The sequence below is a fragment of the Oryza sativa genome, chromosome 12, assembly GCF_034140825.1.
Source record: "Oryza sativa Japonica Group chromosome 12, ASM3414082v1".
Lineage (NCBI taxonomy): Eukaryota > Viridiplantae > Streptophyta > Magnoliopsida > Poales > Poaceae > Oryza > Oryza sativa.
Genome location: NC_089046.1, coordinates 5,476,427 through 5,620,605, shown reverse-complemented (window position 1 = coordinate 5,620,605; position 144,179 = coordinate 5,476,427). Strand labels below are relative to the sequence as shown.

Below are 144,179 nucleotides of genomic sequence, written 5' to 3'. Positions count from 1 at the left end.
AATTTTATTTCGTAATCTGAGTAGATGATAACTGAAAAAAGTAAGCAAGTCTTGTTACATGCACAGATGAAATTAAAGTCCATGCATACATGGTTAATTCTTTCCAGCAAAATCAATTTAGCAAGCAGGATATATAAATGGACTTTAGTAAAGCCTTCTGACCATAAGACTAAGAAAATTAGAACAGAATAGTCCTTTTTCAAGTAACTAAACAGGACAACATTTTCAGCATTAATCTTACAGCTAGCTGATGAGCAAACATATACATCTTGATGAGTTTTTATGATAAACTCTAACATTTTTCCTAAATCATTTCACACCTTGAGTTAAGTAATTCACATATCATCTAAGAATGTGTATAATATTAAACTCATTCTAAAATATTTACCAAGAGTCAGTTTTAACCACAACTAAACTTTTACTCAATAACAAACTATTAGCCACAAATAAAGCAACACAACAAGCACGCTGAGCATGAAATGACACGAAGGGAAACAAAGCAATCAGCAAGTTAGTTTCAAGAACTGAGTACAAAATTAAGCCAATATATTTACAGCAAGTACATACTTGTTGTTGTTGGAGTACTCGTAGAGGCGGCCACGGCTGGAGAAGACGATGAGAGCCACCTCGGCATCGCAGAGGACGGAGAGCTCATACGCCTTCTTGAGAAGTCCGTTGCGGCGCTTGCAGAAGGTCACCTGGCGGCTTGTCGTGTTCTCGATCCTCTTGATCTCAATCCTGCCCCTCCCCATGTCTTCTTGCTCTCAACTGATCAACAAAAAAGGAGACCAGAGATCAGATCAAAGAACAGCAAAAACATTGCATGAGAAGTTTGATAGATGCAGAAGAGAGAGTACTGATGAAAGATCTGGTAATGATTAAAGAACAGCACAAACTCTCAGCTGATTAAAAAAGAGAGAGAGACCGGATTAAAGAAACAACTAAAACTTGCATGAGAAATTGATAGATGCAGAAAAGAGACTGATGAAAGATCTAGTAGTGATTTACAGTACTACATCACACGCTGATCGATCTAAGAAATTAATGAATTCAACTATACTGAGAGATCTGAGATCGTGATTCACATAGTATGTGTATAAAGTGATCGATCTAACAAATTCAAGCATGTTTTATACATGTAAATCCAAAAGGAATAAGAAACCAGCTATAGCTAAAGAGGGGTAAAACAAGAGAAAAAAGCTGAACTTTGAAAGAAAAAGATGATTTTTGCTCATAAAAAAGAAAGAAAAAGATGATGAAAGACTTGGCGGATATGGATCAAATTTGGAGACTGGGACAATATCTATCCCATCATTTGACATAAGCAAAGCTCAATCATCGCCTATTTAGAAAGGAGCCTAGATGCAAGTATAGAGTGATCGAGTAAACAAGATCTAGCAAAAGTAGTCTCAAGAAACAAAACTTTCAGATGTGCAGAGATTGCTCGAAATAATGAAGGGAAGAAGCGAAAAAGAAAGCTCAAAGAACCAGATGGGTAGATGAATCAAGAAGGATAAGATGCAAGAACAGCACGTCTCCACAAAAAGGAAAAAAAAGAACCAACCAAATCTGAAGAATCATGTTTAAGAAAGCATGGAAAAGCTAGCAATTTCGATTTGCTTAACTAACTATCTTAACATATCTAGCTAAGAATTGACCAAAGAAAACTCATCACAAAGTGAGAAGCAAGAGGTCGGCCGCAGGAAACTAGCTTCTTCCTTTTCTCCTGTCTCCTCACAAGATCAAAGATCTGCCTAAGGCAAGAAGAGAAATTTCAAGAAAGAACGAAAAAACTGAAACCTTCCAAAAGAAACCAGGATCACTGGGCCGGAAAGAATCCTTGCTACATAAATAGAGAAAGAAGCTAGGAAGAATTTCCAATCTGAACAAAGAAGCATCAAACTGGAAGCCAAGCATCACAGTTTCTCTTTGCAAGAACTCGAAGCACAGGAAAAGGGTTTCTTTTCCTCAAAGAGAGAACATACAAACTTGAATCTAAACTGCAGCTGAATCAGTGCCTTAACAAAGAACTCTACACACACCCAGATAACTAAAACACATTAGCACGCAAAGAGATATATAACCTAGCTAAAATTGGTCCTGAAGCTGATCTGATCTTTCTTTCTCTACCTTCGTTTCTTGGAGTAGGAAAGGAGAGCTCCAGTTGGTGGGTTTTCTGCTGCTGTGTGAGGTGCAGAGGATTAATAGGAGAAGGCAAAGGGAAAGCAGGAAAGAGAGGAAGAAGGGCTAGCTAGCTAGCTTAGCTGCAAAGGCCACTGGCCTTCTTTGCTATCTTGCTTACCCATTTATAGCTATTTAGACATCTTTACATGTATATTCTTTAAGCAAGAATTTATAACCTCTCCTTTTTTCTATCTTGTGTAATTTGTGCCTAGAAACACTGATCTGCAGAGAGGTATTTAGTTGTTTGTACTTTGTAGGCACTGCTAAAGTATGTTTAGAGATTGGTCGATGTCCAGAAGGCTGGAGTTATAAGCAACCTAGCAAGTTATGAAAAAAATAAGCAACTGATCATCCCTTGTTATGTGTTTAGTACATCTGCAGAATAACTGAAGTCAACTTGCCGGTTAATTATCATATATGCATGCCTAGCTAGTTCTTGCAAATGTTGTGTGCTTAATTTTGGAAGAATTAGTTATATAGGTGCTAATTCTAGAACTTGATTAGCATGGACACATTAAGCAGCCTTTTTATATATATATATATATATATATATATATATACATACTTGCTGCCCTAATTAGATAGTAAGATGACTTGCTAATCCTGACATAAATCGACAGCTGGTTCAAATTGGCATAGTACAACCTTCCAAGTATTTTTTGTCTATCCTTGGTTTCAATTTCCTTGACATGGAGAGGAAAGATACATATGTTGCCTATATATGCATGCACAGAAAACCATACATACACTGCATCACACTGTTGCATTCTTTCTAACACACAGTGTATATGCAGCTTCTGAGTAACTTGTATTCAACTCATATATATCCATTTATTATCTTATTAAAAAGTACTTTTTTGTTGCATGAATACATGCATTGTCTAGTAATGTGGCAGTTCATTTCCTAGCCATGCATCTGCAATGCAAACCAAGTGGTAGCTACTAGATGCTAGTTGGCTAGCTAGTTCCAATTGCTTGGCAATTCACATGCATATATATATGAAGAACACACCAACCTCTCCTAGCTTGCAAAAGCTCACTGTAATATATAGCTAGTACAGCACAGATAATATGAGGCTGCAGTGACATGGCAATATATGCAATCCCAAACCCTATCTCCATTGCTACTTGCTATAGCCTCTCTTGCTCTCTCTCTTACTCCCTTGTGATGCAAATGCAATAGCCAGCAGCATTGACTGCTAGCTGTGTGTACTGCTGCATGCTTGCCATTCTTGTTGCTGTTGGTGGCCAGGGAGGAGAACATTTCTCTCCATGCTTGTTTCAGCTTTCAGATTGAATGCATGGTGCCAAATAAATTAAATACTTGAAAGCCTAACCTGGAAGGTTGCAAACTTGCAATCACGTTGTATATATTTTGATGTTAGCATATATTTAGCACTCCAATTAACTCCATTAGTTTCTTTGTTAATTTTTTTATTTTCTTTTTTTAGAGAAGGGTATTTTTGTTGTTAATTAGTTTCTAGTTAATGTCCCAAATTATTCTGTACTCTGACCAGTAGTTGCATACTTGCATATGACTGGTCACACTTATTCAGATCACTTCTTGTCAGGGAACAAAGCTAGGAGAGAAACACATATCATCTCACTTTTCAGAAAAATAAAGATGCCTGAATTTTTTTTGACTGATCATATAATTCAATTCCCCATTGTCTTGCTCAATGAATTAAAGTTGTGTGTGTGAGAGAGAGAGAAGGTGCAGGGAAGGTAGAGAGGGTGAGAAAGGGTGTGCAATGGGTGGTCAGTGTCGATTTGCCAGGTTTGGGTCGGCAGCACCTGATCCGGCGCCATAAGCCTTCCCACAGGCAGCACTCCTCTTTGGTGCTAAGCTCTCTCCTTTCTTTTCTTTGCATCCAACCACTAAGCTAGCTAACCTACTTGATGCACTGCACTACAGTACTGCAGCTTCCCATCAGAATCCATGTGATATATATCTCTCTCTCTCTGCTGCTCTATCGTCGATCGGATGGAGATGGATGAGATATATATCTTGTGTTCTTGTGCTATGGTGTGGTGCAAAGCATCATATTATATATACTGCATGATGACAGCTATAGTACAGATTAAAGCAAAAGCATGAGTACTTGTGTGATGTGACATGAGGTGATATAGTAATTAGCTTATTAAAAGTTTTCTCCATGACTCTTCTGTAGATGTTGCAATCTACTAAGACATAAGTGCTAAGCCTAACATGATCACCCTAATGCGGAATTTAGGATTACTGACTGTTGTTTGAAGCCATTGCAATTGTTCTCGCTTGGTCCGGGGTGGATGTAGAGGATGCAGAACCTCGAATCACCTCGCGAATTGTCGGTGTAGGAGAAGTGGTCGTAGCAGTGAGTACACCGGCTTGATCCCAAAGAGGTCGCCGGCGATCACCTGCGGGGTGGCGGCGGCCTTCCGGTCGCCACCTACACTATCCCGGAACAGCACTACGAATCCCTTCCAGCGCAACTGAGAATCGGGAGATTAGGGTTTTGGGATGTCGGGGAGATTGGAACCGTGAGTGAGATCGTCATCTTTCTCACAGGCCGGCCTCCCCTTTTATTTTGCGCTGAGGGAATCGGGGGCTGCTCCAAAAGGAAACGTTGGAAGCGCTACCGATTATTGCGCGTGCAATTAAGGAAATTTAATCGTGATTTGATTTAGCTAATCACGCTGGTTAACGGGTGGAAAACGGTAACGCATGATTTTCTCCCGATTTCCTTAGCCGAGAGATTAATTTTCCTAACATCTTCTAATTAGGCTTGTTGGTCATAAGTGGTGAGCTCATAACACTACAGGATGGAAGGGAATTGAAGGCGCTTCCACGCAGGCATTCTAATGAAAACACCTACAATAGTTGATTTACAAGGCGTTTGTTAGATAACGCCTGCGAAACTGATTACTTAGAAGGCGTTTTGGTAAAAATGCCTCAAAAGAAGGAACAATAGAAGGCATTTTGCAAAACGCTAGAATATCTCATGTTTTTTAGGGCGTTTCAAAAAAACGCCACTAACTTTAGACGGCGTTCCGGAGAGAAATGCCTTCAATATTATGTATTATTTTTAAATAAGACCCTAACAGATTTGTTATTTAGTACATAACCCTTCCACCTGATCGATCTCTCTCTTACAGTTAGATCAAGCCCTTCAGTTAAAAAGGGGATCGAGCATTTGCGCGGCGGCCCTCCATCCCCGCCGCCACCCATCCTCGCCGCCGCCGCTGCCGCCGCGGCACTCACCATCCTCACCGCTCCACGCCCCCAACTTCGCCGACCGCTCAACGCCCCGCTCCATGCCCTAACGTCATCTCCGTTCCACCATTGAAGCCTACAGATCGATCGTCGGCGAGAGCTCGCACGATTCGTCGCCACCGCTGCCACTAAACCGTGCGATTCACGCCGCCGGCTGCTCTACCGCACAAGAGGAGCTCTGCGCCAAGCGCCATCGCCAGGAGCACTGCTTTCTCTCAGTCGAGGGTGCCATAGTCATCATGCTGCCCTAAAGGTGTTTGTGTTATGAGTAAATTTCACAAAACTACATGTATTTTGCACAATTTATCACAAAACTACAGATTTAAGAGCTTGTTTCACAAAACTACAGATTTAGTTTCTTCGTTTATCACAAAACTACAAGTACTTTGTACAATCTATCACAAAACTATAGATTTAAGAACTTGTTTCACAAAAATATAGATTTAGTGTATTCGTTTATCACAGTGCTACACATTTAGTGTCTTTATTTATCACAAAAGTACAGATTTAGTGTCTCCATTCTCACAAAACTACATGTTTTAGCATTGTTAAAATGTGTAGTTTTGTGAGAATGGAGACACTAAATCTGTAGTTTTGTGATAAATGAAGATATTAAACATGTAGTTTTGTGAAATAAGTTCTTAAATATGTAGTTTTGTGATATATTGTTCAAAGTACATGTAGTTTTGTGATAAACAAAGACATTAAATCTGTAGTTTTGTGAAACTAGTTCTAAAATCTATAGTTTTGTGATAGATTGTGCAAAGTATATGTAGTTTTATGAAGTTTACTCTTGTGTTATTGTCCACATGAGTTTTTCTACCTGTTCACCTGATTATAGATGCAGTAGTGCGATAACTTTAATTTTGCCATGTTGTTTGTGTTTGCATTGTTTATAACTTAGTTGATCAATTTTCTCAGGTTTGGCTGTACTAGACGTGGGAGAATTTTTATATTATGTTTGCAGTAACAACACTAGTTCTCTCCATTTGGATTAAATATGATAATTTTTGAGAATGTTGGGGAATCAGGGTTCATGGTTATAATTGACTGAGATCAATCAAATGCTTCGATTATCTACAATTCAGGGTTCATGGTTGCTCTTGAAAGGTATCACAATACTCTGAAATATGATTTACATATGTTTCTCTTAGTTAGACATATAGCATTGAACAAATAAATTGCACAAAAGATACTGTACTCAGTGGATTCAGATTGCACCTTCTTTCAAAGTACGTATGTTGCATGTTGTGTGAACTAAAAAACTTTCATACTCCAAGTCTGTAGTGCAATGTAGGTTTATATTTCTCCTTAACCAAGATAGTTTATATTGGTTAATACACTGTCTTCAGTAGATCCAGACCAAGCTACCAATCGTTCTTGCTGTGATCCTTCGAGCATTTGCTCTGTACCTGTTTCCAGTGGATTTTAATTATAGGCTACAGAAGATTATTCTTGCTGAAGAAGTGAAGATGTTTCAGACCAAGTTCGTTTTCACCTTTCTTCTAGGCAGGTGAGTACATGAACCTAGTAGCACATGACTTGGCAACTAACTGTTCAATTAAGAAATAGTTACAAAACTGCCATTTCCACAGATCATTGATACATAAGACAAGAAACAAAAAGTATTTCATTAAGAAGTGGTACTTGCAATCAGCATTTTAAATTGTGATTAGGGTGTGTACTTTTATATTTAAAATTTATTTAGTGATTAGAGTTTTCCCTTGCTGATTTCCTGTGTTTAGTGATTTTTGTGCTTTCTAAATGTATCCACTCTAGTCTCCAAAACCTGGAGATTCTTGGACTGTCAGCATTGCTAGTATTGTTACCAGACAATCTTAAGTTGAATCAAGCCAGCATCAAATCATTAAACTTTTAACAGAGCTTTGGTCATTATTATGATGATGCAAAATACTTCATACTACTATATTCTTTGACCTCTTTGTGTGGTGTAATGATGTGAATGAAGAGTTCAGCTTGCTATTTGCCACAAGTGAAGAATGCCATCAGAAACAATTGGAAGCTGTTCTGCTAAGATTTCAACTATGTTATCTTTGGTTAGCTGTAAACTATGTTGTCAAATAACATTTCAAATTATTGGTGTTGGATGAGTTTGTTTGTAATATGATATGTTGTGATGCTATTGATTGGCTACAATTACGGATGTAACAGTAGTAATCTGTAATCCTACTGATGCAATGATGTAAAAGGCTTTTTAAAACATCCTCCTAGGCTTATGGAGGCGTTCTACATAAAAGCTAACAAAAACATAAGATATCAGAGGCATCTTGAAAATGGCCTCTAATAAGTTCTGAGGCATTATTAGAAAAGCCTCAAAAAGTACTTTGCAAGGCATTTTTCAGCAACGCCACTAAATACTTTTCCCTACGCGAGTATATTGGGCGTTTCTAAAAGTGCCTCTGAAGCTCGTCCAAGGCGTTTTACGGAGTAATGGAGGCATTTTGAATCGCCTCATAAACTCATCCGTGCTGTAGTGTAAATGGTTCCAACATTATTTTCTAGGAAGGTGGCTGGACACATTCTGTTGAAATTTAGTTGGAGCTTTGAAATTGAGCAAGTTAGATTAATACCCCCTAGATTTAGCACAAAAAAAGAGTGGCACATTATAATTAAACAAGTAGTAGTCAAATTAGCTATATAGATCTTGAGATATATTTACGGAATTTGCTAACTCACATAGTTACAGGTGCCTTCCAAGTTGTCGGGTTTGCTTTGAGATGTATACCTCCCTTCCTCCTCCAGCAATTGCAAGGAGGTGGCCCACCTCAGTTAGGGCTGCCTCCAAGGTACGGAGGGGATTGGAGAAGACAACAAGCCAAGAAAAAAGGTGGAGGTGGTGGATTGTGAGACGCCAGTGAGGCGGTGACTACGTCAAAGGTGCCAAGTGGGAGGACGACGATGGGCGATGAAGGAGAGTGGTTTGGCTATGGGAACTAGAGAGGTTTCGAGGTGGTTGGTGGAGGCGCGCGACGACGCGGCGGCTATGGAAGATGAGTGGGGAATAGGGTTTGTGTATTTATATGTGGGCAAAAGTAACTTGGACCGTTGATGGAGATCTAACGGTCCACAAAATCAACTATCTTTTCTTTTAAAAAATAAAACATTAGTGCGCCATAACATATCTATATATTTATTTTATTAATGTCTATATACAACTAGGTGTAGGCATCAGTCTAATAAAAAATTAGTTTAGTCACTGACATACATATCCGACCACCAGAGGGGTACTATTGGTGGAGCCTGGTTGTCAGCGACCAAAAAATGGGTTGCTAGCTTGTTATGTTTGTGGCATTTGGGTGGCAGGGACGACAGGAGCGCGACAGAGGCTAGGGATCAAGCGACTGCGAAGACAATGGAGGGTGGTGGCGGTGGCAAATGGGAAGAGGAGTTGACATTGAGGGGAAGTCGTGGTGCGGGGAGGACCAAAGATATGGAGAAGGGGGGAAGCAAGCAAGGATATGGGGAAGGGAGCTCTAGTGGGCTGGTGGGCCACGTTGTGGAGGAATAGTGATATGTGGAGGACTTTCTAGGATTTTTAACCAAAAAATATGAAAAATAATTTTGGGCCTACGACAACATTGAAAACGTCTCAACAAGCGTCTTTATTACAGGAGTGGTTCTTGAGACTGAGACGACTAGATAAACGCCTTAAATAGGACGTCTCTATATATGACCTTTTTGTTGTAGTGTGGATCCACCACTAGGCCAAGTAAAGATCACTTCCAACTTGTAAGTATCAACTCAACCCAGGTGATCCCTTGCCTCTTGCCATCTGGTGCAACTCCACTATTGATGTGTCAGATATATGAGTAGTACCTAATGATCAATCCAAAGAACAAAAGGTTGGCATCTTGCACTGGAAGATCAAAACCCTTGTTGTTGTAGCTTTGCTAGGATAGAATTGATGGGTCTCAGCTGAGTTTTGCATCCATGGCGATTGGAGCCCCACCCAAATAGGCTGGCCATACACAGGCATCATCACCATCACCCACCTCTTCCTTTCTACACCAAGAACTGCACAAAAAAAAGTTCAACATTATGTTTTGGGAAGGTGACTACACACATTCTGTTGAACTTTGGAGATTCAAATTTCAGCAAGTTAGATCAGATTATAACCCCCCCCCCCCACCGTGCCAATCTAGCCCAAAAAAGAGTGGCAGCTTATAAACAGGTAATAGTCAATTTAGCTATATCAATTTTGAGATGCATATACGGGTAATAGTCAAATTAGCCATATCATCTTTGAGATGTGACTCCGTGAGCTGCTAACTCATAGGGCCACATATGCCACCTCCACGTGTCAGATTCACTTTGAGATGTATGCCACCTTCCTCCTTTGGCCAGCAATTGCAAGGAGGTGGATGACATTGGCCCACCCTAGTTAGGGCCAGTTCTAGGGTTGAAGGGAATTGGAGAAGACAACAAGCTAGTCAAGAGAAAGGTGGAGGTGGTGGAATGTGAGATGCCAGTAACTACGTAAAAGGTGCCATGTGAGAGGGCATCGATGGGCAATGAAGGAATGGTGGTTTGGCTATGAGAACTACAAAGGTTAGGAGGTGTTTGGTGGACGCATGGCAACGCCGTGGCTGTGCAAGATGAGAGTGGAGAATAAGGTTTGTGTATTTATATAAGGGCAAAGGTACCGTTGATGGAGATCTAACGGTACAAAAATTAACTTTTTTTTTCTTTAAGAAGTGCCACGGCCATAACTGGTCCATATTTACCTCATTAATATCTAGAACATATATTTAAATGTTGTGACATGTATTGTGTATTATACACTTTTGCATATATGAAATACAAATGTATTAGACATTTTTGCCACAAATAAGAACCTTCCAAATGTATGGCAATGCTTTTACACACAGATGTCTAATACGCATACCAAAAGCTAACCCAATTCATCTTTTACCCACCGACAACTAGGCCCCACCTATAAGGGCCTTCACAATGTGCAGACGTGTCATTCAGCCCGGTCGCAGCAAAACGGATATATATTTGGCGCCACGTCGACGAAACACTGAGCCAGGGGAAGTCCTTGGAGCCAAAATAGGGCACGCGTTCTCCGCGCCCATCGAGGGCGTGTGGCACTGCATCGTGGAGTTCGCAACGTTAGCCTTGATTGTTCCTCAAAAAATTTATAGACCCGCCTCAGGCCACATGTAGTGTGAAGATTGTATCCATAGAGTACTTGAGATTACATGGCACTCCAAGCCTGCCTAGCCCATGGCTTGCACTGCTATCACTCTAATACCACTCTGATTGTGGGACCAATCATTGGACTGACCAATATGTCCCAGCTCAAGATCACTTCCAAGTATCTAGCCAGGTGATCCTCTTGCCTCTTGCCATTTGGCAACTCCACTATTGATATCAAATGAGTACCCCAAATATCAATCTAATTAAAGAACAAAAAGTTTTGGCTTCCTCTTCATCCTGCAATCGAAAGAAGCTAGCCCTTGTTGATGTAGCTTTTTGCTAGGGTCAAAGAACTGAGAGGTTTGCGTCCATGGCGTCCTACCCAAAACGGGAGGCCACACACCGGCATCATCACCATCAACATCTCTCTTGCTTTTCTGCACCAAAAACGGCAGGAATATAATTGCAGGCTACTGCTAGCTCAACAAGCAGCTGAAGCTCTGATGCTGAGCTAAGAGAGAGAGACAGATGGAGAGAAAGAAAGAGAGATCAGAAGAACATGATGGTGTTGCATGGTACTGCAGGTCAGGTCAGAACAAGGAGAAGATGACAAAGCAAGCAGAGAACAAACGTCTGATCTGACGCGATAGGATGGAGATTGTGGAGAAAGCTGATCATGACCATGGCTGTATGTGTGGTAGGAGTAGCTTCTTCACTGGTATTGCCCAATGCCAAAGCTCCATGAGCTGCTTGACTGGTAGTAATAGTATAGAGGTACAGTGCACAGCGACCATGTGTAGAACATTGACCCGACCCTGTTTTAGGATCTGAAAATTTGAAACATTTTGCTGGAGATCATCTCAAAGAGATTATAGTTCCTACTTTACATGTACCAATCAATTGGCTATGAGCTCTGATTATAAGCCAAAACGGTTTATTGGTGAACAAAAATGATTTATGAGTAGAACTTTTGTATATATCATTAAGATTTAAAAACAAATACCAAACAAGAAGCTATGCTGAAAATGTCCTAACATCAACTCTAGAATTAAGTTCTAAAATTCAAATTTTAGTAATGACTGATTTCATATAGGGCAAAGGATGAGGCCAACATTTCCAAGCTGTGAAATAATGTCTTTCCTTAATTCTAGCTTCGCTATTACAAGTTTTGCAAAAAGAGAGACCATCCAAAAGAGAGAAATAAATGGATGAAATTCCAGATTCTCTGTAGCATAGGACCTAGAGAGAAAAAAAATATCAGGGCACAAAAACTGAACAGGTGTACAACAGACATTCTTCGTCCATAGGTCAACAAAGCACGTAGTCAATACGCAATATTCTCCAATGTGTAGTGGAAGACAAATCTTAAGACACGTCGCATGAGATTACGATTCCATGCATTCATTTCAGTTAAATATTTTGACTTGACATTAACACCTCAGGCTAACAAAATGTAATGCCCATTTTCTTTATAAAAGCAAACAAATGGATGGCATTGCATCATAGCTAATTAACTTTGAGCAATGCGAAAGGTAATGCATCAGTAAAGATGCATCCATAGCTTATCATTAGATCGCACTAAGACAAAGATTGGCCATTGCTTCTAGTTGTATGATAGCTGGATGAACTAATCCAGGTTACTTTCGAGCTTTCGGTTTATGCTTCCATTCAGAAACATCAGACCCATGCAACATGCACCATAAAGCAAGAGTGATTAGTGTCAGTAAAAAATGTGTTCGACGATGATCTCTTATATTTGACATGAACAGGCAACAAGAAAGTAAATTGGTTTAGCCACCAAATCTAATGAAGATGAAACAAAACAACTTCACTATAACCATTACAACAGGTGGGTATAAGTGGAAGCATTCTCATTCCCATTTCCCTATCCACCAAATAGTCATAACTTGTACAGAATCATCTGGTAGCTGAATGCACGAGATAATTCCAGTAGCCTTCACAGGTAGATCAATGTCTTTGAAAAAGGAGAACAAAATACTGTTAGCAGATATAAAATATCTAAAGCACTGCATACCAGCCTATCTTCAATGGACAACAAGAGTACCTTTGTAACAGTACAGTACAAAAATCCAATACCTTTTACATTTTTTAAGGAATAACTGAATATGATTCATTCAGACTTTATTCCAAATAATGAGCTGGATGAAATTATCCCAAATAAAAGAAGTTGGGATATGTTATCTTTTCACTTTAAGGAATACAATTCTTGACCTCCAAAATGTTCGATTATATAAGTATTTCAGAAAGCTGAAGTTGAATGTTGGCTCAAATTACACCCCTCCAAACTTGAAAAGAATTATTCATTTACATGATGCTAGACGAGTGGCCAACATCTAGGCATTTACTTACATGCTTACTGGCAACAAGTTTCAGCCATGAGTACTTTAGAGTAAAAAAACAGTGCCGATGCTGGTTTGGCTGAATCTGGATGAAAACTGAAAACCAAATGAACAAATATATTATTTAAGGCATACTGATGCAAGGGTGGCATACAAACATGTTTTCAATTTTGCCTTTCGATCATACAAGAATGCTTACTAACATTAATCCATGTCAATGCTGCAGTGGAATATACATTATCACAAATAAATATACATGATTTTACTGAATTTTCAGCAATATTCATTAATAAACGTACATATCAATCAATTTTACAGTAATACGATATTTTTTCTAGATCCAATGTAACAAACATTCACCGCATCTTCTGCCATATGTGATCTGATACTTGAAACCTAAACTTTTACTGATACTAACAAACTTGCTAGATAGATTCTCCATAGAGACGTACAGGAACTTGATTCCATAAACAAGGTAAAAGAGTAAGTCATACAACAGAACTGGAGAATAAATGTATGGCCAGCTCTATATGCTCAAGATAAGCCAACTTTAAGGGAAAGAACAATGGAGAAGTCATTAGATGTGACATAAGATCTTAGAGGAACAGCTAAATTAATCATAACAAACGAACAGCAATTATACAAGTATATCATATAGAGATATGACAATATTTATAAGAATCTACATGAGCAGGAAGAAAGATGTACAGTGACCTGCAAGATGCTTTTCAGTGGCTTACAACAAAGCAATCAGTGCTATCCAAAGGTCATACTCATATTCCCTTGAAGGTGGACTGGTATATAAAAGCAGGCCATCCACCTGCATGTGTACTTCGATTTGAGAGGAACACAAGGTCAATATCTCCTTGTTACTAGTGCCACAGCTGTAGCTTCAAGTCTAGTCCAGGCCAAAGGTTATCTGCAGGAAGAGTGAAACAACATGGTCAGAGGAAAGGTGCAAATGCGACGAATAGAGAACCCTGTCCACAGACAGGTAACCTTCTGTAAGCGCCGTGGGGGGCTCCTCAAGAAGGCCAGGGAACTATCAGTGCTTTGTGATGCTGATGTAGGTGTTATCATATTCTCCTCTCAGGGAAAACTCCATGAATTAGCTACTAATGGGTGTGTTTCCAAATTCATGTTTTATATAGAATTTGTAATTTGTGAATACAATTCTGAAATGCTTTCCTTTTGTTCACAAAATGCAAGAAATATGCATAACTTGGTTGAAAGGTACCAGAGCAATGTAGCAGGTGGTCAAATGGAACCAGGAGCTCTACAAAGACAGGTCTGCCTATTTACCTTGAAAGATTCAAAAAAATAATCTTACCATTTATGTTAGGTGAAACTGAAAGCGTATGAAAAGTTGAGAACACATAATTAAGAAAAAATTAAAATGTTCTGTTCATTAAAAATACACAGCATTGCCTGTTCCAATTCATAAGATAAATGAATATACTTAAATTGACAAATGATACCAAAGATTTACTAACACACTCTTTTGCATCATATAGCAGGTAGCAGAACAAGGGATTTTCTTGTTAAGGGAAGAAATAGATCTACTACAGAGGGGTCTTAGGTAACTTTCATGCTCGACAGGATACTAATTACATATTCTGCACTGATAAACAGTAAGAGTGGCCTAATGAGACATTAGGACCTGTTGAGTCACGTGGCCTGTGTAATTCGACCATAAAATGGATTGCTAACATTTTCAGCACATGATTATCTTGTAAACTACCCTAAATTAGTGAGGAACAGACTAAGTTTAACATATGAGAAATGCCATTTTCACTGTACAAGTTTAAAGTTCGACTAATAATCATCGTCAAATTTTCGTGATAATCAAGAGCTCAGAAGAAGAAAATACTGAAAACCGATCTATTTATAAAACGGAAAAATGACCAGTTACCACTCTAAAGAAGTGGCACATGATCAATTCCCCTCTACAGAAGGATTAGAAGATTGTGGGATTTCCATGCAAACAACTGGTTTCCAACAGAATCAGGCAGAGTATGATCACTCAACGAAGATTAAAAAAAATTTAACAGACACTATTTCAATACATAAGTAACAAGAGGAAGCCAATAGTAGAAAAAGATTAACATCTGAACTGCCTAATAGCTTTAATTCCATTCCCAATCAAGAAAACTGGGATTGAAGTGATTTGAGTGATATAGACAGTATCAATTCAGTCTAATCATGATAAGCCTTATGGTCAGCACAAAAAACCAGCATGAAACATAACTTTTATTCAATATGGACAACTACCTCAGAAAAACTTTGGACTCATAAATGAAAAAAAAAGCAGGTCTACATATGGAGGGGGAGCAGGGGAAATGACACTAGATAAATTGCATGCACTAGAGAAAGGTCTTGAACTATGGATTTACCAAATACGCACAACAAAGGTAAGACAGCTATTCTCCATTTATTTCCTCTAATTCTTTCAGATCTTTAAAGAGTATTCAGAACACCAATATGAAATATCTTCTAACAGATGCAGATGATGCAACAAGAGATTCAATTTCTTAGAAACAAGGTTAGTCTCAATGTCTGATGTCTTATTGCTTGTTCTGTAAAGTTTCTGTTCATCTAAGCATACACATTCTCTGTTTACAAGATGAATCATCAAAAAAGGTACTTCCTCCGTTTCACAATGTAAGACTTTCTAGCATTGCTCACATTCATTTAGATGTTAATGAATCTAGACATATGTATGTGTTTAGATACATTAACATCTATATGTATGTGAGCAATGCTAGAAAGTCTTACATTGTGAAACGGAGGGAGTATAAGTTATGCCAAAACATAAGAACAGAAGGTAGTTACATTTGGTTTTCAGGCTATTTAAAAAACAAGAGAAAACTGCAAGTTAGAGGTTTGAAATAAACCATTAAAAGGTAATTAGTCCTTTTTTCCCATCATACTATTCTAGTTGCTCAATTCTGTCCACCAACTTTAAAATTGGCGAAATCAGTCCCAAAAACTTCACATCTTGGATATTTTTTGTTTGGGCACAGTGCACCCATTTGACATCACAGATCAAGGTGTTCAGGCGTCAAAGGCCATACCAAACGTAATAATATGCTGAAGTTTTTCATATTGGAAAGAAAATTATAGTGTTAGGGTGTAGGGAGGCGATGAGCCAAAGGCCCAAAGCATTAATAAGTTAGTCAGTTTCATAGTGGACAGACAAATGTTAAGTGGTTCATAGTTGAGGAATCACAAGTTCAATTAACTCATTATTAAAATCCTGAATGTGTAATGCTAGAGAATTTTTTTTTTATGTGCAGGAAGGCATACTAAAAGAAGCAAATGAAATGCTTCAAGAGAAGGTAACACTAGACAGAAACTTTATAACATTTGCTTGAAATATGTCAATTTCTTGGTGCCCATAATTTGATCACTATATTTAGGCTTCAGCCCAATAGAAATTATCCTCAGCTTATCAAGAAAGCAACTAGCCAAACAAACTCTCCATTTGGGGATAGCATCCAAATTACACTCTATTTGATGTGCGACAGAACCTAACATATAGCATAGACAATTTACACTTCATAATTTGGAAAGATGAAAACACATGCAACTACGCTTCATAATTTGAAAATAGACATGATAATGTTTCCTCAATTTAAAAAATGTAGCCCTATAACTAGAATTAGGAGATAACCAAATCTGAAATTAGACCTGAAGATTAATTATCAACAGGGCATTTCTGTAAATTTACGGGCACTCACAATTTAACAGAAGTACTCCCTCCGTTTCACAATGTAAGTCATTCTAGCATTTCCTATATTCATATTAATGTTAATGAATCTAGATGGATATATATGTCTAGATTCATTAACATCAATATGAATGTGGAAAATGCTAGAATGACTTACATTGTGAAACGGAGGAAGTAGCTCTTTACTAGAATTAGCTGCAGTTGTTTTGCAATGAAAAGCAAAAAAGCTTGATATTATCTTTTTTTCACGTATATAACTGCTGCACAGTTCTTCATGAATTATGAATAACTTTGTATCAACAACAATATAATTGTTGATGGAGTTCTATATAAGACTGCAATACAATGTTCATCAGCAGAAATTTGCGAAGTGTCAGTGCAAATACAAGATTTAGTGCAATAACATAGATTTAGTACAAGATTCAGTGCAATATAAGTTTGCTAATAATTTGTTCATGCTCAATGGTCGTTGATCAGGTGAAAGAACAGCAAAAGCTATACATGTCTTTGTTGGATCTCCATAGTCAACAACCAACACAACCAATGACCTACGGAAATCGCTTCTTCTCAATCTAGCCGTCAAAGGACCTTGGTCAATTCAACTCCGGGTATATCTACAAGGCATGCTTATCATTCAAAGAGTACATGTTATACTAAGCCCATACGAACCGAACTGTATTTTGTTGTTGTGGACCTTCCGTCTTAATTAAAGTGTGTTCAACAGATCTATATTTGTAATGTAAGCGTATCGAGAAGCTCCATTTGTTCCATAATATTGTGAAACAGCATAGTGACAATAGACTATTGTGGATTTCAGTTGCAATGCAAAATTCAGACATGTTTCACAGATTATCACAATCCTATGTTCCGCATCGGGGAGGGGAAGGGGGGGGGGGTTTACTTGGCCACTCACATCACAGTCACAGGAGAGCGATGAGGACGAAGAGGAGGAGCGCGGCGACGAAGGAGTACTTGACGGCGGCGGTGAATATGGCGAACGAGATGAGCGCCAGCTGCAGCAGCAGCGACGCGCCGGCCCAGGCGAGCGCGGCCGACAGCGCCACCGCCGCCGCGTTCGCTGGCTCCGGGGTCAGCAGCTCCCCCCACCGGATCTCCGACAGCGCCGGGAGCGACGGGCCCTTCCGCCGCTTCTCCTCCCCCTCCTCCGCCGGGGGCCCACCATCGCCATCGCCGCCGCCTCCGCCGTTCGCCGCCAGGGCGACGGCGAGGCGGCGGCGGTGGCGGGGGCGGAGGGTGGAGGGGGACGTCGGCATCAGGGAGATGGGGTGGGGGAGTGGAGGACGACGGCGTAGGGGGAGGAGGAAGAGTGGAGCTAGGGTTCCGGCCACCGCCGCCATTGGAGCGGTGGAGGTGGAGCTCGAGTTGAGTGGAGGAGGGAAATGAGTGGGGGAATCGGGTTGGCAATTGACGCCGTGCGGTGCGAGCACGTGGCGTTCATCCGATTGGCAATGGACGGTTCAGATTAACTCATCGGTGCGGTGCAACCGACGTCACAAGGGTTTCAAACACGTCATCATAGGATTCATAACCATGGACATGTTCGGTTGTACTCCCTCCGTCTCATAGAAAGGTAAACCCTAGAATCATAGAAAGGTAAACTCTAGAATCTCAAAGTCAAAGTAAAAGTACTAGTAAAATTAACTATAATGCCCTTACCAAAGTACCCAAGTACAGCCATCAATTGAAAAAATAAATGGAGAAAATTCAATGCCAATGCTCTGCTTCCCATCGCCAAGACTGCTCTGCATCCTATCGTATTAATGTTTCTCGGTGATTGCAGTAGAGTTTGATTTTTTGTGGGACAACAGCTCCGCCTCAGGAATCGGCTTTTTTTGGGACGGAGGTAGTAGTGGACATTTTTTTAAAAAAAAAAACTCGTTGCAGTGGACATGTTTCATTGTACGGCTATATGGTAGATGAATAAAAAGCCATAGCACCTTCGCACGTTAGGATCATACGTGAGTAGAGTTAACCGTATCTACTGCTTAGTCAATGGGTGCTCGACAATAGCCCCCACCTTTTACAACGGACATTGTGACTCATCTCCCTACTTTCCCCTATATTTTTTTGGTGTGTGGGATAACTAACAGTCCCTCCTTATCCACTCTCCATTTCTCTCTCTATGTTGCTCTGCTAACAACCTAGAGATATCCTCCCGGTAACTGCCTTTATGTGTGTGACCTTGTAGATTTGTTCGCCGGTTCTCGATTCTCTCATGCGTCTTGCAAGTTTGTCGTCTCTGGATACGCTGTTGCCTCTGCCTAGGAATCGAGCCTAATGCAACAAATTCTACCGATTTTTCGGTCACCGCTGCCATTGGAGGGGTGGAGGTGGAGCACAAGTTGAGCAGAGGGAATGATTGAGCATTCAAACCGTATAGTGCAAGCACGTGGTGTCCATCCGATTGAGAAATTGATGGTTAAGATTAATTTGCACCAGCAGTTGGGCCAAAGTAAAGAGCTACTGATTTCTGCCACAGTGCCCATTCTGTTGAAAGCTTGGAAAAAAATTGATATGCATTTTCTCACAGTGTAGCCTCCATCACACTATAAAATAAATATTCAGTGGCGGATCTAGGATTTAGGATATGGGTGGTCCGACTGAAATTTCTTTTCTAAACACAGTAAATCTAACTATGCTAGTATATACAATGCAAGTATAACTTATGAATAGATCAAAAATATAACATATCTTAATTAAAACATATAAAATTAATAATTAAGTAAAATTTTAACTTAAAAAGCTTATATGTATATAAAAGTTTAAAGAAGATTACCTAACTCCCTAAGACAACGATTGACGAGGGGAGTTGCCGGTCATGATCGCCGCCGAGGCGCGTCTGGCCGGGCGCCGAGCCGAAGTCTGCAACGGCAAGTCGTGCGCGCCCCGTCGGGGCGTCGGCCGTCGCGGACTTGCGGTCCAAGGAGGTCTCAGTTTTCATGCCTCACGGTCACGGACTCACGGACGGAAATGTAGGAACGGAGAGTAGACTCGGAAATGGAGAGACGCTTAGTATCCGAGGTGGGCGGCTGCTGGTGGCGCCGCAACGGGGAAGCAGAAAACGGCGGTCGGCGCATGCGGAGTCAAGGTGGCAGTCACGCACGTGCAGGGCTCCTCGTGTCGCATTGCATCGCGGCGGCAGGGCGAAAAACGGAAAACGAGGAGAGGCCCCGCGCGCGACTTGGAAAAGTTAGTTTCCAAGTCCAAGTGCGTGCGTGCGCCGTGCAAATCGCGATTTTTCTTTTTATTTTCTAAAATATGATATATACTAGGTTTGATCGCAATTTTTTTGGGACCACCCGGACCACCTACAGATACGCCTCTATAAAATATTAACAGCAGTATGCAGTTTGTGTGTGAAATAGAAAAACAAATTGTGTCCATAGAGTATTCTGAAATCTGAACTCCCTCAGTCCTTAAAAAGAAAAACGACTAACGACTACGAATCCATTTGAGAAAGTCTTTTTTTTTAAAAAAAATGGAGGATGTGCGTAAGGTTTTGACGTTTTGTTGTTGTACTAGGATTCAACGGCAAGTAGAATGCCAACCATGTCCTTGTCTTGAGAAACTTGATTCATATCCCCGACTCCCTGCCTTCCCTCTCGGAACAACATTTATCTCAATGCGAAATAATATTGAAAGCAGTTTGTTACACCCTCCATTATGGTTTTGATTTTTTTTTCACTAATTAAACTTCTTTAATTTTGATTAAATTTATAAAAAAATTTAGCAACATCCACAACACCAAACTAGTTTTATTAATTGTAACATTGAATATATTTTAATAATATATTTGTTTAATGTTGAAAACGATGCTATATTTTTTATAAACTGATAAAACTTAAATAAATTTAATTAAGAAAAAAATCCAAGCGACTTACAGTACGAATGAAATGAGGGTGTATGTGAAATGTACATTCATTCGTAGATACCAAAGATAAAAAGGCATGAACTAAGAAAAAAGTTCCATAGTAAAAACTGGAAACAGAGATTTCTCATCAAGAATAGAGAAAAACAGAGGAATTCCACAAGAGATAAATCAAATCCCGCTAGAAAATGAAAACTACAAATTCCAGATAGGCACCCCAAAATACAAGTGCACAAATTTAGCACACAGTTCGTACAGTCATTCCATTATCTGAAACAAGCGATACAGAATCCAAGTTCCAAACACACGACACAGTGATACATAATCCAAACTCCAAACGCACAATACAATGATACAGAATCCAAACTCCAAACACACGATACAACGATACAGAGAAGCAGACAGTTTCCTCCAGTAGTACTGATTTACAGATAACACATTTTGGTAGTTCTGTGGACAACATAGAGACATATAATATGGTTTGAGCTTTACTTCTTTGAATGAATCTCAGTATAACCCATCTGCCACTGCCAGTGAGATCTAATGCGTTTTAAAGCATTGAAATCTTGACATGACGAAGGTGCTTCAGACCAGAAAGTCTGACAGGGAAATGACACCTCTTGAACAGAGAACATTCCAACAGCCGCAGGGATTTTGAGTTCTGCACAACCTCAGCCATTGCATACACCACGTCCTCCTCGACATCGCCATTATCTTCCATGATGATTGTGAGTGTTAGAATAATTGGGCTAGGCCCAACTTATAATATTAAATCTCAAAGGCCCATAATAAATGTTGAGGATAATAATACCACCTCTGGATTTAAGCGAGAAATATCTCAACCTAAATAGGGAGTTATTAGAGGCTCCCTGTTGACCAGTTGAGGTGGGGGTCGGAATGCCACACGCGCGCGCGCGCGCTGGGCCGGGGCGTGGGCGTGGCTTGGCTGGCGGCGTGCGTCACGTCACGTCGCTATCCTTTTGCAGCCACTAACCCACGTTCCCACGATTCCCTCCGCAACAGCGCGTCCACGTTCTTTCTCCTGATAGATAAGGAGGCCGCGAGTCCGATCCGAGTTCCTCGCTTCTTTCCCGGTGTTAGTTTCTCCTTCTCCGCGCCTGAGTTGCACGTTCCCACGATTCCCTCCGCAACAGCGCGTCCACGTTCTTTCTCCTGATAGATAAGGAGGCCGCGAGTCCGATCCGAGTTCCTCGCTTCTTTCCCGGTGTTAGTTTCTCCTTCTCCGCGCCTGAGTTACTCTCGCTTCCCGCTTCTGATCTCTTGCGCGCACGAGAGATTGGAAGAAGCAGTGCCTCCGAAACCACACCTTCGCCTGAGATCTGCACCGGGTAGGCGGGTGATCAGGTTTTTGAGGAGTGCCTCCTGCACGACTGCTCATCGCCATGTCTGGAGTTGCTGCCGCCGCTATTGGCGGAGGTGGTGCGCCGCCGCCGACGCCGACAGGAGCTGGATCCGGAGCTGGTGCGCCAGGAGGTGCCGTGAACGACTACAACAACGGAGGCAATTCTGCCTCACCATCCAGCGGAGGGCCATTCTCGGGGTATAATCTTCTCCTTCTACTGCTGTTAGCGCTACTCCTGTTCCCATTGTTAGCGCTATACTGTGTGCGCTATGTTCTTATTCCTGTTCTACATGATGCCTCTAGCATGTTATCGCATTACTGGTATGTTCCTGTTTCTGACATTCATGATGCGCATAGTATGCTACCGGTTATATTAAGATCACCCTACACTGCTTATGCCATGATCATAGTTTCAATTTCTTGGATTAAAATATGCCGAATAATGACAATTTTTCCAACAATCTAAAAACCTGATAGGTCATTTTCGGTAGTTGGCTTTGCTGCTGCACTGAAACCACATGCTTTTGATGGTTCAAACTATAAGAGATGGAAAGCACGTGCACTATTGTGGTTGACAGCGATGCAGTGCTTCTATGTTTCACGGGGTAAACGAAGTGAACCACCTCTTTCTCCTAAGGAAGAGACTAAGTTCGAGGCTTCGGATTGCCTGTTCCGTGGAGCATTGATCAGTGTACTCGCTGACAACATAGTGGACGTGTACATGCACATGCCTTCTGGGAAGGACATGTGGGATGCACTTGAGGCCAAGTTCGGAGTTTCTGACGCCGGCAGTGAGCTGTATGTCATGGAGCAGTTCTATGACTACAAGATGGTCGATGACCGTTCTGTAGTAGAACAAGCTCATGAGATTCAGATGCTGGCTAAGGAACTTGAGAACAACAACTGTGAGTAGCCGGACAAGTTTGTGGCGGGTGGCATTATTGCCAAACTACCACCTTCTTGGTCGGACTTTGCCACTTCTCTAAAGCACAAGAGACAAGAGTTCAGTGTTCCTGATCTCATTGGCTCTTTGGGTGTTGAGGAGAAGGCGAGGGCAAACGACGTCCGGGGCAAAAAGGTTGAGGGAGGTTCTAGTGCCAATATGGTACAGAAGAAGAACCCTCATGCATCCCACAACAACAAGAAAGTCAAGCCTGATGTCAAACCCAAGGCTGCAACCAATTTTAAGAAGAAAGGCAAGGGAAAGGCAAAGGGAGACTGCTTTGTGTGTGGCAAGTCTGGGCATTGGGCCAAGGACTGTCCTGAGCGCAAAGACAGGAAGTCTGCCAACATGATCATTAGCGAGGGCGGAGGAACATCGGGGTATGGTAAAATATTACCTACAGTTCTCTCTGTTTTTCATTCACCTGATTGGTGGGTGGATACTGGTGCTAATATTCATGTATGTGCTGACATTTCTCTGTTTTCTTCTTATCAGGTTGGGAGAGGTTCCTCCTTGTTGATGGGAAACGGGTCGCTTGCGGCTGTTCATGGTGTTGGTACGGTCGATCTGAAGTTTACTTCGGGAAAGACCGTGCAGCTGAAGAACGTGCAGCATGTCCCTTCAATAAAGAAGAATCTAGTTAGCGGCTCTCTATTGTGTAGAGAAGGTTTTAGACTTGTGTTTGAGTCCAATAAATGTGTCGTATCTAAATATGGGACTTTTGTTGGAAAAGGTTATGACAGCGGAGGCTTGTTCCGCTTTTCTTTGAATGACATGTGTAATAATCATAACGCTGTGAACCATATTAGCGAGAATGATGAGTCTAATGTGTGGCATTCGCGACTCTGTCATGTGAATTTCGGTTGTATGATGCGCTTAGCTAACATGAGTTTAATTCCAAAATTCACTTTGGTCAAAGGTTCCAAGTGCCATACTTGTGTTCAATCGAAACAACCTCGCAAGCCTCACAAGGCATCTGAGGCGAGGAATTTGGCACCTCTAGAACTTGTTCATTCCGATTTGTGCGAAATGAACGGCGTGTTGACTAAAGGGGGAAAGAAATATTTCATGACACTGATAGATGATTGCACTAGATTTTGCTATGTGTATCTATTGAAAACAAAGGATGAGGCATTGCATTACTTTAAAATCTATAAAGCTGAGGTAGAAAACCAACTTGAAAGGAAAATCAAACGGTTGAGGTCTGATAGAGGTGGGGAGTATTTTTCCAATGAGTTTGCATCCTTTTGCGAAGAGTTTGGAATTATTCATGAGATGACGCCTCCCTATTCACCCCAATCAAATGGGGTGGCCGAAAGAAAGAACCGTACTCTAACTGAGATGGTGAATGCCATGTTAGACACTGCGGGGCTTTCCAAGGAATGGTGGGGTGAGGCAGTTTTGACTGCGTGTCATGTCCTGAATAAAATTCCAATGAAGCACAAGGAAGTAACACCATTCGAGGAATGGGAAAGGAAGAAATTAAATCTCTCATACCTACGAACATGGGGCTGTTTGGCCAAGGTAAATGTACCTATAGACAAAAAGCGGAAACTTGGACCAAAAACTGTTGATTGTGTGTTTCTTGGTTATGCTATCTACAGTGTGGGTTATAGATTCTTAATAGTAAACTCTGGAGTACCCGACATGCATGCTGGTACAATTTTTGAGTCCAGAGATGCTACTTTCTTTGAGAATGAATTTCCTATGAAATATACACCTAGCACTTCTAGTAAAGAAACTGTCATGCCCCATGAGCACTTTGCACCGATAGAACACAATGATCAAACGCCTGAGAAAAATCCTGAGGAGGACAACATTGTAGATACTCGCAAGAGTAAGAGACAAAGGGTTGCAAAATCCTTTGGAGATGACTACATTGTATACCTCGTGGATGACACCCCAAGAACCATAGAAGAGGCATATTCATCTCCTGACGCTGACTACTGGAAGGAAGCAGTACGCAGTGAAATGGACTCGATTATGTCTAATGGTACTTGGGAAGTCGTTGAGCGTCCATATGGATGTAAGCCCGTAGGATGCAAATGGGTTTTCAAGAAAAAGCTTAGGCCTGATGGTACAATCGAAAAGTATAAGGCAAGGCTTGTGGCCAAGGGTTATACCCAAAAGGAAGGCGAGGATTTCTTCGACACATATTCACCAGTTGCTCGCTTGACTACGATTCGAGTACTACTTGCTCTGGCAGCCTCTCATGGTCTTCTCGTCCATCAGATGGACGTTAAGACAGCTTTCCTAAACGGAGAGCTGGAGGAGGAGATCTATATGGATCAACCAGACGGGTATGTACTAGAAGGTCAGGAGGGAATGGTGTGTAAACTATTGAAATCCTTGTATGGCCTCAAGCAAGCACCTAAGCAATGGCATGAGAAGTTTGACACCACGCTTACATCTGCAGGCTTTGTTGTGAACGAAGCTGATAAATGTGTATACTATCGCTATGGTGGGGGAGAAGGGGTGATCTTATGCTTGTATGTCGATGACATACTGATCTTTGGGACCAGCCTTAATGTGATTGAGGAGGTCAAAGACTATCTGTCCAAGAGTTTTGAAATGAAGGATTTGGGAGAGGCTGATGTTATTCTTAACATCAAACTGCAAAGAGGAGATGAGGGTGGGATTACACTTGTGCAATCCCACTATGTGGACAAGGTTTTGAGTCGCTTTGGATATAGTGACTGTAAGCCAGCTCCTACTCCTTATGATCCCAGCGTGCTATTAAGGAAAAACCGAAGAATAGCAAGGGATCAACTGAGATACTCTCAAATCATTGGTTCATTGATGTACTTGGCTAGCGCAACGAGGCCTGACATCTCATTTGCTGTAAGCAAGCTGAGCCGGTTTGTCTCAAATCCGGGAGATGATCATTGGCAGGCTCTGGAAAGAGTAATGCGCTATCTAAAGGGCACTATGAGCTATGGAATTCACTATACCGGGTATCCAAAAGTACTAGAAGGGTATAGTGACTCAAACTGGATATCTGATGCTGATGAGATAAAAGCCACAAGTGGATATGTGTTCACACTTGGAGGTGGCGCTGTTTCCTGGAAGTCTTGCAAGCAGACCATCTTAACGAGGTCAACAATGGAAGCAGAACTTACAGCACTAGATACTGCGACAGTTGAGGCTGAGTGGCTTCGTGAACTCCTGATGGATTTGCCGGTGGTTGAAAAACCAGTGCCAGCTATCCTAATGAACTGCGATAATCAAACAGTGATTATTAAAGTGAACAGTTCAAAGGACAACATGAAGTCATCTAGACACATCAAGAGAAGACTGAAATCTGTCAGAAAGCAGAAAAACTCTGGAGTGATAGCATTGGACTATGTCCAAACGGCTAGAAATCTGGCAGATCAGTTTACCAAGGGGCTACCACGTAATGTGATAGACAGTGCATCGAGGGAAATGGGCTTGATACCCACCTAAGGTTGCATAATAGTGGAAACCTGTCCATTGTGATCGGAGATCCCGTGAATTTGGATGGTGAAACAAACTATTGTGTGACTGAGAGAAGAGACCCTTGAAAGGGGCTCATTTTCATGATGTGCTTCTCTTCTTTCCTGCATGGTAGGATGGCTTATGTCTTAATGTGATCCGAGTGGCTTTTCCAAGCAGAGATGTTGACCTGCAGAACATCTCAGAAGGAACACACCTATATGAGTTCGACTGCTAGTCACAGTCTATGAGGTTTGGGCAATCTCTAGATACTCATGAAAGGCCTGGAGTTTGACTTATATGCTCCAAACAGAGGGGATGCGAACGGCAGCCCAGTACCAGTCAAGGTTCTGAGTGAAACCTGATCACACAAAACTTACAATTCAAGGCATAGTCCATTGTTCAGTTGTGGTCTGATGTAGCTCATTTCCTAGGTGGAAGTTCAACTTAACAGTCTCCACCAAAACCCTGGTATATCAAACAGGCACAGCCTTGAGAACATTTCTTATGAGCCTTGAAATTTGGTGGGGATTGTTAGAATAATTGGGCTAGGCCCAACTTATAATATTAAATCTCAAAGGCCCATAATAAATGTTGAGGATAATAATACCACCTCTGGATTTAAGCGAGAAATATCTCAACCTAAATAGGGAGTTATTAGAGGCTCCCAGTTGACCAGTTGAGGTGGGGGTCGGAATGCCACACGCGCGCGCGCGCCGGGCCGGGCCGGGCCGTGGCCGAGGCGAGGCGTGGCTGGCTGGCGGCGTGCGTGCGTCACGTCACGTCACGTCGCTATCCTTTTGCAGCCACTAACCCACGTTCCCACGATTCCCTCCGCAACAGCGCGTCCACGTTCTTTCTCCTGATAGATAAGGAGGCCGCGAGTCCGATCCGAGTTCCTCGCTTCTTTCCCGGTGTTAGTTTCTCCTTCTCCGCGCCTGAGTTGCTCTCGCTTCCCCGCTTCTGATCTCTTGCGCGCACGAGAGATTGGAAGAAGCAGTGCCTCCGAAACCACACCTTCGCCTGAGATCTGCACCGGGTAGGCGGGTGATCAGGTTTTTGGGGAGTGCCTCCTGCACGACTGCTCATCGCCATGTCTGGAGTTGCTGCCGCCGCTATTGGCGGAGGTGGTGCGTCGCCGCCGACAGGAGCTGCGCCGCTGCCGACGCCGACAGGAGCTGCGCCGCTGCCGATGCCGACAGGAGCTGGATCCGGAGCTGGTGCGCCAGGAGGAGGTGCCGTGAACGACTACAACAACGGAGGCAATTCTGCCTCACCATCCAGCGGAGGGCCATTCTCGGGGTATAATCTTCTCCTTCTACTGCTGTTAGCGCTACTCCTGTTCCCATTGTTAGCGCTATACTGTGTGCGCTATGTTCTTGTTCCTGTTCTACATGATGCCTCTAGCATGTTATCGCATTACTGGTATGTTCCTGTTTTCTGACATTCATGATGCGCATAGTATGCTACTGGTTATATTAAGATCACCCTACACTGCTTATGCCATGATCATAGTTTCAATTTCTTGGATTAAAATATGCCGAATAATGACTATTTTTCCAACAGTGAGCAGCTTCGTCAAAAGGAGTAATTCCTTCACATCCCCAACACTGAAATTTTTAATACCTGCAATACTAATGTGTCGAACTGAACTCTTCACATCTCGCGAGTCCTCGGGATTAGTTAGCCTCTTACATTCACCCTGTGAGACATGTTTTGCCAAATCATGCGTTGTATCGTTCATAACATAATACGCAGGTTCTCCATTTTCTCCACCAAAACGATTAAATAACAAATATGCAGTCAATCTAGCCAAGTATAACTCTCCCAAGTCCTCTTCTTTTTCTCCATGAAGTTGAGAAGAGATCAACCCCGACCAAATCCACGTCTGCACCAACTCCTTTTTGAATGGATAGTGTTTTGGAAATAAGCTGCAAAACCTAAAGCAAATTTGGTGCTCTATCGAAAGGCTGTCTTAGCTTATTTTCAAAAAATTCAAAGTACCTGCTGCTGTTGCTCCAAAATTACACAAATCTTGAAGAAATCTATGCCAGTAGTCTAGATTAAAATTTAATTGTAAATTCTGACTAGCAATCCTCGTTACCATGGGAGTCCCTCCAAGTTTCTTTGCAATTTCGGCCCCAATTTTTCGTAATTCCAGATAATCTTCTGCTCCCACTTCCTGACCAGCAAACGCATAACGCCAGAAAAGGTCTAGATTTTCATCGTCGTCAAGTTCATGCAACCTAAGTTTCAGCTCTTTACATCCTGTGATAAGTTGGACTGATTGCGTTCTGGTTGTCAATAAAATTTTGCTTCTGGTCTTGGAGGCCTTGAGGACACGAAATAGTTTCTCCAATTGATCTCGCGCTTTATCTTCCCAGACGTCATCTAAAACGAGTAAAGCAGCTTTAGTGGAAGATAATTTCTCTCGGAGAATCTGTTCCATTCCATCCAAATCAGCACACTGACATGGACAACCTGTAAAATCCTCTATTATTTTGCATGTAACTTCTGCTACATCAAGATTTGCAGATACTGACACCCACGCAACCAAATCGAAATGATCTCTGACTCTCCAATCATTATATACTAATCTTGCCAACGTAGTCTTCCCTACACCAGTATGTCACGATCCATCAACTAATTCACAGATCAATATCAAACACAGGAAGCAACCAACAATTCACAGCAGAAATCACTCAAGTATTTGGGATAGTATTGCAAGGAAATATGAGTGGATACTAGAAGGAGAAACAAGGGACCAGGATTAGAGAAGTAGAGTTGAAGATTGGAGGAACAGCAGAAGTGGAGAAGAAATCTGGAGGAGGAGGAGGAAGAAGGCAGCAGCCACAAGTTTTGTTCATCGATGCCTCTTCCGGGTAGCACTTGTGTTCCTTTATACTGTACCAAGGTGTCAACCAGCTTCTCTATGGTTGGGCTGGCCCACTTGACAGCCCATGTCTTGAGGTCCATAAAGTCTTGTTAGACACCTTGTTGGGCTGCACCACAACTGGTCTGCTGCGCAAATCTCGGCCCAAGCAAACCCGGGAAGAGCAATACATAAAGCAATAGTTGCTGCTCATTCAAAGACGAACAGAAAAGGCAGGACGGCGACCAGCCTAGGCGGCTTGGCGATCGGCGGCGGCGGCGGCTTGGGTCCGGGCTGGATCCTCGTCGAGTATCTATTCTCTCCTCCACCTCCCATTCCCTAGCTTCCAGAACCTTCTAGCCCCCTATATTTCCCCATCTTCCACCTCCAGAAACAACATTGTTGACTGAATAGTTGTTCGTGGTGAAATTCTTGTTGTTTGGTGATTTGGTTGCTAACAATTTGGTATCAGAGCCAGCCTGGTTTCCCCCATCTAGCTCTTGGTCTAGTTGAGAAAGTTCTCATCAAGTAGGGTGCCATGGCAATAGAAGACAAATTGGACTTGCTGTTAAGGCGGATAGAGGAGTACGAGCTGAGGCGAGAGGAGGCTGATCGGAGAACTAGAGCTGATATACGGTCTCTCATAGATGTGGTTGAAGCATGCACACCGGAAGTTGGGAAGAAGGCAAAAGACTTGCCAGCGTCAATTAAGAAAGAGCAGTCAAAGGTGACGCCCACCACATGTTCGACGAAATGCTCTAGTCCCGACATCGAGCCCAATCTCACCGTGGTTGCGGTGGACAAATGTGCCACCACTGCCATGGCCTCCATGAAGTTGGTAGCTGATGATGGTGCAACCAGCACCACCAAAATTCCCACCACTGACTATTCCAAGGAGACGCACGCCAAGTGTTCGATGTTGGGCTTCGATGTCAAGTGGGACGCCAACAAAGCCGACATCACGTTCCTGACCAAGACGGTTGTACTTGAAACCGTTCCAGCATCCATTGCATCATTGAGCGCCTTCTCACCAAGGATGATCGCCGACATCAAGCAGTACACATTGATGCCCACCAGGTATTCGGCGAAATGTTCTGGGTCTAACAACTCTCAAGTTGTGTCTTATTTGTCCTTCTTAAGCACCCCAATGTTAGTGGAATCAGTTGGAGGACATTTGTTAGTTCCATGGCAACTCCTGTTGCAACACTTTGAGGTTGATCCATGGCCACCCATAACATCAAAGGGATCAAGAGTTGATCATATGGGAGTCACAGTTAATGTCATGGCTGGCATTCAACTGCAGCTGTTGTAAAGTACATATACTGCCACCTTGGCCCCCTCCAACCGAAGCGAAATAGTTTCAACTCTTTGTGGGCAAGCAATTTTCATTGTTAAACTCGCTGAACATTATACATGCCATGTTTGGGCCACTAGTGTGGGATCCAGGTGATGGAAAGGTCCACCTTCACAAAATATTAATATGGATGGATGATTGGTTCCCACAACATTATTTTCATTGGAGGTATATTTTGTGGAGCAATAAGCTGAAATTCAATGTTGGAGTGAAAAGTGAGTTGTCCTTTTTGATCAACCTTATAGCAGCCACTAGCAAGGAAGGTATCTATATTGCTGGTGAACCTGAATATTTACTTTTGGGGCTATCTTTTGTTGAAATGGAAAGAAAGGACAACTGCTACTTAAGTTGGAGACACTTACTTCTTGCAAGAGTGATGGTTGTGGAGCTGAGCAGTACTGGGCAATTTGGTTCTGAGAACATTTCCATCAAAGGAAAACATGTTGACAAGCTGTGACTATTTGGCATGCCACCTTGGCTGCCATTAGTTTGTTTGCTGGAAGCTAGAGAAGGGAAATGTTGCACTACTGATTTTGCTGCAAGTATAATTCCTTGGAATGAGCAAAAGAAAATGATGATTACTGAAACTTGCACTTGCTTTGAGAAAAAAATGCAGAAGTTTTGGGATCTGACTTTCCAGGTCAGTTTGACAACACTTGCTAGTAAGGAAAGCAATCTAGTTATTTGTGATCCCAAATCATTATCTGTTTGGTTATCATCTGTTGATCTCCGGGGGATGTTGCTCAACTACTACCAAATTAGAGTGGAGAAATGGAATATGAGAATAATTTGCATGGTGATGTCAGAATCTGAGTCATGTTTGGAATCAAATTACATTGGTTTGAATGCTGAAAGAGATTTGCTATATGTGATTGCTGATGAAAAAGGCTGCAAAAGGGTGAAAGAAATGGAAGAAGATGCTAATTCAATTCATGATGAGAAATATACTTTTGAGTTAGTTTCTGCATAGGTGGTAAATACATTAGGATCTACTGGGCAATGCATATGCTTGACTGATGAAATTGGCATGCCAATAAATGGACATAATCATGAACATGGGTGGACTCTGCAGTTGATCAAACGAGGTTGTCACTGTTTGCAGCATATCAAATTGTTGGGAATCATTGTTGGCAAGCAATTCATAACAGTGCCATTGTCACGCATCACACAGGAGGACTTCGCATGGAGTAAGAAGTTATCGAGGCTAAAGCTACTTGCTCTATTCTTCTTCAATGATGTTCCATTGTCTAACACCAAATATTTGGAGCAACCATGGGACCCGGGAGGTTTTAATTCATCGGCTTGGGGACAAGCCGAATTCAAGGAGAGGGGATTGTTAGACACCTTGTTGGGCTGCACCACAGCTGGTCCGCTGCGCAAATCTCGGCCCAAGCAAACCCGGGAAGAGCAATACATAAAGCAATAGCTGCTGCTCATTCAAAGACGAACAGAAAAGGCAGGACGGCAACCAGCCTAGGCAGCTTGGCGATCGGCGGCGGCGGCGGCTTGGGTCTGGGCTAGATCCTCATCGAGTATCTATTCTCTCCTCCACCTCCCATTCCCTAGCTTCCAGAACCTTCTAGCCCCCTGTATTTCCCCATCTTCCACCTCCAGAAATAGCATTGTTGACTGAATAGTTGTTCGTGGTGAAATTCTTGTTGTTTGGTGATTTGGTTGCTAACAAGTCTGTCCATGACATTCCTCCCTCCATAAATTTCGGCTTGTCCCCAAGCCGATGCATCGGAGACACCAGGATCCCAAGATACTCGCATCGGTGATTCTGTAGCTAATGGTGGTTGTACTTGCTCTTGAAGAATCTTATCTGAATGTACAAACTCCAGCAATATTTGAACAAATACCACTATAGCTTGTAGGTGCAAATGGTACTGTGTAATTGTCACCTTGCCTCTTTGAAATTGGACCAATTCAGCTCTTACAGAATATTCAGGCCAACCAGGAATGAATTGTTAGGTTAAACAAGTGCTACTCCTCTCATAGTTTGTGCTGCCAACATATACTTCCCACTCAATAAATCTATCCTCCAAAGATTGCGCAAGCAACAATGCCATAGCCATGATACTTCCAACTGAATGATTTGGTAATTTGTCCAAACCGAACTTGATAACACCAAGCTTGGTTGCCAATTGCATAGTCCAAGCTTCCAGGAAATGCATCAGGGCAAAAGTAGATAATAGCCCTATCCTCCCAATTGCTACACCATGGATCCATTTGCTTGGCACAATAGGAGTCCATGTCACATCATACACTACATCTTTAGAGACACTGCAAAATACAGTGCTGATTTGATGATAGTATAGCAGCCTCTTGTCAACACCATCAATTTGTTGCTTTAACATTTCTTGAAAATGAAACCCTTTGTTAGTAGGAGAATCCACTATATCTTTTCTCCATTGAGAAGGACTCATGACATAATTAGCTGAGAATTTGAACTGACAGTAGCTCATAGCTTCTTGAATCACCGAATTTTCATTCTGAGATTGAGCTAGACCATAGCTTAGAATTACTTGTCTCAGTGACTGCATAGGTAGAGCAATATCCATTATATCTCCAACTAAAAGATTTGAAAAACTGTACCAATTGGACTTGACAACCTCACATTTCAGTTGCTCTTCCTGTAACATTCGTTCACCCAACAATTGTAGCCCTTTTATGGTAGCCTTGGAAACCGAACACACTGTTACGATAATCTGAACCTCCGGTTTTTGACCATATAAATTCAGTACTTTCTTTTTAGCTTTAACTTCTGCTTGAGTAGGTGGTGGCCAGGGTTGTAAGAGCTTCACCACCACGCCTTCGCTGCCTTGATTAATTATATCCAGCTATGGCAAGAATCGAAAATCCAGTGGACCTGCCGGTCTCCAGGAAGGTACTACTAGCAGTCTAGCTGTGAAATCTGCCCTTAAGACAAAATCATCGTAGCAGACCTCACATTCAGAAGAGACAGCCGGAAGGTTGGCGACAGCAATGTAATTGCTTCGGCACAAAATCAAACTCACATCTCTAAATGGTCTGAACACAGAAATGAGCTTGGTATCAACATTTGTAAACGCGACACAATCATCCGTGACCATACCACCGGCATCACCATCAACCTTTTCTTTTTTCCTTTTTTTCAAATCCTTGGTTGATTTCACTTTCACCAAACAAAGCTTGTTAGTGTTGACAAGTTGAGTTGAATTAGCCTCATTACTGACCTCTAATAAGATGGGTACTGGATCAATGTTGATGCACTGTGCTGCGGCATCTCCATTGGAATCCACACTCATGGTATAATCCTCCTTGGTGTCACGGCATGTCTCCAACAATTTGTCGATCATGGCCATCATCTTAGTGTACAAGTCCTGAGTGGTTTCCTCTGATTTCAACACCGCCTTGTCCATGCCAGCCCCAACATCCTTGGTCTCGGTGGAAGGTGCCGGAGCCGTCATGGTTGTTGATGAAGTTGAGGGTGCCAATGAAGCTTTAGTGGCTAGGAACACGCGTTCTGTTGCAGCTGGTATGCTCTTGGCCCCTGACGTGGTGGTGGCATAACTTGGTCCCAACGTCGAACACTTGGTGGGAATCACGTTAGCACCATTTCCAGGGAAAGACTGCGTGTGCTGGACATCAAGCAGGCAACACCCATCGTAAATGTTGTGTTCATTGGTGTCAGATCGAGCCCTTTCCGTGTCACAGCTTGAACGGAACCAGACTAGCGCCTCAACGCCCCAACAACTCGTGGCGAGCACTTGCACCGCCACTGCTCCATAGCCGTTGTAGACTTGATGTAGTACCTCGCTAGTCACCGGATAAAGGACTTGGCTCACTTGGACATGAAGAGCAGCGCCAGCACCAGCTCCCAGCCAGCTCGGCATTTCTCCGAACACCTGGCAGGAGCCTCCAGTGCAACCACCTCCAATGCTTGGATCTAGCCTCTGGACGTCGCTGCTGCCACTGTGTGTCATCCACCTTGCCTCCTGGCCTGGAATCCCACGGATTGTTGGCTCTGATACCATATTGTCACGATCCATCAACTAATTCACAGATCAATATCAAACACAGGAAGCAACCAACAATTCACAGCAGAAATCACTCAAGTATTTGGGATAGTATTGCAAGGAAATATGAGTGGATACTAGAAGGAGAAACAAGGGACCAGGATTAGAGAAGTAGAGTTGGAGATTGGAGGAACAACAGAAGTGGAGAAGAAATCCGGAGGAGGAGGAGGAAGAAGGCAGCAGCCACAAGTTCTGTTCATCGATGCCTCTTCCGGATAGCACTTGTGTTCCTTTATACTGCACCAAGGTGTCAACCAGCTTCTCCATGGTTGGGCTAGCCCACTTGATAGCCCATGTCTTGAGGTCCATAAAGTCTGTCTGTGACACAGTATGACCAACTATGGACATAACAGAGACATGCTTGGTACTAATAACCTGAGTTTCCGAATCATCGTCTAAGGAATTGATCAACCATCGGACTATCAGATCCCTCTCCTTATGTTGGCACAACATGGAATCCACCGTTACATACGTCTCGCGATGATCTTGGTGTAGAAGATGTGCACGCATAAACTGCTGAGTTAGTACCGGTAAGCCTGAAGCTTCTGCGATAACCCTTTCTAAAGCTTTGATCCCTTCCCCTATCCTTTTGAGAGTGCTAACTTGGTCTGCAGAATGCGTCAAGGACTTCATAAATCGCCACTTCATTTTGGAGAAAGAGCCCACCTTAGAGCAAGTTTAATAGTATAGCCAACTGTTGGCTTCAAGTCATCTATAGCTAATCTAATAGCCCATTCATATAATAGTTAGCTATAAAAGTATACTATACTATTAACTAGGAAGGTAGCCCGCGCATACGCGCGGGCATGCACCGTACGTAGGATAAATTTGAGAAACTTATAAAGGCGGTATACCAGCGAATTAATATCTGCAATGTTTTAACATTATGTTTTTTCCCATGAATTTTCTTCGTTAGAATTGCATGACGAATTTAATTGTTGTTTATAAAATTATCTATTGGAGATTAGGATTGGTATCTTACAGTATAAAAAATGGTACCTAAGACATATGACTCTTGAGGTTCCACAGGGAAAGAGAGAAAACTTAAGTTATAAAAGACATTACATATACAACCATATATAATTAATGGCTCTACCCATTTTTTAGAAAATAATGATAATTAATTTATTATTTGACGGCAAACATCGATTGGTCATAGCTATGGATAATTCCTCATAGGAAATTGTGATTCCATAGTGAAAGAGAAAAAACTAAGTTATAAAAGACATTACATACACAAACCATACATAATTAATGGCTCTACTGATTTATATAGAAAAATTGATAATTAATTTATTAAACAGAATATATGACCCTCGAGTTTAGACCATTATTTCTAACCATTGGATACGTAGAAGATCTAACATATTGTGCAGTGTCCAACTAAGCAAATTATTCGTCTTCCCTCACCATGGATGGTAGACATGTTAATTCGTGTCTCCGGCAGCATGCTCACATCATCATACTTAGAAGAAAAAAAAGTGCCCTTCATGTATATACATGTAACTACCTCATGCCCCTCTTTTCATTAAAGAAAAAAAGTTCTATACCCATGCATGCACACCGGGATGCACCGGTTAGCCCTCCAATTTGTTCACTCCATGGACGGTATGTTACTTTGTTCTAGTGATTAGATAATTTAATAAGTACAAATAAGTATTTGAAATCAATTTTTATTAGTAAAATATCCATAAGGACTGCTCTGTAGACACCCTCTGTCCTTCTTCTTTTCTTGGTGTATTAGTTGGATTTGAGCAACGTGATATAGGTATTTTGGGATATAAGTTAATGTCCAACTTCCAAAGGATTAAGGTTTCCCAACCCTCAGCGCCGAACACAGCATAAGATCGTACATTTATCCTTAAAAGAAGATCATATATTTTTATCAGGGCATTGGAATTAAGTAAATAGCATCCGCATATATGTCGAGAGATATAATTAAGTTGGTTGTGAGTCAATAGGTCCATTGATGCTATAATTAAGGTTAAGGTTAGCGGTTTATAAGTTATTTTGATTTTATTAAAAAAATAAGGTGGATATTTTGATTTTTAATGAGAACTTTTAGGATTTTTTGCGTATGGATGTGGGTCCAAAATATAATAATTTTATTAGCAATTAAATATGGTTGGTATAGATATTAAACTATTGATTTAATTAAAAAAATACAATGGTTCAAACAGATCATAAATTGAATATATAATTTAAAATTTACATCTATTGAAGATTCTTTATTTATTTATAAAACATACCAAGATCAATATGTATGAGATATATTATCTATGCCTATATTTGCAAGTGTATGCAGTCTTTGAAAGTATGATAAAATTAACTTACTAATATAGAAGATATTATATACCCTTAAGCCTTAACTTAATTACCATAGAAAAAAAGGGAGGCGAGCAAGGAAAAAATCACACAGACTCTTATCATGCGTATGGATGGAAGCATGTATACGTGTTGGGTGGACTCGTACCGCCAGATTGATCTTAAGTTTTTTACTAAAGATAAATCTAATGGTATCTGATGGTAAAAAAATATTAGGTCCATCAGATTGAATAAAACCAATGGTTAGATGTTCTCCTTTTTCCATAGATTTTCTAGGAATTAATTAGAGCGTCCGGTGTCATCTTTGCACTGTTTCTTGGAATCTCACGTGGCAGTTTAGGAGCTTTTTAGGATATTTAATGGACTTTTATATAATAGATAGATATATCTACGTGGGTTTGTGAAATTTACTCCATAATATATATTTCCATTTTTAATATTTTGTTTTTATTTGGTTGTAATGCAAAGAAAAATAGTATATATTCAAAGTTAGGAAAGTGTTTTTCTTATATATAGATTTGATAGGTTCACCGGTTTAAACCATCTATATACCTAAATCTAATGGTTTTAATGTTTGTTTATATTTAGTTTTCATGCAAAGCACAATGGTATAGGGTAAAATTTAGGGAAGTGTTTCTTTTATATATAGATAAATGGGTTCACCGGTTTAAATAATCGTTAAAATATTTTTTTAGGGACAATGGTTAAAATAGTTGGTTCACCGATCGATTTAAGTGAAAAGCAAATGTTAGATGTTTTATTATAATATTTTTCCATGTTAAAATTTTCATCTAGAAATAGGAAGAGAAGGATTGGAAGAGGGGAGAAAGCATGGCATTGTATTACGTACATACATACGTACTAAGGAGAGAAGGGGTGGGTTGTGGGATATTATTTTTATAAAGATAAATATAATAGTTGAAAATAGTGAGTCTAGCGATTTATTAAACAAATAGTGGATCAACCGATTTATTAGAACGCCACGTAGCGGTTTAGAAACGTTTTGTAGGATGTCATATGGTAATTTAGGAGCGTTCGTAGGAAGTAGCGTTCATAGGAAGTTTAATGAACTTTTAGTATATAATAGAAGATTTTTCTTTCTAACTAATAAAGCATAAAAAATATGAGAAGGAAGAGTTAATCTAGGAAGAGGGTGGTGTAATAATAATAATAATAATAATAATAATAATAATAATAATAATAATAATAATAATAATAATAATAATAATAATAATACATGAGGTATATTATTATTATTTTCATATATAGTAGGTAGTTGTATATGAGATATAAGTACATACGCACGCTGGGTGGGGTTAGGTTTGGGTGGTTAACTTTTTCTATAAGATAAATCTAATGGTAGTAAATAATGGGTCCATCAAATATAATGAAATCAACGGCTACATGTTGGAGTGGCATGTGGCGGCTTAAGAGCGTTTTTAGGATGCCACGTGGCGACTTAGGAGTGTTCATAGAAAGTTTCATGAACTTTTAGTTAATACAGATCTAATAACGACGTAAAATAATGTGTCCATCGATTTTAGTGGAAACCAATGGTTGGATGTTTCTCTAATTTAAGAGTGCCACACAACGGTTAGAAACATTTATATGATATTTAATGGATTTTAACGCATTTGATGTCTATTTGTGGGGGTATTCTTTTCTATAAAAAGATATGTTCAATTTTAATTAGGATTGGAAAAAGAAAAGAAAGGAACAAATGAAAAAAAAAGTACGAAACAGATGGAGCCACGGAGGTGGTGGGGCCGGTGGGAGGTTTTTGGTTTTTAAAATAGATCTAACAATGTAAAATAATGGGTCCACCGATTTAAATGAAAATCGATGGTCAGATTCCTCTATTATATTAGAGTGCCACGTGGCAATATGAGAGCGTTTTAAGGGAGCCATGTGGCAGTTTGAGAGCGTTTATAGAGAGTTTAATGGAATTTTAGTATATAATAGATACTCGGTCCTACCTCTCATACACACGTAACGTCTTAGAGTTCGTGTTGCAGCCAACTACAAATCTGTAGCCTTCTTTCTTCTCTCTTCTTTTTTTTCTCGATATGTGGTTATAGCTGGCTTATAGCTTGCTATTATACCTGCTCTTACTAACCTCTCGCGCTCCTTGGCCTTCTCCCTGACCTTGTAGTAGACATGCTCGTCGATTGCATCCTTGAGTTCCTCAAATGCGTCCCTCAGGGCAAGTGCTATAAGTCTCTATATATTGCTCCTAAATTTGCCACATAGGATTAGGTGATGAGGTGGAGGAGAGAAGTTAGGAGAGAGAGAATGAGCCACCCCTTATGCAAGGGGCAACCTCCACACAATATCCAAGAAAAGTACAAGATGATGTGAGAGTAAACTAATATGGGGGTTTGTGCATTAGATGTGATATGTTGTACTTGTTACCTCTTAATTAATGAGAAAATGATATGGTTTAAATTAGGTGTGGCACTCACCTCCACTATAAAACTTGCCCTCAGAGGTCACAGCCACACATCCAAATCCTGAGGTTGATTTGGTAAGATGACATCCAACACCATCTGCAAATCCTGATATAACTTGTCCCTCGAGGGCTGCAACCTGTCAGACATGCAGTCCGTGTCCAGGTAGGCTGAGGCCTTTTTGATCAGGTCGACGATTACCACAGCTGTAGCTGACTTCCCTGCAAACACGAAATCCATGGTGGCCCAGTGATATTTGTGTGTGGGTGAAAGAAGAGGGTAGTAAGGCGGAGACAGAAATTAGCTGGCTTTGTATAGACGGTAGGCCCTGGCCCTCGAAGTTTTCTACTCCCTCTATTTCATATTATAAATCGTTTGACTTTTTTCTTAGTTAAATTTTTACGTTTGATCAAGTTGGTAGAAAAATATACTAACATTTTTAATAGAAAACAAATATATTATTAAAATATATTTAATGTTAAATTTAATGAAACTAATTTGATGTTGTAGATGCTGCTATTTTTTTCTCTAAACTTGATCAAACCTAAAAAAATTTGACTAAGAAAAAAGTCAAACGACTTATAATATGAAACGGATGGAGTACCTGTTGAGTGCATGCACCCAGCTAGTTGACCCAAAAGATTTCTGTTGGTGGGAAATTCACGTATATATTACCTAACACCTCATCAGGTAGGCTAACTTGAGATCTTTTTACCATACTAGCCATCAACTCATGCATCTGCATGGGCTACTGAATTAATTTAATGTACAATAGATTCACACTTTTTATATTTAAATATATCTATGACTTATCTTCACCTTTTGCATTTGAGTATCACTACTCCAAAATTAAGTTTAATTTTAATCACGGTTTTGGATGTGGAAATCATTTATTGTAGATTATATAGTTCTCTAAATTTCCATTCATTTTTATCAGAATTTCTAGCTTAATATATTTCCATCAATACAGGAATTTCTACGATTGACTGATTAAAATTATCAAGTACTCCCTCCGTCCCATAATATAAGGGATTTTGTATAAATTTTGAAATGTATGTGCACAAAGGGAGTGTTGATTAGGACACATTTTCCGGTCAAAGTTTGAATAAGCACAGCATGCAGCTTTCACAAAAAAAAGGGAAAAAAACAAGAAAGAATGCTTTTGTGATAAGCATACCTGGACCCAAATAAAAAACAAGCTAACTCCATCGCTCGCAGCACATCTGTTCATTAATTTATTCAACTCCAACTGTGTGCATGTTGTATTAACATCATAATAGATTAGGTCATTTTTAAAGCCAATCCATACATCAGATTGGTTACACAAAATTGACGGAGAGATCTTTTTTAGCGGTCAACGCAAGAATTTCTAGATTTTTAATATTTTCCCAAATTAATGCAAAATTTTCTTGCTTTTATGCCTCATAGAATTAGTGTGGGGGCTTTGAAGATCGCCTCTAACTGAGCTGCTGAAAAAGGAAGCTCAATTAACTTATACCCCCACACTACTAATAAATCCTACAGCCACTTAAAGAAATGTCTTGCAAATGAAGATGGACCTCATGTCTAGATGCAACTATGATATAGTGGACCAACGATAAGATCTTGCCAAAAATTCTATGTCATTTCTTCCATTAGGAAAAGCATAAGTGCAATCATCTGCATGTTTGTGTACACTTGTGTGGAGTACCCTGAGCAGTTTATATTACTTCAGTCAAAGAGACAACTGTACTGGTCTCTGGTGGTAAAAGAGACAAAGATTAATTAGGACCAACTTTACATCTCCCACCAATCCTTAAGTAACTTGTACATGAAGGGATGCAGTCCGTTGGACATGCAGTACTTCTCTCGGTAGGCCAATGCCTTGTTGATCAGGATTTACGATGAACATATAGTTGTCAATGACTTCCATGCAAACCATAGGATATTCTCGTGTAGCCAAGAGAGAAGCACAGGCAGATGGAGATGGGAGTGGTTAGCTTTGTAGGGACTATTAGAAGAATAATGGGAAATTCACTTGCATAATACACATCTTCAAGTGGAGATTTTCTTATGCCTAAAACTTGGTCTAGGAATTTTTTTAAAAAAATATTACTTCAATCACAGAGGCCACTGTTCTGTGCTTAAAGAACCCAAGTTTTACGAACAGAAGTACATCTCCCAGCATTTCATCGATCTTCATCTCTCTTTTACGACAAAAATATTGAAGGACTAACATGGCATCTGCTGTACTAGTGTTTGCAGGGAGGTCAGTCGCAACCCCAGCGATCTCCTTCTTTGTCAACAAGGCATTCAGCTACCTGAACAAGTACCACAAGTCTGAAGGATTGGGAGACATGAAGAAAAGGCTGAAGATGAACATACCCAAGATCCAATCAGTGATCGATGTAGCTGATCCTGATTACATCAAGGAGAGGAGTGAAGACCTTGATACATGGCTGTGGCAGCTCAGGGATGCAGTTGAGAAGGCTGAGGATGCTATCGATGAGCTTGAGTACTACGAGCTCAAAGAGAAGCAAAAGGATCTAAAGGATAGTCACCTGGGATCTTCTTTTGCTAAGATGAACCACAAATTTTTCCAGTCTGTTAAGCATGTTAAAATGTTGGGTAAGACATCTGATTCCCCTCTCAAGAGGTTAAAGAAAGCCATGGAAGATTTAGATGAGGCGGCTAAAGGCGTTGAGAATTTTCTCACAGTTGTAGATCAAATCACAAGACCCAATTTAAACATTCCACAACGGCATCATTCGATCAGTAGGTACCGTGAAACAGGAAGGATGTTAACTGCTGATAGGGTGTTTGGCAGAGAAAATGAGAAGGAACGGATTGTTGGATGGTTGACTAGTACATCAAGTGAAGAGAACGAAGTTGTCATGAATAATAATCCTGTCCCCATTATGTCAATAGTTGGCCATGGTGGCATAGGGAAAACCACTTTGGCTCAGCTTATCGCCAAAGAAAACAGGATCAAGGAACATTTTAAAACCGTGATTTGGGTTTCTGTCTCTACAAATTTTAATGCAGAAACATTGATAAGTAAAATAATACAATCTGTTACATTATCAAAACCTAGTTTCGATACCTACGATGCACTACAAGAACATTTGGCAAGGACACTTGAGACCATTAAATATCTTCTCATTCTAGATGATGTCTGGGAAGATAAGGAAATCTCTGAGTGGGAAAAACTATTTGCCTCTTTGAGAACAGGAGTGTATGGGAGGAAGATTTTGTTGACAACCCGAATGCAATCAGTGGCAGATTTAGCATCAGCTGTAATGAGATGTGAAAGGGAGCGCTTTCCATTATGTGGACTTGAAGAAACTGAAAATTTAGAACTTTTTAACCATCATGTCTTCACCTATCCAGATCCCCAAAAATTTGAAGAATTACAAGAAGCTGGAGAAAAAATTGCAAGAAACTAAGAGGGTGTCCCTTGGTAACAAAGGTTATTGCTGGGCATCTACGGGAGGACATGACAGTTCAATTCTGGAATAAATTCTTGGATGAGCAGCTGGGTTATTTTGATGGAGGTATGGAAGATATCATGAAAGTTCTGAAAGTAAGTTACTACCACTTGCCACCTGGCCTACAGGTTTGCTTCCGATATTGTAGCATTTTCCCACAAGATCATGAATTCAAAAAAGAAGAATTGGTACAGATGTGGATAGCTTCAGGATTGATCTCCCAGACAACAGGTGAAGCTGAAAATGCACGGGATGTTGCAGAAGAGTGCTTAGCTCAACTAACTAGAAAGTCATTCTTTAATCTCAAATTAAGAAACTTTCATTTTGAAAGGAATGAATGCCATGAATACTATGTGATGCATGACTTAATGCATGATTTGGCAACATGGGTTTCTTCAGGTGAATGTGCAAGAATCTTTGACGCTAATGGCTCCAAGAAAGTAAAAAGAACAGTACGTCACCTATCTGTTGTTGGTATTAATAGTTTTCCAGCTGACATCATTAAAAGTTTCTCCCGGTTCAAAAATCTCCGCACCATTGTCTTTGAAGATTGCCATGATATCCAGGACAATACTGTATGTTCAGTGGAAGAAGTTGTACGTAGAGACCTTAAAAGCCCTGCGTGTCGTGAAAGCTCACTTATTCAGTAGATGTCACTTCCCTGGCAAATTTGCTAATCTAAAGCACCTTCGTTATGTGAGTGTCTCGTTCAATTAGTAAGTGTGTTACTTTTTAGATGCTTTGTGCTCAGCCTTGAAATACCTTGTTATTTGCATCAGATATGACAATATTGGAAGAGCATGCTTTCAATGTAATAAATTAAGGGCTTCTTTTTTTTTTATTATTATTTCAAGACCAAGTAAGCAGAATCGGCCCCAATCCTTTTCTAATCCACTTGTTACTAGGATGAAAACGGATCGGACGGAAACTAGCTTTATCATATTCGTTTTCATTTTTTTTCGGAATCGGAATCAGAATCGAAAACTCGGATAGGGAAATGAAATCGAATATTATCGAATACAAATATGGAGCGAATACGAGACGGAACGAATATGGCAGCAAATATTTACCGGTATATAAAAAACCCCTCAAATTGAGTTTCTTGATCGAGGAAGAGATATCGTTTATTATTTTAGTTCAACATCTCCATCATTTATACCGTCAATTTTGTAGACGGTCCTACAACCGTATGTGAAAATCGATTTTCATGGTTGTTCCTATAAGAGATCCATATACAAATATGATTATCATTTTCTATTCCCAAGACCTTTTACTAGATGTATAACTTACTTACCATTGTATAAATTGGAGATGCTATTTATTTTACTTCACATCTTCGAAACTTGTAATGTTTATTTTATAGTTTAAACGCTTTCAAATACAAATGCTATAAACTACAAAGTGGTAGATCCCGTTGAGCTCTACAACTTTGATATGGAAAACATCTCCATCAGATATCGTTTGAATTGTATATCTGAGATTTTGTAAAAATTAATATGGTATATTATAATGAATATTTAGACCCTTAAATGACCTCAAATAATAAAATAGTCGATAAGAAAGTTGTAGATCTCATCGAGCTCTACAATGTTGATATAAAGTTTGTCTTCATCTGATTCCGTATGAAAAAGTTATGTATATATACATGTTTTTTCTAAAATTTGCTCAATGTCTGCGGATATAAAAAAAATTTCAGATAGTTTCCGACCGTTTTCTGATTCTGACGGATAGTACCCTTACTATATTCATTTTCGTTTCAAAAAAAATCCGAATTTGTTTCCGAATCCGAGAATTTTCAAATAGTTCCGACCAAAACTATCCGAATCTGAAAAATGGTCTGTACGGACGAAAACTATCCAAACCAATTTTAACCTTACTTGTTACAATGCTTGTAGACATGCATTCACTAGCATGTTTAGAACGATTTTTAGCTTTGGCTACATGAAACTATACTCTACTATAGTCGTTTTATTCATTCATCAACTATTTCTTGGGCTGTTTGGTTTGATCCACGAAATTAGCTTGGAGTTGACGTCGCCCCCCGGATGAATAGGAGCGCAGGGCGACGACCGAGACTAGGGTGGGGTCCATCGATGGAATTTGGTCCGGTTTCTACGATTAATACCGATGATTAATTGAGTCCCAGGAAAACGAAATACAAAACCGACCAAATTCGGAGCTCGGTGAGGGGAGTTACCTCGAGTCGCGCCCCGTCGGCTTGCCGCCGCCCTCCGCCAGCGTCGCGTCGCGTGGCTCCATAGTCGGCCGCCGCCTGCCCTGCTCGCCCGATTCGGTGGAGCGGAGAAGACGACAAGGGTCGTAGGGCCTATGGGCTTTACACGGGCCAGTTCTCTTTTTCGGCCCATTTCATTTTCATCACCGCCTATCAAGGAATAAGTCCACCTTTAATCCCCCAAATACAGATGCAATCAGTAATTCGTATCCCTCAACCGGGATACCAGATATCTCGACCCCAACTATTAAAACCGGTGTAATTTGATTCCCTTGATGATTTTGATGGTGGTTTCACTTACGGACTTAGGCCCTGTTTAGTTCCCAAAACAAAAATTTTTACGCTGTCACATCGAATGTTTAGACACATGTATGGAGTATTAAATATAGGCAAAAAAAACCAATTACACAGATTATGTGTAAATTACGAGACGAATCTTCTAAGCCTAATTGCGTCAGTATTTGACAATGTGGTGCTACAGTAAACATTTGCTAATGATAGATTAATTAGGCTTAATAAATTCATCTCGCAATTTCCTGGCGGAATCTATAATTTGTTTTGTTATTAAACTACGTTTAATACTTCAATGTGTGTCCGTATATCCGATATGACAACCAAACCTAAAAATTTTTCCCAACTAAACAAGGCCTTAGTCCAACAAGTTGAATCAGCATGTGGGGCTAGGGGTGGGAAAAAAAAAGCTTGCGCTCGTGAGCTCAGCTCGAGCCAAGCTCGAGCTTGCTTAGCTCGGTTTGGCTCGAATGCCAAACGAGCCAAGCCCAAGCTTTCTTTTCAGCTCGTTCCTAAAATGAGCCGAGCCCGAGCTGGCTCACGAGCCGCAGTTTGCCTTGTGAGCCTCTACCATCATATACTTATATGGATGATTTATTTGCTAGTGGAGTTATTATTTGTCAATATACAATTCATCATCTAGATTATGATGAATTGAATATATAAAGTTATTTTTGCAATGAAAAGCAAAAAAGCTTGATATTATGAAAAACTGCTGCACAGTTCTTCATGAATTACGAATAACATCGTATCAGCAACAATATAATTGTTGATGGAGTTCTATATAAGACTGCAATTTCCTTTTGCAAGGATAAAGATTGCAATACAATGTTCATAAGCAGAAATTTGCAAAGTATCAGTTCAAATACAAGATTTATTGCAATAACATAGATTTAGTACAAGATTGAGTGCAATATAAGTTTGCTAATAATTTGTTCATGCTCAATGGTCGTTGATAAGGTGAAAGAACAGCAAAAGCTATACACGTCTTTGTTGGATCTCCATAGTCAACAACCAACACAACCAATGACCTACGGAAATCGCTTCTTCTCAATCTAGCCGTCAAGGACCTTGGTCAATTCAACTCCGGGTGTATCTACAAGGCATGCTTATCATTCAAAGAGATACTAAGCCCATACGAACCGAACTGTATTTTGTTGTTGTGGACCTTCCGTCTTAAAGTGTGTTCAACAGGCCTATATTTTAATGTAAGCGTATCAAGAAGCTCCATTTGTTCCATAATATTATGAAACAGCATATAGTTACAAATAGACAATCGTGGATTTCAGTTGCAATGCAAAATCCCCTCCGCACAGCCATGAGTTGAATGTAAAGTAGTTCATAACGCAGACATGTTTCACATATTATCACAATCCTATGTTCCGCGTCAGGGAGAAGAAATTTGCATATGTGCCCTCCTTAAAAAATAGCTTCACTGAAATGCCATCACTAAAATAGGATTCGCTCGAATGCCACTTTTAAACTGTGGGTATTCGCTATAATGCCATTTTCGCTGCTTGTTGCATTATTTGCAAAATATTAATTTTTCATCCAAATAATTATTTTTATAACCATTTTGCCCCTTGCGTACGTGTTGCGGCAGCCGCAGCGTGAACCGATTGTGGTCGCCGGACTCGGCGGCGGCGGCCGCCGACGCAACCAGCGATTGCCCCGTCGAGTGCGACCTCGGCAGCCTCACGGCGCGCCGCTCGCTGCGCAGCATCTCGAGCTCCACGGCCTCCTCCTTCCTGTCGTCATCGTCGCTGTCGTCTTCCTCGTCGCGGCGGCGAAGGCTGGCACCGCGACGACTGCTCCGGGGAAGGGGATTTGGCAAGGTATAGAATGATTGCAAAAGGCAGCAGCAAAACTGGTTGCGTGGAGCCATGGAGTTCACCGCCGCATCCGCATCTCCCGCCGCCGCGGACACCAGCGCCACCAGCTTCGCGAGAAGCTTCTCCTCTTCTCCTCTGCCGTGTTTCTGCTGGGGATTTGAAAGAAAGAAAAAAAAAACCCAGAAGCTAGTGAGATCCCATTCCCATCCACCACGCCTCTTACATGGCCCAGCTCATGACGTGTTGAGAAGGAAGCAAATTGAGTTATTGACTCTGAGCAGAGGAGAATAAGCAGAGCACACGCGTGGCCGTTTCTCCTCCGCTGCCGTTGCAGCTGTGATTTGCTGCTCGGCTGGTGCTGAGTATGATGAAGGGTGCCCCCTCGCAAAAGGGGGTCGCAGTCACCAGACCCAGACGACTGTTTACAAAAAACACAGCCCAAGCTGCTGCTGCAGGCGGCAGCGGCGGACAGGTGGGGGAGGCAGCGAAGTTCAGAGAGGAGGGGGATGGAAGCGGCGCGGACGGCGGGGGGAGGTGGCGCACTAGGTGGAGACGGCGCCGACGAGGTTGGTAACGAGGAGGCGGCGCGGTGGGAGGAGCTGCGCCTGCGACGTGGGGAAGGCCACTGCGCGTATGGGGGAGAAGGAGCGGCCGCTCTCGGGGAGAGGTCGCGACCTTGCTTGTGGAGGCGGCGGCGCGTCTTCCGGTCGTCGGCGCCGGCGTCGTCGCCATCTCTTCTCTCGCCGGCATCTGGTTCACGCGTGGTCCAGAGAGATTAGCTGGTGACGGTATGTGATTTGGTCAGGGGCAAAACGGTCCGAGAAATAATTATTGAGGGCTGCTACAAAACGGGATCCTGTTGCAACGGGATAGACATATTAACTATTCTCTCGCATGAGTATCACAGGTATTAGGTCCTAGGTATCGCAGGTACCGGGTAACAGGTATAACATGTATCGAGTACCATGCAGCTGGTACCACAACAGGTATCAGATATCAGTACTGTCTCATAGAAGGATATCCCATTCCAACGAGATACCGTTGTCTAGGTTTTCTGATAATTATTTTGATGGAAAATGGTTTGAAATTGCAACAAATCATGAAAATAGCATTGTAGCGAACGCCCACAACTTGAGGATGGCATTTGAGCGAATCCTATTATAACGATGGCATTCTAGCGAAGCCGTTTTTTAACAGTGGCACATATGTAAATTTCTCGTCGGGGAGGGAAGGGGGGTTCAGTGGCCACTCACGGTCACAGTCACAGGAGAGCTGTCACGCCCGGAAATTCACTAGTAATTTCCGAACTTATTTGTGCATAAAATCCTCGTCCAGGAATCAGCCGAGGTACACAAACTGACAATTTAATATATAAATCCATCATAATAATAATGTTACACACTTACAAAAGAAAAGAAAACAGCAGCGGAATTAACGGTCTAGCGATGGCTTCAGCTCCACTCCCACAGGCAGCTCAACTGGGGTATAAGCCAAACGTCTTCTCCTTCTGGATCCTTTATCTTCAACTGAGGTTTGATTGATTATTGCAAGAATGAGCATATGACATACTCAACAAGCCACACAGCAACTATGCAAGTGCACAAGGATACCAAAGGATGGCATAATATAGGCTCATTTGCGAAAGCAGCATTTAGAGTTAAGAGTAGTAAAACAGTAGAGTAATTAATTAAAAATTTTAATCAACACTGAACAGCACACCCATGCTGTACAGGCCCAACCATCCTGAACAACCATACCCGGCTGTACAGATCTAACTCCAAACCAGGAGCTAAGCAAATTATTACCAGATATAACATCCATAATTATTGTGAGAGGTGTGAGACTAATCACGAAAAACATTGCTCAACCCGCCCATAACCGCGGGCACGGCTATTCGAATAGTTTTACTCTGGCCAGAGGTGTACCACTGTACCCACAAGACACAACCCCACATCATGTCACCATGTGCCTCAATACCACCACGGTACCTCGGAAAGGAGTTGTGACAATACCCCTTGCACAACATAACCCATTACAGCGCACCTTTCCTGGATCATAATCACCCCCTCAAAAACCAGAGGCATGGACTCCCCAGCTACCCCCGTGGACTTCTCGCCACTTCTCAGTCTGGCGCACTATAATGAATCACGCTACACAAAAGATAAAGCCGTTGCCAACGCTGGCTTGTGGTTGGCACGATAAATGTTTCACAACAGTAGCTCGCGAACCGGTCCTTAATTGTCATGAGCACGACTCTCAAAACCATGTGCTCACAACCCACCATTATCAAGTTTTAGTTGGCAAGTAATTAATTAACCAATCACGATTAACCATCGTGAACTATCATTAAGCCATCCTTAAATAATAGTGAGTCATAAGTTATCCCAATAGTGTGCTAATGTTTCTAAGCATGGCTAAGCAATCATAACTAATATCTAGCTGAACCAATATATAAAGCCCAACTAGTCAAGTTATAATAACCCAAGGTATCAAGGAATAAAGTAATCAATGCAAATTGGCCATAACAAAGGAATAAGTTCACACCACCCGGTGACATTCGAAAATAAATGCACAGTTGAAATAAATAGAGAATTTAAATATAGGATCAATATGCTCAAAGGATTGTGTTTAGGATCTGTGCGACTTGCCTTGCAATAATCGGTCTTCAAGTAATCTTCTTGATCACTTCCGACGCACTCACGAACCTTCGCAACGACGGAAACGACAAGCTAACACGCAAAACAAAGAAAAAGACTAATAAAACCAAATAAACAGTACATATAAAGTAAACAAACATGTAGATCATGATTTTAGATGAATTTAGCAACTTGAACCACTCAAAACCGAGTTACGATGATTTAGTTATGAATTTCTGAAGATTTAATCTATTAGAAAAAACTGGAAAAGGAGAAGATGATGGTGTCATGCTGACATCATCCATGGCGACCGGCTCGGATGGCGACCTCGCCGGAGCTAGGGTGGTCGGCCGGGAAAAAGGAGGGCATGTACACGTAGAGGACGACGAGACGAACCCAACGGTACTCACCACAACGACAAACGACGTCGGACGACGACCGGCGACGAGAGGGGCGACGGCGGCGGCTCGGTTGACCGGCGGCGGAGGGGCTCCGGTGGCCGGCGACGACGGGGAAGGGGCGGCCGGGCTAGCCCCACGGCTTGGCGCACCTAAAGGCGATGGCGGCAAGCGGCAGCGACGGCGGAGGCGGCGGCTCGGCGCGGCTGCAACCCGGCCGGCGGCGGCGGCGGACTTTGCGGCGTCGACGGCGAGCTACGGTGCACGGGAGAGGACGGGAAAGGGGGCAAACGAAAGAGGAGGACTAGGGGGTCCTATTTATAGCCTTGGATTGAAGAGATCGGACTCCTCCCGCAAGAAATCGATCCGGGAAATCAAAAACTCGGTTTTGGAGATAAACTCAAAAACGAGTTCGATTCGGATAAAATACTCAACGGTTTGCTCCGATTCTTGGGGGTAAAGATAGAGGAGGATAAGAGGAATATTTCCCCTCAACTAATTTTGCAAACGGAGCTCCGGATGAGGCGGATTTAACGGAGGAAGCGGCGGCTGCACAGGGCACAGCACGGGCGGCTCGGCTCTGTCCATGCTTGAAGATGAACAGTGCCAGGGAGGAAAACTAGACTTTTGGCTGGGCTTCTACTTCTTGGCCCGATTGAAAGAGGGACACAAAGCAGACTTCGGGAAAGAGATGAAAAGGGCTGCAGGCTGAGAGGAGACTGGGCCGAGAGTGAGAGGACTTTTCCTAATTCGGCCCGAAAAGGAGAAGGTGAATTTTAATTACTTTTCCAATTAAATTAATCAATGAAATGATCTTTGAATTGTTAAAAATACTTCCTATGCTCAAATAATTCCAAGAAAAATCTTGAAAATACTTGGACACTCAAAGTACTTAACAATATTAAAACCAGACCATTTAATGATTAATTTAATATGTGGATTATTACTGAAATGTTCTTTGTAAGATTAAAAATTAGGAATTGAGCTCCGAAAAATCCGAGAATATTCCAGAGAGTATAATTAACCATGGAGAATTTAATAAAAAATTAAATCCATCCATGCTTTATATTTAGGAAATTTTATTTCCCACATTTAACTTCACTTGTAAATTAATGAACATTTAATATAAATTCTAATAATAATAATTTATTAAATAATCTATAAATCCTGAAACAAAAATCAGGATGTGACAAGAGCGATGAGGACGAAGAGGAGGAGCACGGCGACGAAGGAGTACTTGACGGCAGGTGGCGAATATCGCGAACGAGATGAGCGCCAGCTGCAGCAGCAGCGACGCGCCGGCCCAGGCGAGTGCGGCCGACAGCGCCACCGCCGCCGCGTTGGCTGGCTCCGGGGTCAGCAGCTCCCCCCACCGATCTCCGACAGCGCGGGAGCAAAGGTCCCTTCCTCCGCTTCTCCTCCCCCTCCTCCGCCGGGGGCCCACCATCTCCGTCGTTCGCTACCAGGGCGGTGGCGGTGGCAGGGGTGGGGGCGGAGGGTGGAGGGGGGCGTCGGCATCAAGGAGATGGGGTAGGGGAGTGGAGGACGATGGCGTAGAGGGAGGGGCCGGGAAGGGTGGAGCTAGGGTTCCGGCCACCGCCGCCATTGGAGAGGTGGAGGTGGAGCTCGAGTTGAGTGGAGGAGAGAAATGAGTAGGGAATCGGGTTGGCAATTGACGCCGTGCGGTGCGAGCACGTGACGTCCATCCAATTGGGAATCGATGGTTCAGATTAACTCATCGGTGCAGTGCAACCACCGTCAAAAGGGTTTCAAAGACTCACGTGGACATGTTCCATCATAGAGTTATATGATAGATAAATAAAAAGACATACTCCCTCCGTCAAAAAAAAAGCCAACCTTGACATGGTGTTGACAGGAAACACGTGGCCTGGGAGATCTGCTTAACTCCAGTGCAGGTCCAAAGCTCGCATTCGGATGTATTAGCGTACCAGTTGATTTGATCCTGTAATCAACAAGAAATAGAAACAAGGAAACCGTGGTTAAATCTATAAATGATAGCCGATCGGCCAGACGCCGATGACATATCATTTATCTTTGGGCCGATGTCATCTGTATATCGATCGGCAATCATGAATAAGCAAAGAAGAACTAAATCTACTCGATCGGCTGTAGATATTAACGATATATACTCCTTATATCGATATATACTTAAATCAAGTGATTGGAATAGATCGGTCATCATGCCGAGACAGTATAAATCACTTAGATCGAAATATATGTCAATAACGGGACTATATATGTTTATAGCGTAGCCGATCAGATAGATCTAGCGTGTATCGGCTAATACTCCGATACTACTTTATATAAGGATATCAAAGCAAGTATAAAATATCAAACGAGGACTTAGCATATTTAGATGCAGCAATATCTTGATATAAAAGGGCAGATTTAGCATATCAATGAGACATATAGAATAAATATGGCTAAATCAGATATGATCGGCTGAAACTCCGATGCTATTCTAATCGGCAACTAGAAGGCAGGCTAGAGATCGATATTCTAAGCACGACTTAATAGATCAAACTCAACTAATGCAGTATTAAGTATGAAAAGAAGAGCGATATCTAGACAATCAAACCGCTAGAAGTTTCATAGAATGGTAGATATCTTATATAATCTATATTAATGTCAAGATCTAACCTAATCAGCTGCCTTTTGCATACAGATATTGGCCGATAGTAGTTTAGATGGCGATATTGCTAAAGATTATGTAAGATATATGATAACTCGACGAATTACATAAACAAGATTAGAGTGTCATGAGGATGGAAGCACTAATCCTAAGAACGCAATTCGTCATAACGAATTTTACCTCTTGATGAAGATCGAAACCGATGCAGCTCAACCCGAAAGCAAGAACTCGTCGAAACAAAACTAAAGCAAAAAGGATGGCGATGCGCCGAGATTGTATTGAACGTGTGTTAAAAATTACATAGGGCTCGGGGTCTATTTATACCCGAAGATTACAAGATACGCCCATACCGGACACAACCATTATCTCTAACAAACTCTAAGATACCACAAGTCTTTGCGGCAGACTTTTGCCCACACTTATCTATAAGGAATTTACATAAAATATCCTAATTAATAGATACAATTGCCTTCCCAGGACTCTATCCATGCGTGGCAATCATCTTGAAGCACATCAACTTGAACCCGATGTCGCATACAAGTCGTATTGTCGGAATCGGCTACATCGACTTATTTAGCTCGACTCAGACTCAGCCGATCCTAACCGTAGCCGATCCGGACTGCAGCCGATTCCTGCTCTGTTTCCAAACTCGATCTCCGCCTCCAATTCCGCTTTGATAAAATCCTCTTTCCTGATACAAATGCTACCAAATTTGGTTGTTAACACATGCCCCCCAAGTCCGGGATATTTGATAATGTTCCGGATTTGCCGCAAGCCGACTCCGAGCAAGTTTCGCACTCCGCCACTTTTGACCGTTATTCCAGCGCTTTAAATACTAACCGTTACCCCCGAGAAATCTCACGCCATGACCTCCGTTTTCACCGCTCAAGCGAAACTTTTTCTCTCTCTTCCCCGGCGATTCCTCTGGCATAAAGGCGATTCCTAGGCGTAAAGGCGATTCCTTGGCGACTTCTTCCCCGGTGAGATCTCCGCCCGCACCAATGTCGTCTTCCGTCAGCCCACCCGGTGCACCATCGGCCGAATATGCTGAGGCAAGTTTTCATCGGCTAAATCCCCTTCTTTAGCAGCAAATCAATCTTCTCCAATCTGATATCGCTCTCTCCCTCTGAATTGCTTTGGATTTGTAGCACCTTTTCAACCTTGTTGCGATTCCTAGCCTGTCGCATGAAAATCACTATTTTCTTGGCCCAGTCGGCAATCCAGACCCCACCGAGTTCATCATTGGTGAAACCAATAGGATCCCCTTCAGATTAACCAACCCAGATCTAGGTCACTGGAAGAACACCTTTAAATCCTGGCCATCCCTAGAGAAAGTTCCACCAGAAAAGAGCTGGACCACATGGTTCAAACGCGTATCAGCCAGCAAGAGAGTTCATTGGGATGAAATTGGAATCGGCCAAGCACTTGACCTCACTATAGCAAATTCAGCCAAAGATGAACCCCTAATGGCAGCTGCCTCTTACTTCTGGTCAAACACTACCAATGCCTTTCTGTTCAACCAGGGGCCTATGACCCCAACTTTCAAAGATATCAGTATGATCACAGGTCTGGATGTTACCTCATCGGCCAACCCTAGGAGTTTGAACACAAAGAACCAATATGACTTCAAAACCAAAAGTATAGGGGGTTGGTCAGGCTATGTGGTAGCATACATGGGCCAAGGTTCGGTCACCCCTCGAGAACATGTGGATTTCCTATTAATGTGGCTAGCAAAATTTCTCTTTTGTGGATCAAGTTGCGGCCCCACAACCAACTGGCAATTTTTGGCTGAAGCTCTGGAAACAAAGAGACAATTCCCCTTGGGCAAAATTCTCCTCGGCTATCTATACCAGATGTTGAGCAATGCATCGGCTAAGATAGCAGTCGGCTCAGTAGTCGGAGCAGGTGGACCCTAGTGGCTACTACAAACCTGGCTAAACCTGATAGTCATGAAGGTTGTCAATCGGCCATCCGTGTCAGAAGCTGAATTTCCAAGACTAGAGCCGATTATAGATGATGATGGGGAAGAGCGTACTCATCGGAGATGCACATCAGATGGAGAATACGCTTCTACACCAACTGATGTTGTTGCAAAACTATCGGCTGAACTGCTCAAGGATTGGTTTTGTAGCTTCTATGAAGGCTTTCAGAAAGATGCTAGAATCTGGTTCCTTTATGAAGACTCTGCACAACTTGAGCACCCAGTGGACTTCAGATTCGAAGACATCAACCATGAAGTATACCAATCATCCAGATAAATCTTCTCAGCTGCAATCAGCCGATGTACCCTTCCTGTTGGCATTCATCAAGGAAGAAACATCCAAGCTTCTTATGAATTTTATCATCCAATGAGCTCAGCCAGACAACTCGGAATGGGCCAACTCCCAATAGGCTTGTTCTTTGCTGACAAAATCCAATGCCGAGGAGGGATTTCATCAACCCTGATGATGGATCGGCTGCTTAGCCTTCAAGGACCCCCTCTGGGCAGCATTGACAACATAGAACTGGCAACATTCAGAAGCAAAAGCTTTGATAAGTGGTGGGGTGAATGGAAACTGCATTTATTTCACCAACCAGCATCAATGTATATGACAGACCTCTTTCCAGATGTTGTCCCTCAAGTAAATCTCCAACTTTGCTCAATTTTATTTAAATAACTGTCTAGCCGATTAATCTTAACCAATCGTCCTTTTGGTTTGCAGACAACAGAATCTTCCCCTCCTCATCAAAGTAACAGTGGCAAAGATATCCAATATGCCCCAGGTTTGATTCCTAACGGAGGTGGACTATCCCCTCCGGTTATCGGCTATGATGCCCCCAAGACCTCAGCTCTTCTTCAAGGGCTCGTTAGAGAACCAGCTAATGCCGGCAAAAAAGAGGAAGACCAGATCGTCGGCCGTAAGCATCGTAGCCCCAATTAAGAAGAAGAAGACAAAGAAAACCAAGCCAGCTGATGATCTGCCTACCCTGGATCCATCCATCGAACAAGCTCTGGATGAAGAGGTCATTGAAGACGAGGTTGATCAGGCCACTGCCGAGGTAAGTGATACTGACAGAACACCATCGGCTTCGCCTAAGCAAACATCTCCAACTCCTTCTGCTCCAGCTCACTTCTTAAGGGTAAGTATTTCTTGTTAATCCCTTTCGTGATTTTATCTTATAGCCGATCATTCCCAAGTCTTATAATTGCAGAAAAAGAGGACTGCAGTGAAAAAGAAATCGGCTGCAACAACATCAAAGCCAGCTCCACCAGTAAGACAGTTTAACATTTATTAGTTAGCTTTTAGCCGATTCTATCTTACACTTGTTTCCTTTCAATCTTCACCTCCTCCTTCTACTCCTGTTCAACAATCATCAAGTGATCAGACCCCTTCAGCCGCGGGAAGTCATCACATCGAGGAAGAAGAACAACCAGCTGCTCCTGCTATCCCAGTAAGTTTCTTCTAACAAGCATTCAGATCGGCTACAATTGTTTTACCTCTAACTGCTTCTAAATTGTCACTGCAGGTCCTAGCCGATCTTTTCTCTTTCGACATCAGAGACTATCTTGATGAAAGAGAAGAAGATACCACAAGCAAAGCATTGGCTCCTTTATCCGATGATGTAAGGAAAACTCTAGGAAGTATTTTGGATCGGCTAGAAGCATCATCGCTAGATAGCTTGGTAGTTGACTGTGGCTCAATCAGGGCTCGGCTGCATGAGATTCAAGCCCTAATCCTAGATGAGTTAGCCGATATCCTTACTCCAGCTGTTTACCTTGAGCAACACCAATTCAAACTGGAGAAAGCCAAGTTAAGACTAGCCGAACGATGAGAACGCAAGGACATTGAGGCCACTATCCAAGCCAACCGAAAACTTGTGCATGAAGAAAAGTTCAAGCTTGATCAATTATCTGAAGGCCCAATCAAGTCTAACATTGATCGGCTTGAGGCTCGCAAAATTGACCTCTTAGCACAACTTGAAGAATGTAACGCCGAGCTGGACATGGAACGTAAGAAGCTAGCCGATCTCTCCAAGTCTATTGAAGAACAGAAAGCAAGACTCAAATCAGCTATTAAGACTCAAATCAGCTATTAAGCATGTTGCTGAAGATACCCAAGCCATAGAGGAAGTAGAGCAAATTAGGCAGAAGGCTATATCGGCTATCCAGCAACACTTATCGCAGTAATCTTAATGTAATAGGACTTAGAATTTTTGTAATCGGCTAAAACATCCTGATACTTTACTGTTGGAACGATCCTTTGCGCCGAATAATATGACCGTGAAATTTGTTCAAAAATTTTGCACTGTATTTACTGCATTTTGATAGATATATGCCCCCCTAGTTTTACAATGGCAAGGGCATTGATAAAATTATAAAACAACTAAGGGCAATATAACCATATCGGCCATTGTACATCGGCGAACCACAACTGATTACACTATAAAAACAACTAAGGGCGATATAACAATATCGCCCATCTCAAGGCGATGTAAACACATTGGCTGTCATGTATCGACAATAGTAGCCGATCATGCGTGAACCCACACACTTGGGTAATATTTCTTCAAGTATTTGCCATTGAGCGCTTGTCCATAAACCTCCCCGTCAAGCCCTTGCAACATATATGCTCCTTTAGAAACAACCTTATGAATTTGGAACGGTCCTTCCTAATTCGGCGACCACTTGCTGAATTTACTATCACGAGAACCAATTGGCAAAATCAGCTTCCATACAAGCTCTCCTTCCGAAAAATCTTTAGGCACAACTTTCTTATTATAATGCCGAGCAACACGTTCCTTATCCTTAGTAACCTTCGCAAGGGCTCGCAATCGTGACTGAACCAAATCCTCCCTCTCATCAGCCATAAGATTGTAATACTCATCGGTTGTTAAATCGTTTTGCAACTCCGTTCGTCGAGAGCCAATTCTAACTTCCCATGGCAAAACAGCCTCATGTCTATAGACAAGTTTGTAAGGAGGAACTTGGATCGATCCATGACAAGCTATCCTATAAGACCATAATGCTTCTGCCAATCGAGTATGCCATTGCCGAGAATAATCAGAAATCTTCCGCTTGATCAACTTAATCAAACTCTTATTAGATGTCTCGGCTTGCCAGTTAGCTTGTGCATAATAAGGTGAAGAATTCAACAACTTGATTCCCACGCTATTGGCAAACTGAACAAACTCATCGAACACGAAGATTGAACCTTGATCCGTAGTGATAGTTTGAGGAAGACCAAATCGATAGATTATATGTTCTTGAACAAATTGAATAGCATCCCCCGAATCAACTTTCTTCAAAGGAATTGCCTCTACCCACTTGGTGAAATAATCAGTCGCCACCAATATAAATTTATGTCATTTACTTGATGGTGGGTTTATCATGCCGATCATATCAATTCCCCAACCTCTGAACGGCCACGGTTTAATAATAGGACTCATAGCCGACGCCGGTGCTCGCTGAATTGATCCAAACTTCTGACAATCTTGACACCCCTTATAATATCTGAAACAATCTTCCAGTATCGTCGGCCAAAAGTACCCTGTACGCCGAAGCAACCACTTCATCTTGTGAGCCGATTGATGAGTACCACAGATCCCTTCATGAACTTCGCCGATTGCAACCTTAGCCTGATCGGCACTCGAGCACTTAAGCAATACCCCATCAATCGTTCGATAATAAAGCTCATCATCCAACAGTGTATACTTTAATGCCTTATATCTTAATTTCCTAGAAGCCGATTGAGATGGATTACTCAAATACTGATGTACATCATACCTCCAATCATCGGCTGATATTGTTGCAATCTCAACTTTAACATCCTTGACCATCGGCTTATACCCCGATGCCCCTTGGGCCAAATCATTAGCTTCAAGATTTTGTTCTCGAGATACATGCTTCAAGGTGACCAGCCGAAACCCTTTCCTTAGTTCCAGGCACTTCTCATTATAAGCCATCAACGTATCGTTCTTGCATTCATATTCCCCTGCCAATTGGCTGATTACTAACAAGGAATCTCCCATGATTTCAATGGTATCGGCTTCAACTTCCTTGAGTAATTGCAACCCCTTTAGCACTGCTTCATATTCAGCCTGATTATTAGTTGCATACGGTTTAATATGGTCATTGATGAGGTGGATGAGTCTTTCCATGGGAACAAGGAGGTCTTGGGTTCAATCCCTCATTGCAGCCATGAGTGCATACCGATCCATCAAAGAATAAAGTCCATGGCACTATTTCAACCGAGCCGATTGAATCATCGCGATGTTCCACAATAAAATCGGCTATAGCTTGTCCCTTAATCGCCTTCGGTGATTCATACCGAAGATCAAACTCAGTCAAAGAAAATATCCACTTTCCAACTCGTCCCTTTAATATTGGAGCCGACAGCATGTACCTGACCACATCGGCTTTGCATATAACAGTGCACTCGTTAGATAATAGATAATGCCTCAACCTCGTACACGAAAAATACAGGCACAAGCATAACTTCTCCACAGGAGAATACCGAGTCTCAGCATCCAAGAGCCGTCGACTGAGATAAAACACAACTCGCTCCTTCCCTTCCAATTCTTGAATCAGAACCGAGCCGATTGACTTCTTGCTAGCCGATAAATATAACCTAAACGGTATTCCTTTCTGTGGAGGAATCAAAACAGGAGGAGAGCTGAGATACTCCTTGATATTGTCCAAAGCCTTTTGCTGCTCTGCCCCCCAAGTGAATTGTTGATCGGCTTTTAACCTCAATAAGGGTGTAAAAGGTTCCAACCTTCCAGACAAATTAGAAATAAACCTTCTAACAAAATTTATCTTGCCGATCATCTCTTGTAGCTCCGTCTTATTTTCTGGGGGCTGAATTTTCTTGATCGCATTAACGCTCCTTTGGGTTACCTCAATCCCCCTTTCATGAACAAGAAATCCCAAAAACTTGCCAGCCGACACACCAAAAGCACATTTTGTCGGATTCATCTTCAAGCCATACTTCCTGGTTCTCTCGAAAACTTTCCTTAAATCGGCTATGTGGTCGTCCACTTCTTTAGACTTAACAACCACATCGTCAATATAAACTTCAACCAACCAGCCAATTAAATCATGATATATATAGTTCATGGCCCTTTGATATGTTGCTCCAACACTCTTTAAGCCGAAAGTCATGACAACCCATTCAAATAAGCCGATTGCACCAGGACATCTAAAAGCCGTCTTATGGATATCTTCCTCAGCCATAAAGATCTGATTATATCCTGCGTTCCCATCCATAAAACTCAAAATCTTGTTCCCTGACGCGGCATCAACCAGCTGATCGGCTACTGGCATTGGATATTCGTCCTTTGGTGTAGCTTTATTCAAATCTCGAAAATCAATGCACACCCTGACCTTGCCATTCTTTTTAATAACTGGAACTATGCTAGAGACCCATTCAGCATATCGGCAGGGACGAATAAAACCAGCATCATACAATCGTTTAATCTCAGCCTTAACAGGTTCGAGCATATCGGGTTTACATCTCCTCGGAGGTTGCTGACGTGGTCTAACCCCTGGCTTGATAGGTAGCCGATGTTCGACGATCGATCGGCTGAGTCCGGGCATCTCATAATACTCCCAAGCGAAGCAATCTCTAAACTCTTTTAGGAGCTCTATCAACTTGGTTCTAAACTCTGGAGACATTTTTGCTAATGAATGTCGGCCTTGGCTGATCACCTGGACCTATGTCTATTTCTTCCAAATTATCGGCCGACATAAAACCTTGACCTTGCTTGTCATCGAGATCATCTACCGTATCCTTAGCGTAGACATTCGAACCCTCCACAACGCCCTCAAAGTAATAGCTTGGGTTCTCCATCTTCGATTGGCTGTATATCAGAATCGGACACTTTTAGAAAATCTCCATCCCAGACTTTTCCAGATAAACAATCAAGGCCATCCATCTCCCAAAGGGCTAAATCGGCATTGGCAATATTAACTGACCTATCGGCTGGCACGATCTCTATCTTATCGCCTTGCCATTGAATCAAGCATTGATGCATAGTCGAAGGGATGCAACAATTGGCATGAATCCAATCCCTTCCAAGCAACAAGCTATACGAACCCTTCCCATCGATGACAAAAAAACGTGGTAGGAATAGTCTTGCTGCCGACTGTCAGCTCCACATTTAGAACACCTTTGGTCTCCGATGGATTACCACCAAAGTCTTTGAGCACCATATTTGTCTTGATGAGATCCTCGACGTTCCTACCCAGCTTCCTGAACGTAGCATAGGGCATCAAATTCACCGCGGCCCCACCATCAACCATCATTTTAGACATCGGCTTCCCATTGACGTAACCGTTTATATATAATGGTTTAAGATGCCGATTCTCTGTCCCCTCGGGTTTCTCGAATACTGCTTGTTCTGGTGACAGGACCAACTTAGCCGACTCCTCCACTTCATAGACATCGGTCTGGTCGATCCCGAACTCAGCTGGCAATGTAAAGACCATGTTGATTGGTGCCGTAATAACACTCTTTCCTTTTGCCAACCTCTTCACCTCATCGGCTACAGCATCATCGGCTGTGGGAACCTGACTCTTGACACGCCACTCCTGTCTTGGTTTTGGTTTCCTCAGCCGATGATTGATTTCCTCTTCAACCTCCTGAAAACGTTCCCTGCTCCTCAATCTCTGGACCCTCCTTTTCTGATTCTTTGAGAAAATACTAGAAGGACACCATTGATTCTTCCTAATCACCTTGTCCTCTTGGCCACGATCTTGATTCATCAGACCCAATCTTTGATGAACAGGGAGTCTTGTCCGTCTCAGCCGATCATCCCTATTATGTGGTCGGCTTGAGCTCTTGATGACATCACCACACCCAGGACAGTTTTCAATGGATGGCAACCTCATCCCTTCATTCCAGCAGAATCTGAAGAACTCGCAACCCCAATGAGGATCAAAACCATCGTCGTACTCTTCAAAACGCCTCTCCTGCTGCTTATCATACTTCCTCGTATACTTATTGATAATCTTAGCCGAATTTACTTGGAAACCCTTTGCACGGGCCCTATCGGCTGCTTGACAAGCTGTATGCACCATGTTAACAGGTAAAGGGTTCCCATCGACCTTCATCGGCTTCTTGGAATCATCAAACTTAATCTTTCCCCCTTCAATGGCCATTTGAATTTGCTATCTAAAGACCTTGCAATCATTGGTAGAATGAGACCCAGAATTATGCCATTTGCAATATCTCCTCTTGCTTAATTCCTCAGCCGATGGGATCGTATGACCAGCAGGAAGTTGAATCTGCTTTTCTCAGAGTAGAAAATCGAAAATCTTGTCAGCTTTGGTGATATCAAAATCATACTTCTCCTCTTTTCCAGGACTTTTCACCCATTGGCATGGTATAACCTTTTTGCTCCTCACCCATTCGGCTGCAGCTATCTCAGAATCATCCTCTTCGTCATCCGACCCATACATATATGGACAAACGTGATTAACTTTCTTAGAGCTTTTCCTGACTTCTGTCGACCTATGCTCATGCAAGGTTACCTTTTGTATTAGATGCGATAAGCTATCGAAGTCTTCGGATGAGAATTTCTCTCTGATTGGAGGAATCATACCCTGGAAGGCCAAATCTGCTAACTGAGCATCAGTCAAACTCAAGCTAAAGCACTTGTTCCTCATCTTTTTGAACCTCTGGATATACTCGTGCACGGGTTCATCATGCCGCTGCTTGATCGCTGTCAAGTCGGACAACTTCATCTCATGGACCCCGCTGTAGAAATAGCTGTGGAATTGCTTCTCCAAATCGGCCCAACTATTGACCGACCCATATGGCAAAGAGGAAAACCAAGTAAAAGCTGATCTGGACAGAGATAACCGGAACAACCTGACTCTCAAGGCGTCTACAGCCGATGCTTCACCACACTGAGCAAGGAATCGGCTGATGTGCTCATAAGTTGACACGCCCTCTTGTCCTGAAAACTTGGAGAAATCTAGAACTTTAAACCGATTGGGAAGAGGAACTCTTTCAAACCACTCAGGGTAAGGCTGCCGATACAAACTTCCAGTTTCTTTTGGTTTAAGTCCGAATTGTTCCCTCATTACATCGGCAATCACATCGGCCTATGGTCGTTGCTGAGCTGCTCCTTGCGGTTGTTGCTGCACGGGCTCGAATTGACCGAACTGAGGTGCAAACTGTTGCTGAGCCGATCCCCCTGGCTGATATTGGGCTTGCGGGGAAGGAGGCTGATACTGATAGCTCAAGTTACCCCCTTGGTAGTTATGAAGATTCGACTGAATGTTGCGTACCAAGTGCTCAGGAACCATCTGAGGTACCACAGTGCCATCCGGTTGTGCATGGTGAACCAAATGCTCTGGGACGATTTGGTTTACAAATTGCTGCGCAGGTTGCCCCCCAGGTGCTGCGAACCCGGCCGATGCATTGGCCGACCCCGGGTGCGGAATCGGCTGAACGATCTGCTGTCGCACCGGAGTCTGTTGGATCGGCTGTACAACCGGCTGGATTGGTGGGGTCTGCTGAATCGGCTGTTGCTGCACTGGATCAACAATAGGTGGAGGTGGCAAAAACATGGCAGCAACCTGATCTTGGGTCGGCTGATTCGCGGTCTGCCCAGTAGGCTGTGGATGCTCCCTCATTAACAACCGAGGGTTCATCGGCTGACCTGGCACCATGGCTGACGTAGCAGGTAAGGGAGTTGATGCTGGCGCCGTTGGTTGAGTTGTGGGTGCAATAGAGGGAGCCGCTGCATAGCTGGCTGAACATCGGTGACCAAAGATCGATAATTCGGGAAGACGCCTCCTTGCAAGTAAACCGGGCCTATAGCCTGATGCTCAGCTATCGAACCATCGGCTATTGTCTTCATCATGTTTGACAATGTATTGACTAAGACCCCGGACTGATTGATCAGAGCATGATGCACCGCGTAATCAACCCGATCTTGAAAGTTGTTGAAAAAGTCTTGTGCTAGCTCATTATTTTGATTAAGATTTCCTCCTTGCAGCCCTTGAGCAACATCACCTGGAGCTCCGTGCACTCCTTGAGGGTTGTCGCCTTGATTTCCTATAGAACCATCAGTAGCACCTTTGTTGGTCGGCTGAGCCGAGCCGTCTGGAGCTTGCTTCACCTCTCCATCTTTAGAAGAACCGGTTCCAGGACTATCAGCAACCACTTTTATCTTATACTTCTGAACCAGCGTTCCCTTGCGGGTTTGCATGAATGAGCTCAAATACTGATCCCGCACTTGCTGCATCGTTGCTTCAAACTCCTGCCTCTGCTCAGGCGTGAATTTCTCTGGATCGATTGGCATGACATTGTCATCAATGATGTCAGTCAATCCTGGCTTCGATACTTTGCCTTTAACGGAACCTGGGCTTGATGGTGGTGGTGCTTGTTTCTCGGCCATGAGGAAGAACTGACGGCTGACTTCTAATCAGGTCCCTCCAGGCGTGCCAAAAGCGTGTTGACAGGAAACACGTGGCCTGGGAGATCTGCTTAACTCCAGTGCAGATCCAAAGCTCGCCTTCGGATGTATTAGCGTGCCAGTTGATTTGATCCTGTAATCAACAAGAAATAGAAACAAGGAAACCGTGGTTAAATCTATAAATGATAGCCGATCGGCCAGACGCCGATGACATATCATTTATCTTTGGGCCGATGTCATCTGTATATCGATCGGCAATCATGAATAAGAAGAACTAAATCTACTCGATCGGCTGTAGATATTAACGATATATACTCCTTATATCGATATATACTTAAATCAAGTGATTGGGATAGATCGGTCATCATGCCGAGACAGTATAAATCACTTAGATCGAAATATATGTCAATAACGGGACTATATATGTTTAAAGCGTAGCCGATCAGATAGATCTAGCGTGTATCGGCTAATACTCCGATACTACTTTATATAAGGATATCAAAGCAAGTATAAAATATCAAACGAGGACTTAGCATATTTAGATGCAGCAATATCTTGATATAAAGGGCAGATTTAGCATATCAATGAGACATATAGAATAAATATGGCTAAATCAGATATGATCGGCTGAAACTCCGATGCTATTCTAATCGGCAACTAAAAGGCAGGCTAGAGATCGATATTCTAAGCATGACTTAATAGATCAAACTCAACTGATGCAGCATTAAGTATAAAAAGAAGAGCGATATCTAGACAATCAAACCGCTAGAAGTTTCATAGAATGGTAGATATCTTATATAATTTATATCAATGTCAAGATCTAACCTAATCAGCTACCTTTTGCATACAGATATTGGCTGATAGTAGTTTAGATGGCGATATTGCTAAAGATTATGTAAGATATATGATAACTCGACGAATTACATAAACAAGATTAGAGTGTCATGAGGATGGAAGCACTAATCCTAAGAACGCAATCCGTCATAATGAATTTTACCTCTTGATGAAGATCGAAACCGATGCAGCTCAACCCGAAAGCAAGAACTCGTCGAAACAAAACTAAAGCAAAAAGGATGGCGATGCGCCGAGATTGTATTTAACGTGTGTTAAAAATTACATATGGCTCGGGGTCTATTTATACCCGAAGATTACAAGATACGCCCATACCGGACACAACCATTATCTCTAACAAACTCTAAGATACCACAAGTCTTTGCGACAGACTTTTGCCCACACTTATCTATAAGGAATTTACATAAAATATCTTAATTAATAGATACAATTGCCTTCCCAGGATTCTATCCATGCGTGGCAATCATCTTGAAGCACATCAACTTGAACCCGATGTCGCGTACAAGTCATATTGTCGGAATCAGCTACACCGGCTTATTTAGCTCGACTCAGACTCAGCCGATCCTAACCGTAGCCGATCCGGACTCCAGCCGATTCCTGCTCTGTTTCCAAACTCGATCTCCACCTCCAACTTCGCTTTGATCAAATCCTCTTTCCTGATATAAATGCTACCAAATTTGGTTGTTAACACATGGATGGGACATCTCCTAGGACAAGTAATCTGGACATGGATCATGCATGAGTAGAGTTAGCTGTGCTCGACAGCAGGGTTCACGATTCCAACGAAAAAAACGCGAATATTAGGAAAGGACCTAAAATCAAATAATTAGAAGGGGTGAGGCTTCGAACCCAGGTCGTCTAGCCCACCACCTCGTGGACCTAGCCGGAAGACCCCTGGGCCTTTCTCACAATTCCGATGAAAACCGGTCAAATTACGTGAAATTTCAAGGTTTCGATGAGGCTCGAAAGTAGAAGCCGTCTGAAATTTCGATGAGTTTCATCCAAATTTAAATTTGAATTGATAAAAAAAGGAAAAAATCAAATAGAATCTTATAAATAGTACGATATTTATAAAACCTATTGGGATATAAATTTTTGAAAAAAATGATGTATTCCGTGTATTTACTGAAATTTACCGTACGAAAGAAAAGAATAACGAATTAAAAAAGGAAAACAATTTCAATTTACTTAGTTTTCTAGTTACCGGTTGAAATTTCGATGATTTCGCTCGGGATTTCGACAAAGCCGACTAGTTTTTGCGAGCTTATCGGTAAACTCAGGGAATTTGTATTCAAATTTTGGTTTATGGAATTTGTTCGGAATCTACCGGCTTTTCACCAGATTTCGCGAAAACCATCATGACCAGTTTTGCGAGCGAATTTGTATTCAAATTTTGGTTTATGAAATTTGTTCGGAATCTACCAGCCTTTCATCGAATTTTGTGAAAACCGTCATTTTGCCAGAGCCCGAAACGGAAAAGCATCTCGGAATTGTAAACCCTGCTCGACAGAAACCCTCACTTTTCACAGCGGACATTGTGACACATCTTCATGTTTTCCCTTTTGTTTAGTTTCCTTTGGTATGTGGGATAACCAACGCTCCCTCCCTATTTACTCTCTATTTCTCTCTTTATGTTGCTCTGCTGACGACCATGAGATACCCTAGTAATTTGCCTCTATACGTGCAATCTTGCATATTTGTTTGTCAGTTCTTACTTGTCCCATGTCATGCAAGTTTGTCATCTCTGGATGCGCGGTTGCATCTGCCTAGGAATCAAGCCTGACGCAGTAAGTTCTACCGATTTTCTAGTCACTGTCACTATAGAAGGGGTGGAGGCAGGCCACGAGTTGAGTGGAGAATGGGAATGAGTGGGGATTAATGGTTGGAAATTGATGTCGTACGGTGCAAGCACGTGGTGTCCATCTGATTAGGAATTGATGATTGAGATTAATTCATTGCATGATCAGTCAGGCCAAAGTGACAAGCTGCTTGCTTTTTGCCACGGTACCAATTCTATTGAAAGCTCAGAAAAAAAAATTCTTTCAATATAGCATTCATCACACTATAAATAAATATTAACAGCGGTTTGTGTGCGAAATAAAAAACAAATTATTCATAGTGTTCTGGGTGGTTATAAAAAACAAATAATTTCTAGAGTGTTATGAAATCTGAACTCACTACATATCATCTCGATCTACTCCCTCGGTCCTTAAAAGGAAAAACGACTTCCTACTACGAATCCATTTGAGAAAGTTTTATTTTTTTTAAAAAAAATGGAGGATGTGCATGCGTAAGGTTTTGTTGCTATACTAGGATTCAACGGCAGGTAAGTAGGATTTTCACTATTTGCCATTTTTAGATTTGGCAAATAACTATTTACCACCCCTATCTCAATGACATGTGGGTCCAGTGGCAAAAAGTTAATTGCCACATCTAAATGTGGCAAATGGTTAAATATCTCCGAGTAGTAAATATCTCCAAGTAGGATGCCAACCATGTCCTTGTCTTGAGAAACTTGATTCATATCCTCGACTCTTGTATTCCCTCTCGGAACAACATTATCTCAATGCGAAATCATATTGAATGCAATTTGTTACACCCTCCGTTTATCCTAGTTAAACTTCTTCAATTTTGATCAAATCTATCTATCTATCTATCTATTATCTATCTTCTATTATATACTAAAAGTCCATTAAACTTTCTATAAACGCTCCGCCATGTGTCATTCTACAATCTCACCGTTGATTTTCACTTAAATTAGCGGACCCATTATTTTATTTTAGACCGTCAGATTATATCCATTGGTTTATACTTCCTATCTATACTGAGAATCGGATTAGTACGCACCTGTCGGTACTGTTCGTTTGAAAAAAAAAACAAACGTACGTATACGATGAAAAAAATCTATCAAGACAAAAAAAAAACATTGAGATATACCGTTCACTTGAAAAAAAAACAAAGGAACATGCGCAGGTATGTTGTAAGCACGATAAAAATATAGTCACGACGCTTCTACAAGCCCTATTACTATTTGATTGGTATTCTTAGGCAATTATTCCTAATCAATTATCATATACATTTTTTCTTTGCCAAATAGGTTTAATAACAAATTACTACAGCATTAAAAATAACATTAATATAACATATGCATTAAATTATTCATAATATATTTTATAATTTATATTTTTCTATACTTGAGGAATTCTAATATGTCAAGCATCTATCTATCTATTATCTATTATATACTAAAAGTCCATTATACTTCCTAAAACCGCTCTCAAGCCACCACGTGGCACTCTATAAACACTCCTATGCCGCCACGTGGCACTATCTAATTTCATCGTCGATTTTCATTTAATTGGTGGACCTGTCATTTTAGACCATTAAATTATATATCTATAGATATCTATAGTTGATTTTCATTTAAATTGGTAGACCCATTACGAATCATTAGGTGTATATATAATACCTTCCCTATATAAAAGGGAAAATACGTACTGTCGGCAAAACAAAATAAAATCATAAGTACATAAGTACAGTATGATGATTCGGAAAAAAAAATAAAGCTTAAGTTCCGTTGGCTGGAACAAAAAATGTCTGTGTAAGAAAGTAAAAAAAATACATAGTATAATCGGGAGAAAAATATAAAATATAGTTTTGTACGTAGTACTATCTATCTATCTTATACATAAAAGTCCATTAACATCCTACAAACACTCCCAAACTGTGACATGGTACCCTACTCTCAAGTCGTCACGTGGCATCCTAATAAAATAGATAAATCTAACCGTCGATTTTTATTTAAATCGGTGGATCCATTATCGTTAGACGATATCTTAGAAAGCCAAGACCACCCACGTCCCCCGTACAGTCCACCACGCCAGAGGGATCAATTTGTAGGCTCCCTCTTCCTTTCTGTTTTTTATGCCTATCACAGTTAAAATTAAAATTAACTTTATAGAAAATAATCTCAAAAATAGGTGTTAAAGTCCATTAAACATCTTATAAATATTTCTAAATAGTTGTATGACATTTTTAAATTAGAGAAACATCCATCCATTGTTTTACACTTAAATCGATTCACACATTATTTTACATCGTTATTGTATCTAGTTTTTTTAATAAAAAACATCCCAAACCATCTTCCCTTCCTCTCCTTCCCTATGGGTATTTTGCTAAGCTACTATTTGTCTCACTTAATTTAGAAAAAAAACCTAATAAATCTAAGAAAAAAATAACATCCAACCATCGGTTTTTTACTTAAACATCAACACATTATTTTAGATCGTAAAATCAATCAATTGTTTTTCTAAAAAAAACAAACATCTCAACCCTACCTCCATCCCCGTTCCCATGCGGTGTGCGACATTACTTTTCTCAGCTTTTTATATCTCTATGATAATTAAAATTAAAATTATTTTATGGGCAAAGGAAAGACCACAAACGAATCTCCACCTATTAGGTGTAGCCAGCTATTATTTTTCTAAGTGAAAACAATAACTTAATGCCCATATTGACTATATTTAGCTACTAACAACAAATTACATTATGAACCCACATCCATATTGAACCCTCTTCTCAATAAAGCTAAAATTTGCAGCAGGACATCAAAAAAAAAGTATAATTAGGTAAGAGACACTGCAAGAACGTATATATGCTATGGGACACCACAAAAAACTGGTAATTAGCTGCTAGATACCCGTGGCATTATTTTGTTATATCCAAAGGAAAAGGGGAGAGAAACAATCGCGAAAGTATAATTTTGCCCCTTCCTGCCATGTGCGGCTCGCATATCGCTCTGACGCCATGGTAGTAACGACATGGGCGATGGAGGGTATGGCAGCGTGGCGTGGCACGACTCCAAGATCGACAACAATAGCCTGCGCTTTGCGGCGCCCAGCTCGACATGAATCAAGAGATGGTCCACGTTGTGCTCACCTCAAGCGTGGTGTGTGGTGGAGCATCGACGTCGGCATAGCCCTCACACTGTATCAGCGACAAGTGCGGAAATGACATGCAGCCACAAGCCCAGGTGCACGGGCCCTCCTTGACCCCCTCCCCCCTCTCTAGGGAGCCACCTCACCGGCGGCGGGTGCGGTTGCTGCGTTGAAGGTGTTTTGCTAGCCAGACTTGGTAGGCAGGGGAAAAGTCATACTTTTATTATTGTTTCTCTTTGCATTTCCTTTGGATATTATAAAATAATATCGCGGGCCTCCAGTAGCTAATTACCAGTTTTTTTTTGCCACAACAGATACGCATTCTTGCGGTGTCCCCGGCCAATTACATGTTTTTAATGTCCCGCAGCAAATTTTACCCTAAGTAAAAAAATACTAAAATTGCTCACTAAAAATCAAAACATCCCAGCTCAATTTTTTATAAAACTGGTAGACCCATTACTTATATCCTGTTAGACATCTAACGACTTTCAATCAACTTTTTCTCAGCTTGTATATAGGAGCTATTTACCCATACATTTTGATATTGATGCTTTTATCAATAAATGATCACTTTCAGAGATAAATAATAATCATATAATGATCATAGCTTCTAAATTATATATATGATCTATGAAGTCACGTGGCCAGTTGAACAACATACTGATTGTATTGGGCACGTTGGTTGCACCAAGGAATCTTAAGAGTGAAACAACCATGATGTGGCCTCAGCAATATATAAGCCAATTACAGATAGATAGGAATTAAAAGACCATATCTTTTTTTGGGTTAAAACTTGCTACAGTACATCGTGAATTTGTGACATATAGCATAAAACAATCTAGAAACCTGCAATTATTACATGACACTCCAGTTTAGTGGTAATTTGCTAAGAAAACACTACGACATCTATTTTAATTTTTCTTACTTAATTGCAGCGAGATAATTTAGAATTGATGCCTTTACCCCATGGAAGGTTGTAGGATCAACCCACATATATTTTCATTCCGACTTACAGAGATCAAAGTATTTATCCAAAAAAAATGGAGATAAAAATAAATGAAAATTGAATAAAATTTATCTAATTTAAAATTTGTTTTTGTTGGGTTTACCATTCTAAATAGAAATATTCAAACATTTTAGCAAGACTAATAAAATAAATATATTTCAAATTTCAAACAGAATCTAACAAAAAAAATTAGACATTCATAGGGAACACATCTATTATTTCGACATAAAATTTTCTCATGAATTACAAGCAACACGGTTTAAAGTAATTTTAGTTCAATTTATATGTTGCAAGTAACCAGCGTTCAAAGCACATCGAATAAGTTTAATTTTAATTTATGATAAAGTGAAAGAATATTTTTGATAGAAAACCATCCACACATGGACATTTGTAAAAAAAATTTTACGCACATGCGCGGGCTACCTTCCTTGTTTATAGAAATCCACAACACCAAATTAGTTTTATTAATTATAAACTTTAATATATTTTAATAATATAGTATTTGTTTTACATTGAAAATGTTGCTACATTTTTTTATAAACTTGTTAAGTTTGACTAAGAAAAAAAATTCAAACTTTAGTAGGATTTTTTTTCCTGTTTGAACAAGTGCACGTACGTACTCCGCTTATTAGTTTACTCTTAACCATAGCGATTGTCAACTATGGTTTTATTATCAAGAGGAGAGCAATATAATAAAGTCTTGGACACGCAAGAATACAGAAATAGGGAAGCAAACAATATAATACTCTGTACTGTGTGAGTAGTACGTATGAGTATGATGACGACGATACCATCAAGCTTCATTAATTGCACTCTGAGCGCTAGACGGTAGAGTCAGACGACCACCAGCAAAACCAGAGAAAAGAGGATCATGGTGTCCGCTTGGACCATCGTCCCCGGCATCATCGTTTCGCTGATCGTGCTTGTGGTCACCAAGCTGTGGGATCCAATCGCCCAGGTCTACGGGTACCCGTTCGATGCGGAAAGGCGCGTGCAGAAACTCGTCGATGAGTTCTCCAAGCTGCAAGATCAGTTGGGCGAGCTGGGGATTTTGGATCCCAAACCCTCGTCCGCAGTGCTCTCGGGTTGGCTGCAGCGGGCGGCTGGATGCAAGGACAAGGTGGAGGAGATAAAGCGCCGACATGAATCTGTGAAGAGCGTGGGGGTCCAGGGCCTCCTACCCCGGATCAACGTGGTCCGGCACCTCTGCGCCATCGGCAGGGATGCAGATCTGGAGCTAGAAGAAGTCAAGGATCTCATCGCCAAAGGAGAGGGCCACTTGAAGGAGGCGGGTGCTGCTCCCCATCCGATTCCGATTCCGATTCCTCTACTACCTCCACCGGCGGCAGAATTCGACAACGGCCAGCTTGCCCAGTCAATCCTCGACACGGCAGCGGCCGGCACATGGGGAGTTGGGATCCAGGCAATGAAACCTCACCTGACCAGCGTCCTAGATTTTGTCCGGGAAGACGGCGGCGGAGCTCCTGGCGTGCTAGGAGTATGGGGCATGGGCGGCGCCGGCAAAACCACGCTTCTCAAGCTCGCGCGCGATCCACGAGTACAAACCTTGGACCATATTGTTCTCGCTGAGGCTGGCAAGTGCTGCGATATCGCCAAGCTTCAGGACAGCATTGCACAGGGCACGAGCCTGGTGTTGCCTCCTTCGCTCAGTGTCACCAACCGTGCTACCGTCCTGTGCAACCATCTTCGCAACAAGAAATTCTTGCTGCTGCTGGATGACCTGTGGAACTACATTGATTTGGAGGCTGTCGGCATCCCGTTGCCCCTTGGACGGGGGAATCAACGTAAGGTTGTATTGACATCACGAAGCGAGGCCGTATGTGTCAGCATGGCACGCCAAGGAGTTACCATCAGAATGGGGTGCCTAGATCAACAAGATGCGTTCAAGCTCTTCGAGGATAAAGTTGGGAGTGCTACCATCAATGCTGATACTAGGATTCCAGAGCTTGCCAGGCAGGTAATGAAATATTCCTTATTCTACTTGTTTTTAGTCTAGTTTGTGCCCCGTTACAATTTGCTTAATATGGAAAATTAATATTCACCTATTAGGTTCCATTGATTTCATGAAGCTTTTTCTGTACTTTTATAATTTACAAGTCATGACTTCAACAATCCACAAATATTATATACACACAGGTGCGTTTTTAATAGGATTTTAGTGAGGTAAGGAATTCGAAGCATGTGCGTGCGTAGTTCTAAAGATGACAAAAGCTAAGCAAGGCGACCACCATTTTCAGACGCCCATTTAACCTATGGAATGTCACCAACTTTATACTTGTTGCTGCCAACTCTTGACTCTTGAGACCATGTGCCACATTCCCTAAGGAGAACCAAAGCAGGGAGGGATTGCTTCCCCTAATCCCACTCTTGAAACCCTTTGTGGTTTGCAGCCCCTAATCCCACTCTTCAAACTATGTGTTCGTTTTGGCTGGGATTCAGCGTATTGGCTTCTGAAAGAGTACAGTCCTATAATCTGTCTGAAAAATGTGTAGTCCTATAATTTCATTCACTGGTTCTAAATTCACAGCTTAGGTTGAAGTTGAACTCAACGAACAAGAACAAATTCCCAAGAGAGTATTACAAATATGAAGGTCCCAAATTCACAGATTGGTGACAAGTAAAATCTGTAAAACAATACAATCTCATTCCACTGAAATGTATTGGTATCAAGGTTAAAGGAGAAACCCAATTTCAAACAGATGGTAGATACATAGCCTGAGCACTAGATCCAACACCTACAAATACAAATGCTCATAATTGAAATCTGAAACCTACTTATGCCACGCAAGACATTAGACGATCAGATAATGAGACAATGGCACAACTCTTCAGGCCATCACCTAGTACCAAAGATAGAAGCCAATGAATCCAAACCCTAAAATACATTTAGACAAAACAACTTGGTAGTGTTAGGTATACATAAAGGCACTGAACAAACATTCTGAAATAGATATGGGCATGGATCCATCATGTTTAACTGCACAAAATGTTCAGGTTGTAGTCAGTAGTTGAGCACAATTTTGCACTGATATGAAGCCCACAATCTCTGATTGTTCCATGAAGCACCCATGTCATGTCTGAAACTCATTGGCATGCATTATCTCATATTCTCATTTCATCAGATAGAAACATTTTTCAGCACGGTGCACAGAACAAAAGCAGTAGTCTGGGAGGCGTGTGCACTGCAGCGTGGCCGCCACGCCGCATATTGGTGCACCGACGCCCGCCACTGCTGTTGCGGTGGTAAATTCTTAATTGTCACATTTTAAAAGTGGCAAATAATTAAATGCCCCTTGCACTCCTGTTGGTAAGATGATATTTTTCCAGGTGAGGGTAGCCTGCTTAGGGCGTTCACAGTGTGTCCCTCATATTTGTTGTTCCTCACATGCCCACCTAGACGAACGAGGAACGTGTTAAGCCACATGTTCCACAGTGCAAGTTTCTTGTAGTGGGTCCCACCAATACCATCTCTTTTTACTTTTCATCTTCCCCTCTCTCTCTTTCTTTCTTCTTTACCTTTTCATCTTCCCCTCCCATCTGTCTCCTCTCTTTTTCTTCCCCCACCGGCAAATCCGAGGCTGGAGAAAGCGAGCGCCGGGGCGGAGCGGCGGCCGGTGGGGTGGTCCATGCGGCAACAGCGCCGGCTCCGAATTGGCGTTGGCTCGACCTTGTGCTGAGCTCCTCTGCCTCTCCGTCGGCTCCCTCTCCCCTTCTCTTCTCCTCCGCCGCGCCTCCCCCCCTCCTCCGGCCGCCATGCCTCTGCTCCTCCTCCGGACGCGGCGGCTCAGAATGGGGTGGACGGGGCGAGGTGGCACTTAAGGCGGCTCAGCGGTAGATTGATGACGGATCCGTCCTCGTCTTCCTCGCCTCTCCACTGCCCTGCCCTCTCCGCGATGAGGTCAGGGTGGCGCGGTCCAGCGTTGAGCAGAGTAGGGGCTCCCCGGCGCCGGCGCGGTCTAGTGTCGAGCGGAGTAAGGGCTCCCAGTGGCAGCGTGGACTAGCGAGCTTCCCCATCGAGCCGGCGAGCGCCCGACAACTCTCCTCCCCTGGCCGACAAGCTCAGCGGCATGGAGCATGGTGATGGTCAACGACAGTGTGGAGCGCGGGGATGATCGACGACGGCAACGAGGTCTCTCTCCTCCATCTCCCTTCCCTAACGACGCGTTGCTCGAGTGTGGGCCCCACCTACAAAACTGACGAGGAACCAGTGGCTCAAATTGGTCTGCGGTCTTGAGCAGGCTGCGCGGTTTGCGTCCTTGGCTAAGAATATTCGGTTTTTGTTGTTGAGGCTGAATGCCACATTGGTGCACTGTAATCCCGACTAGATAACCGAACGCAAACTTTTGCATGCATGGGCCAGGACCAGGATTCTTTCCGGCTGGGGTTGATCCCTGCCTTCCCTGGCCTAAGCAAACAAGGCCTTACAAAGCAGAGCAGAGAAGTGAAGCAGGATGGGAGAGGAGGGAATAGGTACTGTTTGCAAACCAGAGAAGATCAGCAGAGGTCCCTTCACCAAACTCCAAAGCACCAGCAGAGTGCAAAGAAGCATATATATATATATATATATATATATATATATATATATATATATATATATATATATATATATATATATATATATATATATATATATATATATATATATATATATATATAGCACACTAGAAGAAGACAGAGACAGAGGAAGAGATACCTGTCCTGGGCTGAGCATGAAGGACGTGCACATAGGAGAAAAAGGGGTGGCAGGGAGGTAGGCAGGCAGCCGTTGCTGTCCGCGTGCTGCTCTGCATTTTTTCTTTTCCTCTCTCTCTCTCTCTCTCCCTCTCCCTCTCCCTCTGTCTTCTCTCCAATTCTTGCGCAGGGCCAATGGGCCATGCGCTCGCGTTTCCCCCATGTAGTACGTGCACGGCGCACCCATTCCTCTGCTCGATTTCACGTTATTTCAACAATATCGAAGTGCGTGGTAGTCGTGACAACCGTGATCTCCGCATATGCGTCTTCCATATAACACCCCCCCCAAAAAAAAAGACATAACTAGATTCATGCAGTTTCCTATAAATTTTAAAATTGAAGACTGGTTATAGCTGGTTTTAGAATTTAAATTTTCTCCTAGGTCTGGTAATTTAATCCTCATCTCACACACATACTACATATGTATTCCACTGGTTTTTGTGCTAACTTACTTACATGGATACTACTATTACTACTACATTAATCAGGTAGCCGAAATGTGCGGTGGTCTGCCATTAGTGCTGTGCGTCATCGGTCGATCCATGTGCACGAAGAAGAATTATAAGCTGTGGGTGGATGCAGTCAACAGGTTGGAGAAGTCAAAGGTCCATAATAACCTAGTTGGAGACGATGATATATTCAACATCCTAAGGTACAGCTTCGATGGACTACATGACGACGAAGCACGGGGTTGTTTTCTGGCGTGCACCCTGTTCCCTCCATTTTACATTGAGAAGAAGCGACTCATCCGGTGGTGTATGGGGCTTGGTTTCTTGGATCCCGCCAACGGTTTTGAAGGAGGAGAGTCTGTCATCGATTCCCTGCAGGGAGCATCGCTCCTGGAGAGCGCTGGAAGCTATTCTGTTGATATGCACGACATCATCCGCGACATGGCGCTGTGGATTGTAAGGGGCCCTGGAGGTGAGAAGTGGAGCGTGCTGAATCGAGCATGGGTGCAGGATGCAACCATACGCAAAATGAACAACGGGTATTGGACTCGGGAAGAATGGCCTCCCAAGGATACATGGCCTGAGCTTGAGATGCTTGCGATGGAAAGCAATCGCTCCTACCTTGATCCGTGGAAGGTTTCGTCCATCGGCCAGATGACAAACATCAGCTTTCTGGAACTGGTGTCTTTAGATACATTTCCAATGGAGATCTGTGAGCTGCATAAGCTCGAATACCTCTGCATCAAAGCAGGGAGTATGTCTAGGCTGCCAATTGAACTCGGGAAACTGTCGAAACTCAAGCAATTGCATCTGCGGCAGTCTTGCAGTCTTGGCGAGATACCGACAGGATTGATCTCGCAGCTCGTAAACCTGCAGGTGCTGGACCTTTTCTGCAGCAGCATCGATTATCCCTACCGTCCAAAATCTGCTGCTGGTGGCCTTTACAATTTTCTGGGTGAACTGGCCGAAGCTAGAGCATCGGAGAAGTTGAAGATTCTTGGGATTTGCCTGGATGCGACGCGTGATAATAGGGCATTTCTGAAGCAGTTGATGCAGAAGCAAGTGCGAATAAGGTCGCTCTGCTTAAGCTTCATCAATCCAATCTCGCCTGGACATGATCAACCCCAGCCGGCCACCAGCAGATACATGATCGCCGAACTGCAACCGTTCTCCAATGATCTGGGAGAACTAGCCATTTCTAGTTCCGACATCTTGCAGGAGCTTGTGGCCACGTCTGATGGAAAGGAGCTGATCCAAAACCTGGAACATCTCTGCTTGGAAAATCTCAATGTACTGGAGAGAGTAATATGGCTGAACGCGGCGAGAAACCTTCGAAGGGTTGACATCAAGAAATGTGCAAAATTGACGCACGCCACATGGGTATTGCAGCTTGGGTACCTCGAGGAACTCGGCATTCATGATTGCCCACAGTTTAAACGGTTGATCGACCATAAGGAGCTTGCGGAGAATCCACCAGATCATGTGATCTTCCCTCGGCTTACATATCTCGATCTCAGTGATCTGCCAGAATTGTCTGATATATGTGTGCTGCCTTGTGAATTTAAGTCGTCGCTGGCGCTTCTTGTTGAGAACTGCGACAAGCTGATGAACATATCGTTCCACTACCCACCCGGTCATGACCAGAAAAATATTAGGGTTTTCTGCGACAATGAATGGTTCAATAGACTCGAGTGCAAGCCAAATATCATGAAGTCCTACCTATCGCAAAACATGAGATTTTCTGCTATTTGAAGATTGTTTTATCTGTACAGCTGAAAATTTGTTATTTCTCTCGTGGTGTGATCTGGCAGCAAGATGCCCACGAGCATTCTATACTATACGTACGATACCAGGGTAACAAACTATTAGGACTCGAGAGCATTCTTTTGTTTGTTGCATGCGGTCTGAATTGTTAAGAAAAATTCTAAAGTTATATTTTAGGATGGAGGAGGGAGTACTACATATTTTATCACCTCAACTTTTAATTTTTTTCCACATTTAAGGTGGAAAATATATAGTGAAAGCTAAGTAAAACTTTTACTTATGATGATGTGGACGAATCTCAGATGTACATTTTTCGATCCATGTTTTCCACAATATCTATGTGATTTTGCACTGCATATTTTCTCCATTTAAGGACCCCTCCATTTTTTTCTTTTTGAAAAGGCAAGGGCATGGGCCTAGGATTTGGATTGATATAACGGGTCTGTTTGGTACAGCTCCAGCTTCAGCTCCACCCCTCTTGGAGCTGGAGTCCAGCCAAACAGTTTCAGATCTATCAAAACTGAGAGTGGAGTTGAGTGGAGCTCTCTCACAAAATAAACTAGAGTTGTAGAGCTGGATTTAGGCAGCTTTACAACTCCACTCCAGACCCTAACTCCTGTTGCTAAATTTAGGAGTTGGAACTATGCCAAACAGGCCCAAACAAGTCTTACAAGTTACAACTTGAGAGTTACATAGGAGTCCTCATAAATAAGCAGTATTACAAGCTGATCCTTTAAAATAGCTAAGAGGATCTAATATTACATGAAAGCGATTAGGTCCCTACAGTTTTTTCTTCATCACACCTGCAACGACGTCGCCGGCAACGACGACGCCGACTCGGCGAGCCTCCATGGAGCTTGGTACGTGCAGCCGTTGTACACACTAGCAGGAAGCAAAGGGCCTCCAAATGATGGAGGTTAGCTCTTGACTTTGCCGGAGATACGGAAATGGCCGGATTAATCTTGGAGATTTTTTTTGCTGGAGATTTGGAGAATGGCTGGCTTAACCTCGTAGAAATTGGATCAGAGTGTTGCAAATTGGTCGATGCAGCGTGGCGGCCCCTCCCCCAGATCCAACGGGAGGGGAGGCAGTTACCCGGCAGCGGCCCAGAGGGGTGGCCTGATGGCGGCAGCGGTGGGAGGTGGCGGGATGGGGAGGCCGCGGCAGCCTCCAGTGAAGGCGGTGACGGCGGCAGCCACACCCTCCCGTCTGCTAGATCCTGCGGCGATGGCTCCCTCCACCCCCTTTCTTCTTCCTCCGGCAGGGACAAAGGGTTGAATGTTGATGTTATGTGATTTTGATGTTATTCTACTACAAATTTATTGCAATAGGATATGTCACATTCTGTACTAGCTAGGGATCCGTTTGGTAGGACTTGAACTCTTAAATTTAACTTTAGAAATTGGGTTTGGAGTGGAATTGTAGAACTGTCTAAACCCAGTTTTACATCTATAATTTATTTTGTGAGAGCACTTTAGCTAGCTCCACACCCTTTTTAGATGGAGCTAAACCCTTTTTAGATGGAGCTAAAATCGTTTGGTTGAGCTGGAGAGACGAAGTTGGAGGAGTTGTGTCAAACAGGCTCTAGTCTAGGGTCAACTTTCTGAGACATAGATAAAAGGCCTGTTTGGGGAGCTTCTAGATGCTGCAGCTTCTCTCAGAATCAGAAGCTTCCCCAAACGGTCTAGCTTTTAGTCTAGATTCTAAGAAGTTGTAGTTGTAGAATCCAGAAAATGAATTAGAAGTCAGAAGCTAAAAAATCCAGTTTATCCAGATTCTCAGAAGCTGACCATCAACCAGTTGTTTCTCATAATTTTAGTCTACCCCAAATAGGCCAAAGGCCAGGAAGACCCTTCGTCCGAGCCGTACTGCTCCGTCTCTGTTGAGTGTTGAATGGCTGTGACTTGGCGGGGTTTGAATGGGAAACGAGAAACCGAATAGACCGAGTGAACCAAAAAGGCCGAATACAGGAAAAGCACATCCCGACCTCCGTCTCGATTCTTCGTCTCCACCACCAGATCGCCCACACAACAGCGGCCGATGGCGCCGACGGCGGACTGGAGGCGCGAGCAGGCAGGCGGCGCGAGCGGCGGGCGCAGGCCGACTGCTCGCCACTCGACTCTCGAGGCTCTCTGAATCGGTAGAAACTGAAACCCCAGCTTCTCCGTTTTTTTTTATTATTTTTTTTCTGGCAATAACCGATAATCTTGAAGACCAAATAGTATTATCAGATTGCCTAGCTCCTTCAATATTGTTAAGATCCTCTGCTGTGTTTACCACATCGCTGAGTGACATGACGCGCCATTCGATCGGTCAGTCCCTCTCTTGCCTGACAACTCTGAATTTGTACTATTGTCTGATACTATATATATTGTAGAATCCTGATGAGTTATGGAGTAATTAACCATCGATGGCAATTTCTCATCTTAATTCAAAAAAAAAACCCAAAAATTATAGAAACCTGATGTGTTCTAATAGGTGAAAATTAATAATATTAAAAAGGATAGAGAGTTAGCCAGTTAGGGACTAAAAATCTCCATTCCTCCTACTTGGTCTTGAAATACCCAAATATTGCGCTGAATCTATTACTTTGAAAGCGTGTGCCTCTCACAATATTATCATATCTGAAACAAACAACAAGGTATTTCATGATTGAGCACAAAGAAGTTAAAAATTGAAACATGATGGCGTGCTTTTGGTCTTACATATTTATTATACGAATTCAGTGAAATGAAACTACCACATAACGAAGGTGCTTTAGGTTAGCAACTGGCATCTACTGAACTTTGCATTGCACAACACGCAGGGCTTTTAAGCTTTCTAGAACTTCCTCCACTGCACGTACAGCATCGTCCTGGATGTCATGGGAATCTTCAAAGATAATGGTGCGCAGATATTTGAACTGGCAGAAACTTTTAATGGCCTCAACTGGGAAGCTATTAATGCCAACAACAGAGAGGTGACATAGTGTTCTTTTTACTCTTTCGGAGCCATTAACATAAGCAATTCTTGCACATTCACTGGAAGAAACCCATGTTGCCAAATCATATATTAAGTCGTGCATCACATAATATTCGTGGCCTTCGTTCCTTCCAAAATGAAAGTTTCTCAACTTGAGGTCAACGAACGACTTTCTACTCAGCTGAATCAAGTACTCTTCTCCTACATCTTGTGTCCTTTTGGCTTCGCCTGTGGTCTGCGGTATCAATCCTGAAGCTATCCACATCTGCACCAATTCTCCTTTTTTGAATTCATGATTTTGTGGGAATATGCTACAATATTGGAAGCAAACTTGTGCGCCAGGTGGCAAGTGGAAGTAACTTAGTTTAAGAACTTTCATAATGTTTTCCATACTTCCATCAAAATACCCCAGATGTTCATGCAAAAATCTATCCCAGAATTGAACTGTCATATGCTCCCGTAGATGACCAGCAATAACCTTTGTTACCAAGGGACACCCTCTTAATTTCTTTGTTATTTTTTCTCCAGCTTCTCGTATGTCTTCAAATTCTTTGGGATCCAGACAACTGAAGGCATGATATTAAAAAGTCCCAAATTTTCATTTTCTTCAAGACCACACAATTAAAAGCTCTCTCTTTGACATCCCATTGCAGCTGATGCTAAATCTGCCACTGATTGCATTCGGGTTGTCAAAAAAATCTTCCTTCCACGCACTCCTGTTCTCAGTGATGCAAATAACTTTTCCCACACAGATATTTCCTTATCTTCCCAGACATCATATAAAATGAGAAGATATTTAATGGTCTGAAGTGTCCCCGCCAAATGCTCTTGCAGTGCATCGTAGGTCTCAACATTAGGTTTTGATAATGTAACAGATTGGATTATTTTATTTATCAATGTTGCTGCGCAAAAGTTTGTAGATGCAGAAACCCAAATCACGGTTTGAAAATGTTTCTTGATTCTGGATTGTTGGGGGATAAGCTGAGCCAAAATAGTTTTCCCAATGCCGCCATGACCAATTATTGACATAATGGGTACATTATTATTGCTCATGACAACTTTATTATCTCTATTTGATGTATTAGTCAACCATCCAACTAGATGTTCCTTCTCGTTTTCTCTCCCAAAGACCCTATCAACAGTTAACGTCCTTCCTTGCTCTCGGTATATGTTGACCTCATCAACTCGTGAATTGTCTAAAGTGGTTCTTGTACATCTCAAGGTGGGAAAGACAAAGCCAAAGCAAAAAAATCAATCCACATGCTGGTAGCATGGGAAATATGGTGCGAGCAGAACAGACGAGTATTTCGAAATCAAGAAAAAACCCTGCTGCAGCTACTATACAAGATTCATGATGAAGTCAAGCTATGGAGAATATGTGGAGCAACAAACATTGTGAGATTATCGGCCTAAGACTTTTTGATTGATTAGCGGTTTTCTCCCTCTTCTTTTTCCTCTTCTTTTTCTTTTTCTTTTCTTTTTCTTTTTCTTTTCTTTCTCTCCTTCACCGTTGGTGATCTTGTAAATAGTTTCTCCCCTACTTAATATAACACCTGCTGTGCTGGCTTGGTTTTCAAAAAAAGAATGTGGTTCTTGTGATTTGATCTACAAGTGCGAGAAAATTGTCAACGCCTTTAGCAGCCTCACCTAAACCTTCCACAGGCATCCTTTAACCTCTTAAGAGGGCAATCAAATGTCTTACTGAAAACACTGATATGCTTAACAGACTGGAAACATTTGCTCTTCATCTTAGTGAAAGAAGAGCCCTGGTGACTAACCTTTTGATCTTTCTCCTTCTCTTTGAGCTCGTAATACTCGAGCTCATCGATGGCATCCTCAGCCTCCTCGACGGCGTCCCTGAGCTGTCACATCCATGTATCAAGGTCTTCGCTACTCTCCTTGATGTAATCAGGATCAACAATATGAATGACTGATTTGTTCATTGGGATGTTCCTCTATAGTCTGATCTTCCTGTCCCCAATCCCTTGAGCCATGCGGTACTGATTCTGCAGGTAGCTGAAGGGGAAAGTATTTTGTACACCTAGGTGTACGCATGCGGTTTAAATAGTTATATAAAATATTTATAAAATTTTAAAAGAAAGATTATGATAATATAAGACACTATAAAAACATGCAAATCTAAATTCTATCTACACATGAAGAAACAAAAATAACAACTTTTATCTGCACTATACAGGTATTCACTGTCTGATTCTATTATTATTTTTCTTTCTCTAGTTGTGGATCAAATTTAGTACTGCATGTTTGTCTATAGGCTCATACCATCCTAATTTATGGTACTATTTTTTTTTAATTTTTTCTATAACTATTTGAGTTGCATGAAAAAAAATGGGTGTCATAGCACCTAGGTGTGAAAACTTTGTCCATAGCTATGGACCTTGTTGACAAGGAGGGAGATAGCGGGGGTTGCTACTGTCTTTCCAGCAAACACTAGTACAGAAAATGCCATGTTAGTCCTACGATATGTTTGTGGCACAAGAGAGATGGAAATGATGAAATGCTGGGTGATGTATAACTGGTCCGAAAACTTTACGATCTTCAGTAGGGGTGAACAAAAACTATTTGCCCAGAACTGTTAAACCCAATCAGCAGATAAGTGGTCCATGAACAAATTTAAGCAGTTGACCTTCCCACTGTAAAATGGACTGAAGTTGACTTGGGTGAAACCAGCTAAATACCTTTTAAATGTCCTAGGTAGGTGTATTATTTTTTTAAAAAATACAATCTGTTCAGGGTACTCTACAAGTGTACATAAACATATTATAGCTAGAGATAGATCATAATCAATTGTGATTCAATATGATGCATGTGATATCTTTAAAGATTTGGCTTGATCTACCCGTCACCATGTTCTCTATATACACCAATAGGAATCAATACAATTGTTCCCCATCCACTGTCTCATCCGTTGCAATAATCTTTTTCCCTTTCTTATTCTTCTACAGCATGATCCACCCTGCCATAGTCGTCCTAAAGACATGATACAATGACAATCATCTCTGTTTTTGTAAGACATTGTTTTGTAATTGGTTGTAGGAATGGTAATATATAGTGTTAACAACATTGAGGTATAAGTAATTAATTCTCGTGTTTTTACCAGCTGAAGCTTTTTGATGCTATTAAATTAAGATCCTGAATTTGACGCAATTTAAATTTTTAGAAATAAATTATACTCCTTGCCCACATTTGAGGCCAAAGCAAACTTTCAGAAGGTATTGAATTATAAGTGAATTTCGTAGCGTCGTAGGGAGTACTCCGCCGCGGCGAATTGACATGGCGCACCAGGTGGTGGTTGCTCTGGACAGGAGCGGTAAATGCCGACTTCAATCGGGGGCGGGAGGGAGACATCATCTAAAATGAGAAGATATTTAATGGTCTGAAGTATCCTTTCCAAATGCTCTTGCAGTGCATCGTAGGTTACTAGGTTTTGATAATGTAACAGATTGGATTATTTTACTTATCAATGTTGCTGCATAGAAGTTTGTAGATGCAGAAACCCAGATCAAGGTTTGAAAATGTTCCTTGATTCGGTAGTCTTGGGTGATAAGCTGAGCCAAAATTATTTTCCCAATGCCACCATGACCAATTATTGACATAATGGGTACATGATTATTGCTCATGACAACTGCTTTATCTCTATTTGATGTATTAGTCAACCATCCAACTAGATGTTCCTTCTCGTTTTCTCTCTCGACACCCTGTCAACAGTTAACTTCCTTCCTGTCTCTCAGTACCTGTTCATCTCATCAACTCGTTGTGAATTGTCTAAAGTCGTTCTTTTGATTTGGTCTACAAGTGCGAGAAAATTGTCAACGCCTTTAACAGCCTCATCTAAACCTTCCATGGCATTCTTTAATCTCTTGAGAGGACAATCAGATGTCTTACCGAAAACACTGATATGCTTAATAGACTGTAAACATTTGCGCTTCATCTTAGTAAAAGAAGAGCCCTGATGACTAACCTTTTGATCTTTTTCCTTCTCTTTGAGATCGTAGTACTCAAGCTCATCGATGGCATCCTCAGCCTCCTCGACTGCATCCCTGAGCTGCCACAGCCGTGTATCAAGGTCTTCGCTACTCTCCTTGATGTAATCAGTATCAACGATATCAATGACTGATTGGATCTTGGGGATGTTCCTCTGTAGTCTGATCTTCATGTCCTCAATCCCTTGAGCCTTACGGTACTGATTCTGCAGGTAGTTGAAGGCCTTGTTGGCAAAGAAGGAGATAGTGGGGGATGCAACTGACTTTCCAGCAAACACTAGTACAGAAGATGCCATGTTAGTCCTACAATATGTTTGTGGCACAAGAGAGAGATGGAGATGATGAAATGCTGGGTGATGTATACAACTGGTCCGAAAACTTTACCTTCTTCAGCAAAGTTGAAATGTACGTAGGGGGCTGAACAAAAACCATTTCCCAGAACCGTTAAACCCAGTCAGCAGATATGTAATTTAAGCAGTTGACCCTCCCACTGTAAAATGAACTGAAGTTGACTTGAAATCCATTTTTAAAGCCCTAGGTAGGTCTATCATTGGAAAAAATACAATATGTTCAGGGTACTCTAGAAGTGTACATAAACATGCACATGATTGCATGTGTTAGAGTATTTGGAATATTATTGCTAGAGATAGATCATAATCAATTGTGAATATCATGCATGTGATCTTTATTTATCTTAAAAAAATTTGGCTTGATCTACCCGTCACCATGTTTTCTATATACACCAATAAGAATCAATACAATTAGTCTCATCCGTTGCAATATTTTTCCCTTTCTTATTCTTCTACAGCATGATTCACCCTTCCATAGTCGTCCTAAAGACATGATACGATGACAATCATCTCTGGTTTTGTAAGACATTGTTTTGTAATTGGTTGTAGGAACTGTAATATATAGTGTTGAGGTATAAGTAATTAATGCTCGTCTTTTACTTTTTGATGCTACTAAATTTAGATCCTGAGTTTGATGCAATTTAAATTTTTAGAAATAAATTCTTCTCCTTACCCACATTTGACGCCAAAGCAAACTTTTCAGAAGGTGTTGAATTATAAGTGAATTTCATGTACTTAATTAGATAGAAAACTTTTTAGAGAGACAGAAATAGATCAATAATGAATAATCTAGATAAGAAACTTTGAGAACCAGGTTACTGCCTATAAATACAAAGCTAACCCTTCTGTTTCTCCCACACACAAATATCCTATGGATGCCATGGAATGCACATTGGCAGGGAGGTCGGTGTCAGCAATGTTCATCGTCAACCTGATCAACAAGGCCTCAGCCTACCTGGACAAGGACCGCAAGTCTGACAAATTGAAGCCCTTGATGAACAAGTTACATGAGGATTGGTTGATGATCCAACCAATGTTCGATGCCCTCACAGCGAATCAAGTGGAAAGCTTTGGGTATTTGGATATGTGGCGCCTGAGGGATGCAATCGAGAAACTCGAGGATGCAATCGACGAGCATGAGTACTACAAGCTCAGGGAGAAGGCCAATGATCAGCAAGAGGTTAGTGAGCTGGGCTCTTGTTTTTCCAAGATGAAGCAAGTAGTTACCAGCTTCTTGACGCACTCTGGCAGCAGTCTAGAAAAGCTGAGGAAAGCTATCAAGGATTTAGGAAGATCTACTGCACGCCTATTGGAACAAACCAATTATACACATGTTTTGCGCCAAGATTGCGAGACAAGCTTCTCTCCAGTAATGCTCAATAAAATGTTTGGTCGACACGAGGAGATGGATATGATAGTCCAATGGTTGATCAAGCCCTTGGATGGCAATGCTGAAACTCAGGTTAGTAGTACCAGTCCTATGCATGTCCCCGTTATATCCATAGTCGGTCCTGGTGGTATGGGGAAGACTACATTGGCACACCACGTATGTACTGATGCTAGGGTCAGAAATCATTTCGATAAGATTGCATGGGTGCGTGTATCTACAATTTTTGATGTAGAAAGAGTTATAGGTGAAATAGTAGAGCAGGTTACATTTTCACCATGTAATTATGCTCATTTGGAGGGAATGGAACATATTCTCCGTGATAAGTTAATGTCCACAAAAGCTTTGCTCGTTTTAGACAATGTCTGGGAAGATCAAGATATATCGCAATGGGAGAAACTATTTTCTGTTTTCAGTGCCTCCAAAACCGGAAGTAAAATTTTATTGACAACTAGATTGAATTCAGTGGCAACTCTACCTGGGCTTATCACAGGATGTGAAGAGCACCTTATGTCGTTGTTTGTAATTGAAAAAAATGAAATTTTACTACTTTTTAACCATTTTGCATTTGGTGGTCTGGAAGTGGGAGCACCAGATTATGCAGAACTACAATCAATTGGGGCTCGAATCGCAAAGGATCTTAGTTGGTCTCCCTTGGGAACAAAGGTTGCTGCTTTGCATTTGAGGTACAATTTGACTCCAGAGTACTGGTGTAAATTTCTTCAAGATATAGATAATTTTCGAGCAACAACAACTCGTGATATAGCGGTTTTGAAAATAAGCTACTACAGCCTCCTGCCAGAGCTGCAAGTTTGCTTTCGGTATTGCAGCATATTTCGGAAAAACCATCCGTTCAGAAAAGAGGAGTTGGTGCAGACATGGATTTCGTCAGGATTGATCTCTGCTCAATTTCGTGGGGAAAAGAAAGAGAACTTGGGAGAGTTATACTTGGCTCGGTTGACTGCAAAATCGTTCTTTGATCGCTTTGGCGGAGAAGACGATGAACCTGCATACTATGTTATGAATGACATGATGTATGATCTGGCAAAATGTGTCTCACGTGGTGAATGTGCGAGGCTAGTTGATTCTGCAGACTTTAGACACGTGAATAGTTCAGTTCGGCACATTAATATTGCAGGTATTAACAATTTCACCGTTGGTGATGTGAAGGAGTTGCTCCGTTTGAAGAAGCTGCGCACGATCATCGTTGAAGATTGTGGCCATGTCCAGAAGGAAGTGGTATCTGCAATGGCGAAGGTTGTGAAGAACTCAAAATCCCTGCGTTTGTTGGAATGTTCTCTGTTCAAGAGGTGGCATTTCCCTGACGGACTGTCTGGTCTGAAGCACCTTCGTTATGTCAAGATCTCAGAGCTTTAGAAGTGAGAACCATATGAAGAAGCTAAACTCAAATCGTAACCTGTATGATGAATCATATTAATTATCTCTATGTGTGTTATTCTCAGAACCTGCAAAATGTGTTGTTTTCTGGAAGCATTACTAGTGGTGTCCATTATATTTGCTTGCGCTACTATTATCCTTCAGGCTGGAAGAAATTGTTTTGCTTCTCTGTATCATTGTATCGTGTGTTTGAAGTTTGGTTTATGTATATGTACTTTCAAAAAATGAATTGACTGCAAACTTTGCGTTAATTTCTGTACAATACGACTATTTGTATGTTGTTTGTCCCGAAGTATAGTCGTAAAATTGTATTTGTTTACAATATGGATTTTTTCTTTAACCAGGATTTGGATTATTTCTCTTGAAATTCATCTGTTTCAAAAGGGCTCTTGACCCATCAATGTCCATGAAAAATCTCTACTCCAGATGAGAAATCTGTACTTTTCAAGTTTTTTACTTTGGACCTTTCTCTTAGTCCATGGTATTCCTTGCGGATTTTCATGGTGATCGCCACTGTCAATATTCTGACTAAACATAGTGTTGTACTATACCGCTGACTTTACAATTAGAGAAAAGTTTTTCTCCAGAAATACCATCACAACCATACTGCTGTTAACTCCTCCCCGTTAAGTTGTATGAAAAGACAATCTTACCCCTGGGCGACCTTTTTGCTCAAACAACATCATTTTATATTGTTTGCTCACACAACATTATTTTGAATTGATTCATATTTAAATTCACAGGCGTGTATTATTTTGCTATCAATCAAATTATTTCAAAATTAAATTCACAAATTTTGGCATCATTTCAGAAATTTTGCTATCAATTATTTCCTCGCCACCCGTCGCCTGAGAGCCTGTTGCCGACGCGCCGCTGCCTAGGGCCGACGAGTTGCCGCCTGGGGCCGACGCGCTGCCACCTGGAGCCGCCGCATCGCCGTCCAGGGCCGCCGCACCGCCACCTGGGAGCCCCGCGCCGTCGCCGGGGGTCACTGCATCGCCGCCTGAGGGCCGCGCGCCGCCGCCAGGGGGCCCCGCGCCACCGCCCGGGAGCACTGCCTCGCCGCCGCCTGGGAGTGCCGCCATGCCACTGCCTGGGGGCGCCGCATCGCCGCTGTCGTCGCCCATCGGTTAGGTTTAGGTTTCTCTGTTTTTTTTCCCAATTTCTTTTCTTTTACCGCCTCTGGATAGTAAAATATGGAGCGAGGGTAATCTGGTCATTTTGGTAAAAATTTCTTTTCTAACGGTGTGGACTAAACGGTAAGTTGACTGTGATGGCATTTCGGGGAGAAAAATGCTTGTACGATGACATTTTGGGGAAGTTACGCTTGTCGATGGTATTTCTGGGATTATGGTGCTTGTCAATGGCATTTTATGGATTTTCTCTTAGAAGTATCTTCATTTTATTTTGTCAGTGGGACTTGCTGAACTCACTCATCAATTACTAAATATGTACCGGTTTAAGCTTTTGCAATGGAAGTACAATGTGAGCTTTTCATGCAGTATATGAATATGGTACCTCTATACCTAGACATGGCTGTTATGCTTGGCGAACTAATTGTGGATGAAGCCTACTACATACACGATTTTTCTAAACGAGAGCCCCTGTATATTAATTGCAGACGGACAGTAACTAGTGGCTGCAAAAATCAATCTCTATTTTCGCATGCAGTTCTTAAGAGGCCCGTATGCAAAAATCTATTTTCACAGGTGGATCTCTTAAGGGATCGCATGCAAAAATAAGCCTATTTTCGCGTGCGGTCATCTTAACTGACCGGACCTCTTAATAGTCTACATACAAAAATACCCCCACCTTCACAATTTTTTTTCTCTTTTCCCTCTCAGGCACTTCAACTTTTTCACTCCTCTCCTCAATTTATTACTTTCACCCCTCTCTCTTCCTCTCTCTCCCTCTCCTCTCTTCCTCTAGCCGGACGGCCGGTCGGCAGCCGGCGAGCGGCAGCGACAGGCTTCGCCGGCTCGACGACCTCCTCCTCCACCGCCTCCCTCCCATGCGGATCTGGCCGCCGCTCGGCGCCATGAGCGTGGATCCGGGGTGGCGCGGTGGATCTAGCATGATCGACGGTGGGAGGCACGGTGGCGGGCGGCGGCCGTCTCAGGTGGCGGGGAGAGGGCGGGTGGGAGGCGCGGCAGCTCCACCTCCTCCATCGTCGGGCGAGTCCACTGTCCGGGCGAGTGGCGGGCTTTGCCGGCTCAGCGACCTCAGGCAGCGCCAACGTCGACAAGGAGGCAGGCGGAGCAGGCGAGCGAGAGGCGTGGCGGTTGGCGCGATGCGCAGTGGCTAGTGCGTGGCGTGGTGGCTCCACCGCGCCCTTCCTGCGCGGATCTTGTTGCCGCTCCACCCCAGGTGCGAGGATCCGGCGGCGGCACGGTGGATCGGGCGTGGGCGACAGTGGAGGTGCGGTAGCGAGCGGCGGCCGTCTCGGCATCGTCGTCGACAAGGAGGTGGCCGGGTGTGGCGCCGGCCGTCTCGGCACCGCCGTCGACGAGGAGGTGGCTGGGAGCGGGCGGCTGCACATCCTCCACCGTCGGGCAACTCCACCACCTGCCTCCCGTGCGGATCCAGTAACGACGATGATGAGAGGTGCGGTGGTGGCGGATCTGGTTGCGGGCGCGGCGGCAGCGGATCTGGTTGCGGACGCGACGACAGCTGGTGCCAGCGGGGCTAGGGTTTGGGATTTTTTTTTTGGAAATTTTACTTATTTTGGTGATCTTTTATTTTTGCATGCAGTCGATATATGCACCGGCATGCATGAGGGTGCACCACCAGCATGGAAAAAAAATGCTATCTTCACAGGCCTTTTGGTGCAAACGGCTGGCTCAACCACATACGGAGAAATAGGTTTTGGCCGTATGGAAAAATGGTCTTTGTAGCAGTGGAAGCAATAATCTAAAAGAAAGAATCCACACAATGAGGTCACAATCGACGAGTGTATTTTTACGGCTAGCATGCACCTTGCAGTTACCATGTAATTAACATAAGCTTCCATTGAAAGCTGGAATAATAACGTCTCATTATGTTTCATTATCAAAAACCATGAATAAGGTTTGCACAAAACTTAAAGAGTAAGTTTTGCCGACAAAAGATTTAGACCTTGGATTGCTTTGATTGCAGTAAGCTTAAAGTATAAAGTTAGTGCAATGTTTTCTACTAGATGTTGCACAAGTTAATTTGGACATTGTTTTAAATGATGATTCACATCTTACTTCCAAATGCTGAATTAATCATATGAAATATGTATGTATATTTTTATGATTTTAAGTAATATTTCACCTGTCGACGGGGATACCCGTAGACCGGATATAGAGGGTATTGGGGTACGCTGGTACGAAGATCTACGTAGTACGACATCAAGCAAACAGAAAACATGGATTATACTGGTTCATGCCCCTTGGTAGGTAATAGCCCTAATCCAGTTGATATGGGATTATATGATGGAAATCACAGATTACAAAGGGAATAGTGGAATTCGATGATACCGACGAGATCGTAGTCGAGTTGGTTCAACTAGATCACCCGGCGACTTGGCTCCTATAGGCTCCGGCTTCGTAGGCTGTGGTGGTTGTCTTGGCTATGAGATTCGATGCCTTAGGTCCTCCCGGAGGGTCCCTTTTATACCGTAGGTCAGTTGGTTTCCAAGTAGAACTCGGAGACACATCGGACCCTACACGATACAGTGACGACTCAGTTCTATCAGAGTAGGAATCTTCCCATCTGTGGACTCCGTGATGGATTTCCTTAGCGTGTGCAGAGAACGTCCATATACGCGCAGACATACCATATCGATGTATGACATATATCCAAGGGTAGAGGGTATACCTTATCCGTAACCCTGACATCACCCATCTATTGTGTAATACTAAAATGTTTGGTGTGTAATGAAACACTTCATCGATAAAACAATCTGCATGGGATGTATATATATTATCCATGGTCGTCGGCGTCGTCGCATCACACCCATGTCGCTCCTTGGGCGTCACAGGAGGCGATTCCACCAGGCCGTCGAGCCCAACCACCGCGTCCACTCCCCATTGCCAGCAGGGGCGGATCCAGGAAGAAAAAGTTGGGACTCAACATATCGAGTATACCGGCATAAACACATCATCTCAACATACCAATACGTGGTTTCTTCAACTTCCAGCTATTCAACCACGGCAAAAAAATTTGAAGGGAAACTTAGAGGGGTATCCATGGGTCCGACAGGTGTAGGGCGGACTTGAATCCCTCTTGCACCCATGTTGAATCCGCCCCTTCTTGCCAGCACCCCAGTTGAGCGGTGGCTAGGAGGTGGGGCGGCTCGTGGCTCCTCGAGCTCGGCTTTGGTGGGTGTGGCGCGATGTTAGGCAGCGGGAGCAAGGCTGGGTGGAGGAGTGGCCGAAGCGGAGGAGGCTTGAGCGGAGCGAGGCAGGATCGGAGGAGGCCGGCCAGGAAGAGGAGGAGCGCCGGGGCTGCTTACTCCTCAATGGCCACATAGAACCAACGGATGGGATGGAGGTGGTGGGTTGTCGGTGCACGTGATGACCTTGGGAGGCGGCATGCGTGGCGGGCGTGCGCGGGGAGGGAGGGGGAAGAATGCCAGGAGGATAGTGAGGAGGAAACCATATGTGTTAATAATCAGAATTATTAGAACTATTTAGATTGGCTGTATAAAACCATCTGTGTGATTCAGATCAAAACATGGATGGCGTCTTTCGCCGTATTTAGTCCCAAGATAATTCTTTAAACTTTCAACTCTTCCATCACATCAAGGCTGTGTTTAGTTTACACCAAAATTAGAAGTTTGGTTGAAATTGGAACGATGTGACGGAAAAGTTAGAAGTTTGTGTGTGCAGGAAAATTTTGATGTGATGGAAAAGTTGGAAGTTTGAAGAAAAACTTTGGAACTAAACACGGCGCAAAACTTTCCTACACACAAACTTCCAACTTTTTCATCACATCGTTCCAATTACAACCAAACTTATAATTTTGGTGTGAACTAAACACAGCCTTTGGGGATTTTGTCCAGCGTCTGAACTTTGAAGGGAGTTGTATTAGTGCATTGTTACTTTTGTTACGCCCGTTTATCCTTTTTTTGGGAATGCTATAAACTCTGTCAGAAATCCAGAATACTGTTTAACCTAGTTTAGTTCAGGTTAGCAGATTGCTGAAATGTTATATCAGTTGATCTGTTAATCAATAGTTTTTTTTCGATTATATTGGTTGGGTTTATCCGGTTTCTGTGATTATCAGTGATTATTCCCAGGAAAACAAAAACCGAACAAATTTGGATTCAGAAGATTACCTCGAGAGGCCGCCGGTGACCCTCATCTCGACGGCGTCGTGCCGTCGCCGGCCGCCTGTTTGCGTCCGTGTGGCGCCGGAGAATCGAGGAAGGGAATGAGATGGTGTAGGATCGCACAACGATAACTAAATTCTATGCAGTGTACGCACTTGGTTTAAATAGTTATATGAAATATTTATAAATTTAATAAGATAAATCTATTATATTATTAAAACAGTCTTGAAAGGAGGCACACGTTCGCTGTGTGGGCTAGAAATTCCCACATTAATTGGAGAAAAAAAAGGAGAGTACAAGCAGAAATATAATTTAAAAATAACTAAAATTCGGAATAAAAAACAAGCAATATTGAATGAAGTTTCCATATAAGAACCCAATACGAGATTAATCAAAATTCAAAATAAAAATAAAATAAAATCCAAAATTAAAAAAGAAAAAGAGAGTTCAAATAGGAATAAAATTTAAAAATAGCTAAAATTCGGAATTAAAAATAAGGAATATTGAAAGAAGTTTACATATAAGAACCCAATACAAGATTAATCAAAATTTTAATAAAATAAAATAAAATCCAAATTATAAAATAAAAGGATAGTCCAAGTAGGAATATAATTTAAAAATAGCTGAAATTAGGAATAAAAAATAAGAAATATTAAAAGAAGAGTCCATATAAGAACCGAATACGAGATTAATTAAAATTCGGAATAAAAATAAAAATAAAATTTGAAATTTGCAAAAAAAATAAATAAAAGAAGAGTTCAAGTAGGAATACAATTTAAATTTAGCTGAAATTAGGAATTAAAAATAAGCAATATTAAAAGAAGAATCCATATAAGAACCCAATACGAGATTAATTAAAATTCAGAAAAAAAAATAAAATAATATACAAAATTAGAAAAATTAAAAGAGAGTTCAAGTAGAAATACAATTTCGAAACAACTGAAACTGAAAATAAAAATAAAAATATTAAAAGAACACAATACGGTATTAATTAAAATTTGAAAAAAATAAATTATGAAATTAGAAAAAGAAAAATAAGATTTCAATTAGGAATACAATTTATAAATAACTAAAATTTGTGATAAAAATAAAGACTATTGAAAGAAAAGACCATCTAAAACACATGACGAGATAACTTAAGTAACAGGCCTACAAAGGAGTAGAGTGGTGGCTGTTAATACGACATATAAAAATTATTAATAAAACACCAAACAGAATCCTAATGACGATTAAAAGGAGGGACGATAGATAGGCCGTGAAGCAAATGAGCAAGGCGATTGCCTGGACTTCTAGAAAGTAAAAAAAAACCCATTGATAATCATATTCGGTTTTTAAAATCTCAATAATAATAAAAAAGAGAAGCAGCGGGCGGGTGTATAGGACTATAGTTGCAGAGCCACCGACGGTTGATAGGACTTATAGAAAATAAAAAATGAATTCCAACGATAGTTATGTTCAATTTTTAGAATCACAGTGACAATAAAGAGTAGGCAGCGAACGGACCGTAGAGGAGCATAGTGGCCGGCATCGTTTGACGAGACTTCTAAAAATTATAAAAAATGAAACCTAACAAGACAATAAACTCTAAAAACTGAAAGGTTCAAATTTTAAAGGTTCGGAACTTCGAAAAAGTAAAAAAAATGATAATCATGTTTAATTTTAAAATCTCAATGACAATAAAGAAAGGAGGCAGCGGGCGAGCCATAGAGAAGTACAATGGCAAAGCCGCTGGCGGTTTGACGGGACTTCTAGAAAGTAAAAATGAATCCAAACGATAATTATGTTCAATTTTAAAATCTCAATGACAATAAAGAGATGACACAGTGGACGGGCCATAGAGGAGTATAATGGCAACGTTTGACGGGACGTCTAGAAATTATAAAAACGAAACCCAACGTAACAATAAACTTTAAAAACTATAAGATCCAATTTTTAAAGGTTCCAAGGAGAATGAATAGAAATAGTGGTAGATTGAGCAAGCAAATAAATAAGGAGATGACATAAGGGGTAGCACCTGGTATGATTTTTAAAAACTATATAATTAGAAATACGGGGATGATAAGGTTTGGTCTTTTAAAGTCTTAAAACAACAAGATAGCTATTTAATACTCCCTCCATTCCAAATTGATCTACATATAATTTTTTTGAGGTTTTTCCTAAATGATCTACATATTTGTGTTCATTTATTAAATCTATTCGTGATTTGTGCATTGAAGTACATGGACATTGATGCATGCATCCATGCACACAAGAATTTATAACCCACATGTAATATCTTGATTTGCTATTGGCTAGGAAATAGTGGGGATGGTGCATGCATCGAGTTTGTTGCTAGAGTAAATATAGTATGAGAGAGTTATTAGTTTTTCTTGGTCTTGGTGTATTTATGAAATATGTAGATCAATTTTGAATGGAGGGAGTAAATTTTAAGTAAAATCATACTGAAAAATATATGATTTTGATTGGATACTTGCCGCGCAGTTGCGCGGGCCACTTAGCTAGTTATGATAATATAAGACATTATAGAAACATGCAAGCCTAAATTCGATCTACACATGAAGAAATAATAGTAAATTTTATCTACAGCATGATTTTATTTTATTTTCTTTAGTTGTAGATCAAATTTAGTATTGCATGTTTGTCTATAGGCTCATATCATCCTAATTTGTGTTATTATTTTTTTTATCTTTTCTATAATATTTGTGTCGAATTCAAAAACCTAGGTGTAAAACACTAGTAAAAAACATTTTTTCTATACGGTTAAATCCAATTTTCGTAGGTGACTGGATGGTCCGCACACACCCAGGTGTCTACGAAAATCACTAATTTTGTGTGCGGGTGCTTATGTCGTCCGCATGCAAAAATAAAAATCTGACAAAATATAAAAATCTCAAAAATTCAAAAATCGAAACGCTAGCTCCTGATTCATTCCCAAACCCTGCTAGCACGCCGCTGCCTAGTGTCGTTGTCGTCGCCACCGCCGTCGTAAGTCATTCCCAAACCCTAGTCCGTCGTCCGCTGCCGGATATGCTCCTCCACCGGCCTCCTGCTCAAGCCCGTTGCCGGATCCGTGTGGGGGAGGGCCGCGGCGGCCAAATCCGCGCCATCGCCCTCACCAACCGTCGCCGGAGTCCGCCGTCGGGAGGGAGGAGAAGGGAGAGGAGGAGGCTGGGAGAGGGCTGAGAGAGAGAGAGTGTGTGTGTGTGGAGGGGAAAATAAAAAAAAAAGTGGGAAGAGGGTGGATTTTCGCATGTAGGTCACTTAACAGGTCAGCATGTAAAAATAAGCCGCATATTTTCGCATGCGGACTTGTTAAGAGGTCCGCTTGTGAAAATTGATTAGAGCACGCGGGCCTCTTAAGTAGCCGTATGCGAAAACGGGGGTTGATTTTTCGAGACGTAATACTTATGGTCTGTGTGCAATCTATTAGGGTGCTTGACCAGAAAAATTATTTGTGTAGTAGTTAAAAACCCTGTACAGTAGTTAGGCCTTGTTGACAGGGAGATAGCAGGGTTTGCGACTGACTTTCCAGCAACAGTAGTGCAGAGGATGCCATGTTAGTCCTTCTATATGTTTGGGTCACAAGATCAGAGAGGTATAAATGATGAAATGCTGGGTGATGTACAACTGATCCGTAAACTTTACCTTCTTCAGCAGAGCAGGCGGATCCACCGCCCAGCTAGCCCGGGTAGGCGCTCAGGCTAGCCGGCGAGAACTCCATTAAATTTTACTATTGATAAGTAATTTTTTTATAAAATTTCAATAGTAAATATTAGTTATATTAAAATTTAGCCGGGGGCTCAAAAATCTTTTTGACACCACCACTGGTACTGGTAGAGTTCAAAGGTACGCAAGGCCGAGGGGAGGTCCGGCGCCGCGGAGCTCGTCGGCGTCGGTGAGCTTGGTGTGGCACGCGACGTGGTAGGCCTCGACCTCGATGAGGAGGGTGGCCTGGTGGCGCGCGGCGGCGATCCAGGCGGAGTCCTCCTCGAGGAGGACGGTGCGGCCGCCGTGGTTGAGCGCGCGCCACCAGCCGGACCTCCTGCCGCATCAGCTGCGGCGTCGCGTAGTGCACCAGCGCCTCCGCCACCGCCGACGGCAGCCCGGCACTGCGCTGCTCCAGCTCCTCGCCACCGTCATCGTCTTCGTTGTTATGCGTGGTCGTCGTCCTCGTTGTCGCCGCACTGTAGGCTGCGAGGATTGACCTCATCAACTCGGTGTGAATTTGGAACCGGACTATCGTGAATTTGTCAACGCCTTTAGCAGCCTCATCTAAACCTTTCCATGGCATCCTTTAACCTCTTGACAGGGCAATTAGATATATATCTAACTGAAAACACTGATATTCTTAACAGACTGGAAACATTCGTGTGCTTCATCGATCGATCTTAGTAAAAGAAGAGCCCTGGTGACTAACACTAGTACAGAGGATGCCATGTTAGTCCTTCGATATGTTTATTTGTGGCACAAGAGAGAGATGGAGATGATGAAATGCTAGGTGATGCACAACTCGTCCGAAATCTTTACCTTCTTCAGCACTCAGCAGAAGGTACGTAGGGGCGAACAAAAACCATTTGCCCAAAACAGTTAAACCCAGTCAGCAGATAAGTTGTCAATGGATAAATTTAAGCAGTTGACCCTCCCATTATAGAATGAACTGGAGTTTGACTTGGTGAAACCAACTAAATCCTTTTTTAAAGCCCTAGGAAGGTCTATTATTGGAAAAAAAAATTACAATCTGTTCAGGGTACTCCACAAGTGTACATAAACATACACATGATTGTATTTGGAATATAATTGCTAGAGATAAATCATAATCGATTGTGATTCAATATGATGCATGTGATCTTTCTTTATCTTTAAAAGATTTGGCTTGATCTACCCGTCACTATGTTCTCTATATACATAAATAGGAAACAATACAATTGTGCGTCCCATCCACTGTCTCATCCGTTGAAATCTTTTTCCCCTTTCTTATTCTTCTACAGCATGATCCACCCTACAATAGTCGTCCTAAAGACATGATACAATGACAATCGTCTCTGGTTTTGTAAGACATTGTTTTGTAATTGGTTGTAGGAACGATAATATATAGTGTTAACAACGTTGAGGTATAATAAGTAATTAATTTTCCTGTTTTTACCAGCCGAAGCTTTTTGATGCTATTAAATTAAGATCCTGAATTTGACGCAATTTAAATTTTTAGAAATAAATTCTACTCCTTCCCCACATTTGAGGCCAAAGCAAACTTTTCAGAAGGTGTTTAATTATCAGTGAATTTCATGTTAATTTCGATCGGACAATACAGTTTTTAGGTGAATTAGCTGGGTGCATGCACTCAATTAGATAGAGAACTTTTTAGAGAGAGACAGAAAGAGATCAATAATCAATACTCTAGATTAAAAAAACTTTGAGAACCAGGTTACTGTCTATAAATAGAAAGCTTATCATTCCGTAGTACAAATACAAAGCTAACCCTTCTCTTTCTCCCACACACACAAACAAATATCCTATGGATGCCATGGAATGCACATTGTCAGGGAGGTCGGTGACAGCAATGTTCATCGTCAACCTGATCGACAAGGCCTTACCCTACCTGGACGAGGACCGCAATTCCGATGAATTATCGCAGCCCTTGATGATGAACAAGTTATGTGAGGATTGGTTGATGATCCAACCAATGTTCGATGCCCTCACAGCGAATCAATCTGGGGAGACAAGGAGCCTTGGGGATTTGGATGTGTGGCTGTGGAACCTGAGGGATGCAATCGAGGAACTCGAGGATGCAATCGACGAGCATGAGTACTACAAGCTCAGGGAGAAGGCCAAGGAGCAAGAGGTTTGTGAGCTGGGCTCTTATTTTTCCAAGATGAAGCAAGTAGTTACCAACTTCTTGACAGACTCTGACAGCACTCTAGAAAGGCTGAGGAAAGCTATTGAGGATTTAGAAATCGTTACTAGTGCAGATGCTGCACACTTGATGGGACGAACTACTTATTCACATGTTCTGGATACACATGTTCTGCCCCAAGATCGTGAGACAGGCTTCACTCCAGAAGTGCCCAATAAAATGTTTGGTCGAGATAAGGAGATGGAAATGATAGTCCAGTGGTTAATCAATCCATTGGATGGCAATGCTGAAACTCAGGTTAGTAGTACCAATCCTATGCATGTCCCCGTTATGTCCTTAGTCGGTCCTTGTGGTATGGGGAAGACTGCATTGGCACACCTCGTATGTACTGATGCTAGTGTCAGAAACCATTTCGATGTGATTGCATGGGTGTGTGTATCTACAAGCTTTGATGCAGAAAGAGTTATAGATGAAATAGTAGAGCAGATTACATGTTCGCCGTATAAGTGTGCTCATGGGGAGGAAACGCATTATATTCTCCGTGATAAGTTAATGTCCACAAAATCTTTGCTCGTTTTAGATAATGTCTGGGAAGATCGGGATATATCGCAATGGGAGAGACTACTTTCGGTTTTCAGTGCCTCCAAAACCGGAAGTAAAATTTTATTGACAACTAGATTGAATTCAGTGGCAACTCTAGCCAGGCGTATCACAGGGTGTGAAGAGCGCGTTATGTCGTTGTTTGTAATTGAACAAAATGAAATTTCATTACTTTTTAACCATTTTGCACTTGGTAGTCTGGAAGTGGGAGCACCAAATTATGCAGAACTACAACCAATTGGGGCTCAAATCGCAAAGGATCTTAGCTGGTCTCCCTTGGGAACGAAGGTTGCTGCTTTGCATTTGAGGGACAATTTGACTGCAGAGTACTGGCGTAAATTTCTTCAATATGTGGATAATTTTCAAAGAACAACAACTCGTGATATGGCGGTTTTGAAAGTAAGCTACTACAGCCTCCTGCCAGAGCTGCAAGTTTGCTTTCGGTATTGTAGCATATTTGGGAAAAACCATCCATTCAGAAAAGAGCAGTTGGTGCAGACATGGATTTCGTCGGGGTTGATCTCTGCTCAATCTCGTGGGGAAAATAAAGAGAATTTGGGAGAGTTATACTTGGCTCGGTTGACTGCAAAATCTTTCTTTGATCGCTTTGGCAGAGAAGACGATGAACATGCATACTATGTTATGAATGACATGATGTACGACTTGGCAGCATTTGTCTCGCGTGGTGAATGTGCGAGGCTAGTTTTTGCTGCAGACTTTAAACGCGTGAATAGTTCAGTTCGGCACATTAATATTGCAGGTATTAACAATTTCAGCGTTGGTGATGTGGAGGAGTTGCTCCGTTTGAAGAAGCTGCGCACGATCATCGTTGAAGATTGTGGCCATGTCCAGGAGGAAGTGGTATCTGCAATGGCGGAGGTTGTGCAGAACTCAAAATCCCTGCGTTTGTTGGAGTGTTCTCTGTTCAAGAGGTGGCATTTCCCTGACGGACTTTCTGGTCTGAAGCACCTTCGTTATGTCAAGATCTCAATGCTTTAGAACTGAGAACCATTTGAAGAAGCTAAACTCAAATCGTAACCTGTTTGATGAACCATATTTGTCATATATCTCCCCATGTGTTGTGCACAGAACTGGCAAAATGTGTTGTTATCTGCAAGCATTACTAGTGGTGTCCATTTGGTGTCCTTCAGGCTGGAGGAAACTGTTTTGCCTCTCTATATCGTGTGTTTGAAGTTTGGATTATACTTTCAAATAATGAATTGACTGCAAACTTTATGTGTTAATTGCTGCACAAGATGACTATTTGTATGTTGTTTGCCCCGAAGTGAAGTCGTACACTTGTATTTGTTTACAGTATGAGTTTTTTCTTTAACCGGGATTTGGATTATTTCTCTTGAATTCGTCTGTTTCAGAGGGGCTCTTGAATCATCAATGTCCATGAAAAATTATCTATTCCAGATCAAAAATCTCTACTTCAAGTTTTCGACATTTGGACCATTCTCCAAGTCCATGACATTCCTTGCAGATTTTCATGGTGATATCCACTGTCAATATTCTGACTAAACATAGTGCTGTGCTATACCGCTGACTTTAGAAATATCTTCATCTTATTTTGTAAGTGGGACCAACTGAACTCACTCATCAAATACTAAATGTACCGGCTTAATTAAGCTTTTGCAATGGAAGCTAATACAATGTGAGCTTTTCACTAGCAGTATCTGAATATGGTACCTCTATACCCAAACAATGAGGTCACAATCGACATGAGTGTATTTTTATGGCTACTATGCACCTTGAAGTTACCATGTAATTAACATAAGCTTCCGTTGAAAGCTGGGATAATAACGTCCCATTATCTTTTATCATTGTCTAAAACCATGAATAAAAACAGGAGGAATACGAAAACTGGAGGTTTTTGTCAGGTTTGCACAAAAAAATGAGGTCTTGGAATATATATTACTGCATTTGTCTGGATGATTCATATCTCCAAATGCTGCATTAATCCTATGAAATATGCATGTATATTTTTATGATTTTAAGTAATATTTACCCATCAATTGTAATAAAACATTTGATGTGCAATGGAACACTTCATCGATAAAACAATCTATAATCCATGGTCGTTGCAACTCTAACACCCGTGTCGCTCCTTGGGCATCACAGGAGGCAATTCCACTAGGCCGTCGAGCCCACCTACCACGTCTACTCTCCTTGCCAGCACCGCTTATATCGCACTCACAAGCGGAGTGGTGGCCGGGAGGTGGGGTGGCTCGGGGCTCCCCAAGCACGGCTTTGGAGGGAGTGGTGTGGCCTTAGACAACGGGAGCAAGGCCGGGAGGAGGAGGAGCGGTGGGAGCAGAGGAGGCTGCGCGGAGCGAGGCGGGATCGGAGGAGTCCGGTGGACGAGGAGCGGCTGGGCTGCTGATTTGACGGATTGTGGGATGGAGGCGTTGGGTGGTCGGTGCATGTGATCTTGTCGTCCCAGCGTATTTGTAGCGCCCGTTCCGTCGTGGCGCCTAGCGGGAAAATTATCTCTTAAAAACTCTATTTGCGAAATCTGTTTCTTTGCTTGTTGTCTAGTGTCCATGCCATCTCAGATCTAAAATCCCCGATCTATCGTCGAGTTCAATTCCGAATCCAATCCTTCCAAATCATTTTCCTCCTCAAAGTCTATTTTGCCTCCCCCAGGGTCGATGGGCCGAATTTCTCTCGGCCCATCTCCCCCTCCCTCCCCCGGCGCTCTCTCTTTCTCGCTCTCTCTCTCCCCCCCCCCTCCGCTCCGCCCGCGAGCCGCACGCGCGAGCGCGTGAGCCGCGCCGAGCCGAGCCCTCCTCTCCGCTCCTTCGCTGCCGCTCCCCGCGTGTCATTCGCGCGCGCGCGCCCGCGTGGTTGCCGCCCGTGCCGCGCCGTCTGCGCCGTCCGCGTCACCCGGTCCCGCTGCCCTGCCGCGCCTGCAGCCGCTCGGCCCCGCAGCCAGCGCACGTGCCCGAGCCGCGCCGCTCAAACCGCCGCGCCTCCCGTTGCAACCCGCGCACGCGTGCCGTGGTGGCCGACCGCCTGGTCGCCGCCGCCGTCACCCTCTGCCACGCCTGCCCGCGCCTGTCGCCCGTGTCGCCACTCCGCTCCACACCGCCCCGCAGTCACCGCCGTCGTCATCGCCTCGGCCCCGCCGCTCCCGCGCTAGCCACCAAGAGACGGAGGCAGAGCCCCCTCCTCTCTCTGCCGCGTCGCCCCCGCTCCCCTCCTCCTTTTCCCAAAGAGGCAAGGGGCAAGCCCCCTTTCTCTCCCTCCTTTTCCCCTTTTTCCCTCCCGCCGGCGTCATCCTCCCTCCGCCCTATCGCCGATTTGGACGCGAGCGCCGAGCGCCAGCTCGCGCCTTGACCGCCCAAAGTCGGTTTCCAAACCGACATTGCCGCCCTTAAAGCCCAGGCGCCCTCCCTCTCTTCTCCTCCCATCTCTATTGTTGCCGCCCCTCTATTTCGCCGTCGCCGTTCGTCGTTGCGCGTGTCGGAGGAGCCGGCACGAGCGAGGACGCGGAAGGGGACTCCGGGCGCGCCCCCTCCTTCCTCTTCCCCTGCCCGAGGCCGGAGAGATTACTCCCGCGCCGTCGGCCTCTCGTCACAGCGCCCCTCCTCATCTCGGTAGTGCCTCCCTCCGTTCTTCCTCCTCGCTCCATCTCTCCCCCTTAGTTTTCGGTGGTAGCACGAGTAGCCTCCCCGTAGCTAGCCGGCGCCGCCCCGACCGTTGCCGTCGCTCGCCATGTGCTCGCCGCCGTCGCCGCCCGAGCTCCGTAGCACCCGCTCGTCGCCGGCCTCGCTCGGCGTAGCTCCGCCCAATCCGACGCTAGCAACGGATTCCCGTAGCCGCGTAGATGCTCTCACCGCCGGGAATTGGCCCCTCGTGACCTCGTCGCCGTTTCCCCCTTTTCTCTCCGCCAGGTGCCGCCGCCGCAATTCGCCGCCGTCAAGCTCCCTCCGGCGAATCCGAGCCGTTGGCTCGTCTGATACATTGCACATACTCCGACCGGACGAGACGCACTGTCTCATCCGTGTCGTTTGAGAAGCACTCACTTAGTTGTTTTTAGAAAAGAGTTCAAATAAAATCAATTGCAAAAAACAACAGCCCTTCCTTGAAGCCTGCATTAAACACTTATTTCCCATGGCTTGCTGAGTACTCCCGTACTCACCCTTGTTCTATATAAATAATCCGCCCCCAGTTGCTGAAGAAGATGAAGCGGATCCTGCTGATGAGGAGTTCTTCCAGGAGCAAGCCGGCTACGATGAGTTTTAGGGTTTCGGCCTAGTTCCCAAGTCGCGCCTGTGTTGTTTGGTCCAAGTCCTGGCTTCCGTTTCCCCTTTTGTAATGCAGTTGTGAGCTCGGGATCTGTCCGCAGCCCAACATGACTGTACCTCTACTCTATAATAAAGAGACCTCTGTTGCTGTGATAATCTGTTTTCCTGTGATACCAGCACTGTTTCCTGGGACTGGTATCGATTAACAGGTTAATTTGGAGCGTCACGGGCTAGTTCCGGTCGGTACTAGTTCGGGGCGTGACAGTATTCTCGGGCATGGAGGCGTCACGCGTGGGGGGTGTGTGCGCGGAGGGAGGGGAAGAGCGCCAGGAGGCCGGGAGGAGAGTGAAGAGGAAACAGAGGAATGGAGGCAGTGCGCACGGCAGGTCATCTGGTGCACGTGACGAGGTAGGGATGTTGCGGGGCATACAGCCAAACTGGCGAGTCGGTGGTGAGGCGGAAGTAGTGCGAGCGGAGACGGGCAAGGTCTACCATGATGTTCGTGGTGGCAATGTTGTCGTTGTTGCTATAGTTGGATGAGAGGAGGCGATGGTGTGCCGTAGGGATGGGGAGCTCGCCGTTGGGGCGTGCCAACTTGCTTGTCATTGGTGCGGAGGTCGCCCGCCACCACCAATCACGCTGCTTGCGCAAAAAGAGACTGAGTGGAGAGAGCTGAAATGCCACGCTGACCCAAGCCTGTAGAAGAGGGGAAGAAAGAGAGGGGCCACCGCCAACCCAAGCCTACAGTAGAGAGGCGCCTCAGTCCCACCGCCCTCTCCCGGAAACACTAATGTGCGATCAATCACTACCGTGATGGGGTAGCGATCACCACCCCTGCCCCCCTCCCTCCCTCCACGTTTCCTTTTTTGGCACCGCATTACTTTTCTATTTTAGTAAATTTATACACCTAAAGTTTATAGACCCAAAGTTTATAAATCAAAAGTTTATATATCCGATTAAAATTTAATTTATAGCATTTCTATATATCTAAAGTTTATACACCTAAAATTTATAGACCCAAAGTTTATAAATCAAAAGTTTATATACCTGACTTCAAATTTGAATCGGATATAAAAACTTTAGGTCTATAAACTCTAGGTATATAAACTTTAGATGTATAGAAATACTATATATGAAAAAATTTGAATTCAAATTCAAATTTGAATCGGATATATAAACTTTTGACTTATAAACTTTAGGTGTATAAACTTTAGATGTATAGAAATACTATATATAAAAAAAATATTTGAATTCAAATTCAAATTTGAATCGGATATATAAACTTTTGACTTATAAATTTTTGGTCTCTAAACTTTAGATGTGTAAACTTGAGGTGTATAAACTTGAGGTGTATAAATTTACTAAAATAGGCAAGTAATGCGGTGCCAAAAAAGGAAACCAGGTGGAAGGAGGGAGGGGGAGGAGGGGGGGGCTACCGATTGCTACCAGATCGGTAGGGCGATCGATCGCCCATTAGAACTACCCGCCCTCTCCCACCGCTTGTCACCGTTTCCAGTCCGCCGCCCTCTCATGCCAACCGCCATTGCTCAGCTCCTCTCCCGCCAATTGATGCTCGCATTTGGGGACGGAGAAGGGGAAAGAGGCACACTGGTCGGAGGAGATAGAAAGGAGAGAGGGTGAGGTGGAGGAAGTGGGACACACAAGTAGGTGAGTCTCACACTATTTTTTTTATCTTTTTATTCGATTGGCATGTGCTCCACAATTTTTGTTTAACTAGAAAAAATGCCAGTGCGCTACAACGGGTAAATGTGTTTTTCATAGTGATATTAGGAGCCGAGAAATAACTTGAATCATTAGAACTAGCAAGGTGGCCTGCGCAGATTGCGCGGCTAGCATCGTCATACTTTTTTCTCATATAATAGATTAAATATTTTTATATTTTATTATTAAAATATATTAAAAATAGCAACACAATTTTGAAATTTTGTATTGTATTGGTAGTTATTTAATATTTTTCTAATTTCTAATTTTACTTATTTCTAAATTATATTCCTATATGGCCTCTACACTCTTCTCCCAATATTGCTTATTTTTAGTTTTGAATTTTAATTATTTATAAATTGTATTTCTATATGGACTCTAAACTCTACTTTTTTTTTCTTAATTTTGACTTTCAATTTGGTCTAAACTCTTATATGAACTCTAAACTCTTCTTTCCATATTCCTATTTTTTTAATTCCAAATTTCCGTTGTTTCTAATTATATTTCTATATGGACTTTAAACTCATCTTTTAATATTCTTTATTTTTAATTTCGAATTTCAGTTTTTCTAAATTATACTCTACATGGGCTATACATGGGCTATAGAATCTTATTTCAATATTCGTTAGTTTTAATTCCAATGTTAATTATTTTTAAATTATATTTCTATAGGGACTCTAACCTATAGTTTTAGTTTTTTTTTAAAAAAAATTCCAAATTTCAGTTAGATCTAATTGTATAGCGGTATGGAATCTAGTTTCCTTTTCCTATATTCCTTATTTATAATTTTGAATTTCAGCAGTTTTTAAATTGTATTCCTATATGGACTCTATTTTTTCTTTTTCCTCGATTAATGTGAGAATTTCTAGGCCGTGAGAGCGAATGTGGAGGCTACTTTTTCTATTCCTTTAATAAGTTAATAGATTGCTATACACTATAATTGAAAACATTAATCAAAATCTTCTCATAGTTTTGAGCCGAAACCCCATTATTTTCTTCCTTTTCAGCTCCAGCACAGTTTGCTGTCTCCTACCTTTCTTCGCTCGACCTGCCACTCTTCGTCCTAGTCCACAAGTGGAGCCGCAAGCCCAGCTAGCACAGTTGGCTGCCCCACACGCTTCATTAGCGTCTTCAACATCCGGAAGATAATCCCGTGTGCCCGTATGATACCGCAAACGATCCTCCCCATCAAATCCAGCGTGTCTTTCTCGATCATTAAAATTGGTTGAGGACTTTTGATCCACTCGATCTTCTCTTTCCGTTTCCCCTAAAATCGGAGAAAATTCGCAAAACTCGAGATAAAAAGAGCCGAGGGAAGCTCGCCGCCTGGCCATCATTGACGGCCGTTCAACTGAGATTAAATCCGACGAATTAAAACCAAATTGAAAGGGGAAATCATGAGAAAAATGACTGAGAGAGGAGTGGGAAATTGATTTTTGCAATCTATTGGAGGAGGGAGGAAACCCATAGGGGAGGCAGATCGGGAGGAGGGAGGAAACCCATGGGGGGAGGCATATCGATGTGGCGGTGGCGCTAGGGTTCGGCCTAGGCGGTGGCTATAGATTAAATTCGATGAATTGAAGTTGAATTGAAAGGGTAAATTACTGGGAAAATGAGGAGGGAGGAGTAGGGTATCGATTTTTACAATCAATTTGAAGGGAAAACTTACGAGGAGACAAATCAATGTGGCGGTGGCGCAAGCTAAAGGCGCGTACCGATCAGGGTGCCGTACGGATGAAGTAAAAAAAAGAATCCTTCCATATTTTTGAGTAAATTTCAGAAAACTGTAACTATAGTGATAAAACTACCAGTTTGCTGCAACATTAGTGGCCTATTTCAGTTTGTTGCAATAATAGTGTGAAAAATTATCACAAACCTGCAACTTTTACGTGATATGCTGCTATAGTTGTCACCTACATGTCATGTAGCAACATATCACGTAAAAGTTGCAGTATTGTGATAATTTTTCACGCTAATGTTGCAGCAAACTGAAATATGTTGCTAATGTTACAGCATCAGTTTTATCATTATAGTTGCAGTTTTCTGAAATTTACTCATATTTTTTTATTAGTATATAGAGTTTTCTTAAATCTTGCTTCTAGCTAGTGCCACGTGGGATGAGAACCAAGTCAAACCAGTCATATTAGCCGAAACCGCCATCCAAACCATCTTAAGACCTCGTTTGCACCGGTTTTGAAAGTTCAGGACATGATAATATATCTGATATTGCGGTTCGAGATAGATCTAAAGTGTACTTATTCCGCCCAACAGAGTCCCATTGCCTATGGGCTATGGACCACCACAACCATCCCTTCGCTCCATGAGACCATCAGGCCCACCATCCATCTCCCTTTGACTCCCCTTCTCAAGCAGGCAGCGGCCGACGGCACGGGCGACGCCGCCGATCGGCACAGGGCCGCGTCGCCAAGAGCGGCAAGGGCAGCCGCCTAGCGGCGGGCGGGCAGTGCGACTGTGAGCGAGCGGCAGTACGACGGGGCGTGACTCGAACCTCGAGGTAATCTTCCCCAAATCCGAATTTGGCGTGTCTTAATTGGCCTGGTCAGCTTCGGTCCTTCGGACACGCATGGGATGGGCCTTAGCTTAGTGTGTGCGTATTGCACGATTATGGGCTGGCTGAGAGAAGAGAAGAGATAGGCCGAGAGGAGAGGGATCGGTCCGAAATGGATATGATTTTATGGAATTTGCAGATGACTTATTCATTAGTCTAACGACTGTGTTCGTTTGTTCTTCACCTCCTCATTTTCCACGCGCATGCTTTTCAAACTGCTAAATGGTACGCTTTTAGAAAAAAAAATATACGAAAGTTGTTTTCAAAAATTATATTATTTTTTAAAAAAAAATAATATATACTTAATTAATCATAAGAAAATACATCGTGAGTTTCCAACCTCACCTCCGAATACAGTAGAGGGGTAAAAGAAGGGAGATGAGAGGAGAGGAGAGCTTGCGCGGGTTATGTATTGAAAGCTCAATATAAGTATTAGTAAGTATATACTGGGTATCATCTTTAGTTCCATAATTCTTTAATGTTTTAGGTAATGATACAGTCAATAAAAATATATCATTGACTATATTTTTCTATTATAATAAATACAATAAATAAAATTATTTTTTTAACTTTTATTATAATACTTTGACTTTGCAAGGTAAATCTATATATGTACATTGTTCTATGTACATTGTTCTAGCTCTTTTAATTCATAGTTAAAGTAATAAAAGTTTGATTTTAATCTTGTCGAAAACATCCAGAAATCATGAAACTCCGGAGGGAGTATATAACACAAGAGGAACAACTTATCAAATGAGGACATCATAATCTCTCAAAACAGAAAGCTACCCATCAGCTGATATAACCTGATGTAGCCTAGCAATATTCTGACATAATTCTTGCATCCCCGAAACAACCAAACTAACAATGCATACAAAACAACTCCTTCCGAAGTTCAGACGGGCCATCCATGTTTTCATCAGCATCACAAAAGCCTTCACTCTATCCTTGTTTTATGAAGCCAATCTAAATCTAAATAGTTCAATCATGCATGATGAATACTCTCCCCGTTCCAAAATATAGCAACCTAGGACTAGATGGTACATCACCAGTACGATGTATCTAGACATAGTATATAGCAACCTAGGACTAGATGGGACATGATGTATACATAGGTGATGTCCCATCTAGTCCTAGGTTACTATATTTTGGAACGGAGGGAGTACATGACTAGTAATTAGTAATAGGTGAAACAAAAATAGATCAAATGCCAGAATGTAAAGTTTGAATTTATTATTACACTGCAAGCATGCCTTCCAAATAGTGCCATATCCGATACAAACAACAAGGTATTTCACGATTTAACACAAAACATTTGAAAAAGAAAATTAAAACAACACAAGCATGCTTTAGGTCTTATACATACTAATTCATTGAGACACTTACATAACGAAGGTGCTTTAGATTAGCTTCTTTTCCAGGGAATCGGGATCTACTGAACATGTGGTATTGCACGACACGCAGGGCTTTTAAGCTTTCTATAACTTTCTCCACTTCCCGTGAAGTGTCATCCTGGATATCATGGCAATCTTCAATGATAATGGTGCGCAGATTTTTGAACTGGGACAAACTTTTGATGGCGTCGACTGGAAAACCATCAATACCAGCAACAGATAGGTGGCGTACTGTTGGTTTCAGCTTCTTGGAGCTAGCAACATCAGCAATTCTTGCACATTCACCTGAAGAAACCCATGTTGCCAAATCATGCATTAAGTCATGCATCACAAAATATTCATGGCATTCGTTCCTTCCGAAACGGAAGTTTCTCAACTTGAGTTCAAAGAAGGACTTTCTATTCAGCAGATCCAAGTACTCTTCTGCAGCATCCTGTGCTCTCTCTGCTTCACCTGTGGTCTGGGAGATCAATCCTGCAGCTATCCACATCTTCACCAATTCTTCTTTTTTGAATTCATGGTTTTTTGGGAATATGCTACAATATCGGAAGCACACTTGTAGGCCAGGTACCAAATGGTAGTAACTTAACTTGAGAACTTTGACAACATCTTCCATACTTCCATCAAAATTATCCAGATGTTCATGCAAAAATGTATTCCAAAATTGAACTTTCATGTGTGCCCGTAGATGCCCAGCGACAACCTTAGTTACCAAGGGACACCCTCTTAGTTTCTTTGCGATTTCTTCTCCAACTTGTTGGAAGTCTTCAAATTCTTGGGGATCTGGATTAATGAAGGCATGATGATTAAAAAGTCTTAAATTTTCATCTTCTTCAAGTCCACATAATGGGAAGAACTCCCTTTCACATCTCATTACCGCTGATGCTAAATCTGCAACTGATTGCATTCGGGTTGTCAACAAAATCTTCCTTCCACACACTCCTGTTCTCAAAGATGAAAATAGATTTTCCCACTTAGAGATGTCCTTATCTTCCCAGACATCATCTAAAATTAGAAGATATTTAATGGTCTCAATCTCCTTTTTCAAATGCTGTTGCAGTGCCTCGTAGGTATCAACACTAGGTTTTAATAATGTAACAGACTGAATTATTTTATCAAGCAATGTTTTTGCATCAAAGCTCATAGATACAGCAACCCAGATCACGGTGTCAAAATGTTTCTTGATTCTGGAGTCATGGGAGATGAGCTGAGCCAAAGTGGTTTTCCCAATGCCGCCATGGCCAACTATTGACATAATGGGGACATGATTATTGTTCTTGGCATCTTGGTTATCTTCACTTGATGTATTGGTCAGCCATCCAACAATATGTTCCTTCTCATTTTCTCTACCGAACACCCTATCAGCATTTAAGTCCTTCCCCTTGGCACGGAAGCTAATATCATCTTGTTCTGGATTGTTTAAGTTGGATCTTGTGTTTTGATGAATTTGTACAAGTGTGAGAAAATTCTTGACTCCTTTAGCAGCCTCATCTAAACCTTCCAAGGCTTTCTTTAACCTCTTGAGAGGGGAATTAGATGTCGTACCCAACACTCTAACATGCTTAACAGACTGGACAAATTTATGCTTCATCCGTGTAAAAGAAGAAGAGCCGGCCTGATGACTAACCTTATTTTGATCCCTCTCCACTTCGAGCTCATCGATGGCATCCTCAGCCTCCTCGACTGCATCTCTGAGCTGCCACAGCCATGCATCTAGGGCTTCACTCTTGTCCTTGATGTAATCAGGATCAGCGACATCGATCACTGATTGGATCTTGGGTATGTTCTCCTCTAGCCTGTTCTTCACGGCCTCCAATCCTTCAGCCTTGCGGTACTCGTTCAGGTAGCTGAATGCCTTGTTGACAAAGAAGGAGATTGCAGGGGTTGCGAGTGACTTCCCTGCAAACACTAGTACAGCGGTTTCCATGTTACGGTTTTTTTTTCTTGGAGCAAGAGAGATTAAGACGAAGACGAAGAGAGGGAAAGAAATTGAGGGGGAGGTGTACAATAGGGTATTATTAAGGGGCATAGAAGGGGCGGGCCAGGGGTGGTGCCACGTCGGATTTTACGGGCGGGCGAGGGGCAGTGCCACGTCGGATTTTGCTATAGTATGAATAGTGCATTTGGGGTGGTTGTTTTGTGAAAAAGCGCTCTGTTTTGTCTGTAATTCGATATAGGTCCCTCATGAATAGTTTCCTAGGCTGGTGTTTTACGTACAAGCCCTTATAATAACCGGATCCTTCCATGCGAAGGAGAGAAAAATCACGAATCAAGACCGCACCGTAAAATGTGAAAGAAAAAGGGTTTTTTCTTAAAATGACGTCCACTAACCCCAATCACCCCCAAACCCTAGCCGCCACTGCCCATCTCCCCTCCTCCCTTTAGTCCCCAACCCTCTGCCTCCCCCTCGCGTCGTTGCCATCGTCGTCCCGTCACCTCGCGCCGCCACCGCCACATCCACCTTCCCCTCGCGCCACCACCTCCTCGCCGCGTTGTTGGCATCGTAAGTAGTGAAACGTTGCCTCTTTCTACAGAAGCTAGCACAGTTTGTCTCTATAAATCGCACATGATTACACAAAACATTCACTTGATTTTTTTATTACATGATAGACACATGCGCGTGCACACTGCTACACACGTAAAACCACTCTCCCATCTCCAGGAAAGCACCGCCCCACCCACCCACACACAACACCAATATATGGTCTAAGAGACGGAAACACATCCCACAAAAAACAAACTATACTTTGTTTTGGACCACAGCCAGTTGAAAAGCTTACACTTTTTTTTCGCCGGGCCGGCAAAGATAACCGGCCAAGTTTTGCATTAAGAAGGAGAGAAAGTTTTACAGCAGCTCCGAAACCAAAAAAGGCTTAGGTTACAGAAAAAACTTCACAACAATAAAGACAACAAACAAGCACAGCTGCTAAAACCTCAGCAAATTAACCGCCAGCGATTACACTTTTTTTGGTGCCTAAGACTTCCATATGATCATCTCATAGTTTGTATCGGTGGATCTAAAGAATTACTTCCTCCGTTTCATATTATAAGACTTTCTAGCATTGCCTACATTCATATATATGTTAATGAATCCAGACATATATATGTGTTTAGATTCATTAACATCTATATTAGTGTGGGCAATGCTAGAAAGTCTTATAATATGAAACGGAGAGAGTACATTACATATGCCGATTTTTGTTCTGTTATATTTTCCTCCAAGTTTTTTATAATTTTTTTTCATGGTTTTGCCTTCAATGCTTAATATTTTATTGGTGGAAGCTTTGGGAGGGTGGAAGTCCTCTGCTAAATTTGTTGACCATAATCTTGGAAGTCGCCGGCCGGAACACGGGGTTGGCAGGGGTCACCGGATCTGGTCGGCAAGGAAGAAATACACGAGACAAACAGAGTTGGTTTGGGAGTATTTTACAGGGCTATACATCGACAAGTCCCTTAGCACCAATCTTAACACCAACCTCCAACATATAGTGATTCCTAGGCTCATGTGGCCATGTGGGCCGTCAGCTTAATTTAGATGAACAACAACGTTTTCCTTTTGATTTTTTCTAGGCTGTGCCATGTGAAAAGCTTTGGGAGGATATATAATGTCTTCTCTGCTTATTTATTGACGATCTTGGGAGTGATAATTATGCGTCCTTTTTTTCTCTTGTTGTGAGAAAGATTCCAGCTTAAAGCAGCTTAAAGCTGGCATTCTATTATAATAATTATGCGTCCTTTTTTTCTCTTGTTGTGAGAAAGATTCCAGCTTAAAGCAGCTTTTTTTTCTCTTGTTGTGAGAAAGATTCCAGCTTAAAGCAGCTTTTTTTTCTCTTGTAAGCTGGCATACTATTATAAACCTCTCATTTTTTTTTTCGTTACCCCTATGAGCATCTTCGAAGACTGGACCGGCAAATCCTGGAGAAATTAACGAAGTCACCACAGGCGCCTCGCTGTCGACGGATACGTCGCCTACCACTGAAAGCACAATACCGTTAAATCCTGGAAAATTCGCCTACCACTGAAAGTACAATGCCGTTAAATCCTGGAAAATTCGATAACCCATGCTATTGAGACTCTTGTAACCATGAGGCTACAAGCCCTTTCACATAAACCTCTCATCTTTGAGGATATATAATGTCTTCTCTGCTTATTTATTGACGATCTTGGGAGTGATAATTATGCGTCCTTTTTTTCTCCTTGCTGTGAGAAAGATTCCAGCTTAAAGCTGTCATTCTATTATAAACCTCTCACCTTTTATGGATGACAATACATATCTATGAGTAATTGGGTATAGGTTTCATCACTACTCATTTGTCAGTGTTAAGAAAACCTCGTTGTTACATTCAGATGAGATGGGTCTCGTCTGTAACGGGCAAGTCCTAAAAAATATTTGGAATTTTAGTCGACATCTATAACATGGTCACACTTTACTAGCAACAAATTAATGGATTTTCGTGTGAAATACACGTGCATGTGGTGCATAGAATTCGAAGCCATAGCCTCTCTATCTACATACATATATATATATATATATATATATATATATATATATATATATATATATATATATATATATATATATATATATATATATATATATATATATATATATATATATATATATATATATATATATATATATATATATATATATATATATATATATATATATATATATATATATATATATATATAGCATTCTTACCATCTCATCTATAGAGTACTCAATTATTCTTTCAGTGATTTCATCAAATAAAAAGGTCCTTAACTATAAAATTATAGATCTAATTAAGCTCTGCAACTTTGATATAGGGCATGGCTCCATCCAAGATCATTTTTAAAAAATCATGAGTCTAACTGAGTGGGCTAGAAGAACCTTTTTTTTCTTAAAGGAATGAGCGTTGCTCCCATCCAGCAACTTGTACCGGCAGGTACTGGTACCGGTAGGTACAGAGATAAATCCATTCCTCCATGTTAAAAGGGTACGATCGGGAAATACAGAAAGGAGTCGCGCCCTCGCTTTCTCCTTTTCGCTCTTTCTCTGTTTCCTCCTTGCACGCAGCGCCGCTCCTTTTCGCTCTTTTTTTGTTTCCTCACTCCGCCTCAAACAGATCAGACGCCGCCACTGCCGCCGCGCCTCTCACGGAGCACCTCGCCGCCGCCACACCGCCTCCTCCCACGAAGCAAGTCGTCGCCGACGAAGCAACTCGCCGCCGCCTCCCACGGATCGGATCAGAAGGAATGGCTGAGATTTGGTAAAAAACCCTATTTCCCTCCCATGGACACTCCTACGTGAAAAGACAAATTTACCCTTCCACCACTCGAAATATTCTGGTACCTCCTCATGGACAAATTTGTACCTGGAGGTACCACTTATTTTCCACCGTCAGATTTCGCTGATTGAATGGCTGAGATTTGGTACCGGACAGTACCGACGGTACCTGCTGGATGGGAGCAAAACTCTAAAGGAATAGGGTAGAAGAACCTGGGGTAGGACGTGGAGTTGGAGAGAGAGAAAGAGAGGGAAAATCCTAGGGTAGAAGACTGCTTTGGGATTTGTACGGGACACGCGTAAGCGAGGAGATCGGGGTTGTTTGGATGCTATACTAAGTTTGCCATGATTTACCATACTTTTATGCCACACTTGCCTAAGTTGTGACTTACAAAAAGTGAGCCGCACCTTAGCTATCAAAATAGAATTGTGCCACACTTTTTCAAGTTGATGACATGTGGGGCTATAACAGATGAGAAGGAATCTTGCTATGTGGTTATGAACGAAACAAGAGGCTAACTTGGTCAAACTTGTCTAACATGAGGTGTGGCAATATTTGGTAAACTTTAGGAACAAACCCAAGTCCTTCCTATGAGCAAAGGACTGAAGTCCTACATACTAATTTTCTTCCGCTAGCTATCGATCCTAACCTCCCCCGTCTCCAGCTAACCTAACAGTCTCCACCTTCCTCCAAGCTCCACCCCATCCCTCCCCCCTCCCAGCTCCCACACGCTAATATCCTACGGCCGCCACCATGGATTTGGTGTTTGCAGGGCAGTCGGCGACAGATGAAGTCATCGCTAACCTGATCGACAAGGCCTCATCCTACCTGGGAAGCAACCCCGACAGATTGCAGGAGTCGATGCGCATGCTACGCCTGAAGTTGCCGAAGATGCGCGATACCCTCATACCGGCTCAATCCAGGGAGTCGTACTCAGGACTTGGGGTTTTGCTGGACGAGTCGTTGTGGCGCCTGAGGGATGCAGTTGAGGAGCTCGAGGATGCAGTCGACGAGCATGCCTACCACGAGAAGAAGACCAAGGAGCGAGAGGTTAGTGATGGTGATCTGGGCTCTTCTTTCTCCAAGATGAAGCAACGAGTTATCAAGTCTTTGGCAAATGGTCGCACTCTCGAAAGGAGGTTGAGGAAAGCTATCGAGGCTTTAGACATGGTTATTGTGGATATTGCAAAGAGACTACCATCTGATGTTAGACTTACACAAGAGCAATTGGATCAACATCGTTTACAACTATATCGCAGGACGGTTGACTTTACACAACGATATTTCATGACGGCTGGCTTTAAGGATAGAGTGTTGGGCCGGGAGAAGGAGACTGATGTGATAGTCCGATGGCTGATCGATCCCTTGGATGATGATGATGCTGAAACTCAGGTTAGTCCAAATAATCATCATGTCTCAGTTATGTCCATAGTTGGCCACGGTGGCGTGGGGAAGACTACATTGGCACAACTGGTATATAATGATCCAAGGGTCAGAGATCATTTTGATATGGTTGCATGGTTATGTGTAACTTCAAGCTTTGATGTAGGAAGAATTATGCGTGAAATAGTACAGTGTGTTACACGTTCGCCATGTTCATCCGATTCTTTGGAAAACATGCAGCATATTCTCCAAGATAAAATAAATTCCACTAAAGCTTTTCTACTCGTTTTGGATGATGTCTGGGAAGAAAATCTACATGAATGGGAGAAACTATTTTCAGTTCTGAGGGGCATCAACACTAGAATCAAAATTTTATTGACAACCAGAACGCAATCAGTGGCAACTCTAGTTGAGAGTGTCACAGGATGTGAAGATCAGCACCTTAGGTTGCATGAACTTGAAGAAAATGGAAATCTACAGATCTTCTGCCAACTTGCTTTGGCTGATCTGAATGAAAGATCAGAAGATTATGCGGAACTCCAATCAATCGGCGCTAAGATTGTAAAGAAACTTGGAGGGACTCCCGCGGCAATAAAAAGTGCTGCTTATCTGTTACGAGTAAGATCATTAGAGTCCTGGCGAAGGTTTCTTCACGGTATGGATAATTTTGGAGCAGCAGTACCAAATATTATGGATGTCTTGAAAATAAGCTACTACAGGCTCTCGGCAGAGTTGCAGAGTTGCTTTCGCTATTGCAGCTTATTTCCAAAAAATCATCCATTCAGAAAGGAGGAGTTGGTGAGGGCTTGGATTTGGTCAGGATTGATATTTCCTCAATTCGGGAAAAAGGACGGAGAGTTATACTTGGCTCAATTGACTGCAAATTTGTTCCTTGATCGCTTTGGTGGAGAAAACGAAGAACCTGCATACTATGTTATGAATGACACAATGCATGATTTTGCAACATATATCTCACAGGGCGAATGTAAGAGGTTAACTGAAGCCGCAGACTTGAGAAACGTGAAGAGTTCGGTTCGACACATTAGTATTGCAGGTATTAACAATTTCACTGTTGTTGATGTGAAGGAATTGCTCCGTTTGACGAAGCTGCGCACAGTCATCATTGAAGATTGTGGCAATGTCGAGGAGGACGTGGTATACGCAATGGCAGAGGTCGTGAAGAACTCAAAATCCTTGCGTCTGTTAGAATGTTCTCTGTTCAAGATGTGCCATTTACCTGACAGACTTTCTAGTCTGATGCACCTTCGTCACGTCAAGATCTCAATGCTTTAAAACACATAAGGCAGCACTGCCTTAGGGGATAAACTGGGATCATTGAAGAAGTAAGGCTAAAAAAAAGTGATGCTGTATGATAAACCATATTATTTCTGTATGTTGTCCACATAAATGGCTAAATGTGTTGCCATCTGCAATCTGTAATAGTGGTGTCCATTTGCTTTTGCAACTACTGTTGTCCCTGGAGGAAACTGTTTTGCTTCTCTGTATCATTGTATCGCTTGTTCGGGATTTGTAGTCTGTATCGCTTGAAATGACTGTGTAATATTTCTGTTTGTGTGATAATTTGTGTTCAAAATGAGTCTACCTCTATAATGAAATGCTTTTTTTTATCTACCATAATTTGATTTGTTTCATGTGAAACTCCACTGTTTGAAAAAGGCCTTTGAGTCTCGACTCATTAGTATCCATGGTTACTCTACTCAAGTAAGAACTCTGTTTCCAGTTTCTACTATGGAATTATCTTGGTTTATGGCCTTTATCGTTGAGGTCTTTGAGATTATCTTTACCAAACTTAGTAATCTGCTGGACTGCAATGACTTTAAAATTCTCTGGATTTTATTTTGTAGATGAGACAATATGGACTCACTCTTCCTCCGTAGGGTTTAACTTGCTGTCAGTATTCTATTTACTTACCCAATAGAGTGTGAACCACGATAAATTCTTATTCCAAATTTTGAATTCAAAATTTTGACCTCCACGCGGTAATGCACGGTAAGCCGTTTCGTTCAATTAGATAGTATCTATAAGACCAAAAGCATGCATGTATTGTTTTATTTATCAAATGTTTTGTGTTCAATATTTGCATACCTTGTTGTTTGTATGATATATTCAGATATGACAATTAATATTGGGAGCTTCCTGTGTAATTGAACTTTGCATTCTGGCATGCAAAGGCATTGATTTAGGGTATTTCAGTCAATTTTATTTCAGACATTACTAGTATTGTATTAATCAGAATTATTAGAACTATTTAGATTGGCTGTATAAAACCATATGTATGATTCAGATGAAACATGGATGGCGTCTTTGGGGGATTTTGTCCAGCGTCTGAACTTTGAAGGGAGTTGTATTGGTGCATTGTTACTTTGTTACGCCAGTTTATCCCTTTTTTGGGGGAATGCAAGAACTCTGTCAGAAATTCAGAATACTGTTTAGCCTAGTTTAGTTCAGGTTAGCAGATTGCTGAAAATGTTATATCAGTTGATCGTTTTTATATCGATTATATTGGTTGGGTATATTCACTTTCTAATATTATCGATGATTATTCCCAGGAAAACAAAATAAAACAAAAACCGAGCAAATTCGGATTCGGAAGATTACCTCGAGAGGTTCCACTCCCTCCCCGGCTGCCGGACAGCCGCCGCCCCGGTAGGTTGCTCGCATCACCGGCGACCCTCATCTCGGCGGCGTCGCGCCGTCGCCGGCCGGGCGCCTGCTTGCGTGCGTGTGGCACCGGAGAATGGAGAGAGGGAGTGACATGGATCATGGGTGGAATGGTTGTGGCGGCCCATGAGAAATGGGCTTGACATGAACTGGCCCATCTTGAGGTTTATATTGCCCATTTAGTTTTTTCACACCGACGAACACAACGTTAAACATACCAAAATTCCCAAGAATAATAACTTCTTTTCCTCCTTTTGATAGGTACGAAGAATAAAACTAGACATTAAATGAGTGTCCTTAACTAGTAACATCGTCAATTTCAAGATATTTTCTGGTTTCGATTATTTTGTGCCTACAACAATGACAATTTTCAATCATCACACACACGTTATATGGATCATTTGCACATAGTATCACGAGCTATGACTGATGATCCTCATCAGGATGAGAAGATAATAATAAGGATGTTTCGCACTCAATCCCTCAAAAGGTAGCCACTACACACATCATCCATCCCATCGGTCACCACTACATACGTGTAGTATATCCACCACTATACATGTGAGTATATGACTATGCTACCTACCTCTTGAGCAGTAGTACTGATACTAGGATATATTTCCTTCATTCTAAAACACCATTGACTTTCTCATAGCATTCAATTACATCTTATTCAGAAAAAAATAATAAATATTATTTATTTTATTGTGATTTCTCTTACCGTTTTTTATGTTCTTACCTTATAGTTTAACATATTCATACTAAATTTCTAAATAATAAGACGAATAGTTAAATGCTATATAAACAGTAAATGTGTGTTACTCCCTCCGTTTCACAATGTAAGTCTTTTTAGCATTTTCCATATTCATAGTGATGTTAATGAATCTAGAAATATATATCTATCTAGATTCATTAATATCAATATGAATGTAGAAAATGAATGTGAAAAATGCTAGAATAACTTACATTGTGAAACAGAAGAAGTATATATTTTTGGACGAAGAGAGTGTATGCGTGGACGTGCAATGATACGTACGGTCGTTGTACATTCAACTTCAGAAGTGATCAACCCGTCACATACGACGATAGATTATACGTGCGTAGCGTGGACGTTGTACCGGTTAAGCGTCCAATCAAGCTAGCTTGTGATCTATTTTTTGTCATTTCCATAACTACTTCATAACGGCAAGAAAGGTAGGCTAGCTTTTGCCTAATTAAACTTTGTTTTTTTGCCTAATCTTATCGGCGTACTCGATCGCCATAAAAGACTTGGCAACACATGTTGTTTTGAGTCGATGGATATGAACCAAACGTATGTATATACCTAACCTTCTAGAGCAATCTAAAATCATCATGCAATGCATGTGGAGAGAAGATTCAAAGTGAAACAAATGAGAAATCTATAATGTATACCAAATTGCCCTAGCCAGATGCATTTTTTACTTTCTATTTCAAATTAGTAGCTTATTCCAAGTCAAATATTTTAATCTTCAACCATTCTATTTCTATACATTCATCTAGTTTAACATCGTAAGATTTATATTTCTAGATTTGACATTAGAAATGCTTTTAAAATATATAATTGATCACATGTTGTAAATCTACACGGATAATGGTCAAAGATATATAAGCAAGTTTTACTTAGAATAAACATAGAGCAACAAATATTTAAAAAGATAGAGGTAGTATAAAAATTAGCAAAACTGATTAATATCTTGCTCCAATAAAAACAGGTTAAACATTATGTGTAACGTGTATGTACCGCGAGTACCGACCTAAAAAGAAGAGCAAATTAAAGATTATATATAGATCGAGATTGATGTCAACTAGCTCACAGTATCTTTTAACTTATCCTTCGCTTACTGATCGTCCTACAAAGCCTTAATATACTTTTTGTTACATTACCAAGCATAAACTTTTTCTCGTAAGAGGCATACCAAATCGATCGATCGATCGATCGCACCTCTGTAATCACTATAAAAAGGGTTACTAAGTGGTTGTGGTTGCATCAGCTAGCCTTTAATCATAAGGAATCCAAGTGCTTGTTTGGATCTGTGAACACACGTCAAACGAAAAAGGAAGAAACATAAACAAAAATACTTTTGTAGAACCATCGGTGGGGCACATGTAATTATTCCATATATTTTGTACTCATATATAATTATGCAAGCTATGCTTTTAAAAGAATTTTAATAGTTACACAGGTTTATTCATGACCTCCTATTCAACATATATATCTTGAGATGAGTATATTACATTTACAGCTTAGGACGCTTGTTAGCGAAGTTTTATTTTGTATTCTAAGCGTATATATTTATTCCAGGCCCCTTCTCTTATTTTTGTTGTTTCGCCTGAACCACCTTTTAATTTTATTGGTATATACAAATCTAGTCTCGATATGCCACTATGATCTATGCACTAGCCATGCTCCTCTTGTCTCTCCACTAGATTGAGATCCTTCGAGGCTTTGACATACAGACGGAGGGATGTGGTCACTGATACGTGAGCCCCACTACCCACAGGCCAACATATTAGTAGGGGGCATTTGTAAATTTGCCACTGATTTTTTAATATTACAAGGATGCCACTCGAATGATAGTTTCAGTGGCATTTTTGTAATTTTCTAATGGCAATTTTGTAATAATGATTCAAACTAGTGGTAAATTTGTAATTGTCCCTATTAGTAACTGTACATGTCAGGTAAGTTAATTTAGAGTATCTACATCATGTTTCTACCAATATACGACGATGTTCTCTGTCTAGACGGAGATGATACAGTGTTGTGGAAAAGAAATCATGCAAATCGAAGATAAAGAAATTAAAATGGTGCCCAAAGCGAAAATATCTATCAAAAAGGTTCTGACATGAATTGAACTTCAGTAAATTAATAAAGGGTCTAATGTAAAGTCCACTGTGACGTACTCCCTCCGTATTTTAATGTATGACGCCGTTGACTTTTTAACCAACGTTTGACCATTTATTTTATTCAAATTTTTTGTGTAAATATGAAAATATTTATATCATGCTTAAAGAATATTTGATGATGAATCAAGTCACAATAAAATAAATGATAATTACATAATTTTTTTAAATAAGACGAATGGTCAAACATTGAATAAAAAGTCAACGGCGTCATATGCAGTAATTATTTAGCAGGTGAACTTGTGAGCTTGGTGTGGCGTGCTTGTGAGAGGGTGCACTCACCTTTTCTTTTTTACGTAACTTTAAAAAAATAGAAATATTGTACGTTAATTTATCGAGGAAACGTACACGTATATGTGAAAACGTTTGTGTCTGCACTATACTTTTCTATTCAAAAGAAAAAAAATAGAAATACGTAATCTTATATTAAAGAAAAGAAGAAAAGAAAAGGAAAAAGGTAGAACAGCTTACCAACCGCAGCAGGCAGCAAATGCACCCCAGACAGCAGGAGCTGATCGAGATTCTTGCCGATGAAGCACAAGATTAGCTTAAGCAGGGCAGAGCCGTACACACACGCGTCGTCCGATCCATTATGGTTGTTGCTAGCTACTCCTAGCTACGACCGCTATCTCGCCGGAGTTGGTGATGATGGCATGTGACGCCGCCGGAGCTGTCACGGCTGCCGAATTTGGTAGTAGCAACCGCTACCCTCAGATCGGATATCGTCCAGGCATTCAGATTCAGAGACCAATCATTTAAGCTACGACCAGTTAATTTACTGCTGCTTACAAATTCAAATTCTTTCGGTTGGTGATCAGTTATCTAGAACAGAGTCCGAATGATATGTACTCCATCCGTCCCATAAAAAACCAACCTAGTGTTGAATGTGACACATCTTAGTACTATGAATCTAGATATACATTATCAAATTTATCGTACTAGAATATATTACATCCAGTCCTATATTTATTTTTTATGGGACGGAGGGAGTAGGATACAAAGACGAGGAATTAAATTTAAAAATACACTGTTCATCCAATTATATTTTTAGAATAGTCGGAATGTAAATTTTTTTACAGAAATATACCGTCGATCTCGCGTAATCGTTGCGCGAAAATGACGCGGACGTGATGTCACGGACGGTATCGCACGGTGAAAGCGCGAGAGCGCACGGTCTCGCACGACGACAGCGCGAGACCGCATAGTCTCGCGGAACCAAAGAGCGAGACCGAACAGTCTCGCTGATTGAAAGAGCGATACCGCACTGACATGCCAGATAATTAGTGATTATTTATCCTAATTAGCGATTAATTAATAATTAATTAATCGCTAATCAAGATAATTAATCACTAATTATTATTAGTTAATAGTTAATTAGGTAATTAACCATTGACGGCCGGGACAGCCATGCCGGTGTCGCTGCTTCAACCAGCGATACCGAGCGGACTCGCTCTTTGCTTCCGCGAGACCGTGCGGTCTCGCGCCGCTACCGCGCGATATCGCACGGTCTCGCGTTTTCATTGCGCGATACCGCTGGTGACATCATGTCCACGTCATTTTCGCACAACGATTGCGCGAGATCGATGGTATATTTGTAAAAAAAATTTTCATCCCGAATATTCCTGAAAAAAATTAGATAAACAGTATATTTTCAAATTTAATTCCAAAGACGACGACGTGCAAACGAGCAGATCTATCACTTGTGCTACACCACCCAAGAAATGATGATACATCTCCTTGCGCACTACAAACTCTCTAGGAGGATTTCGGCCGGAAATACAACGGTAGACCGGTCTCGATCTTCGTTCGCAAGTTGGGTGTGTTCGCTGGTCCACGTTCCCAACCGGAATAGTATGCGCGGAAACAGAGCGATTCATTAGCGCGTGATTAATTAAGTATTAGTTAATTTTTTTAAAAAAATAGATTAATTTGATTTTTTTAAGAAACTTTCGTATGTAACTTTTTAATAAAAAACGCACCGTTTAGCCGTTTGAAAAACGTGCGTGCTGAAAAAGAGGAGGAGGGGTTGGGAAAAGTGAGTGCCGAACACAAACGCATACTCCCTCCATACTCGTGAAGGAAGTCGTTTAGGACAATGTTTAAGTCAAATCTTGGGAATATAAATTATGAATAACTCTCAAGTTATTAAGTTTAAAGATATAAAAATTATATGAATAGATTTGTCTTGAAAAATACTTTCATAAAAGTATACATATATCACTTTTTAATAAACTAGGAAGGTAGCCCGCGCATTCGCGCGGGCATGTATCATAGGATGCATTGCTTAGATAAATTTTTAACCTATTTGTTAGCTTTATGCCATATAATATTTAATCGACCTTTAAGCAATTTTCTATAATCTTCTTCATCATCTAAAATAAGAGAAATTTAGTATATTTAGAAAACATATCTACAAATTAAATGTAATTTAAAAGGTAGGTGTTTCTTTAGGGGATAACTTTTTTCTATCAAATCTTAAAAATACTTTAATTGCTATCAAAAGTGTTTTATTTGTACCATCTAGCTAGCGATTCTTTTATTTGGTTTATATTGATGCAGTTTAATTATTACTTACATATGAATAGGACAGAGATGATATACATGTATCCTAGGTCTCATTTCCCTATGATATCTGTGATCTATTGTATTTCTTAAAAAGAAAAAACCTAATCAACTTGACCCTTAAAAATTAAATTTAATAGTAAGAAATATAACTTCTAAACCGATTATGTACTGTAACCTTAGTATGTTGCTTATATTTGCAATCATATGCAGAGAAATTCATAATATTGTGGCGTACGATAGAGAAAAAAAAAATCTAAGCACTTAATTAAAAAATTGATGCGATTCAAGAAAAATCATTAATATCTAAGACAAAAGAATGAAGCAAAATAAGTTATAAGATTTTCACCAATTAGTTCAATTAATGTAGTTCATATTGGCATTTATTTTTCTATTTTCTGTTTTGTTTTATACAAGTCAACACGAATGTGCAGGCATGTATCGTAGGTTGGGTTTGAGAAGCATATAAGGATAGAATATCACCGGAGAAAATCTACCACACTTTAAAAGTACGACATATTCACATTTTTTTGTTAGTATTTCTTATATAATTTTAACCTATTAGTTACCTTTATACCATATCATATTCAAATAATTTCTATAAGCAATTATTTATAATCATCTTCATCATCTAAATAATAGGTATACTTATTTTGTTTAGAAAACATGCCTACCAAATTAAATGTAAAGTAAGCAAGGTGCTTTTTTGTTTTTAATTTGGATTACTGATGTTAGCTTGGCCGCCCATTATTTATTGACAGATGTATTGGGTACAACATGAGGCTACACTACATTCATGGGTTTGTAATATGATTGCATAGTTTGAGAGACAATCCATCTGTGAGCATTTCATTTAGAGTGTGTGCGAGGCTCCACATAGCCTATTATGAATGCGATTGGATGGTTAAATATAATTGTGTAATAATTATTTTTGGCATGCGATGTATCATAAATACATGGTTGTATAATATATGTATGAGGAGGACCCGTAAGATATAATATGATATAATAGTAAAGCAAATTGTTGATTTGATTAAAAAAAACTAAAGCTGCTCAAGTGTATCTTAAATTAAATTTGTAGATCGTCTAAAATAATTGTTTATTTATAGCACCAAGATCACTCCTATTGTAAATCCCTAGCTCTTGCACGTTCACAACTAAATCAGTCTCCATGAGAAATAGATCTAATAATTTATGATGATAAATTATGGTGTACATGTATATCGTGTATTTAGAAAAAATAATCAGGAACTGGATGCATGCATCAATCGAGCACACCGAGGCCATATATAATTATCCTGCCTAATGTCGATGATAAATCAAGCAATCAAATAAATAAACGTTGCAGCTACCAGATGTAATTGTCCACGTACATGCATTGGGTCCACCGCTTTAAATGAAAATTGAAAATTGATGGTTAGATATTTTTCTTAGAATTTTCTTTAAATTATTAGAGCACCATGTGGCAGTTTAGGAGCGTTGGTAGGAGTCCACGTGACGGCTTAAGAGTGTTTGTAAGAAGTTTAATGGACTTTTAGTATATAATAGATAGATGATGAATAGATAAAAGGGGGAATATCCAGTGAAAACCATCAAATAAGTGAAAACCCGTGAAAACCGCATCTAAAAGTTTTGTAAATTCATGAAAAAATTACTAGAGATAGGTATAGGCATGAAATACATTCATACCAAATCTCATGTTCAAACTCAACTTCATTTGAGAGAAACAAAAAAGACAAATTTGAGCTGAATAGTAGCATAACACTATTCACCCGAAATTTGTCTTTTTTGTTTCTCTCAAATGAAGTTGAGTTTGAACATGACATTTGGTATGAATGTATTTCATGCCTATACCTATCTCTAGTAATTTTTTCATGAATTTACAAAACTTTTAAATATGGTTTTCATAGGTTTTCACTTATTTGATGGTTTTCATCGGATATGACCCCTAGATAAAAATCAAACATATAATTTAGAAGTTATGGCTGTTTGAAATTTATTATCATAAAATTTTATCTCAAACTGCTATACGTACAAAGAAGAGAGAAAAGGGGAGTGAAGCAGAGGTTAGAGATGGGTTGGATTTATTACTATTCGGCAAGCAAACTAATCAGCGTATAGTATACATGCAAAGATCACATGTACATATGCATAGGAGTGTGAATATCAAAAGCGAATAGTGATTTAATCATTAGGGCTTCCACATGTCTTGCAAGGAGGCTAGGACGAGCAGGAGAAGGGTGTCCACTGTACAGGTTGATCGATCGATCGATCCGAGATCAACATGTTGATCGATCACCCTGCCCGCACGGGAATCCGGGTCATAGCGGTTCCGGAGGCGCTTGGTTCACGCACAGCTCGCTGGTTTGTTTTAAACTCAACCAAATCAACGGCTTGGAATATAGGGCCCACCGAGTTAAATGAAAATTAAGGGATGGATTTTATTAACGCCACATGTCAGCTTGAGAGCGTTTTTAGAGCGCCATGTGGCGGTATGAGAGCGTTTGTAGGAAGTTTAATGGACTTTTAGTATATAATAATAATAGAAGATAGATAGATATTTTTATAGAAACAAGAAGTTAAAGTTATGTTTTGGACACCGTGTCGCTGTCCAAAACGACTTCCTTTACGAGTACGGAGGGAGTACGCCTCAGTTGAGGAGCGGTGGTTCCGCTTCCGCCTGCTATACACACTGCCTAACCTAAAAACGGCTCTAAAATCATTGATCATGTTCGTCACTTGGGAGCTTAATTTGGTGTGAGCGTAATGCTAGTGTATTCCGTTACATAGCTAGCACGCCCACTACAATCATTGCTGAGATAAAGGAAGAAGCAACGGCTTGGGTGAAAAGCGGGAGCGGCTAAGCTTAATTAGGAAGTTCATTGTTTTGGGAGATGTAGATTAGCTTGTCTTGTGTTCATGCTCTATTTATATATACGAGACAAAACTTTTACCCTTATTTTTTAAAAATAAAAATACTATTACTTACTAAAAATACTACTACTTACTACTTCATCTGTTTCGGAATATAAATATTTTTAAGTTATGTACGTACTTTTAATATCTTGGTGGCTAAATTTTAAATTGCTTATATTCTCATCCTAAATACATAATTGGCTAAAAAATATATGAATTTTGTGCATTAGAATCTGTGTTTAAAAATATTTACATTGTATATAATATCTAAATCTTATAAATAATTATATTTTGAAACGGATGGAACAGACGCTACTGTATTGATGCGAATACGGCTACTGTACTACTGTGCCCGTGGTCGCAAAAGTGGTCGCATTAGTTGAGCTAATTAACCACCACGTGACCTCACCTCAATTCGTCGGCCGGTGATATAACTGTAGATTAATGGACGACGACACGGTACAAACAAAAAACACACACAGACAATAATGCATATGCAATTATGCACAATTGCATACAAAAGGGCATGATCATGACCAATCACACAGTGTAACAATAGCAAATGCGTTAGGTAAACTCGTGATAAGGTAGAGTAATTAGAGCGTGAATTAGCACTGTTCTATCTGCTGGAGAGGTACGAGGCCAGAGTGCACATCTGTAGCCTGGATTAAGTAGAACAGGGGAAAATCATTGTGCTTGTGCTGTACTTTGCTGGCCCAGGAATGATCATGAAAAGTGATCAACACTGAGTAGCTCTCCAAGTACAAGAATGATCTGGGGTTAATTTCAGGCTAGCCTAGTGCCCAAGTTCAGGGCCCATTTGGAATGTGGAAAAATTTTTGGATAGTAAGTTTGTTTTAAAAGAATAATTATCTTTATCAGAGTCAGCTGAACCAGCAAATTTCTAGAGCGCACACAAATCTAACTACGTTGCGTGTTTGCAATCATTACGATACATTGGGCAGCTAAGGTTTGTGCCCTGTGCCTAGATACATAATTCTAATTATAATCTTGAAAAATACTATGTTATTTGTGAAAATATTTAAGCTCCTATTAGCTCATCTCTATACGTGACGAAGCTTTTCCGGCTCCGACACTGATTACAACTAGGGTTTTGTTTAGTTTGTGTGCTAATTTTTTTAAAGTATACGGACACATATTTGAAGTATTAAACGTAGACTAATAACAAAGTAAATTACAGATTCCGTTCGTAAACTGCAAGTTGAATTTATTAAGTCTAATTAATTCGTCATTAGCAAGTGTTTATTATAGCATAACATTGTCAAATCATGACGTAATTAGGCTTAAAAGATTTGTCTCGTAATTTACATGCAAATTGTGCAGTTGGTTTTTTTTTCATCCACATTTAATACTCTATGTATGTGTCCAAATATTTGATGTGACAGAAAAGTTAAAAGTTTGACGAAAAGATTTTGAATGTAAACACGGCATAGGACGTGCTCGTGTAAACTCCAACGTGAATTTACTGGGATATTGCGTATTCCGTGTCTCCCATACCCACACAAGGAGTCAAAACAATAAAAAAATTGCGTGTCACAATCATATGGTAGCCAAATTTTGTTTTTTTTAATAAAAAAAAGAGAAAATCGGAGGTGATGAAGTGTTATATATTATCTGATGATAACACAAAAATTACGTTACGTGTTTGATGACAAGACCAAGAGATCTGGGGGCCATATTCATCCCTAACATAAGTTAATGTGCGGGTTGGAAGATCAGCTTTGCAAGATCATCTACTCACTTAGTTCCCAAATACTATAAGATTTTGAGTGGATGGGATGCATATCCTAGTACTAGAATCTAGATAGGCTTATCTAGATTGATGCGCCACATCCACTCAAAATTCCTTATATTTTGGAACGGGGTAGTAAATATAATGTCTCATGCAAAATGAACAAACTTTGATATTTTGTGAAAAATGAAAAACTTTGTAGCGTTGTATTAGAAATATGAGCCTTCTTTACAACATACTAAAAAAAAATTACCCATCACCGCAGGAATCAAACTGTTCTTTTTAATTTTTGTAAAAATCTGCAAAATTTCTGTGAGTTTGCTACGCTTGCAGTGATGCCATAGTGTTTTTAGGAAGTGACAATAATTATGCAAGGGAAAAAACTGTAGAATTTTCTATGTTTTTTTACAAAATATTTCGATATTTTCGCTTGTACATGCAAATTAGCAATTTATTTAAGAGTAATGTGCTAATAAATCAACAACATTTTTGAAAAAAAAAAGTGTGTGAATCTATCTAGTTTCTGTTGCCTACCGTAAATCATTTTCTGCATGAACCTGAGGCGTACAAAGTTGGCCTAGCTCTGAAAAAAATCTACTTTTTTTCGCGGGGAAAAAGAATTAAAGGATGCACTTTTGGAACATGCCACGATAGATCTACTTTGTTTCCCAACCACTCTAACCAAAATGATTGTCCTTTCCTTTCAGTTCACTCCTTTACACCAATGTAACATCCAATCTTAATCTTATCAAGTGTTCAGTAAACACTAACACCACATAAAGTCCCAACCACTTGGTTTGGTAGGCCTTGCTAAAATGTCTAATCACTTTTCAATTAGATTAATTCCTGCATCGTCATGATAAAGACCAGATCTCACCAGACTCTGCAGCCCTGTAATTAGCATTAGTCATTACTTTTTTTTCCTGAAATCATTTACCTCAAATAATCTTCCATTGTTTTCCTTCATGGAATAATTTTGTGTTCATGTCGTTCAACTGGTGTTATCATTAGCAAGCACAGTACTACACTTAATCATCAATTAATGAAACATTCCATGAACTGAAAAAGGAACAGGCTGTGATGCTGGACATATTGGGTTAGCATTAAACCCACTCGAGTGATTAGCTTTGCTTTCTTTGCAAGCTCAATTAGTTGGTTAATCGCATTCATTGGGGTAACCGGTAACCTCTCAAATCTTTTTCAGCAACAGAAGGCACAAGAAAACAGTGTCCCTATATTCTGGCGACACAAAATCCATGCAAACACAAAATTCATGATTGATTTTGTAGTGGATCAACCTTGCCAATTTTTTTGTAAATTCGATTTTTCATGATGTGCAAGTGGTTAGCTTTAATTGAAGTAAATGTTGGGTTTAATATCCGTTAAAAAACTAGGAAACGAATAACGGTGTAATTAACCATTAGGCAGAATTGCTTCGATATTATCTTCTTAGTTATTATATATCTGAAAAATTAGGAATGAAAATTCCAAGCCGACACCCAACATATCTACAAGATAGGACATTGCATTCGCATCATTTAAAACAGAGCAACATCATCTCTCCAGTACTTGCACCCATCATCCACCACATCCATCTGATATAACTCTCGATATATCTCTATCTCCAACAATTAATAGATACCGCAATTAACAAAAATCCCAATCCAATAACCCCCACCAAAAACTAATTAATCTCTGACATCCATAATGTCTGCAATTAATCAATCTGTTAATCTGTTATTAGTAGTTACTACTAACAATTATAGAGTATATTAATTAATTTAAGCTAAAAAAATGGGGCCCACAAAGCAGAGGAAGAGAACCCATCCATCCAACCATTCATAAAATCTATCTAGAATTCCAACTTAACACCAAATCTATTGGTCTCTTGTCCTCATCACCAAACCCCATCTTCATCGTCGTCATCTTCAACCCCCATCCCCATATCTTCCTTTGCCTCTCCTTCAAGCATCATCACCAAGTAAAAAGAGAAAAAGAACCCATAAATTTGAAGAATTTTAGCTTCATTCAAGAACTCGATCGAGGAGGGCCAAGAAAGGTGTGAGACCTTGATTTGGTCGCCATGTCGAGCCCCATGCATGTTCGCAAGGCGATCCACTTCGTCTCCATGAAGGCCAAGCTCCAGAGCTTCGGCGGCCTCCGCCTCCTCCTCGTCGGCTGCCTCGCCGCGCTGCTGCTGCTGTTCGCCGTCAGGACGCTGTCGTTCACGACGTCGTCGGCGACGGCGACGGCGGCGAGGGAGGCGGCGGAGGCGGGCTGCGGGAAGCTCCCGGCGGCGGTGGCGCAGGCGATGGTGCACTACGCGACGGCGAACGTGACGCCGCAGCAGACGGCGGCGGAGATCGGGGTGTCGCTGCGGGTGCTGCAGCTGCGGGCGCCGTGCAACTTCCTGGTGTTCGGCCTGGGCCTCGACAGCGCCATGTGGGCGGCGCTCAACCACGGCGGCCGCACCGTGTTCCTCGAGGAGGACGCGTCCTGGATCGCCTCCGTCAAGGCGGGCCACCCGGGGCTCGAGTCCTACCACGTCGCCTACGACACCCGCGTCACCGACGCCGATGAGCTCATCGCCCTCCGCCACGAGCCGGCCTGCACGTCCCAGCCGGACCTCGCCGCCGCCGCCGCCGCGTCGTGCCGCCTCGCCCTCCGCGGGCTCCCGCCGGTGTTCCACGAGGTGGAGTGGGACCTCATCATGGTGGACGCGCCGACGGGGTGGACGCCGGAGTCGCCGGGGAGGATGGGGGCGATCTACACCGCGGGCATGGCGGCGCGCGCCAGGACGCCCGGGGCGGGCGCCACCGAGGTGTTCGTCCACGACGTCGACCGCCACGTCGAGGACACCTTCTCCAAGGCGTTCCTCTGCGACGGCTACCTCGTCGAGCAGGTGGGGCGCATCCGCCGCTTCGTCATCCCCAGCCACCGCGACAAGGACGGCACGCCGTTCTGCCCTTGATGAGAGATGAGCTTCGCCTTCGCCTTCGCCGCGCACATGGACACCGTGATGACACCATTGCCATCGTCGTCTTCTTCATCTTCTTCATCTTCTTCTTCACATATGACACCACCATTGCTGCCGTCATCGTCTTCTTGAATTCACATGTCTTTTGTGATGATCAAGGATAAGTAGGATGATGAGTGCACCTTTGGGATCATGCACCAATGGAGGCGGTGGCGCGATGCGTGTGAGCCGTCGGATCGAGAACGGACGGTTCGGATCGGACCGTGGAGATATTGTTATTATATATAGTTTCTTTTTTTTTTCAAATGCAGCTTTTTCTTTGTTGTTTTTTTTATGGACGGTGGGTGAGATGGATATGCAGGCGAATTATAATTCTTGGCTATTTTTCATAGATTATCGTTGTGTTTCTTTTTAATTCATAATTGAGATATCATCTTCAGTGGGTGACTGATGAGTGGTGCCATTTGAGATTCCTATCTACTGAAGCAATAATGCTAAGATAGAAACTTACATAATTTGTTGAGAAATGCAGTTGATTTTTAGATGATTAACAATTAATGTGGCAGAAGTGAGGGTGTGAAATTAATACTCTACTCACTTTAAACAGAAGAGTAGAGTACTAGTACCATTCAACTGCACTACTACTACAGTACTATCTTTGCACAAGCTGATGTGTGAGAGGAGGGTGTGACCTGATTTTGATTGCCTATTGGAATACCTGGAGTACATTGCCTTTTGCCAAGGCTGTGACATGCTTGGCATTTTGTAGGCAGGACATTGATTTCCTGGCACATGGCCCAAGTATGATGAACTAGTACCATGAATATGAAGTCACCTTGGGAGATGGGCATCAACATATGAACTGCCGAAGACTTGACAATCGTCCTATGCTGTGTAGCAGCACAACCCTTTCTTCTGGGCAAGTGCATGGCTCTGATTCAACAAGTGTATTTTCTCTTTTTATATATACTAGCAACATGTCCGTACATTGCAACCGATAAACGACTACTTTGGCTATGATCGCAAGTAAAGGATTTCAACCTTCACTTCCTAGAGTTTCTGAACTACTAAACAGTTTTTTTCTTTTTTTTTTTTGCAAAAGTTTTATAAGAAAGTTGTTGTAGAAAAAACTCATATTAATCTATTTTTCTAAATTGTTTAACTAATACTCCCTCCATCCTACTGTAGGTGCAGTTGCTAGCTTTTATGTGTAACGTCTGATTGTCTGTCTTATTTGAACTTTTTTATAATTAGTATTTTTATTGCTATTAGATGATAAAACATAAACTTATTTTTTTATTTTTTATATTTTTTTTAAATAAGACGGATGGTCAAATGTTGGATAAAAAACCCACTACTATATGTAAAATGGGACGGAGGGAGTAATCATGTGTTAATAAGTAATCTTGATTTCCGTTCACGAGGTCCCTACCTCTCCTTCCGATTTCCGAACACAGGCTTCGTCTCCTCATTGGGAACCTCACTGTTTGTAAGGTAGGGTTTATAAAATCATACGGTTATCGTGGTTACCATGCGTGGTAACCTTTTTATTTTTTAAAACCACAAAATGTCTCGTGGTTACCATGCCGATCTTACCGTGGATGTGTGGTAACTGTGCCAAAAACGATAAGAGAAACCATGTTGCGAGGTCAACACCTTTTTGCCGCACGTCTTTGGCACCGTCCAGTTCGTCGTGAACGTAAGATAGTTAGCTCAGAGCTCATCTTGATTACTACTAATTAATCTCATCAGTGTCATCACGTTGCTTTCTTGCGTGTGCAGAGGTGATCACAGCAACGACGGCGATACTGCTTGGATGGCATGAAGTGGCCGAACGGTCTCGCCGAGCTCTACACAGAGCACACCGGGACGTCCGCCGTCTTCGCTGCCTTACCACATCGTCATTGATACTACCTCGTCATTTTTAATAAATGATACCATTAACTTTTTATCACACATTTAGCCATTCGTCTTATTAAAAAAGTTATGTAACTATAATATATTTTGGTGTGAGATTTTTTATCACTCAAGATACTTTAAGCAAAATTTATATATTACGCATTTGCGTAAAATTTTTTAATAAGATAAATTGTCAAATATGTGTTCAAAAGTTAACGGCATTATCTCTATCTCTACTACTTTGAAAATAAGAGATGCTTCCATCATTCGTCAAAAAACCGGTCAAAAAAACCGGGCGAAAAAACCGTAACTGTCCGATAAAAAAGGCAAAAAAAAATCCGATTCCGTGAAAAAGAAGGGCGCCAAAAAAACCGTCGTAAAAAACCAGACGAGCGAGAAAAACCGTAACTGTCTGATGCAAAAAAAAAAAATTAATCCTTCGTCCGTCAAAACAAAAAAAATTAGCGAAAAAATTAAAAAAAAAAGTCCGACTCCTATCCGATTCCCTCTCAGAAACGAAAAAAAGTCCGACTATAGATCCGATTCCCCCGAAAACTAAAAGGTGCCACTCCTTTTGAGTCCGAGATACCAGCCACCACTCCTCTTAGATCCGAACGGAAAAAAAATCTGATTCCTATAGAAGGCAAAAAAAAAGTGGTGAAAAATACACTAGATTCGATTCCTTTAAAAACGGGAAAAAAAAAGTCTGATTCCTATAAAGGCGAAAAAAACTGAAAAAACATCTTAAAAAAGTTCATCCGATCCCTAAGAAAGTGGCGAAAAAAATGGTTCGTAAAAAATAAAAAGTTGGTTCATACAAAATAAAAAATGTACACGAGAAAAAAATGGAAACAACGAAACAAAGTCTGATTTCTAATCAATAGATATCTCTTCTCTATCTCTAATATAATCTAACTATTTAAAAAGAGAAAATACACGAGAAAATAAAAACGATTAAAAAAACGCGTGAGAAAAAAGTCAGAAAAAAGCGAAAAAAACACGCTAAAAAGGTTTTCCATCTTCCATAAAAAAAATAAAAAAACACACGAGAAAAAATATTTCCATCGTCGGTAATTTTTTTAAAAAAAAGACATGCGAGGAAAAAAAACTGGTAGAAAAACGCTCCGTTTCTTAAAAAATGGTTTTAGAAAACGGCGCAAGAAAAAAACAGCTTCTATTAAAAAAATCGCTCTAAGAAAACTGTCAGAAAAAACGTTAAATCGATGGACGCTTGAGTCGGATAGGATCCATCAATTTTTTGCCACCTACTACATGGCTTTTATTCGTCATATATTCTCCTGCATTGGAAAAAAGAAAAAAAAGAACATTTGAAGAAAAAACAAGCAAAAAAACGCGTGGGAAAATAATTGTAAAAAAAGGCAAAAAACACATGAGAAAAGAAAAGCAAAAAGGGGAGAAAAATATGGTTTTCGTTGTAAATAAAAAAGCAAAAAAATGCTTAAAAAACTTTTAGAAAGAAATGCGCCATTTCTGAATGGTTTGAGAAAATCACGCAAAAAAAACACCGTTTATAAAAAAAAACAAGCCGCTCATTAAAATACAAACATTGTCATTGACATGACTATTCATGAAAAACGTATATTATCATTAGAATTTTTTCACCCGTTGCAACGCACGGGTATTTTTGCTAGACTATTAAAAAACAGAGAGTGTATATTTTTTAAAAAAATATAGTTCTCTGATAGAAAAAAATATAGTTCACTGATAGAAAAGATAAACAAACATCAAAACATGCAATTAATATGGAGAAGATACACAAACAACAAGTAAAAGGAAGGACACAAACACCGAAACAGTACTGTCATCAATTACGTTGTCTAGCTTGCCATGGAGATACGACCGTGTGCGGCGGCTGTGGCATCCGGCAGCGGTGCGTACGACTTTGACATGTCATTGGAGGTGGCCAACAGGTTACATCGCCCGTACCGTGCTGATAAAAAAGGTGGTTTGCGCTGCCTCGTCCCTGTCTATCGACGAGGTGGCGATGGTGGAGGCTCAATCGGGTGGGTGCTCTTTCGTACGCTGAGGCGCCCGTGGACGGCTGGGCTACCATTTATGTCGAGGCCCATGACCCGTCGTAACCGGACGAACATACACCATAGTGAAATAGTGTTGAATCTCTACTATTATAAAAACTAGCTGGGTGGCCCACGCAATTACGTGGCTAGCACCCAAACAAAATCATATATTTTTAGTATGATTTTAATTAAAATTTATTAAATAGCTATATCATTGTCTTAAGACTTTGAAAAACCAAACCTTATCATCCCCGTGTTTTTAATTTTATAGGTTTTTAAAAGTCACACCAGTTGCTACCTATTATGTTATTTCTTTCTTTATTTGCTTGCTTGATCTACCACTATTTCTAATCATTCTCCTTAGAATCTTTAAAAATTGGATCTTATAGTTTTTAGAGTTTATTGTTACGTTGGGTTTTGTTTTTATAATTTCTATACGTCCCATCAAACGTTGCCATTATACTCCTCTATGGCCTGTTCATTGTCTCTTTTCTTTATTGTCATTGAGATTTTAAAAATCAAACATAATTATCGTTTGGGTTCATTTTTACTTTCTAAAAGTCCCGCCAAACCATCAGCGACTTTGCCATTGTACTTCTCTACGGCTCGCCCGCTGCCTCCCTTCTTTATTGTCATTGATATTTTAAAATCGAACATAATTATCATTTTTTTTACTTTTTAGGAATTCCGAACCTTTAAAATTGGACCTTGTAGTTTTTAGAGTTTATTGTCTTGTTGGGTTTCATTTTTTATAATTTTTAGAAGTCTCGTCAAACGATGCCACTATGTTCCTTCTACGGCCCATCCGTCGCCTACTCTTTATGGTCATTGTGATTCTAAAAATCGAACATAGCTATCGTTGGAATTCATTTTTTATTTTCTAGAAGTCCCGTCAACCATCGGCGGCTCTGCAACTATACTCCTATACACCCGCCCGCTGCTTCTCCTTTTTATTGTCATTGAGATTTTAAAAATTGAATATGATTATCAATGGGGTTTATTTTTTTACTTTCTAGAAGTCCCGGCAACCACCTTACTCGTTTGCTTCACGGTATGCTTATCGTCACTCCTTTTAATCGTCATTAGGATTATATTTGGTTTATTAACAGTTTTTATATGTCGTATCAACCGCCACCACTCTACTCCTTTATAGTCCTGTTACTTAATTTATCTCGTCATGTGTTTTAGATGGTCTTTTCTTTCAATAGTCTTTATTTTTATCACAAATTTTAGTTATTTATAAATTGTATTCCTAATTGAAATCTTATTTTTCTTTTTCTAATTTCAGAATTTATTTTTCAAATTTTAATTAATATCGTATTGTGTTATTTTAATATTCTTATTTTTTATTTTCAATTTCAGTTGCTTCAAAATTGTATTCCTACTTTAACTCTCTTTTAGTTTTTCTAATTTTGGATATTATTTTATTTTTATTCTAAATTTTAATTAATCTCGTATTGGGTTCTTATATGGATTCTTCTTTTAATATTGCTTATTTTTAATTCCGAATTTTAGCTAAATTTAAATTGTATTCCTACTTGAACTAATATTTTATTTTCTTTTTCTAATTTCGGATTTATTTATTTTTATTCCGAATTTTAATTAATCTCGTATTGGGTTCTTATATGGACTCTTATTTTAATATTCCTTATTTTTTAATTCCGAATTTCAGCTATTTTTAAATTGTATTCCTACTTGGACTCTCATTTCCTTTTCTAATTTTGGATTTTATTTTATTTTTATTTCGAATTTTGATTAATCTCGTATTGGGTTCTTATATGGAAGCTTATTTCAATATTCTTTATTTTTAATTCGGAATTTTAGCTATTTTTAAATTGTATTTCTACTTGGACTCTCCTTTCCTTTTCTAATTTTGGATTTTATTTTATCTTTATTTTGAATTTTGATTAATCTCGTATTGGGTTCTTATATGGAAACTTCTTCCAATATTGCTTATTTTTAATTTCGAATTTCAGCTATTTTTATATTGTACTTCTACATGGACTCTCTTTTTTCTTTTTTTCTTTTTCTCCGATTAATGTGGGAATTTCTACCCTTCACAGCGAACGTGTTGCCTCCTTTCAAAGCTGTTTTAATAATATAATAGATTAAAGATATTTTGGTATACCATCCGTGTTTGAGTTAGTTTTTAAGATCGTTTGCTTTTGGAAATACAAATCTGTGTTTGAATAGGATTTTAATCTCGCTTGCTTTTAGAAATATAAAATGAGTCATATGAGTTTTCTCTTTTTAAAAAACTCCGTATGCTAATTTGAGGTGAAAGTCGGACTCCTAATTGTAGCTCATGATTTTCTTAAAAAAAGTAAGCGAATTCCCATATGGCTTGTTTGGTAACTCAATGGAAGGGGATTGGTAGTTTACACAAGGGAATTGATGATGGGATTAATATGGGAATTTGATTTTTAATCCCAATATTTTGTTTGGTAGAGGTGATGGAAATTGATAGGGAGTTTAGTTGGAGATTAGGTCATTAATAAAAATGGATGGCTGAGATTTGCTTAGACAAAGTAAAGGAGAAATTCCCTCCCAATTACCCGCCCCTACTCAGGTATTGAAAAGGAGGGAGTTTCTTCCTCAATTCCCCATCCCCATCCCACCAAAATTCCCATGTCTCCCAACCAAACAAAACACTTAATAGCCTCATCCCTTTAAATTCCCAATCCCTTCTAAAAACTTCCTCCAACCAAACAGGCCGATAGTGAATTTTACCCAGCTAAACCATATAACATAATAAGATTAAAATAGCATTCACCTACTGCAAACGCACGGGTATTTTTCTAGTATACTAATAAATTGTTTCTCCCACTTTTGGGGGCCATGAGAAGCGAAATATGGCAGGCATTGGGGAATGGGATGAAAGTTGCAACATAGTCGAATTGGTGCACGCCCGATCAACGCAAACGTTTTCGTGACGAACAAAATTGCACTAAGGAATCAGAATCAGAATCGCAATGCGAGATGGACAACGTACCAAAAATTTTTGGCAAACACCTCTTCAATTTTTATAATAGTAGAGAAAAAGAAAGAAATATACTACTCCTTTCATAAAATAGGACTAGGATGTATCGTAATATGTTGATACATTTTAGGGTTGAAGAAATAGTTTGTTTCTTTGCTTTACACAAAGATTTTTCTACATGTTGTTAGCTTTTTTAACTACCTTAAGATTTTCTTTTTGGTTTTTTTTCTTGGAGATGAACATTTCTGTTTTTGAACATATAGACCAAAGTAGATATTGCAAACATGTAGGAGTAGCTAATATATTCAATGTATCCTCATTTGAAAGTCCAATGAATTATTATGGTGAGTATAGGTTTACATCAGAGTTCACAATATCGGTTTTTGCGGTTTAGTGTTTTCTTTTTTCCCCTTCTCTTTTTAAAACGAATCGAGCGGCATGGTGCGGCGAGCAAACTGTTGAATGTGGATAGAATTGATTGAGCGAGAGAGAGAGAATTGAACACAAATAGAGCGAATCGATAGATTTCTCATTGATCAGTACATTGTACAATGTGAAGCGGTGTCAACCGCAGGGGACGCGATGTTTGGGAACATCGCGTCGGTTGTCGAGAGGGACGCCAAAGGGAGAGAGAGGAGCGATCTCCTCTTCTCTACCCGTTAGATAGGAACCGTTGTTCCTATTTCCTTGGGTGGATGAGATCACCCGTAGTTTCTTAACACTCCCCCTTGATCGAATCAACCTGTGATCATTGCTCATATTGTTCCAGATATATGTAAAGATAATCTTAGAAATATTTATAGTTAGTATATTAAATACATCACGTAAAACTCCTCGAAAACCCAGTGGGAAAAATAAGGAGAGAACCGTGATATATTATTGACTATTTTTGAGATCTTAATGAGTAAAGCTCATAGTATGATCCAAAAATAGTATAATGTCTGTAGTTATCATTTAGTAAAAACCCCAGTGGGGAAAAGCCAAATGATAAGACATATAACTTATGTTGATATTACCTCGTTAAAAACTTTGGATGAGAAAACCTAAAGGGTAAAACTCATACAAAGGAAAAAGAGTATAATATGACGAAAATAGGTTATTTTCCAGAGGAAGATACTCCCCCTGAATCCCGTAAATTTTTAAGTCGTCTCATACCAATTCCTTCGACACATTTAAAGAATGTGGAGTATGGCAGAGATTTTGTGAATAAATCAGCAAGATTATCACATGACTTAGTTTGCAAGATGTTTATCTCTCCATGTTGCTGAAGCTCATGAGGATAAAATAATTTGGGAGCAATATGCTTAGTGATGTTGCTCTTAATATAACCAGTTTCCATCTGAACAACACAAGCGGCATTATCTTCATAGATAATGGTAGGTGATTCTAGTGAACCAATACCACAAGATGTTAATATGTGGTTAACCATTCTGCGAAGCCATACACATTCACGTGATGCCTCATATAATGCAATTATTTCAGAATGATTTGTGGAAGTGGCTACCAGAGTCTGTTTAGAAGACTTCCATGAAATAGCAGTTCCACCTTGTAAAAATACGAATCCTGTTTGTGATCTGACGTTGTGGGGATCAGATAGATAGCCAGCATCAGTATACCTAATTAAAGTCGAATCATGGTTCTTTTTAAAGAAAAGTCCAAGATCTCTTGTGCCTTTAAGATATCGAAAGACATTCTTAACTCCAGTCCAATGGCGTTTGGTAGGAGCAGCGCTGTATCTTGCTAATAGATTTACCGAGAAAGCAATATCTGGCCTCGTACTATTTGCAAGGTACATAAGTGCACCAATAGCACTAAGATATGGAAAATCAGGTCCAAGTACATCCTCACCATCTTCCTTTGGTCTGAATGGATCTTTCTCCACGTCTAGAGATCGAACCACCATAGGGGTTTTGGAAGGATATGACTCGTCCATATTAAATTTCTCCAAAATTTTCTAGGTATATGCACTTTGGTGCACAAGGATTCCAGAAGGTAAATGCTCAAGTTGTAGACCTAAGCAAAATTTGGGTTGACCCAAATCCTTCATCTCAAATTCCGTCTTTAAATGATGACGTGCTTCATTAATATCTTGTGTATTGCCAATGATGTTGAGATCATCGACATATACCGAGACAATACAAAATCCTATGGGGGACTTTTTGATAAAGACGCACGGGCAATCATCATTTTTAGTGTATCCCTTTAGTGAAAGGAATTCACTTAATCGGTTGTACCACATCCTGCCCGATTGTTTTAAGCCATAAAGTGACTTTTGCAACTTAACACAATACATGTTACGATTTACCTTCTGATTCGGGATGTCGATTCTGTCAGGAACCTTCATGTAAATATTAGAATCAAGTGACCCATAAAGATATGTTGTCACTACGTCCATCAACTGCATAAATAAACGATTTTGTACTACCAATGATATTAAATATCGGAAAGTTATACCACTCATAACTGGAGAGTAAGTTTCGTTGAAATCAACGCCAGGTTTTTGCGTAAAACCTTGTGCTACAAGCCTTGCTTTATATCTCACCACCTTGTTGTTTTCGTTCCGTTTCCGGACGAAAACCCATTTGTATCCCACAGGAAAGATACCACGAGGAGTAGGCATTACAGCCGAGAATACATCTCTTTTGTAAAGCGAGGCTAATTCTGCGTCAATTGCGCCCTTCCATTTGTTCTAGTCAGAGCGCTTTTGGCACTCTTTTATAGACCTAGGTTCTGGATCAACTTGGAGGCACTCAGCAATTTGTTCAGAAAAATTAGTCTCGACAATTGTAGCTCTTCTATCAAAAGATTCTCCAGTTTCAGAGTAATTGATGGCAATTTCATCAACCCTTATAGACTCATTGTGATCTCCCGAAACAATGTCTCTATGGTCTTCCGAATTCCTAGTCTCAGCATTGTGCACCACCAAGCTAGGTTGCAGACTATCACGATCTACTTGATATATAGTATCAATTTGGTGTGTACCAACTAAAGGTTGGTTTGCATTTACCGTCTTTCTTTGCTTATTAGCAATTGTTTCTCGCTGAGTGGCCATACTTCTTCCTCTCTTTTTAGTGAGTGGAAGTTGAGTGGTTTTATTTGGTACCTCCACTCTTTCTGACGCATTCTGAGCGGGAATGAAAGATTTAGTCACACCTTTATAATTGGTAAATGCATCTGGCAGATTATTTGCAAGTCTTTACAAATGTATAATTTTCTGAACTTGAAGTTCAGTTTCAGTAGTACGTGGGTCTGAGGCTGGACTACCTTGGGCATCCCAATCAATTTCCTGGCATTCTTTCTAGTACTTGAAGTCCCCCCTAATGCCGGGAAATGTTCCTCATCAAAGATAGAGTCAGCGAACCGGGCAGTAAATAGATCACCTGTTAAGGGTTCTAAATACTTTATGATCGACGGAGATTTGAATCCCACATAGATCCCCACTTTCCTGTGTGGGCCCATAGCGGTACGCTGTGGTGGTGAGATCGGTATGTATACAGCACAACCGAACTTACGCAAATGGGAAATACTTGGAGGATTTCCATGTACTAACTGCATTGGGGAAGTTTCATGATATGCAGTTGGTCGTAGTTGGACAAGGTCAGCAGTGTGCAGAACTGCATGACCCCAACACGACGAAGGTAATTTGCAATTCATCAATAATGGTCAAGAAATAAGCTTAATTCTTTTGATCAGCGATTCAGCCAAACCATTTTGTGTGTGGACATATGGAACAAAGTGCTGAACCTGAATTCCTAATGCCATACAATAATCATCGAAAGCATGGGATGTAAATTCGGCAGCATTGTCCATACGGATCAATTGAATCCTATGTTCAGGGTAATTTGCCTTCAGCCTTATAATTTGTGACATTAATTTGGCAAAGGCATGGTTTCGTGTCGATAGAAGACACACATGAGACCATCTAGTAGATGCGTTAATCAAAACCATAAAGTACCTAAATGGTCCAGATCTTGGCACAATAGGGCCACAGATATCTCCTTGAATGCGTTCAAGGAATTTAAGTGGTTCGGCTCTAGTTTTGAGATAAGATGGTCTCAAAATCAGTTTCCCAGTAGCACATGCAGTGCATACGAAATTAGAAGATTTGGGAAATTTGTCAGTGATCAAATGATGACCAATAGAGTTGCCAATAATTTTTCTCATCATCCCGATACCGGGGTGCCCAAGTCGATCATGCCAAGTGTGGAATGCATCAACATTTTGAAAAATTACTTTGTATGCAACATGTGCAATGGGCTTAATGTATGTATAGTACAATCCCGATGTGAGAGATGGAATTTTCTCGCAAATGCGTTTGCCATATCCGTTTTGTTTGGTTAAGAGAAGAAATTCTTCTTGATTATCCATATGGGTTTCAATGTGGAACCCATTTTGACGGATATCTCTATAACTTAGTAGGGTACGGGTTGAATCAGGATACAATAAAGCATCCTCGATTGTAACTTGTGTACCCATTGGGAGTGTAATAATTGCTCGTCCTGAGCCAACTATCACAGTATCGCACCAGCGATAGTCAAAACTTTGCCTTCTCTCTTTTTGAGAGTTTGAAAGTATTTGATCTCCCTAAGTATAGAGTTTGTGGTACTACTGTCCACAAGACATAATTCCTCTCCAATCGGAGCGATATCCTTAGACATCTATAATGAAAGAAGAATTACTTGATTAAGAATTCTTTATCCAATATATATACATACATACAATAATTAAAACATCAAATATATAGTATGACGTTTACATATGTTAAAAATACATACTCTAATGACTAGCAAGCCATACAACCTTACAATATAAGGGAGTTTGTACTTATATACTTATTACAACCAATATTGTTTGGCAAACTTATAGGATATCAATATACTGTTTCAAGCACACTGAGATAAGAGCAGCTTCATCTCCAAGTGGGACGCACCGAGATCATTG

The 144,179-nt window shown here is 41.3% G+C and overlaps 9 protein-coding genes, 2 long non-coding RNA genes, 1 other non-coding gene and 1 pseudogene across 22 annotated transcripts in view; 7 read left to right on the top strand and 6 right to left on the bottom strand.

Annotated features, from left to right (window-relative positions):
• LOC4351753 (MADS-box transcription factor 13-like) overlaps positions 1-2,328 on the bottom strand; it is a 5,693-nt gene extending 3,365 nt beyond the window's left edge. For 2 of the 8 annotated variants that reach the window (NM_001404656.1, NM_001404655.1), the window contains exons 1-2: positions 2,131-2,328; positions 568-768 (exon numbers count right to left, since the gene is read on the bottom strand). In NM_001404656.1, coding sequence (NP_001391585.1) covers positions 568-752 — 185 coding nt within the window. In that variant the 5' untranslated portion in view covers positions 753-768; positions 2,131-2,328. Of the gene's footprint in view, positions 1-567; positions 769-857; positions 1,809-1,985 lie in introns of those variants that run through there. The other 6 variants (XM_026022180.2, XM_066305980.1, XM_015762996.3 and 3 more) reach the window with 5 other exon arrangements.
• Positions 2,329-13,406: 11,078 nt separating this feature from the next.
• Positions 13,407-18,084, bottom strand: LOC4351751 (uncharacterized). Of its 2 annotated transcripts, XR_010738137.1 has the most exons (3): positions 17,601-18,084; positions 14,195-14,259; positions 13,407-13,876 (listed from the first exon to the last, which is right to left on the bottom strand). XR_010738137.1 is itself a non-coding variant. In NM_001423360.1 (2 exons), the coding sequence occupies exon 1, from the start codon at positions 18,043-18,045 to the stop codon at positions 17,608-17,610; it is 438 nt and encodes a 145-aa protein (NP_001410289.1). In that variant the 5' UTR covers positions 18,046-18,083; the 3' UTR covers positions 13,490-13,876; positions 17,601-17,607. The 2 variants fall into 2 exon arrangements, 1 of the variants encoding a protein (NP_001410289.1); NM_001423360.1 differs by lacking the exon at positions 14,195-14,259 and having other exon boundaries at positions 13,490-13,876; positions 17,601-18,083.
• Positions 13,898-17,277, top strand: LOC4351752 (MADS-box transcription factor 33-like). The gene is made up of 7 exons (NM_001423361.1): positions 13,898-14,079; positions 14,167-14,245; positions 14,472-14,536; positions 15,269-15,368; positions 15,458-15,499; positions 16,254-16,295; positions 17,165-17,277. The coding sequence occupies exons 1-7, from the start codon at positions 13,898-13,900 to the stop codon at positions 17,261-17,263; spliced, it is 609 nt and encodes a 202-aa protein (NP_001410290.1). The 3' UTR covers positions 17,264-17,277.
• Positions 18,085-41,607: 23,523 nt separating the features above from the next.
• On the top strand, positions 41,608-42,816 carry LOC107275412 (putative disease resistance protein RGA4). Its single transcript, XM_015763683.1, has one exon. The coding sequence runs from the start codon at positions 41,608-41,610 to the stop codon at positions 42,814-42,816; it is 1,209 nt and encodes a 402-aa protein (XP_015619169.1).
• A 338-nt stretch (positions 42,817-43,154) lies between these two features.
• On the bottom strand, positions 43,155-45,137 carry LOC136354674 (uncharacterized). Of its 2 annotated transcripts, none has more exons than XR_010738243.1 (2): positions 45,056-45,137; positions 43,155-43,476 (listed from the first exon to the last, which is right to left on the bottom strand). It is a non-coding gene; the product is annotated as an uncharacterized lncRNA (long non-coding RNA). The 2 variants fall into 2 exon arrangements; XR_010738242.1 differs by lacking the exon at positions 43,155-43,476 and adding an exon at positions 44,631-44,970.
• Positions 45,138-48,486: 3,349 nt separating this feature from the next.
• On the bottom strand, positions 48,487-50,856 carry LOC136354673 (uncharacterized). Its single transcript, XR_010738241.1, has 3 exons — positions 50,261-50,856; positions 49,863-49,943; positions 48,487-48,740 (listed from the first exon to the last, which is right to left on the bottom strand). It is a non-coding gene; the product is annotated as an uncharacterized lncRNA (long non-coding RNA).
• A 571-nt stretch (positions 50,857-51,427) lies between these two features.
• LOC136354771 (uncharacterized) lies at positions 51,428-51,854 on the bottom strand (annotated as a pseudogene).
• A 20,084-nt stretch (positions 51,855-71,938) lies between these two features.
• LOC4351749 (probable disease resistance protein At1g61300) lies at positions 71,939-78,368 on the top strand. Its single transcript, XM_015762874.3, has 2 exons — positions 71,939-73,080; positions 76,343-78,368. The coding sequence occupies exons 1-2, from the start codon at positions 71,974-71,976 to the stop codon at positions 78,053-78,055; spliced, it is 2,820 nt and encodes a 939-aa protein (XP_015618360.1). The 5' UTR covers positions 71,939-71,973; the 3' UTR covers positions 78,056-78,368.
• A 1,643-nt stretch (positions 78,369-80,011) lies between these two features.
• LOC107279749 (uncharacterized) lies at positions 80,012-82,610 on the top strand. 2 transcript variants are annotated; one of them, XR_010738616.1, is made up of 4 exons: positions 80,012-80,207; positions 80,281-80,379; positions 80,874-81,026; positions 82,251-82,610. It is a non-coding gene; the product is annotated as an uncharacterized protein (transcript). The 2 variants fall into 2 exon arrangements; XR_010738617.1 differs by having other exon boundaries at positions 80,290-80,379; positions 82,251-82,601.
• Positions 82,611-86,262: 3,652 nt separating this feature from the next.
• Positions 86,263-88,146, top strand: LOC136351199 (putative disease resistance protein At3g14460). Its single transcript, XM_066306468.1, has 2 exons — positions 86,263-86,844; positions 87,406-88,146. Exons 1-2 carry the CDS (start codon positions 86,263-86,265, stop codon positions 88,144-88,146), a joined length of 1,323 nt encoding a protein of 440 aa, XP_066162565.1.
• A 21,520-nt stretch (positions 88,147-109,666) lies between these two features.
• Positions 109,667-111,848, bottom strand: LOC9267818 (putative disease resistance protein RGA3). Its single transcript, XM_026021825.2, has one exon. It carries the CDS (start codon positions 111,777-111,779, stop codon positions 109,824-109,826), a length of 1,956 nt encoding a protein of 651 aa, XP_025877610.1. The 5' UTR covers positions 111,780-111,848; the 3' UTR covers positions 109,667-109,823.
• A 3,896-nt stretch (positions 111,849-115,744) lies between these two features.
• LOC4351746 (putative disease resistance protein RGA4) lies at positions 115,745-118,138 on the top strand. Its single transcript, XM_015765188.3, has one exon. It carries the CDS (start codon positions 115,879-115,881, stop codon positions 117,799-117,801), a length of 1,923 nt encoding a protein of 640 aa, XP_015620674.1. The 5' UTR covers positions 115,745-115,878; the 3' UTR covers positions 117,802-118,138.
• A 13,078-nt stretch (positions 118,139-131,216) lies between these two features.
• LOC4351745 (glucuronoxylan 4-O-methyltransferase 1) lies at positions 131,217-132,767 on the top strand. The gene has a single exon (XM_015762700.2). It carries the CDS (start codon positions 131,427-131,429, stop codon positions 132,312-132,314), a length of 888 nt encoding a protein of 295 aa, XP_015618186.1. The 5' UTR covers positions 131,217-131,426; the 3' UTR covers positions 132,315-132,767.
• Positions 132,768-144,179: the final 11,412 nt, after the last annotated feature.

Excerpts from the sequence above, each read along its gene's own strand:
- LOC4351749 (XM_015762874.3), top strand. The coding sequence starts at position 71,974 with ATGGTGTCCGCTTGGACCATCGTCCCCGGCATCATCGTTTCGCTGATC. Across the intron at positions 73,081-76,342 it reads TTCCAGAGCTTGCCAGGCAG|GTAGCCGAAATGTGCGGTGG; the intron begins GTAATGAAATAT and ends TACATTAATCAG.
- LOC4351746 (XM_015765188.3), top strand. The coding sequence starts at position 115,879 with ATGGATTTGGTGTTTGCAGGGCAGTCGGCGACAGATGAAGTCATCGCT.
- LOC107275412 (XM_015763683.1), top strand. The coding sequence starts at position 41,608 with ATGGCATCTGCTGTACTAGTGTTTGCAGGGAGGTCAGTCGCAACCCCA.
- LOC4351751 (NM_001423360.1), bottom strand. The coding sequence starts at position 18,045 with ATGGCGGCGGTGGCCGGAACCCTAGCTCCACTCTTCCTCCTCCCCCTA.
- LOC4351745 (XM_015762700.2), top strand. The coding sequence starts at position 131,427 with ATGTCGAGCCCCATGCATGTTCGCAAGGCGATCCACTTCGTCTCCATG.
- LOC136351199 (XM_066306468.1), top strand. The coding sequence starts at position 86,263 with ATGGAATGCACATTGGCAGGGAGGTCGGTGTCAGCAATGTTCATCGTC. Across the intron at positions 86,845-87,405 it reads ATGGCAATGCTGAAACTCAG|GATCTTAGTTGGTCTCCCTT; the intron begins GTTAGTAGTACC and ends CGAATCGCAAAG.
- LOC9267818 (XM_026021825.2), bottom strand. The coding sequence starts at position 111,779 with ATGGAAACCGCTGTACTAGTGTTTGCAGGGAAGTCACTCGCAACCCCT.
- LOC4351752 (NM_001423361.1), top strand. The coding sequence starts at position 13,898 with ATGGTCAGAGGAAAGGTGCAAATGCGACGAATAGAGAACCCTGTCCAC. Across the intron at positions 14,080-14,166 it reads CATGAATTAGCTACTAATGG|AAATATGCATAACTTGGTTG; the intron begins GTGTGTTTCCAA and ends ACAAAATGCAAG. Across the intron at positions 14,537-15,268 it reads CTACTACAGAGGGGTCTTAG|GTCTACATATGGAGGGGGAG; the intron begins GTAACTTTCATG and ends AAAAAAAAGCAG.